At 62.9% G+C, this 121,896-nt stretch overlaps 2 protein-coding genes across 2 annotated transcripts; both read left to right on the top strand.

Annotated features, from left to right (window-relative positions):
• The first annotated feature begins 317 nt into the window (after positions 1-317).
• Positions 318-88,991, top strand: ZC3H3 (zinc finger CCCH-type containing 3). Its single transcript, XM_047074274.1, has 12 exons — positions 318-432; positions 1,814-3,122; positions 4,185-4,381; positions 35,935-36,088; positions 61,567-61,754; positions 66,722-66,764; positions 66,850-67,011; positions 67,089-67,158; positions 69,239-69,370; positions 85,434-85,618; positions 86,270-86,655; positions 88,526-88,991. Exons 1-12 carry the CDS (start codon positions 345-347, stop codon positions 88,555-88,557), a joined length of 2,946 nt encoding a protein of 981 aa, XP_046930230.1. The 5' UTR covers positions 318-344; the 3' UTR covers positions 88,558-88,991.
• A 6,304-nt stretch (positions 88,992-95,295) lies between these two features.
• Positions 95,296-96,402, top strand: MAFA (MAF bZIP transcription factor A). The gene has a single exon (XM_047073840.1). The coding sequence runs from the start codon at positions 95,296-95,298 to the stop codon at positions 96,400-96,402; it is 1,107 nt and encodes a 368-aa protein (XP_046929796.1).
• Positions 96,403-121,896: the final 25,494 nt, after the last annotated feature.

Raw genomic sequence — 121,896 nt, 5'->3', positions numbered from 1 at the left:
AAGGAGCTGCGCTGCGGCCGAAGAGGGGTCCGGACTTCGGCTCCTCGCCTGGTCCCGCAGGGAACGAGAGGCCGTAGCACCGGAGCCAGCTGCCGCCGCACCAGGTCCGAAACCACCCGCCTTCGGCCATCTCCGGTCCCGTGCGCTCGCGCCCCCGGCCGGCGCGCCGTGCTGACGTCGCCCCGCCCCTTGCCCTGTGCGTGCGTGACCCCGGCTTTCCGCCGGCGTTGCCAGGACGACGGCGCTTTCCTCGCAGTCCGGCCAACGCCCTGGCCTAGCTGCAGTGCGCAGGCTCGGAGCTTCCGTGGGCCCCGCCCCGCCGGCGGGGATACAGTCGCGCGGCGATGACGTCTCGGGGGCCCGGCCGGGCGTCGCGGACTCCGGAGATGGAGGAAAAGGAGCAATTACGGCGACAGATCCGTCTCCTGCAGGGTGGGTCGGGTCGGGTCGGGTCGGGTCGGGTCGGGCCGGGCCGGGCCGGGCCCGGGTCGCGCGTCCCTTTCTTTACCCTTCCTTACCTCACGGCGGGCCGCTGCCCGCCTCCCCGAAGGGCGTCGCTCCGCGCCCTCGGTCTGGACGGCCAGGTCGGGTCGGGTGGGGGCGTGGGTAGGGTCGGGGAGGCGGTGGGGAACCCGGAAGGGCATCCGGGCCGGCCGGGGTCAGCCCCTTGCCCGTTTCTCCGGACGGGTAGTGCGTGTCCTTCAGGCGCTGCAGCGGGTGGCGGCGGGGCCGTCGCTTAGTAACCGGCGGGAGGCATCCCCCCCCAACCCCCACGGGCGGGCACTTCCTCGGCGCCCTGTCGCTCTCGGTGCCACACAGTAGGGTGGAGAGCTTGACCTGGTGCCGCGTGGGAAAGCCCCTGGACGCCTCGTCTTGGCTCCTTCCCTGCACACAGTCACAGTCCTCTTGATATTCCAAGGCCCCCACTCGCCAGGCCTCAGTTTCCCATCTTTTCAATTTTTACACCCAAGTTGAGGTTTCTGTTCTGAAAAATTTCCGCATTTAAAGTTTTCCCATGAAGAGAAGACTTAAGGATTTGGAAAATGTGTATGGGGGAGAGTCCAGGCGGGCTGGTCCTGTCACAGCTGTCCTGGAGTGTCACCAGGTCTGGACATGGCTTTTCTTGGGTCTGCGGACGGGACTTGTGGTGGGCAGCGTTGTAACGGAGGACTTAGCTACTGGTTTGCTGGTTGAGGCCTAACTCCCTGGGGTGTTCCAGCTGAACCTGTACCCCTCCTGCCCCGGGACCGCGATCCACTGTCGGGCCTCCAGACAATCAGGCCTCTTCTCCCCTTAGAGGAGGACGGTGTGACATTCCCATCAACTGTGGAGTGCCGACCCCTGTGTCACTTGTCTTACGCTCATTGTCCCGTGCGCCAGGCAGGGGGGATTATTAAGGGGTACTCCTGCCTCCTTTCCATCCGTGGGCAAGCCAGAGGGCCTCTGTGGCTGACTGGCCCCCTTGTTGAGGCATTAGAGCATGGGGCCTTGCTGGTCTCTTCATATCAAGTGACGTTTCACCTCAAAGCATTGTGGACCCGGTATAATACTCCCGACAGATTAGGAACATGAAGCCACAGGGGTGTGTTTTCAGTGTAAGCGACGAGGATGGAAGCAGACTGATGGGAAAGGCTCATGGGAAAGATGGGTGGAGGGAATTCGGGCTGAACTGTCCTGGGGCCAGGTGGGGGCTCACGAGGGAGGTGGGGTCTGTGGGGTGTCTTGTCGGCTGACGCGCCTCCGGGGGACTGGGCTGTTGGCTGAGTTTACTGTCAGCCTCTGGTTAATTGAGCCCGTGATTCTACCTTCTCAGGTCTGATCGATGACTACAAAAACCTCCATGGCAACGCCCCTGCCCCGGGCACGTCGGCCGCTGCCCGCTGGCAGCCACCTGCTTACAACAGCAGCAGGGCCTTCGGTGCCAGCTACCCTCGTCCCGGCCGGAGGGGCTTCTCCCTGAGCCATGGGCCTGCATGGCGCAAGAAATACTCCCTGGTGAACCGGCCCCCAGGAGCCTCAGACCCGCCCGGTGACTGTGGCGCACAGCCACCTCTCAGGGCTGGGGGCAGCCGGGGTCCTGACCCCGCGCAGTATGTCCTGGAGAGGCAGGTCCAGCTGAGTCCAGATCAGAACATGGTTATCAAAATCAAGCCACCATCAAAACCGGGCTCAGCTAGCGCTGCAGGGGTCTCTCGGGGTTCCTTGGAAGGATGTGAGGACCCCTCCTGGAGCCACCACAGGCCTCAGGAGGGCGAGGGCGAGCCCCCTGGTGGGCAGCAGCAACCCTCGAGGCCGGGAAGAGCCAAGGGGAGCTGCGGTACAGAGGACCCCCTTCTGGTCTGCCAGAAGGAGCCTGGCAAGCCTCGGGTGGTAAAGTCTGTGAGCAGCGTGAGTGACAGCCCCTCTGAGCCCCGGCGGACTGTCAGCGAGAGTGCGGTTGCGGCCAAGGCACGCTTCCTGTCCCCCACCCTGCCCCAGCGCAGTGGCGCGGCTCCGGGCCGGAAGGTGGGCTCACACTCTGTGGCCAGCTGTGTCGCCCAGCACCTTGGAGATGGGAGAGTGAATGCTGGCCACCCAGATCAGCCGGCTTCCTCCGGCTCGGTGGCAGGCCCAGCCAGAGCAGCTTCTGGACCCAGGCAGGCCCGGGAGGCCTCACTGCTCGTGTCCTGTCGAACCAGCAAGTTCCGGAAGAACAACTACAAGTGGGTGGCTGCTTCAGCCAAGAGCCCCCGGGCCACTCGCAGGGCCCTCAGTCCCAGAGCAGCCTCGGAGACCGTGTGCAGGGCCCCCTTTGGCACAGCAGCACAGGGGGAGAAGCCACAGCTCAGAGCCGATCCGGATGCCAAGCCCAGGAGGTCGTCCGCGTCCTCCACGCTCGGGGCCTCCCCCAGCAAATACAAGTGGAAGGCGTCCAGCCCCTCGGCCTCCTCATCCTCCTCCTTTCGTTGGCAGTCGGAAGCTGGCAGCAAGGACCATGCCTCCCAGCTCCCATCTGGGTTCCCCCCAGGGGACAGACCGGCAGTGGGACCCAGCGGCTTGAAGCCCCTCTTCAGTGAGACCCCACTCTCGGCTTACAAAGTGAAGAGCCGCACCAAGATCATCCGGAGACGGGGCGGCGCCAGGTAGGTGCCCCTGCCAGCACCCCAGGGTCCTGTCTGGGCAGGCAGGGGGCAGGCCTGGGCCTGGCAGCTCCCTGCTGGGCATGCGGAGCGTGCGGGAGGGCTCACCTGTGGGGCCGTGGGAGGAGGAAATGAAGCATCACCGGCTACGGGTCCGGCCGAGCGTGGCTGGCGGTGTTACTGTGCCCAGTGCGAATGAGGCTGGGGTTACTGGGGTAACCGGGGCTCAGCCAGTGACGACAGGGGGAGCCCTCCCATCTCCTGTTGGTGACAGACCAGAGGCTGCTGGGGCAGCTTCTGTTCCGGGTCCACTGGGTTTGCGGATGATGCTTTACACCCAGCTACGCACTAGGTGCGCAAACCCAGGGCGCACCGGGAAGTCTGCCTCCTTGGCAGCCACGTGACCAGGGGAGTCACTGTTTCACTGAATACGGGTCGTTTCCCTGGCCCTCCACCTGTAAGGATCGTGCAGAGGCTAAAAAATGGCGTTGTGGCTCAGGTTTGGTCTGGGGTTCGGACTTCATCACGGCAGCTGGTAACTGCAAGGGCAGAGTCACTCTCACTGCGAGTCCCCTTTGAAGGTCCTTCCTGCTGCCTGACCTTGGTCCTTGGCCCTGCTTTCCCAGACAGTTAAAAAGTCCCCTGCCTTTTCTGGACGGTGGCCGTCCTGTCTCGGCTGATGTGGACAGGGGAGCTGTGAGCAGTAGCCTCTCCTGCCGAGGTGGCTGGGGGCAGCTGGTGGCGGCCCCTCCCCTGCGGTGGCTCCTTAGCGCTGCCCCCAGCCCCCAGCCCCACCGGAGAGTTCATCCGGCCTAGGGACGCCGAGGGGACCTGGTGCAGATACACCGGGTGGGGGTCAAGGGTTGGGAGCCGCTCTCCCTCTGCCCCGGCTCCTCCGGGCTCTGAAGTGGGGGAGGAGCGCACGGGCCGCTGCTGAGAAGGCGGGCGGGCTGGGACCTCCCGGGGTGATCCCCCGGTGCCGGGGTCTGGATGGGCAGGGGTAGATGGGGAGAGCCGCCCTGCTGGGGGAGCCCGTTGGGAGCTGCCTGCTCTCTGTCTCTGCAGCCTTCCCTGCGACAAGAAGAGTGGCGCCCCGCCGGCCGCCGCCGCCAAGAGCCAGCTGAGCCTGCGGCGGAGGCAGGCCCCCCGGGGGAAGAGCAGCCCCGTCCTGAAGAAGAACCCCAACAAGGGCCTGGCGCAGGTCACCAGGCACCGGCTGTGCTGCCTGCCTCCTGGCCGGGCCCACCCCCCCGCCAAGGAAGGTAGGCCCGGGGGGCGGGGGTGCACCTCCTGCAGCTGCGCCGGCTCCGCTCGCCTGTTACGAGCCACCCGCCCCGTCCCGAGGCCGCTCAGCCTGGGGGGCGGCGGGTGGCTCGGGCCGGAGTGGAGGGGAGGTCCGGATGGACGTCTGCCCCCACAGATGAGCCGTCACACCGGGGCGCTGCTCAGGGCTGGCTGTGTCCACAGGCCCCTTTGCGTCCCGCTCCGGGTGCTGGGGGTCTCGGAGGCATGGGGCAGGGCGGTCCCTTCCACTCCCCTGCCGCCTGCATCCTAGCCCACGGGCACCAAGACGTTTCCGTAGTGACTTGCCACAAGGAGAGTGGGTCGGGGCAAGTGGAGATTGGGTGGCTGGGCCAGGGGCCTCAAGATGGTGATACTTCAGTGAAACTTGAGTACCAGGGATGTGGTGTGAGGCACCTTGGGGAAGGATGTCCCCGTCACAGGCGGCAGTGTGTTGAGTGGCCACGGCTATTCCAGATTCTTGCTCTGAACGGAGGCTGAGGGGAATCGGGGACTGTGGCTCTGGTTCCTGGTGGCACCCAAGTGGGCCCAGCTGGTCCCGGCTTTCTGGGTCCTCCGTGTGCAAGCTCCCCTTCCTCAGCGGGTCGGAGAGCGAGCAGACAGTGTGATCTGGGCCCCAGATCCGCCCCTCCGGAAGGGCCGCCCTGGCCTGCTGCTCTCAGACCCGCCGGCACCCAAGCTGGGGTTTCTGCCTCTGGCTGGCCTGGGAGCTCCCTGCTTCCTACCCTGCCTTCTTGGGGGCCAGAGTGCTCTGCAGAGCTGGGTTCCCGGAACGCCGGCGAGCATCCGCCGGGTGTCACCCCGCTTTGCTGGGCCTGGAAACAAGTGTTCGCGGAGTTGCCGAGCCAGGTGTTGAGTGGGGCAGGGTTACACAGACGGCGCCCTGGGCTCCTCCATACCCTTCTTGTGTCCCAGGTGCAGGGTGTCCTAATGGAGGGGTGGGCGCCGAGGGGGTTTGCAGGGCATCCCAGGTGCACACACTTGACCTCTTCAGCCTGTGCTCTTGGTGTAGCTTGGCCGCCCTCCCAGGAGTCCAGTGGGGCTGGCCTTGACCGTGGCCTGGCCAGGCCTCTGCTGTCCGTGTCCCCAAGGAGCCTGGTGTGGGGGCAGACAGGCCTGAGCCAGACCGTTGCCATTCCCCATAGCAGGCACCCCAGAGGAAGGAGCGCTATTCCTACGAACACTTCTCCTTTCTTGTTACTGAGGGCCTGCAGCCGCGGACCCCTCTCTGGACGGGGCAGGGGGCGGACAACTCTGGAGCCCGCCAAACAAAGCTGAGCCTTCCTGCCAGGCAGGTGGTCAGGTGTGCCGTGTGCCCTTCCCTGCTCCCGGCAGGAGGACTCTGTGCGGCTGGGGGCTGGGGCGGGGGCTGCCGTGGGCGCGGACTGGATGGACCGGCGGGCAGTGGGCCTGCGACCGGAGCTGCTGGCTGAGGGGCCTCTGGGGAGAGAAGGACACTGGCCACATAGGCCGCGTCCTGGGGCCATGGCCTGGGGCTGGCACCCTCACATAGCGACCCAGGCCAGTATGTTCTAGGACACTCAACTGTGGCTGCCAGGTGGACAATGGCCTGGAGGAGTGAGGGGCTGACGGGGGTGCTGGGTCTGCGGGTTTATGGGCGGGGAGGGTCTGTGTGTCACCCTGGAGCGGTGCCCGCAGGCTCAGGCCCACGTGCTTGCGTACCTTGCTTATGGGGCCTGGGATGACCGTTCTCTGTCTGGGCCTAGAGCTTTAGCGGGTGTCGCCTGAGGACGTGGAGGTTGCCTCCTGCTGGTGGGGGTGTGTAGTGCTGTGTGAGAGGAGGAGAAAGGCTTTGGGCAAGATGGGGTTGGGGGGAGGGGGCTGACACAGTCCCTGCCTTTACACTTCTCTCCACTAGGGGGCGAACGGATAAGTTTGTAGTTAGAGGAGAACCCTGGCTCCCCACTGCCCTGGCAGGAAAGTGCAGGGGTTGGGGGGGGGGGGGGAGAGGCCTGTTGGGGGAGGGGCTTGGAGAAGCTTCCGCTCACTCATCCACTTATCCACCCCCTCCCTCCATCGTCTCCCCATCCATCCAACTATCTGTCCATTCGTCCATCCGCCTATCCATCCATCCACCTTCCATCCGCTATTCATCAAACATCCACCAACCTGTTTATCCGTTTATCCGCGCACCCTCTTATCCCCCCCGTCTGCCCTCCATCCCCCATCCCCCATCCGTCCTCCAGCCAGCCATCCTCCATTCATGTGTCCTCCACCGTCCTGCGTCTCCCAGATTATGCCTCACCATCACCCCAACCTTCCGGCGAGCATGCATCGAGGGCCTCAGTGCAGGGCAGCGTGCTGGCTCCCGTGGGCCCTGACGTGCTGGAGCCGCATCGTTGTCGTGAAGACAGACAGCTACCGGGTGTCGTAAACTAGCTGAAAAGCTCCTCTCAGGTGGTACAAGCGCTCAGAGGAAAGGGAAACGTGGGATAAGGCGGTGGAGATTCGTTGGGATGGGTGGGTGGTCAGCTTTAGCCAAGCGGTTGGCGTCTCTGAGGAGGGGACATCCAAACAGACCGGCGTGAGGAGAAGAGAGGCGAAAATGCTGTGCCTGTCCGCAGGTGACGGGCACGGGTGGGAATGAGCGCTGCCGTGCTGCCGGAGCAGAGAGGGGTCCTGTGTGGCCGGCTTCCCTGAGGGTGGGAGGGGCCGAGGCCAGAGGGAAGGCGGGACCCGATGATGGGCGGGTGGGGCAGGCCTCGTAAGGCAGGGGGCGGTGACATGGGACCTCCATGGGACCTGCATGAAGATGCTCGGGGATGCGAGGTGGCTGTGTTGGGGGCCCCAGGAGTGTCCGGCAGGCCTGGAGGGGCAGTGAGCCAGGAAGAGCCTGTGGCCAGGTCAAGGAGTGGGGTCCTCATTCTCAGAAGTGGGCAGGAAGCTCAGGGAAGATGCTGGTGCACGGGCCTAAAACGCTGGGCACGTGGCTCAGACATGCCACCCTGCGGCCTGGAGACTGGCCGAGGAGGTTGTGGTGGGACCAGGAGTGGGGACGAGCATTCCCCTGGTTGGAGGACTACCAGGGAGTCAGTGGGTGGCTCCCCCAAGCACCTTCTTCTGCAAGGTCCACAGGCTTCCCTCTCTTGTGTCCCTCCTTCCCCTGCTGCACCTGCCTGTCCCCAGGCCAACCGCGAGCTGCCTCACACACAAGTTTCCGTTTACTGCCGTGGGCATTTGGAGTGCAGACCCTGGGCTTGGGCTCGGAGCCCTCCGGCCGTGCCTTCCTGTGGTGGACAGGCCACTTTGAGGGTTCCCTTCCCCGTTTCCCCACACAGACCATTGGCTCAGGTCCAGACTTCCTTGGAGCAATGTACGGGAGGGACCTGAGCCCCTGTGGGCTCCTGCCGAGTGGGGGGAGTGCGGGGACGGAGTGAGGACAAGGGTCAGGCTTCCTGAAGCTGCCCGCCCCCACCAAGGTCCCTTCTTCAGCCCTGCCGAACGGCCTGGTGGCCAGCAGAGGGCGTCCTTGCCCCTCTTATTCCTCCGTCCACCTTTTTCTGGTAATTGATTGCCTAATTTCCTCTTTATGTGAAAGAAAGCAGATATCAAGTAATTTGCAGCAATAACCTGCTAATGCTAGGCCAGTATCGAAACTCCCCTGTTCATTTCAAGTGGCAGATAAAACACTAATACATAATTATCCTTGCAAATTGGATTGTTTTAAATAACCAAAAGGCTACGGCCAGGAGAAAGCGATCCCATCTCCCTTGAGTTACTATTGCAGTGTAATTGCCGCGTTCAATCAATTTCCCTGGCATTAGAAATTCCATCACAATCAACATTAAGCTTTATTCATTGTGATGGCTAAGAGCCGGGCCATTTCTCCTCTTTTTCTTAACTGGCAAAATTAATCAGGGAAAAGATTTTAAACATTTACCCGTGCGAAAGAGGTCAGCTCTGCCACTATATTGCTCAGCAGATAAGGGGGCTAATAAAAAGAAAATTGAATTACTAATGATCACCAGGAACAGAGTATATAAAACCTGGCAATCGCCAGTTCAGGAAAAGGGAGAATCAATTTTCTTGGGACAAGGTGTGCTCATTTTTTATTTTGGCGCATATTATCAGCAATTTAATTTGAGAGCGCATAAACAGGAGGAAACAGTTAGGGAATAATGAGCCCGGAGGTGTAAGTGCCGCAGGCTATATGCTGTACACAATTTATTTGGCACAACAGATAATCGCTTTAATTGAATTCAAAACTGCATTGTTCAGCAGCCGTGTGGCCGCTGGTGCCTTGGGCCTTGGGGACTGAGCATTATGAAGGTCTTGCCCGACTCCTCCTCCTGCTGCCTCCCCTCTGCCTTTCCCTCGGCCTCCCCTCCCGGGCTCCCCTGCCCTCCGACCCTCCTGCCCGGTTCACCCCGAGTCAGACTTTGGTGGGGGGGGGTGGGCCAGGTGGCCCCTTGGGGGCACCGTGTGACCCTCCCCCCTTCCTGTGCTCCCCACCTCTCTGCCTCTCGCCTTCCTTCCTCCACTTTTCTTCTGGGGATGAGTCTGTTGGCAGCTGGGGTATCAGGAGATGACACTTGAGGAGGGGCCCAGGGGAGCTTCATTTGCTGAGGATTGGTGGGGTCTGCCCCATTTTAGCTGCACAGGGACCCTGCTTGATCCGTCTCAGGGCGTCCAAACAGTGGAGAAAGCAGAGAGAAGAAAACCTCTCATAGACCTCAAGAACGGGTTCCGATTTACCACCCATGTAATTGTGGCAATTGGTGGTTCCAGCTTGTGGTGGTCACAGCACACACGGCTCACGTTGGCCCCTGCTCTGTTGCAGGGTCTGGGTGTCTGGGCCAGCTCGGCTTGTCTCTGTCCACGCCGGGCCCAAGGCCGTGACTTGGGCCACCCTGAGGCAGCAGGCTTGGTGTGCGCCTGGAGCGTGGCTTGTATAGAGTGGGTATTTCCCAGCCCACTCGCACCCGTGCCCTGGGCCAGGGGGCTTCAAAGTGGCCACAGGTCATGGGGTCCCTGCCAGCCACTTGCAAATGTTTGCTGTCGTGTGCCAAGGAAAAGCCATGGGTGGGTGGGCAGGTGGGTGGGTGGTGGTGTCACCTCCCAGAAGCCGCTTGGGTGGGAGGGCCCTGTGCCTCACCTGCTCAGGATGACGGTATTCTGCCCTCCTCTCCCTCCTCTCCCTCCCCTGCTTCACAAGCCTGGGGCCTTGTGCAGGACGCCCCGGACCGCACAGAGGAGGGGCTGCTGTGGTGGGTGAGGGTGAGGGTGAGGGTTTGGCGGCCACGCAGGGCTGCGGGGGCAGGGATGCAGCTGGCGGGAAGAGCCTAGTTCTCCCGGCGGCCTCAGGGACAGACCTGAGAGTTGCCAAGGCTTCCCCAGAAGCCAGGCCTCACCCTGCCACTTTGCCCCCAAACCTCTGTCGGCCGTGTGGGCCGCGTGGTCTGGAGAAACTGCCATCACCTGTTGCAGATGAAAGTGGGGTGTCCGCTCGCCTTAGGTCACTGGCAGAAAAGGCAGCTGTGGTCTCGGACCCTTGTTTGGGTCTTGCCGGGTCTTCACCATGCAGCCCGTGACAGTCCCCTGGAGCTGGTATGCAGCCAGGGGGATCTCTGGCTGGGACTGCCCGGTGCTGGGGGAGGACCACCCCGTGACCCCAGCCAGAGGTGGGGCACCTATTCCCTGGGTCCAGGTTTCTCCAAGGAAGGGCTCAGGGCGTGTCTCCCCACGCGAGCTCCCTCGGGCCCTGCACCCACCCTTCCCCCAGGACCTGGGCACCTCAGCAAGCCCCTTGGGTGGCCGTTCTACCTTCCTCCTGGCCCCGGAGCAGGGACACGATGCATGCTCAGTGGTGGACCTCCCTACCCCCCGCCCCTGGCTGGAGGCGCTGCAGGCTGTCCTGCCCCTTGCCCATCCCCTCCTGGCTCCTCAGGCAAGTGCACCTGGCCCGCTGTCCTGGGGCTTGAAGGGCTGTCCCGTGGCTCCTGGAGAGGTCAGAGCAGGCCCTCTCAGACTATCTGGGTGTGCCCAGTTTGTGCAGAGACGTCTGCGGGGTTCTTGTTGAGCAGGCGCCAACTTGGGGGACTCGGGCTGTACCTTCCGGGGTTCCACCCATTGCCGGCTCGCTCCTCCAGCAGCCACTTGAGCAGTGGCCCGGGGAGTTCTCTAATGCAGTTCTCCCTTTGCTTCCTTCTCGGAAGGCCTGTGGCTCCCTGTGCATGGAAGAGGCCAGGGCTGGGCAGACAGGGCCCCCCTCTGGCCAGGGTACCCAGTGACCAGGACAGGGTGCCGTGGGGCAGGCAGTAGCACTGCAGCGTCCCTCTTCGGAGGCAGCCCCAGGCCCGCTCGGTGCTGGGCAGGCCCGTGTGTAGCGTGTGCCGGCGTTACGGCTGCGGGCGGGTCGGTGGGCAGAGGGAGCAGAGGGAAGTCCCAGATGTCGCCCTGGGCCCCCACGGGGAGGAGGCTCGTTCTCACCACTGGTGCCGATGGCCATTGGGAGGGTGGGGAGCGGAGGGTCTGGCCAGCTTAGAGGGGGTGCGGTCAGGCGGCGGGGTGGGCCCTCCGAACTGGGTGGCCTCCCTGGGAGGCTGTCGGGTAGTGCCCAGACCCTAGGGCACGGTGCCTGAGGAGCAAAGAAGCTGGGGGCAGGGGCATCACTGCCCGCCCAGGGCTGGCCTCCTGGACGTGACATGGGCCTTTTGTGGTGGTTGGCTAGCTCTCCTCTACTGAGCTAGCCCGAGGCTGCCCGTTCCAGCCTTGGGGCATGGGAATCTTGCCGTTGACACCAGGGGCACCTCTCTCGGGCCCCAGGCCCTGTGCCGTGGTCAGGGACTTGGCACTTCTGGCCCCAGCCTCAGGAGGGCCCTGGCTCCTGCCCCCCAGCTGAGGGGGAGGAGGGATGGCTTCCTGTGTCGCGGCAGGGGAGGGAGGGGGGCCGGGGAGGGCCCGGGCTGGGTGACTTTGAGGAGGGCTGTCCCTCCTGTGTCCCTGGGTGCTGGGAAGCCAGCCCAGGGGTTGGGAGCCTTCCACACCTGGGATGGGGCCAAGGGTCGTGTGGGGGGGCGCTGCCCTGCTGGTTGAAGGAGCCGGGAGGTCGGGGGCTGGGCGGGGCTTGGTGGGGGCTGGCCGGGTGGCTGCGGCGGAGGGGTCTGCCGTGGCTGGCGCTCGCTGGTGCGTGGTTGTCTTGTTCGGTTTTACCAGGGTAGACGCCGTAAAGAGCAGTTAAATCCGGAGTCCTGCTTTCCTAAGGAAAAGAGAAAGTGCTGAATTAGGCGCTGTGAGAGGCAGCGGCAGCGATCCTGGAGCCTTGCATAAATTATCAGGCGCATCGGAGGCCTGGATTTCAGTTTGTCGCGGCCGTGCTAATGAATTGCTCCGCAAGGACTGGCGTGGGAGTGCGCGCGCGCGCGCGCGCGCGTGTGTGTGCGTGTGTGTGTGTGTGCGCGCGGGCACCGCGTTTCCCTGGCTCCTGGGCAGCTTCGGATCCCCGAGGGAAGCCGAGGGAAGCCGTGACCACCGCAGAGCTGGGGGGGCTCTCGAGTGATGCCGTGAAGCCTGCCTGGCTGGGGCAGGAGGAGTGGCGTCCTCAGGGCGGCGGAGCTTGTGTCCCTGGGGAGCGGGACACCCCTCCGGTGGGCCTGGGGCTCTGTGTCTGGTGGTCGGATGCGCTGCGGGCCTCCTCGCCCACCGCGCCCAGCCCGGTGTGAGGGTCCCTCTCAGCCTGGTGGGCTCGCGGGTGCCCGCCCGTCAGCGCGCACTGGGGTGCGGGCGAAGGCCCTTCTACCCCCCTGTCCTGCCACCTTTCCTGGGCCCAACCCCTCTCACCCCTAGGAAAGGGGGCCAGCCTCAGCGGGGGCCTTCTGGTGCAAGGGTGGGGGTTTGCTCACTTCCTGGAGGTGGGGCATGACCTTCCAGGTCTCTGGAAGTCGATACCTCTCCACAGCTGTCGGGATATTGTTGGGCACACCCTCTCTCAGGCCTGGGGTCTTGTTCCTCCCCCTGGGGCACCCCCCCCATGCCTCTGTCCCCCCACGGTACCCTCGCCATGGACACCTGCGGTAGCACCAGGTCCTCAGTGTGCTCGGGCCAGGCAGGGCCACGGGTGGCCAGAGCTCCACACGGATGTGGGTCCTCGTCAGGGGGCCCCCGTGTTCCCCCCTGACCAGCAGTGTCCCGTGCTGGGTGTCCACTGACGTGCCGGGGTGAGGTCCTGGTGGGAAGGAGGCACCGGTTTCCTTTGGTGCCCCTGCGCGGTGCCGGGCCGTCATGGCAAGGGCAGGGGGCCGGAGAAGAGGAGGCCTCTGGGAGAGGAGACAGCTCAGCCGCGCCTCCTGCCCCTGCCCGTGGGGCCCCGTGTCTTCTTGCCACTTTCTCCTCTCTCTCTGCCCCCAGGAAGCGTCCTCTGACGCCTGCCTCTCCCGGCCCCAGGGGGGACTCCGTCAGTTCCTCCTGCTGCTTCATCAGCGGAGTGCTGGGAACGTCTTCCTGTTCCACCTCTGCCGTCAGGCTGCCAGTCTCCTGAGCCGTCCTGGCGCTGGGCTCTCGGGGAGGCTGCCAGAGGAGAGGAGAGAGCTAAGTTTACTGAGCGACTGCTGTGCAGACGGAGCTCGGGGTGACCCAGCTCCCGGAGGCAGAAAGTGAGGCCGGGGGTGGGGGTGGGGGTGCGCTGGGCCTTCCCTCTGTGGGCAGCAGTCTGCACCTGACTGTGGGCCTGTGCCCACTTCTGTGGCCCGCGGAGTCACGCCTCGGAGTGTGCCAACCCTCTGGGCTGCGTGCCAGCTGCAGAGCGAGTGCTGGGTGTCCCTACGGGGGTGGGCCCTGGGCTGGGGGGAAGCTAACGGCCCCGGGTGTGGTGGCAGGCACAGGGGCTGCCGTGTGACCAGAGAAGTCCAGCAGGCGAGGAGGCGGGCCGGGAGAGCCCTGCTCTTGTCCCCAAGCCCTGCCCTGGGTCTGTGGTAGGAACCTGGTGCGGGCTGATGGCCACACTGGCCGCCGTGAACGCGTCCTGAGTGCCAGATCCTAGCGCAGCGTCCGGGAGCAAAGCCGGCAAACTCCTTGTAGGCGCAGACAGACGGAGGACACAGAGATCCTCAGGCTGGGTGGCACCCGGACTGTGGGTGGCCCCGAGAGGCCTGGGCATCCAGTTGGTAGCTGGCGACGGCCTCAGCAGGTTGGCCTCTCAGTGCCCCTTTTGTCCTGTGGGCACCAGGGCTGAGGTAGACCTGTCTTGACTGGAGGCTCATACCTTGGCCCTGGGGGGGCCGGGGGCTGTGGACCCCGCCTGCTGTCTGTTGCCCCCTGTGGCATTCGGGGCTGGAGCCAGGGCAGTGGGCTGGGAGTGTGTGCCCCAGCTGTCCCCTTGGCACGTCCTGGCCCAAAGGTTTTGCCTAACAGAGGAAGGGCAGGCGTGTGATTTGGAAGCTCCCCAGGAGCTCTCCCAGTGGAGCATCGCCCCCCCACCCCAGGGCTACTGAGATACAGAGCAGAGCAACAGCCAGGCTCTTGCTCGGGGACGCTCACCCCAGGGATAGGCGCTCACCCCAGGGACGGGCGCTCACCCCCAGGGACAGGCGCTGGGAGCTGCCTGGGAGGAAGTGCCCCAGAGGCCTGGTGTTGGGCGTGGGGTTCTTTCCTGCTAAAGGCAGCTGGGTGAAGGAACAGGACACGTGGGGGGTGGGACACGGTGTCCCCAGGCTGGGCCTTCTGGTCTAGGCCTCTGGAGAGGGATTGGAGCTGAATTTAGTAGGGGACAGCAGTCCTGTGGTGTGTCCCCTTCTGTGGGCTCAGCTTCCTGGTGGTTGTGTGCCTGGCCCCATCGGGGGGAGCAGGGCGAGGCTGCCGTTGCTCGCACCCGAGGAACCCGCACAGAGAGTCCCCTCCCCGGCATACCTCGGCCGGCCCTGTGCCCACCCGGCAGCGGCATACCGTGGGACTCTTGAGAGCAGGCGGTGTGGCCCCGAGTCAGACCCGAGCTGCCCTTTGTGGTTCCTCTGCTTGGTGTGGGGCTCGGAGGGGCAGGTGGGCACCTCACGGAAGAAATGTGGAAGCGTGTTTTTCCTCTGGAGCCCTCCGCAGCCTGGCTCTCCTCGCTCCTCGTGTTGTAAAGGGGGCAAGGTGCCGTGTGGGGTTCCTTGTCTGGACCTGGCTCGGGCCGCTTCCCTCGCACGGCATTGTCCCCTTGGCTTGTGAAGGATGGGGGAGTGGACCCACCGCGTCTCAGGCTGTCCTGGGCACTGGAGCTGGCTGCTGTGTACGTCCTTGACTCTGGGCCCTGTGCCTTTGACTCTGAGGGGCAGCGGGTGGGAAGCTGGGGAGCAGAGGCTGGAGGCGGGGGCCCCTGTTCCGGGTGCGAACTGCCCACACAGGCCACGGTGGGCCTGAGCTCGGACGCAGTGGCAGGACACGGTGCCAGTGGCCTCAGTTCTCTTTTTTAAAATAGGCACGTGTGGGGCGCCTGGGTGGCGCAGTCGGTTAAGCGTCCGACTTCAGCCAGGTCACGATCTCGCGGTGCGTGAGTTCGAGCCCCGCGTCAGGCTCTGGGCTGATGGCTCAGAGCCTGGAGCCTGTTTCCGATTCTGTGTCTCCCTCTCTCTCTGCCCCTCCCCCGTTCATGCTCTGTCTCTCTCTGTCCCAAAAATAAATAAACGTTGAAAAAAAAAATTAAAAAAAAAATAAAATAGGCACGTGTTATAAATTCCTCCTGAGCGTAGCTGTATCCTGCAAGTTAATTATTCATGTTTTCTCCAAATTTTTTTTCTAATTTTTCTTTGACCCATAGGTTATTTGGAAGGGTGTTCCTTCATTTCCAAACTCATGAGGGCTTTGAAGTTCTTTGTAGTTACCGCTTCTGGCTTAGCCCCGCCTGTGTGCAGTGTGTGAGTTCAAGTTCTTTTGAGTTTGCTGAGACTTGTTTTACGGTCCAGCTTACGGTCAGTTTTGGTAAAGCTCTTGAGGAGAAGGGAGTCCCGGTCGCCGGCTGTGGGGCTGTGTGGCGTCGGGTACCCACCGTGCTCGCGGCTTCCGTGCTCACCGATGAGGCCGCAGGGAGGGGCGCCTTCTCCGCCCAGCCCCTGTGGCACCTGTGGTTGTTAATCTGCCCATTTCTCTAGTTGTCACCTTTACATTAAATATTTTGAGGCCATTTCACTGAGCGCAAACCAGTTTGGAATCGCTGTATCTCCCTGGTGCATTGGATCTTTGAAGGTTATGAAATGTTCTCTCTTGTTTACTGTAATACTTGTTGCCTTAAAGTCTGCTTTCTCTGATGCAAGTGTAGCCGCGCCTGATTTCTTTTAGATGGTATTGTAAAATGCACGTGCATACGTGCACGTGTGCGTGCACAAATATCGTACGTGTGCCATGCATACATGTGTTTACATTCAGCTTCCTGTGTATCACAATTAGAGAGTTTTTGTATCCAGCAAATAGCTGGATTTTAACTTCAGTCTGAGATTGTCTTTATTTAAAAATTTTTTTATTTTTTTTTAAATTTTTTTTTTCAACGTTTATTTATTTTTTTGGGGACAGAGAGAGACAGAGCATGAACGGGGGAGGGGCAGAGAGAGAGGGAGACACAGAATCGGAAACAGGCTCCAGGCTCCGAGCCATCAGCCCAGAGCCCGACGCGGGGCTCGAACTCACGGACCGCGAGATCGTGACCTGGCTGAAGTCGGACGCTTAACCGACTGCGCCACCCAGGCGCCCCATATTTAAAAATTTTTTTTAAATGTTTATTGTTGAGAGAGAGAGAGAGAGAGAAAGAGAGTGAGAGTAGTGGAGGAGGGACAGAGAGAGAGGGAGACACAGCATCCGAAGCAGGTTCCAGGCTCCGAGCTGTCAGCACAGAGCCTGACGTGGGGCTTGAACTCACAGACCGCAAGATCATGACCTGAGCGGAAGTCAGACACTTAACCTATTGAGCCACCCAGGCGCCCCTGAAATTGTATTTTTTTTAATTTATTTTTATTTTTTGAGAGAGAAATGTGAGTAGGGGAGAGGGGCAGAGGGAGAAAGAGAATCCCAAGTAGGCTTCGTGCTGTCAGCACAGAGCCCAATGCAGGGCTTCATCTCATGACCATATCATGACCTGAGCCGAAATCAGGAGTCGGACGCTTAACCGACTGAGCTCCCCAGGCTTTCCTGTAATGTGTACTTTTTACTTAGTGATATCAATACTGCGAGATGTGTCGCGTGATTGCTTCCCAGGCAGCGGGAGCAGCGTGGAGTCCTTAAACTCTGTTTCCCTCTCTCCCATCTGTTCTAGAGCTATCGTGATTTTAATTCTCTTCGTATTTTAGATTTCACGAAACATTCTATGCATTCAGATCTACCTGTGTATTTATTTTTCACCTTTTCTTTGTTCTTTCTCCTGTTTGAAGAACACCTCTTAACGTTTCCTTGAGCACCTGCAGGTCTGCTGAGGACCGTGCCTCTCAATAGACGTTTATGTGAACGTTTGTTTCTGCCTCCGTCTCCGAAGGGTGTTTGCCGTGTGAAGCATTTGAGGATGGCAGGCGTTTTCTTTGGCGCTGGGGAAGGGTCTTCCGTTGCCTTCTGACGCCAGCTGTGGCGTGGGGGAAGCTGGCTGGCTTTTTTTTGCCGGCACCCGGGCTCTTCCCTCTGGCTGTGCCACAGCCCTCCTCCGTCTGGCTTGCGGCAGCTGCTGTGGGATGCTTAGTGTGCTTTTACTTATTCTGCCGGGGTTGGTGGTGTTTCCGGATACCGCAGCTTGACAGTTTTCACTTTTGAAAGTTTTCAGCCCTCCTGCCTTTGGTGTATTGCCTGTGCTTCACTCTTTTTTGCTTTTGGGGTCTCAGCTACATTTATATTAAACCCTTTCACCACATTCTGTGTGTTTCCTGTGCTCTTTTCTGTATCTGCCATATTTGTTTTTCTGTGCTTAAATCTGGACAGTTTCTTCTGACTCATTTTCTAGGTTGGTTGTTGTCTGTCCAGCTCTGTATAATCTGTTGCACCGTCTGGGGAGGATTGGGTAGCTTCAGTTATTTTTAAATTCCAAAATTTCCATTTGTCTTTTCAAATAGTATCTAGGTCTGTGCCAAAATTTGCAAACTTGTCTTCAAGCCCTTGAATACATCAGTCGTATTTAAAGTCCATTAAAAAAATTTTTTTTATAAAGTAATTTTTGCACCCAATGTTTGGCTTGAACTCATGACCTTGAGATCAGGAGTCACATGCTCCACGGACTGAGCCTGCCAGGAGCCCTCTAAAGTCCATGTTTGATCAGTCAGTCATCTGTTCAGTCCATTGTCTGAACAGATTTTTTAAAATATTGTTTTTTTTAAATATTTGTTTTTGAGAGAAAGAGAGCATGAGTAGGGGAGGGGCAGAGAGAGGGAGACAGAGAACCCCAAGTAGGCTCTATGCTGTCAGCACAGAGCCCAATGTGGGGCTTGAACCCACAAACACTGAGATCATGACCTGAGCCAAAATCAAGAGTCAGATGCTTAACTGACTGAGCTACCCAGGCGCCCCTAAAATTCTTAGTTCTGGGTCATGTCTGATCTGCTTGTGTGACCGTGATTTTGTTTTTGTTTTTGGATTTTTTTTGTTTCTTTTTTGTTTTTAAGTTTATTCATTTTTGAGAGAGAGCACACGCGAGCAGGGCAGCAGGGTGCAGAGAGCAAGGGGGCGGAGGATCTGAAGCCAGCTCCGAGCGGTCGGCACAGAGCCTGACATGGGTCTCGAACTCATAAACCTTTTGGCTTTCATGACCTGAGCCGAAGTTGGACACTTAACCGACTGAGCCATCCAGGTGCCCTGTTTGTGTATTTATTAAATGTTTATTTGTTTTGAGAGAGAGAGGGTGCATTGTCTCGTGTTGGGGAGGGTCAGAGAGAGAGGGAGAGAGAATCCCAAGCAGGCTCCACGCTGCCAGCGCAGAGCCTGACACAGGGTTCAAACCCACGAACCGTGAAGAGTTGAAGTCAAGAGTCAGACGCTCAACTAACTGAGCTACCCAGGCGCCCCTGTTTTGGTTTTGCTTGTTAGTTTTGGAGTTTATTTATGCAATCCCTACACCCAACCATGGGGCTCAGACTCATGTCCCTGAGATCAAGAGCCACCTACTGTGCAGACCGAGCCTACCAGGCGCCCCTGTCTGGTTATTTTGTGTTGAGTGGTGGGCATTGTGGACGGGGTTATGGAGATAATTCAAGGATGGATGATGTTTCTTCTCCCAGACGGGATATGGGGCCCTCGGGGAGGTAGGCCTGCAGAGTTAAGGGCAGTGTTGGTGGGGTGGGGGGTGCTCCAGGGGTAGAATGCCCCAGCAGGCTGGTCTGGCAGAGCAGGGTCTGTACAGGAGGAGGGGTAAAGGTGGGGCACCGGGAGACCACACGGCCCATCCCTGCATCTGCTGGCCCACTTTCCTGTCTGCAGGATGGAGGCGCTGGAGTGCCCGTCCCATGCCCAGTGTGTGGCTGGGTGGGGAGGACGGGTGGCTCAGAGCATCCAGTGACCTGTGTGTTGGGGACAGGAGCGGCTCACTCACCTGTGGCCTCTGAGAAGTCTCTGGGGTGTAGTGTCGACAGGGCGGCCTGTGGGCCTCCTGGACGGTGGCCTTGTGCCTGCAGGCGTCTCCCTGCCGCAGTTCCAGGTCCTGAGAGGGACCTCCAGTAGCCATGCTCAGTAAGGATGCGGAGCCTGAGTGGCAGAGCTGGGCAGGCCTGGCGTAAAGTGGGGGCAGTGGAGGCTGGGTGAGGGGCCTGGGGGGGCACACTGCCCAGGGGTGGGCACTGAGCTGCTGAATGGGGTTGAGTGACAACTGGGAAGGTGGTGCCCATGCAGGCAGGCCCCCTGGGGACAACCAGGGAGAGTCTTGGACTTCCAAGGGTGGCCCTGGGGGAATGGTCCCAGTGCCCAGCCTGCCTAAGGGAGCTGGGCAGGGTCTCTGGTTCTAACCCAGGTCCTGACAAAAGTTGACTGCCTTCGGGGACACTCTCCTCGGCCTGGGTGGGTGGGGCCCCCCTGCGCGCAGGGGACGGCTCTGTTGGCATGAGAGGACCAGGAGGGTGGAGGGCTTCTCCCCTGCGGGACATGGGGGCTAGGGTGGGTCTTGGGGTTCCCGAGAACTCGGCCCTGCTCTCATAACCTGTGCTGGGCCAGAGCTGCCGGCGGCTAGGAGACCGGGGTCTGGGGATACTGGGCCCATCACCTCTGTGCACCCGAGGCCCCACTTCTCCTTGTGGGAGCCTCTGGGACACAAAGGTGGGAAAAAGGCTCTTTGCCAGGAGCCGGTGGGTGGGCGGGCGGGCAGGTGGCGGTGCTGTCCTTGGAGCCCCCCGGGCTGTGTCCCTGCAGTCCACCCTGCTGCCGTGTCCTCACAGGACCACGTTGGGACAGATGGAGCCTCTTAGGATGGGAACCGGGATAGGCCTCCCCATGCCCCCGGGATCCGAGCTGGAACCCTTTGTGCTGCTCTACCAAGGGAGGGATCCCTCAGTGGCCCTGGAAAGGGCAGGGTCACGTGGCCCTCCGTGCCTCTACAGCTGTCGGGGCTTCCAGATGGTGCCTGTGTCCGTGGGGTCCTCTGCTCCTTATGACCCTCCTGCTTTCTTGTCCCCCGTCTTGGGTCCATGGGAGGTGGTAGTGGCCTCCCCTAAGGCCTCTTGACAATGACCTGTTTACCGGTAGGGGCCCTTGCTCCCAGAAAGGCAGCTAGGATCTCCTGGGGAGTGGTGGCAGGTGGAGCCCTGGCCGGGAGGAGCCTGAGGTAGCACCACTGCCGGGCCTTTTCTGGAGCCACCCGGGGCCACGCTTGTGACCTGGGGCTCTCCGTGCTCATCCACGTAGCCTTCCAATGATGAGATTTGGTCTGAATGGACAGAATTGATGGGATTTGCGAAGGAAATCTGTAGCTGCACGCACACACCGACCGTAAATCCCAGTCTCTCGTCATTAAGCGTCCGTTATTTGGCCTGTGGATGGGGAGACTGCCGCGCACCTCGGCTGCCCCGTGCCCTGGGTGCCTCAGTCTGGACGGGCCGGAGCCCGGAGGCTGGCTCCCGTTCCCAGGCAGGTATGCGGGGCCACCCCCTGGCCGCCGTGGACCCGCCCCGGCCCCCCCCAGCGCTCACTGGCCTGTTTGTTGTCATTCTGCGGGGCTCTGCGCTTTCTAAATTAATTCTGGAGCTGTTGTGTTTCCTTTCACAGTGTATTCCGAGCCGCACGGATCTGTGATGGGCTCTGGCAGCTTTTCTCCTAATTGCCCTTTCCGCATCAGCGGCGGAGCGATTAAGTGGTGGGGTGCGAGCCTGAGCGCGGCGGGGTGCAGCAGCCTCAGAGAGCGCGCTCAGCGGTGCGAGCCGTGCCCGAGGCCACTGCCCCGCAGCCCCGCCCCCGGCTGCCCGGCGGCGGCTTCGGGGAGGGCGGTGCCTGCGGCCGCGGGGCGGGGGCGGTGAGGGGGGCCAGTGAAGCCTCCTCCGTGCGGGTCGGAAACCACCTTCCGACGGGGCGCCCCCCCGGAGAGCGTGTGCCTCTTGGGCCGAGACCTCTCTCCAAACGGGATGGCCCTGTCAGAGGTGCTTCCCGGCCAGCGACCGGTGTGCGGGGAAGCTGCCGGCCGGGCCCGCGCTGTGGTGGCCGGTGGAGATGTGCTAGATGGATGGCGGGCCGGGCCTCTGGCTTCGTCGGCCCGTGTGGGGAGATGCTGGGGTCACCGGGTGGCCTGGTTGCCGGTCCCCTGGCCGCGCGTTCTTGAGGGCCTCCTGCAGGGCCCTGCTGCCGGCCAGCTCTGGGGAAGCCTGGTCCTAGGTCACCCGTGAGCAGGGCACAAACCCGAGGGAAGAGTACCCCCCTCCCGCTGCCAGGCCTGCCCCCCACGGTGCCCGGAACTGAAGGGACCAGGGTTCCTGCCCGAGTGCAGTCTGCCTGCAGGCTGTGGTGTGGCCTTGTCCCTAGAGACACGCTAGTTGGGGCCCTGCTGAGTGACAGGCTCTTGCAGAGATCAAGGGCCAGCAAGTTTTCAGCCAACTGAAGGAAACAGGCCTTTAGTCAGAGAGAAGCCCCCGTGGGTCCCCCGAGGCGCCGCGTGCCCTGAGCACTCAAGACACTTGCGGAGATTGGGCTCTGCTGAGACAGAGGTCTTGGGCTTTATTTCAGGGTTTCCAGTGCTGTTTCTGTCCCTCTCCCTCCCCTGCTCTAAGCAAAGGCTGGCTGGGAGGGGGGGCAGCTCCCGCAGTCAGCACTGGAGGAACCTTAGGGGCTCGTGGCCGACCCCTTCCTAGAAGTCCCCACCCCCCCACCCCCCAGCCGGGACCTGTGACCACAGCTCAGAACCACGGTGCCTGTGCTGTCACTGGTGAGCCTGCCGCCCCCCTGCTGTGCTCCCCTCTCCGGGCTCGCGCCCCGTGGGACCTGTGTGCGCATGTAGGGGACAGCTGGGCAGTGAACCTGGTGGCTGGCCAGCTGCCTCCTCTCTCTGGCTGGGGGCGGGGCCAGGTCCTCGTGTCTCAGGAGGGGAATCCAAGCTCAGAGGATGAAGGCGGGGAGGCTGAGGTGAGGGCCGAGCAGGCTCCGCGGGGGCTGGGAAAGCTGCCCTGTGCCCCTGGATCCCCACCCACGGGAGGCCAAAGACCCGCCGGATTCAGCTGGGCAGGGGCCTGCTGCCTCCCCATCCACATCCCCGGGGGTCCCCGGGGGCACAGTGTGGGCCGGTGGAGCCTGGTGTGTTTGGGGGTGGGGCTGACCCCACTGCTTCTGGAAAGACAGGCTTGGGGCCTTGTGGGAAAACGCGAGCTCCCCAGCCGCAGGCCCCACCGCAGAATCTGGGGAAGGATGAGGAAGGGAACCGTGCTCCGTGCCAGAGCGTTGCTTGTGTTGGGAGGTGTGGGGAAACCGGGACAGGCCCTGGGCCCCACCAAGCCCCCACGTGCCGGGGCGAGCCCTGCTGAAGCCTGTGGCTGTCCAGAAAGTCACCGATGCCACGTGTTCCCGTCGCCGCTGAGTCTGCAGCTTGTGCAGCTCTGGAATGCTGACGTGGGGGCAGGCCGGACTGCTGGGGCGCCCCCGTGGCTCTTGGGACCTGTTCTGCCCCGGCATTCTGGCCGCGGCGCAGTGGGGAGGCGACACTGAGCGAGGCCGCCTGTGTCCCGTGCCCCTCTAGGAGACGCCCCTGGTTCCTTCTCTTGGTTCTCTTCACTGCTTGCTCGTGGCTGCCTTCTCCTCAGCCTGGCCTCCGGGTATGTGCGTGCGTGTCCCGGTGGGGTGGCGTCACCCGTGGGAGGCTGCAGGCCCTGGTCCCTGCGAGAAGGCCGTGCAGACGTCCGGCAGCCGTCAGGGGCCTGTTCGGGGGCCGGTGTGCCGTGGTGCGTCTGCCAGCCCATCCCTGCAGCCGCCTGTGAGACGGAGCGGTCTGAGAGCAGCCCCTGTGGGCCACTGGGCCTCTGTGCTGTGTCCCCACCTGCCCCTCTCTCCCTCGTCCCTCCCCTCTCTCCTCCTTACACCCTCCCCAGTGCTCCCCTCCTTCCCACTCACAGAGCACCGAGGCCTGTATCTGTAGGGGGAGCCCCCCTAAAGCTGCCCCCTGGCCTTACGTTGCCTCCTGCGGAGCCTCCCACGTGTGTGGCCCATGTGGCCACGGGGCCATCACTGAGGCCTGTGCTGCTGCTGGCCTGGTGGCTGCACCCTGTGCTGGGGCTGGAGGGCCCTGGGCAGAGAGGTGGGCCGAGCACGGTGGGGTGCCACCTGCCGGGCTGGTATGGGCAGTGCAGGTCCCGCTAAAGCCGGCCGCGTCCCCAGCTCCTCCCTGCGGTCCCCTCCCCGGCCAGGCCCATGTGGCTCTGCTGGACGGTTCTCTCTGCATGTGCGAAGCACGAGCCGGTTTGTACAGGCCTCCCTGTGCAGTAATGGAGCTGGGGCCCCCTGGACGTGTGGCTCCCACACTGCTGTCTCCGGCTGCCGTGGCGAGCTGTCTCTGGCCCTGTGGCAGCCACGACGGACCCCCAAGCAGGACTCGGGGTGAGTGAGGCCGGGGCACACCCACTGCCCGGGTGCTCGCCTCCGTGGCCCGCTCGCTGCCCTGGCGCCATAGCCCTGTCACTGTGGCCACCAGAAAGGCAGTGGCCCGGAGGGAAACCGGGGAATGTCAGGAGAGGGTCCCGGCAGTCTGGGTTTTGTGAGGGGGACACATGGTTTTCTGTGAGTGACAGCTGCTCTTTCTAGAGGCGTTCTTTGCAGCCTCCCTGGCAAGCATCTCTCTTTAGCCCCAACACAGAGGAAGCAGGGGAGGGACCCTGAGAGAAGGTGCAGCTGTGGTGAGCGGGACGCTGTGCCCTTGCAAGAGCCCCCAGGCCCGGGCTCTGTGGGGAGCTGGGACCGCCGGCCCCTGTGAGGTCAGGCTGGTGGAAGGGCCCCCGAGCCTGGGCGGGTGGCCCTCACGAAGCTGCGGTTCCCTGGGGGCTGGGGCTGCTGCGTCTGCTAGGGGGACTCCCCTCCTGGTGCTCCCATCCCTGTGGGCGAGAACAGGGGGTCACTAGGGAGGAGGCAGGCTCTGCGTGCCCTTCCTCCCCCGTGGGCGGTATGGCTGCATTGGCTCTGCTGTTGGGATCGCCGTCAGCGTCCACAGGGAGGACAGGGCGCGCTCTGAGCCTTGCCTTCCCCCACACCAGCATCATTGCGTGTCAGACATGCACCCGGGACAGGGAGCTGGGCCCTTCCCCGTCTCTCATGGCTCAGAATGTGGGGTGTCTGTCCATCTGGGAGCGGTGGGCCCTTCCCATCACTTTCTTGCCCACCCAGAAGTCCCCCCAGCAGCAGCTACCAGACGGGGTAGATGGGCCTTCGTTTCATGGGCCAGGCTCTGCCCCCTTGGCTGGACTGGCCCTGCTTGAATGTGGGCCCCGGTGCTGTTGGTGAAGAGTGGACGTGGCCCTTCACTTGTCCCTGGTGGACTTGGGAGCCCCCACATTGCTGCCCAGAGCCTCTGGTCTTCTGGGGTTTCAGCCCAGCTGTGGAAGCGAATGCCTTTGTACCTGGTAGGCTGGCCTTCCCGTCCCTGTCTGGCCAGGCCCCCAGATGGAAGGGGCTTCGAGATGACAGAGCACTGGACGTTTGTGAGGCCGGAGACCGCACGCTAGCAGGCCCAGTGCGGGGGAAGGTGTTGGCGGGCACCGGTCCTGCCTAGGTGGTGGGAGCTGTGGCCTCAGGCCGCTGCACTGGGCACGTGAGCCCTGGCAGTGGCATAGGTGAGAGGCCTTGGGAGGAGACTGTGGCCCGCTCCCGGGCCTCTCCTGCCGGGCTGGCTTCAAGTCCCGTCCCCTGACAGGTGTTAGTGGGGGGGAAGCGGCGCTGGGCTCAGCTCCGTGTTTACCGACACAGGGGCTCCGGCAGGCGGCCCCCACTCTGTGCGTCGTCGCACCTGGGTCACAGGGAGGACGGGCCGCCAGCACCGGGCCCTGCCAGGCAGCGAGGCCTGCGCTGGGGTCGAGGGAGAGCAGTTGGCATTAGGCCGGCAGGACCGTAGGGTCATCTAGGCTCTGTGTCAGGCACAGGATGGGCTACCTTGAGAGGAGTTCAGGCATTTCCTGTGGCGCTGGCCGCGGAGTCCCTGCAGCTCCAGGTGGGAAGGCCTCGCGCAGGCTGGGCCCTGGCAGGGACCCCGCAGTGCTCCAGGTTGGGGTAGCAAGTGCTGCCACTGCCTCCCCTCCCCTGACGTGTTCCCTGGGGGGGGGGGGGTCCCTCCCTTCCTGGGGGCGGGGTGGGCTCGGGGTGGGGGGGGAAGGCTGGGGGGTGCCCACCTGCCAGGAGAGGACCTTGAGGGGCTCGCTGAGCTCCCTGCTTCTTCCCAGTGCACGACAGGTCTTGCCAAAAATGCGTTGAATGAGCGAATGAGTGAGTTCCTGCCAGAACCTTCTGCAGGGGACACAGCGGTGTCGGTGCTGCCTTCCATCAGAGCCTGGCCTGTGCGACGCGCCCCGCGTGGAGTCCGCTTCCTTCTCAGGCCTCTGCTCTGCAGTTGCTTTCCAAACGCTGTTTTCACTGTTCGCGTCTTAAACTTTCCTGTTGTCCTTGGCTGCGTGATTCCACGGAAGTGGTAGATGGACCTCAGGCCACCTAATCCTGGGGCTGTGAGATGGGCTCTCCCGGCTCGGTGCCTGGCTGTAGACGACGGACCCTGAGTATCATGGCTGTCAGCGTGGGCCTGGGGGCTGGGCCTTGTGTTCTGGGGGCTCCGCGACTTGGGATCCAGAGGCCTTCACGCAGGCACGAGCACCGGTTGGCCTCAGAAGGGCTGAGGGGTCCGCAGGGTTGCCAAGGCCAGAACTGGGCTCTGAGCACAGGAGGGCACAGGCCTGTCCTGTGACCTGGGGCCAGGGGAGGAAGGGACCAGAGTGGGCCCCCTGGCTACGAGCTCTGCCTTCCTGAAGCTGGAGCTGAGCCCCCGGACCCGCCACGCACCATGGACAGACTCCGGTGCCCTTCGGGGGCGCCGGCCACTCCCTGACGCATGTGTGCTTGCCTGAGGCGCTGGTGCTCCCCACGTGCTGTCCTGGGGTGCTGGGGTCCTGCAGGGCGTGCTGAGCCAGAGTCGTGCCCTGCCTGGAGTGTCCTCTCCCTGCCTGGATTCCTTAGCTGCCTGCCACGGTGCCCCCGTGGCCTTCCCAGTGTGTGGGGTGCCTCCTGACCTCCCAGGAGGTGCTGGGCCTCCCTGCCCCCCGTGCCCATGCCTGCGGGTGGGGGATTGGTGAGAGGTGCTCAGTCTCCCCCTTGCTCTGGTAGGTAGCACCGTGGTTAAGAGGGGAGGGATGACCCACCCCCATAATCTATAGCAACTGTCACGGAGCAAACTACTCCCATCTCATACAGACGGGTCAGGTGTCGGCACGATCGATGGCTCACGCACAATAATTATAGGAACTAGCGGCTTGTGTTGCTTGAGTGAGTTTAAAAAGAGTAGGGTCTCAATCTTTCCTCTAATAGGGCCCTGACAGTCCGTGGCGGCGTTGGCGCTGCGTCTTGGGCTGACAGTGTCGTCATTAAACACCAGGTAGTGTGGGACGACAGCGAACACGGCCCGCTGGGGGACAGGCAGCTGACAGCCCTTGTTTGTCATCACCGAGCCGCCCACGCTCCTCAGGCTGCAGGGCCGATGGCTGCTCGGTGACGTATGGCCTGTCGGGCTGCCTCTGTGATTTGATCATCGCTAACCGTTTGTCAGCGGCCGGTCCCCGGCTTGGATGACGGTGCGCCGGAAGGCTGGCGGCGAGCGCCTGCAGGCCGCGTGGTGCACGTGGGAAATCAGTGGGGCTGGATGGACTGCTGCCCCTCAGACCCCCCTTCCCGGGCCCTGGGGTCCCTACGGCTCTGTCACAGAGGGGTGTGTGCTCGGGTCCGTGCTGATTTGGCCGGGGCACCCTTTCCACGGGCTGGCCTCTGAGCAGAGGGAGCACAGAGCCGGCCTGAGAACTTCCGCGGGGGGCCTGTGGACGCGCTGGCCTCCGATGGCCCCAGGGTGCCCGGGAGGGTCTCCAGCTGCCCTGGCTCCTTGTCCCCGGCCACCAGCAGAGACGAGGGCCAGACCATCTGATGGCAGCGGGGCTCTTCCAGCACTGGAAGTGCTGGGAACCATCAAACACAGGAAAAGTGGAGTGATTTATTAGACTCATAAAAATTCATACTTTGTGATTCCAGTCATCCCACCACTGAAGCTTGTTAGAGCTCAGTCCCTGGCAGCTCCTGGCGGGTGAGCGCTGGGCGGGGCGCGCACTGCCTTCTGCCTGGGCTGCTGTCACGCCTCATTTGGAGACGTGGACGGGCCCCTGCAAGCACATGAATAAGTGTTCACAGGGTGGGGGCTCTGTCACGGTTCGGCCGTGCTCTCGCGGGTGGGAACACGGCGGCCAGGTCCTGTCACCTGTGTGCTTCCTGCACCTGCGGGGCCTGGGTGGACAGCAGGGCACCTGTGCGACGGTACAGGTGGAGGTCTGTGGGCATGTTTGTAGCGGTCTTTACGGGGCAGGATGGCGTCTGCCTCCTGGCCGCTGTTTTCCAGGCTGGCGTCAGTGGAATCGAGCTCCTCTCCTGTCCTTCCTGAGGGGCCCTGGGCAGAGGCCCCTTGGCCTAGCGCCGACCTGCCCCAGCGGGGCTCCTCCCTACATCTGTACCCGAGGGGCCGATGTGCCCTGTCAGCTGTGCTGTTCGTCGGGCTTTGTGTGTCCTATGTGGAGGGCAGGAGGGAACGGAGGCTCCCCCTTCTGATGAAGATGTTCCACTAGAGCCGGGCAGAGCCAACCCTGCCTGGGAATCAGTGCCCTGCACACAGTGGAGGGGCCTGGGGGCCGTTGGGGGGGGGGGCGGGGAGAGAGGCTGGGAGCCTTGTCGGGGAACCTGGGACTCAATCCCCTGCACACAGTGGACGGGCCTGGGGGCCTGGGAGTAGGTGGGGGTGGGTGCAGGGAGAGAGGCTGGGAGCCTCGTGGGGGAACCCGGGAATCCCCTGCACACAGTGGAGGGGCCTGGGGGCCGGTGGGGCGGGGGGAACCGCTTCTGTCTGCCTCCTGGCTCGCAGCCTGCCGGTGCCCGCCTCCGCGCCATGCGGCCACCCGCAGGGAGCTGGCTTCTCGCTTGGCCGGCGGGAAGTGGTGCCCAGCAGCGCTAATCTCCCGCGCCCCTCGCCGCCCCGAGGGGCCGTGCCGCCGACCCTCGCCTCCTGCCGCAGGTGGGGTGCCGCTGACAGAGCAGCTGGGAACAGCCTGGCGCGGGGCCTGGCGGGGGAAGCCGGTGGTACTTTCTAAGCCGCTGTGTCTGAGGCAGCGGCGGGTGGGGGGCGCCGGGGGTTCCCTGAGCACCCCGGCGTCCGGGCAGGGGGTGTGCGTTCGTGGGGCGGTCTGGCGGACGCTGCAGCTGAGCTCGGCTGCTGAGGGGCCTAGACGGACGGGCGGGGGATCAGGGAGGAGGTCGGGGCTGTTGACCAGAAAGGACGCGTGCTTCTAGGCTCACCAGAGACTAGTCTGCAGACGGGGCTGGGGGAGGCCGGCACGGGGCCCCGCTGGCGCTCAGGCGGAGGGGACCCCGGTCTGCAGGCCTGGGAGGCCCAGACCCCCTCCCCGCCCCCCACCCCGGCAGCCCCGAGCGCTCCAACACAGGTGTGGCAAGGTGTCCACTTACTGCCCTAAACGCGCTGAACCGCGAACTCAATTAGAAGGCAGAGATCATCAGACTAGAAAGGCTGAGCCGAAGCCAACGCTGCCCACAGCGGTAGCACCGCCGTCCGAATGGGACCCGGCTTGGTGGGTTCTGCCCGTGGTTCCAGCTGGGAGCAGGCCCAGCGGCTTCCTGGGTAGAGCGGCCCGCCCTGTTGCCTGGGGCCCTTGGCTGAGTCTTTCCCATGTGGTAGGCCTGGGGGGGAGGGGGGGGTGGGGAGAAGGGCAGTCCAGCCCAGTGTGGAGAGATGGCCAGGTTGTTCCTCGGTGTCCTGGAGGAACCCTGCGGCTCGCCCCCAGCCAGGGGGCACCGGCGTCAGTAGAAACTGGGGCGTTGGTGTCCTCGCCCCAGGTCCCAGGGCTGGATCCCATTCCGGGTGCTGATCTCCTAGTAGCACAGAGATGGGGGCCCATCTGAGACGGGGCGGGGGGGCGGGGTGTGGACCAGCCCTGTGTCTGGACACATCCTTCCTGGTTAAGCGCGTAACTGAAGGGTCTGGGCTTGTGCTGCAAAAGCCCTGGTGGGTCTCGGAGGGGCTGGCAGGCGGGCCACACGCGCAGGAAATAGCCGCACACGGTGTGCGCCCATCTGTGCCGGCCCCCGTGCGGAGCCTCGGGCGTGTGGGCCGGGCCGTGCGGCGGGACCGCGGTCAGGGCCGGGGGCACAGAGTCGCCAGGGCGGAGTTCGGGCCCGCGTTCCCTTGGCAGCTACTGTGCGGACACTGGGGAGCAACCGGCCTGAGGCTGAGTGGGGAGGGGAGTGGAGAGCAGGCCTGGGACCCCCTTCGGCGGCACCCGACCACCAGAGCCCGGACCCCACAGGCCTTCCTTCTGGCTGCTTCCTGCAGATGGTGTGGACCTTTCCTGGTGGCCTCTGGGGTCGGCTCGCCCCTCCTAGGAGTGGGGGGGCCCTTTTCACCCCCAAATGTGGCCCCGGTTCCACCGTCTCCAGGACCGTGGGGGTCACCGAGGGGACAGCTCAGAGGACGTTGACCTTCAGAAATGCCCTGGTGGACGGGCGGTGTCTAGAGAGAGCGGGCACACCTCACTGTCCCCTCTGAGGCCGAGGGGGGCTTGGGGCCCACCCCACAGCCCTTCTCCGGGCCCCAACCCCCGGCCCTGCCCCAGGCAGACAGGACGTGTTGCTGCCGTTCGCCCTGGTCCTCTCGAGCACTGCCCGGCCTGCCCGGCCCAGGGCTCCGCAAGCAGCTCGGCTGCCCCGCGGGGTTTCAGACGTGAGGACACCCTTGCGCGTTGAAGGCTTCTCAGCCGGTGCGCCTGCTGGTCTGCGTACGTTGCCGTGGCCGTTTTCCCAGGAGTGCGGCACACCCGCTGTTAGGACGGAGCCGGGCTCTGCTGGGGTCCTGCAGGGTTGCTGTGACGTGTGGGTTTGTGGCCACTGTGCAGCCCACCTGCCACCAGCGGGGAAAGCGGCCCGCCCCTGCGGCACCTCCCGCTGCCGAGAAGACCAGGCGCCTCTGGGCTGACCTGCACCTCACCTGCCCCTGCCCCCTGCACCCACAGTCTGTTGAGTGGCTGGTCTCGGGTCAGGGAGGTAGGGGAAGGCCCTGGAGGGCTGGGAGATGCACCTCGAGCTGGGTGCGGGGAGCCTGCCTGGGCCCAGTCCTCCCGTTGGCTCTCTGTGGGCTCCTTGTTGCCTGCGCACTCTCCAGACCCGCCTGGCTTGCTTGGCCCTCACTTCTGTCCCTGTCACCGCCCCTGGGGTGGTACAGAGCCTGAGGGCGAGGTGAGGCCTTGGCCGCAGGTATGAGCCTTTTGCCAACCTGGAGGCGGTGTGGGGAGGCCCGGGCCCCGTGCTAGCCGGCTGCTCAGCACTTCGTCCCCCGGGAGCCCCCAGGGCACCTCCCCGCTTCCTCCAGGAGAAGCCAGCACCCTGCTTGCCTAGAGCTGTTCCCTGCTTTTCACTGCCTGGGGCCTGTGGCTGTGCTGTCCCTTCTGTTTGGACCCCACTCAGGCCCCTCCCGGTCCTTCCAGGCTGGCGGTGTCACTGCTGGGGGCACTCGTGACAGGTCCTGCCTGCCGTGTGCACCTCTTTGCACCCCTGACCACCATCAGCTGCGGTCACGACCGTAAGCTGGCCGCTGATCTGACAGCCTTGCTCTTGCTGGAGAGCAGAATTGTGTCCGGGGCCTGCCCCAAAGGCCGTGGCTCTCGGAAACTGCCCAGGGAAGAGGCCCCACAGGCGACGGGTTTGTGGGCGTGCAGGTGCCCAGGTGCTCACAGGGGCCTCCCACCCTCTCTCTCGGGCACATCAGCGACCCCACTGCCAGGTGCTGTCCCACGTCTGTGCCAAGGAGGGGGCCAGGCTGGTTTCCGTGGCGCGGCCCCCTCCCTGCTCTGGCCCCTCTTGTCTGCCTTAGGCCAGGCCTCCCTCACCCAGTGCCAGGCCCTGGGCTGGGTCGAGTTGGCACCGCATCAAAAACTCCGGTTAAGGCTGGAAGGAAGACCTTCCGGAGTGAGTTTGGGTGCACAGAGCTTGCCGGTGGTTGGCATCCACGGGCCCTGATCAGGTGGGGGCCCTGTGCCCATTTCGGTTGGGGGCTGTGGGCGGCCTGACGGGAGGCAGGTGCGGGTGGGTGGGGGCACTACCAGCCTACCGCAGGGTGACCGGCTGGGACCTGAGCCGACTGAGAGTGGACAATGGCTTCTGTGGCAGAAGAGCAGAAATCCCTGTGGCTTCTGAAATGCTGAGCCGCAGCACGGCCTTTTAGAGCTGTCTGCAGCCTGTTTGCAGATACTGACGCGTCAGGGTAGCTGTTGATGAAAAGCGGATCAGGCAGAGGAAGTTGAATCTCCCTGGACTGTGAACTGGGGAGCCTGGGCCAGCAGAAGCCCTTGGCCCCGTGGCCACCCCACCAGCCGGGCTCCCCACCCTCAGCCAGAGGGGTCCCCCCCCCGCCCCACGCTGCCGTGGTCCCGAGAGGCCAGGGGTCTGGGGCCTGGCCTGGGGCCCCTCTTTCAGGAGCATGGCTTGGTTTTGAGGGTGCACGACAGGCAGGCTGGATTCCGTCTGCGGGCTCTGTCCAGTCCTGTTCCACTGGCACAGGTGAATTCTGTGCTCAGGTACCAGTCACTCGCTTTTGCTCAGCTGTCCTGTCCCCCAGCAGGGATGGAGGGCTGGAGACAGCCCTGCCCTTCGTCTGTGCCTCCACCAGCAACACCCCCGCTGCCTCTTCACGAGGCCAGAGGCTCAGGGAAGAGGCTTCTGGAACGGGGTGGGAAGCCAGCTGTGGACAGGTCTGCCATCTTCACGGGGCCTGTCTCTGGAGGCCCCAGTGCCCCTGTCTATGGGCCGTTGCTGGGCGAAGACCAGAGGCTGGTGGATGGGAGGCCACGGAGCCAGGGGCGCGTGGTCCCTGCCCCGCCCCCCCACCAGACCTTTCCCTAGGGGGCCGGACAGTGGGGTGCTGCTGGGGACACTCGCTCAGCCTTGAGTGTGCCCGCCTGTATGGGGAGCAGCCTCAGGCAGCCCTTTGCACAGTCTTCGTCTTCTGCCTATTCATTAAACAGTTGTGAAATTAGCAGCTCATTTTCTACCTAGTTATTGCCCTTTGAAGTTCCATAAAAATCTGAACTCCGTCTCAACTCCTGCTCTGCACTGAAACAGAGAGAGCTGTGACCTCCGTCTGATGGGCTCTCCCGTCTGGTGGCTGGTCAGGAGGGGGGCTGGGGGAGCCGGGACGGGGCATGGCCCTCCCTTTCCTGCCATCCGCCCAGTGCTCTGGGGCCCTGGGAGGGGCTGGCGTGTGTCCCGCTTCCACGGCTGGATCACGGAGGGCAGGACGTGCCGGGGGCAGGAGCCAGGCTGGCTGGTGTCCCGCCTCCCTGGGCCTCAGCGGCCTCCCTCCCTGCCACCACGCCTGCCCCGCGTGCCCGTGCTCGGTGCCCAGGAGGGCCCCTGGCTGCAGCCTAGTCCCCCCACCCCGTCTGGGGCCCCCGAGCACGGGCGCGCGGGGGAGGCCGGCCCCCGGGCCGACTGTGCAGGCGCGAGGGCTCCGCTGATAGATGGGCTCATATCCCACTCAAATATGACGCCAGCAGTTTTCTGTAGTTCGTCTTCCATTGCGGTAGTAAAGTTTTTAATTAGGAAAGCTAATGAGATCGATTAGTCATTAGAAGTGACCTCTGCACGGCAGGGCGGAGAGGGCTGTGTGTGTGGGCCTGATAACGCGGCGCCCGGGCCTCGTTGGCAATAAAGGCGCGAAGGGTTTGATTTGAGTGAAATGTGCCACAGGGAATACATCATGCGGAGAAAAAAAATTACAACCCTGGGAGTCTGTAATGAAGGGAATTAAACCCACATCCTATCTAAATAACATGATTATCTACACAAACCCTCCGCCAGCCGGGGGGAATGGCCGGCTGCTGGGGCTGCCTTCCCAGCCGCGGGGTCGGGGCGAGGCCTGGGCTCCCGAGCCACGGGGAGCAGGGCGGGGGTGTGCCTGCCACCTTCGCCCTGGGGCGGGCCTTGCCGCCTCCCACCCCGGCTTCCCGGTCCCCGTGTGCAGGCACAGTGTTAGGATCCCTGCGCCTGTTGGCCACGGGGGCACACACCCACCTGTGTGTTCTTGGCACGGGCGCCCTAGGCGGTCTCTCCGGGGTCACTGCCGTGAACCCTTCCGCTGCCTGTGCCTAAACTGCCCATTGAGAAAAGGTGGGGGCCAGGAGTGACCAGCAGGCCAGGCTGTAGGGGTCACAGCCCCGCCGTGGGCCAGGGTGTGCCCTGCTGTGCCCTCCCCTCCCCTTGTTGCTCGGGACCACGGGGGGTGGGGCCTCACAGATGACAGTGTGAAGGAAAGGACGCCAGGCTGACTGTTTAAGAGGAGATCTGCCTCTTTACTTTGCGTTTCCCAGAAGTGGTAACTGGGCACTGATAAGTAAAATGCAGTAAGTTAAGCAAAAAGTTGATTTTACAACAGGCCTGCGCTTTGCAGGAGTGCATCCTGAATACAGTTGCCTGTTAACTTGAATGCAGAGTCCAGGCCTTTGGGCGTGGGGGCGGGAGAGGGGGCTTCCTAGAGGTGGCAGTGCTCACATCCGGAAGAGGGGAGTGGGGCTGGGCGGGGCCTGGGTTCCCTATGCTCAGGACCAAGGGGGTGGGGCTGGTGAGTCAGCAGGGCTCCTGGGCAGGAGTCTAGCTGCAGAGCCAGGGCTGTGTGGCACCTCCCATCCCAGAGCAGCCAGCGGCCGCTGCCTGGGAGGCCTGGGGTCAGGCGTGCTGTCCGGATGCAGGGGCCGAGGGAGCAGGGCGGCTGTGAGGGTAGCTTGGGGCCCGGATGACTTAGAGGAAGGCTCTTAGTTGGAACAAGCTGTTATTGATTTTCTGTGGTCCATCCTTGCTTGTAAGACCTTGAAAATTCAATTCAGCAAACATTTGTCTATCGATGCCCACTGTGTGCGAGGCTCTCCCCTGCGTCCCAAGAGCGTGTGGGGTGCTCAGAGCTAAGGATCCACTCACTTTGGTCAGTCAGCAAGATCAGGTGTCCCTGGTGATGCCATGTCGCCCTTTGGTTTTGCTGACCTTCTGTTTTCTCCCCAACTCCCTGGAGCTGCTGCTCTTGGAGGGAGGGAGAACCGAGGAGAGACAGAGACAGAGACAGACAGAAGGGGTGAGGGGAGAAGGGGGGGGGTCTCCCCTGTTGCCGGGGCGTCTGTCCTGGCCTCACCTGGATGTGTCGTGGCTCCCTTTGGTGGGCAGCTGCTGTGCGTCCCTGCGCCAGTCTGGTGACCAGAGCTGTGCCCTGCCCCTGGCACTCTTTGGGCCTTGAAGCCCACGTCCACCTCTGACAGGTGAAAGGGCCCTGCACAGTCTCCTTGGTCTGGCAGCAGGCGTGCACCCTCTAGTCCGGGGCACTCGGGAGGGCTCTGACCCATGCCGTGTCCTGGCCTTGCCGTGTGGGTGGATGGGTACCCTGGCAGAGGGTGAGGGGACACCTGGAGGAGGGGCTTTTCCGACATCCGGGCAAGGGGCACAGTGCCAGATACCAGGCTTGTCCTGCTTGTTCCCGGCCAGGTGTCCCCTGGGGGTAGTGGGTTCTGGCGGGCCGGGCAAGCCTGGAGAGGAGGTGTGTGGAGCCAGGAGCTGGTTCGGGAGCCTGGCTGCGGGCTGGAGTCTGTTGGGTCTGGGGCTCTGAAAGACGGGTTTTAGATGCTGTCCGTGATTCGTAACAGCTCCTTGCAGCCCGGCAACGGGGAGGTTCCCAGTCTGGTTCGGGATCTGTGGGTTCTGGGAGGGTCTAGCGGAGCAGGCCCGGGTCATGGAGCGCTGGTCCGTGCTGTCGGAGGAGCCAAAGGACTGGCACTGAGCGGGACTAGCGAGGGGATGTGGGGGGTTGGTGCCGCCCCGTGCACTGCTCCCTCCGGGCCACCTGGGGCCCTGGCAGCCTTTGGCTGAAGGGTCAGGGGTCTGCTCTGGTGCTGATGCTCCGGCAGTGAGACCCTGTGCGTTTTCCTGGGGGCCTCGCCTGGCACGCACGCCGCCCCTCCCCCCCCCCCCCCCCCCCCGCCCCCGCCACTGCCCGACGGCCTGACCCGGCATAGCGTCTCTGTGAGTGGGAGCCCCAGGAAGCTACCCATGCTGGGGTGCTGTGCAGGCAGGTTGGATGGGACGAGGAGGAGCCCGCAGGGAGCCTGGGTCCCAGCGCCGGTCCGAGAGGGGAGCTTCCGGAGAGGCTGCCGGCCATGGGCTGGGTCACGAGAGGCTTCGGCGCCCCCGTCCCGCGCTGCGTTCGCTTTAATTATCTGGGCAGTTAGAGCTGTATATTATGCGAGCCGGGCAATTAGGTACGTTCCTCGAAGCTGTGGAGAAATTGCCGGCTATCAAGTGGAGGGGAACTCGGGCAAAACAGATCCCTGTTAATTGCATGAACCATTCAGCAAAAGAGAAGCTGTGGTGTACGTACATCCCCCGCAAGATGTTATGAAAACATTGGTGATTAAATACATAAATCTGCGTGAGCATGTGCTGGGGGTGCCCGGAGAGGGAGGCGAGCAGTCTGCACCCCGGCCTCCTGCGCCCTCCTGCGGCCCCCTCCTCGCTACTCCTGGAGGCTCTGGGGAGTTGGGGCCAGAGTGGGGGTCCTGAGTCTGGGGGCTGCCTGCTGAGGGGCACCAGCCCATGGTGCCGCCCAGTCAGCTGGCCCCGGGGCGCTTCTGCCGCCCCCCCCCCCCCCCCCCCCGCCCACGTGTCACTCGGCATCCCCAGTGCCCTGTGTCTCAGGACTCCAGGCCTGGGCCCAGCTCTCTGGAGCCTCGGGCCCCTGGGTGCTCTGGGGCTGTGTGGGGCGGGGCTGGAGTGAGTCGAGAGGCCCCCTGCCGACCTCCACTGACCCCGTCTGTGTGCGTTTCCTCTGCAGCGTCCAGCGTGCACACCCTGCGGACGCCTCCCACCGGCAAAGTGATCAAGACCCGCTACCGCATTGTCAAGAAGACGCCCGTGTCTCCTCTCAGCGCCCCCCAGTCTCCCCTGTCCCTGCCCTCTTGGCGGTCACGGCGGCTCTCGCTGTCCAGGTAGGACGCCCTCATCCGGGCTGCCTTGGGCCTGGGGCCTGTAGGGGACCGAGCTGGCCACACAGAAGCACTTGGTCTACAGTTTGCCGGCCGTGGAACAGGCTAATTTTTCTGTGTAGCAGTTTCTGCAGCAGACCTACGGCCAGCCTGTGCATGCCGCGTGCACTCACGGACGCACGCGTGCACTCACGGACACACGCGTGCACAGACACGCATGCCCTCCACCGCTGTCTGTAGGCTGTTAGCTGGCAGGGGACGTCCGTGGGGGAAGCCACCATCTGGACAGTTGAGGCCACACCGGGCATTGTTCCACTTCATGGAGAAACTTCTGGTTAGAGGTAGGGCCTGAGCCGCCCTCTGGGAGCTGTGGCCCATCTTTCCTTCGGCACACGGGGCTACGGCCCTCTCCATGTCCCCCGCAATGGGTGCTGCCTGCACCCCACCCCCCAGTGCTGCAGCCTTGCTCTGGGCCGCTCCTGGCTGAGGGCGTACAGAGTGGGGACGGTTCCACTTATTTTCTGGGTGCCCTGGCCCAGAAGTGGGAGGGCTCTGTTGGGGCAGCAGCTTTAGGGGATAGAAGTCAGGGGCCCCTGTTGTGAGCCTGCTCAGCCCTGGGGCCTCAGGAGGCCCGTCGTGGGGGGCATGGCCCCTTCCTTTGCTGAGGTGGGGGGTGGGGCGGCAGCTCTGGTGGGTGAGTGGGAACGGGGCGCCCTCTGGGAGCCTCTTCCTAGGGGAGCAGAGTGGGAGCTCCCTCATCCAGCGTCGGCCTCCACCCGGGTGCGGTGGGCACTCTGGCCGAGGGCTGTGGACAAGGGACCGTTGTGCCCCACGGGACTGGACTACACAGAATACTGGGCAGGGGCCGTCCTGCTAGCCCACCAGGAGCCCCACCACCTGCTGGCCAGTGGCTCCCTGGCTCTGGGGCTGTGAGAGGAGGTGCGGGCCCGCTGGCCTGTGGCAGGGCGATCGGCCCACCCAGGCCGCGGCACCCACTCCCTCCTCCGTTACCGCGAGGCTGCACCGAACTTGGCCCTGCTGCTGGTTTTTCTGGAGGCAATAGCTGCAAGTATATTTTAAATTAATTTTACTGCACTTTTTGTAATATTTTTGTTTTAAATAGATTTATAAGTATCTTGGGGGCTATTTCTACAAATTTATGAAGATAATTTTCACTCTCTCGATAAGGTTAAATTTACACCTGCTATTTCCATATTAATTCACAGTGCTAAGTGGGTCTAATTTTCTTCCGTTCTCCTATCTAGTGAGCATGGCCTTTCCTAATGCAATTTCCCCCTCACTAAATCACTGTGATCGGGAGTCATGATCGAGCTAAATTAACTTAAATTAATTTACTTAATAAGAGCCCCAGATCATCGTGAATGAGGTTCAGATTTATTGATCTTGCTCCCGCCTCCCCTCCCGCGGTCCGAATTCCGGTCCCGCCTCCCCCAGGGGGCGTGGTGGGGGGCTGGGGTGGCCCTATGGGGGTCAGTGAGCAGAAAGGGGTGGCAGGCCCTGTGGGGCGAGGCCTACTGGGGGGGTGGCTGGGTGCACCCCCCCTGGGCTGTAGCCACCTCATAACCAGGCAGAACGTCAAGTCCATTAGGTGGGGAGCAGCCCAGTCGGCAGCAGGACAGGGAATACTTGCCTGCGCCTCGGTGTGGGAGTTGAGCAGGTGGGGGTGGAGACGGCGCTTGTCCATATGCCGTGTGGGCAGGTCTGCGAGGTCTGACCTCCCGGCTCAGGTAGGTGGGATGGGCCGTCAGGGGAGGCGGGCCTGGTGCTGTGGGCGCCGTAGGCCCGGCTCAGAACGGACAGGCCCGGACCCAGCTGCCCACCCTGCTCGGCCACGGCTCCCCCCGGGCCGGCCGCCTTGCAGGGAGGGCCATGGCCGTGTGGGTGCCCCGGCACAGGGGCCCGGCTATGGGTGGGGCGGGTAGGTGTGGTGAGGACGCTGCTCTGGTTGGCTCTGTGCCGCCCTGTCCCAGGCCGTGCTGGTGTCAGACGGCTCAGGTCCTGTGGCCCTGACTCGTGCGCGATGGCTGCGGGCTCGGGTCAGCTTCGCGGGTGCTTGAGGCTTCCAGCGCTCCCTGTGCGTGCGGGCGTGGCTGGGCCCTACCCCCCAGGACGGGTACACGTAATCTGAGGCCACGTGTGGAGGCTTTGCTTAGTGGGGTCTCCCTCCACCTGACCGCTTTACTCCAGGTCTGTGTTACCCATTGCCAGGGCTCCGGGACACACCCTGAGCACAGAGTCCTGGGTTCTTGGGGGCCAGGCCCCCGGGCTTCGTGGGCCTGCAGAGTAGGGTGTGGTGGAGGCCGAGGGCTGAGCGGCTCAGGTCCTGGGAAACGTGGCTGCCAGCGGACTGGGCTTCCTTTGCCCAAGGTCAGCCGGACCCTGTTGGGGGGTGGGCTTCCTTCTCAGCAGAGTGGCCGCCCGCCAGCTTCCCGGCCTGTCGGCTGCGCCCGCCTGGGCTTGTCTTGTCGAGGCAGCGGAAAGGGCCTGTCTCCAGGGCCTGTCTCCAGGGCCAGTCTGGTGCCCACTCACCTGCCACTTTCAGCTCCCATCAGAGGGTGTGTGCAGCCAGTGGGTCCAGGGAGGCTCTGGCCGACTGGCCTGGCCTGTGGCCTTGACCTCCACCCTGTGCATCTGCAGGCTCTTCAGCTTTTCCCTGGGCATGAGGAGGGGTTGAGCCGGTGGCTGGGCCCAGGCCAGTGTGGTCTGAGGGCGCAGGGGTGAGAAAGCAGGGCTTCCCGCCGGGTGGCCAGCCTCAGCCCAAGGCCCGTGAGCTCTCCTTGGCCCTCCTGATCCGGACGCACCTCAGAGGGGAACACCCCTGGGGGGTGTGGCAGGCAGGCCCCAACAGTCCTGGAAGTCTCAGTCGGCAGTGTTGGGGACTGGGAGACACAGGCGGGAAGTAAGTCAGGTGACCCGGTGGCCGAGAGTGCCGGTGTTGGCATGGGTGGCCCTGGATCCCACCCTCCTACAGACACCCGCTGTGGAGAGAAAGCTGTGTATATGTGTGTGTGGAAATGCTGCCGTCGCGGGGGAGCCTGGGGAGCGCCGCTGGGGAACACACGCCGTGTGACCCTGAGCGAGCGGGAAGGCCGGGGGGCGGAGCTCCCAGAGGCCCCTGGGGCTGCCTCACGGAGTGGCCAGGTGTCCTGAGCAGGGCCGGGGCGGAACCTGGCTTATCAGCTAGATAGATGGCCAGTGGTCGTGGCAGGTCCGTGCCTTCCCTGTCCGGAGGGATGACACCCCTCGTTGTGGCGAGGGGTTGCCACACTCGGTCCTGTGCCACAAGGGGCCTGGCGTCAGAGCGAGCGTGGGGGCAGCAGGGCCGCTGCCACTCTTGCTCCAGGCAGATGGGGCCGCACTTCCCGACTGCCTGGGACTATGGGGTGCAGGCCCCTCCTGGCAGTGGCTGGTGGCCTCAGGGGCTGCGGGTGGGATCGCTGCGGGACCCGCAGGATGTACGGCTGGGCCCCGAGGACCGCACGCCGCTGCTGCCCAGACCGGCCCTGGGGTGTGGGGTGTCTTGGGGGGCGGCGGAGGCTCCCGCCGAGCGAGGGTTTAACGTGTTTGTTCTCAGGTTTGTGGATTTGCCTGTGCCCTCGGCGGCTGCCAGCAAGTTCATTAATCTGAACTGCTGCTGAAACGTGACTTATATCCCTAAACCGCCTGTCACTTTTCACTCCTTCCAAACTCATTTGACGTGAAAGTGCGGGGTAAACAGAAGCCGCTGAGCTCGAGCAGATGAGTCTGGAGGCCGCTCCGTCCCGACTACAAATGGCGCTGTCACAGGGGCTGCCGCGCGCAGGCCCGCCTTACTTTATTTTATTTTATTTTAGCGCCTGTGCGGTAAATCTTAAGTAATCTCTGGCTGGTTTGACGAGGCTCGGGCTGCGATTTTGAAGGCTCTGAAATGTGTCTCCAAAGTGATGTCTCATTAAAGAGGAATTCAGCCTGAGGATGGGCTGGGCAGCACCCCCCCCAGGGGGGGGCTGTGGGGTCCCGTGTGCTTCCCCCTCATGCCCGGCTCCCCCCCACCCCCCCCCGGACGCCCAGGATCTCCCTAGAGGCAGCGGGGCCCGGCCCCGGCCCTCGGGCCACGGACGCGGCAGGCTCTGCCTCTCTCTCTCCGTTCCGGAGGCTGGCCGTCTGAGGTGAGGGTGCCGGCGCCCTGTCCACGCGGCAGGCAGCTGCTTCCTCAGCGTGTCCTCGTGTGGCGGGACAGTCCTCTCTCTGAGGGCGCCAGTCCTGTCGGGGGGCCCTGCCCTCGTGACTTTGTCCAACCCTAAGCACCTCTCAGAGGCCCACCTCCGCGCGCCAGCCCGTTGGGATGAGGGTTCCAACATAGGGATTTGGGGGGCACGGCGTTCCGTCCATCCAGGGAGCATCTGCTGTGAGGGAGCCCCCACGTGAGGTGGGTGCCTCCTCCGTGTCACGGCCACGCCCCAGGCCCTCACGTGTCTAGTGAGGGCCCTGCTCGGCCGTGTGCACACAGGCCGCTCCCGCTCAGCCCAGGCCAGGACCCGTGACGGGACTAGTAGAGAAAACTGGGCGCCCCGTCCTGGGCCGGGTGCCCGCTCTGCTCACGGCGCTCTCCTCCCGTCAGGAGGCGAGCGGAAAAGTGAGGCGGGAGCCCCCACAGGGTGGTGAGTGTGGTGAAGCGCCGACAGTGTACCCGGGACAGAGGGTGCTCAGGGAGCCCAGAGAAGGCCGGTCTCGGGGTGGGGCAGGCGTGGTCAGTGTGGGCCGTGTTGCCAGGGGAGGGAGCCCTGCTCCTGGGCCGGCAGGGGTGTGGGGGGTACAGCAGGGGGGCTGCGGCCCTTCCTCCTGTCGAGCCCCTTCCCTGGCTGTGACCACGGGGTTCGGGCCCAGGGCGTGTGCCGCGGCCAACCTTCTCTTGACTTGGCTGCCATGCTCCTGGGCATGCCTGCCCGCACCCCCACCCACTCTCTGACATTCCGTCTCCCCCGTGCCCCAGCCGCGCCGTGTGGGCTCTGTCTGTGCACAGCCTGTACCGACAGCCTGAGAAGGTGCCAGGCCAGGCACGGCTCCCACTGCCCATGAAAGCACTGAGTGACCGTGGCCAACGCAGCAGGAGTTTGAGTTGGTTCTGGTACGAACAACAGTGTCTACTTCGAGCGAAGAGAGATACCCGGCTGATTTCGCACGGGTGCCTATTCGGGCCCGGCCCGGCCTGTGAGACAGGCAGTCGGCGCTCCTCGTCTCCTGTCAGATGCAGGGGAGGCCTGGCCTGCGAGTGTCTGGGGTTCCGCCCATCTGGTATGCCCGGGGAAGGGAGGGCACCTCTTCTGCCGGGAGACAGCAGGTGGGGAGGAGCCTCGGCGTGTGCCGCGGGGACCGCCCTCTGCCCCACACAGGGCTTTCCTTGCCGGACTCAACGGCGGGTGTGCGCCTGCGTGTGGCGGCTTGGGCTTCGTGTGTGTGACCCCCGGGAATGGCCTGTCCTGTGGGCCCTGGGGAACGGCTGCCGTCCACTCTTCCGCTTGACGGTGACAGGAGAGCCCACGGCAGCTTGCTCACGGGCCCCTGACCCTCTCCAGCCAGGGAGAATGGGGCGGGGGCATCACCGTCCACACTTGGGGTTCCCAGTACTGATTGGGGTGGCCAGACCTGCGTGAGGTGGGGAGCTGCCGCGAGGGCCCAAGGTCGGGGGGGGGGGAGGGCGGCGTTGGGCCCAGGCCCGGGCTGGTCCTGCCGGGGCGACCGGCGCCACACCAGCCCTCCTGGTCCCTGTCGCTCACCTCCGTGTCGGCGGTCCCCTCGAAGGGCGGTAGGGAAAGTGAGGTGAGCCACCCACCTGGCGTGAGCCGCACAGTTGGCTGTGTTGACATCCAGGTCAGGAGCTCTGACTACGCAGTGACACCGCGAGCCCGGGGCTCCCGATGGCTCTGATGGGGGCTTCCGAGCGCTGCGTGCTGCAGAAGACAGCCCCCCGCCCGGACTGGAGCTGGGGGGGGTGGGTTGCGGCTCTCAGCCGGGCGGTACCTTGGCTCCTGGGTGTCGCGGTTCGGGTCGGGCCCTGGCAGAACAGGCGGAGGCCCCCAGGAGGTGGCTGTAGCGGCCCCTCCCAGCCCTTTGCCTCGTCGGCCCGCTGTCCGAGGTCTGTGGCGGCTGCCCTGGATGGGGTCACCCTGCCTGTCTGGAAGCTGTGGCCCAGGAGGGGACAGATCCTGAGCTGGTAAGTCGCAGAAGTGTCCTGGGCCGGCATGCCCGGAGGTCCGGCAGGCCCGGGCGGTGGGCTCTCCTGGGCCCGTCTGTCGCCGTGCATCTCAGCCAGGCCTGGCTGTGGTGAGAGGGACGTGGCCAGGCACGGAAGGGGTCTCCCCCGGCATGCACAGCATGGAGGGGACCCCGAGAAGCCTGAACAGGCAGAACAGGTTCAAGCGCAGAGGCTTGACGAGGCCCCGGGCCTAGCCTGGGATAGTGGGTGCCGTACTCTGGAGCCCATTGGGCCGCCTAACCTTGGCGGTGCTGGGCTCCTGCTCCAGGGCGTCTGGACTTGCTGACTGCATCTGCCTCTGCCCAGCCCTGCGGATGTGTTCTGTGGCTTGTGGCCTGAGTGGGCCGTGTACTGCCCCCCTCCCGCGTCATGCCCAGTACGTTGCCTGGATGGTGCCCGTTGCCGCTGACCACCCATTGAAGCCCAGACGGTGAATTCCAGGGGCCGCCGTGGGGGTCGGTATGTTGGGGAGGGTCAGGGTGGGTCTGGGGCTGTCGGAGAGGGAGGTAGGGAGAGGATAGTCACAGCGTCCTCACAGGTTTCTTGCATCTAATTTTTGGGGGTAAACACTTTGGGTAAAAAATTTTGGGGTATGTCATTTTGATATACTTTTGCACGTACAGAAAAGTTGCAGAGGGGCGCCTGGGTGGCGCAGTCGGCTAAGCGTCCGACTTCAGCCAGGTCACGATCTCGCGGTCCGCGAGTTCGAGCCCCGCGTCGGGCTCTGGGGTGATGGCTCAGAGCCTGGAGCCTGTTTCCGATTCTGTGTCTCCCTCTCTCTCTGCCCCTCCCCCGTTCATGCTCTGGCTCTCTCTGTCCCAAAAATAAATAAACGTTGAAAAAAAAAATTGAAAAAAAAAAAAAAGAAAAGTTGCAGACCTTGTATTGTTCGCCTCAGTTCACTGACTGCTTATGCTTTGCCCCATCGGCTGTATCATATTTCCCCTCTGTGTTCATATACGACCATTTGGGTGGAATTTGCAGACCTGGTGACCCTTGACCGGGCACTGCAGTGTGGTCCCTGAGATCCGGGAGGGCTGCCTGGAGGCAGAGCTGGTGTGCAGCCCCACGGCGGTTGGGGGTTGCATCTTTTCAGCCTCCTTGAGGCTGGACCCGGCCCTCAACCTCGCTCCGTCTTTCCTGACGCTGATGTTTTGGAGAGCGGAGGCCAGGTGCTTTGTGCAGCGTCCCCGGGCTCGGACGCCTCCTTGTGAGGAGACTCAGATCTGCCATTTCAGCAGCAATGTCACGGAAGTGCTGGGTGGCCTGGAGGACCTGGCGTCTGGCTGCCTGGTGCCGGGGGGGGTGACCTGCCTGCCTGCCTGGCGGCCCGTGTGGGTCCTCAGGCGTTCGTGGGGAGGCGTTGGCCCTGCGTACGGCACCCTGTTCTCTGCTGGGCTTCACCCATGCATTCTAGACCCTTCGTGACTTTAACCCTGTGTCCTTTTGTACTGGCTGCGTGGCATCCTACCAGGAACCGCTGTCCCTTATCCCCCGTTGCTTGATGTGTTTGTTCATCTGTTGATGCTAGCGTGGCGTCGGATTCGTACTGTATCTGATAGGCTGTAACCTGTCACCGTCGTGACTCGTCCGGCCCTCGGTCTGTGCCAGCCTGGGCTTCGGGGCCCCTTCTGTGGCCCGGGTCCTTTCCACACGGGGCGCCCCACGGAACTTTCGCTCTGCCAGCTCGGAACCAGCCGCCTGTCACAGAACCTGGCTCCTCGTGGTGCAGTGGCTCTTGGCTGCCCTCAGTCCCCCACAGCCAAGGGTCTCGTGGGGCTGGGGTGACAGGGACACATAGCAGGGCCGTCCCGGCTCGGGGTGTATGTCTTTGCCCCCCGGCCCCGTTGAGTGCGTGTGTGGACCCAGCACCCGGAATTCATGCCATACTGCCAGTTCCGGCTGGGCACGCTTCCTTCTGCCTTCCCCTGGGGCGTATCTGGGACTGTCCCCCATCGGGGACACCTGCTCAGTAGAGCTCGACGTCTGTGTCTAGTTCTTCTCGGCTGACATGGACGCCCGGGGTGGCGCACGAGGCTAAGTGTCCGGCTCTGAGCTTTGGCAAACGCCACCCCTGTGTGGCTCGGCCCTCCGTCGACGTCGGGGTGTTCTGTCGCCCAGAGTGCTTCCGCGCTGTCCCCGTCGGCAACCCACACCCAGGAAGCCCGTCCCGCCTGTCCGCACCGTGGATTTGCAGGCTCTCGAGGCTGGATCTGGAGCGCTCCAGCCTCCGACCCTGGCATCAGCACCACACAGCTCGTGGCCCAGGCCCTCCCGTTGCTCCCACCCCTGCTCGTCTGTGCTCCTCCCGGTGGACAGGTGAGTTATTCCCACTTCGGGACGGGAACCAAGGCAGCCGACTCTTCTCCCCCGGCTCTGCGTAGACCCGTGTTCCCGTCTCCCCTCAGTGCGCGCCCGGGAGTGGGGCTGCGGGGACGCGGGAGGGTGTGTTTGACTCCACGTGAAACCGCCAAGCCTTCCCCAGAGCGGAGGTGTCCTTTCTGTCCCCATTACGGCACGCGGTGTTACGCTCTTTCCGATTTTCACATTTTCCGTGGCAGCATCTGGTTGTGGTTTAATTTACATTTCCCTGACTTCCCACGATGTTGAGCACTTACTTGTGGGCTTACCTACGGCCGTTTGGGCTCCTTGGCCCATTTTTAAGTTGGTCTGTCCTTTGTTCTTGAGCTACGGGAGCACATTTGTTTCCGGCTGTGTGTCTTCCCTGCCAGTTCAGGCTTCCCTGGTTGAATGTGGCCTTGTCTCCTGTCCTGGAGTCTGGCGGTGGGTGGTAGGGGGGCCCTCGGTCCTCTGGGGGTTGTGCCCCTGTGGCTGCCGTGCTGCCGGTCTCAGCCCCGAGTTCAGTGTGCAGAGTTAGGGACACCTCCCCCGGGGGGCTCTCACCCGGCCCTGGTCTCTGTCAGCATGGCTGTGCCCCGATTCCAGGAGCCTCCCAGGAGCCCTGGAGGCTGCGGTCTCCCTGGGGGACCTGGAGCTCCCCAGGGAAAGCCCGGCCTCTCAGGGCCCCACACAGGGGAAGGTGGGCTCCCGCGTGGTGCTTGCGCACAGGGCACCTTTTTTTTTTTTTAATTTTTTAATGTTTGTTTATTTTTGAGAGAGAGACAGAGAGAGCGAGCATGAGAGGCGGAGGGGCAGAGGGAGAAGGAGACACAGAACCCGAAGCAGGCTCCAGGCTCTGAGCTGTCAGCACGGAGCCCGACGCGGGGCTGGAACTCACAGAGTGCAAGATCATGACCCGAGCCGAAGCCGGAGGCTTAACTGACTGAGCCACCCAGGCGCCCCAGCGCACAGGGCACCTTTGCTGGACCGCACCCTCGGCCCTCACACACGTCCCTCTCCAGCCCGGGGCCCCGGCCTGGTCAGAGCACAGCCTTTCTTCCACGCACGGGGACACCCGTCCACTACCGCCTGTCCCACTGCCAGGCAAAGAAACGAGAGCGGGAAGTTTGGCCTGGGGATGACAGGCGCTGAGGCTCTGGCCAGAGACCAGGGCAGGGCCTCCCGTGGGCCCCAGGGCAGGGCTCTGGGAGGGAGCCTTGGGGGTGACCCCCGGGCCCCGCCCGCTTCCCCATGCCGTGCTGAAGCAGGCCTCCTCCGGCAGGTTTTTTAGAATTTTATTTTATGAGAACAGGCGGTTACGGCTCCCCAAGTACCGTAAAAGTTAATGTGATGGCCTCCCTGCGCCTGTGCTCATTTTTATAATTTTTTATTTTATGAAACAGGACAGGGAGCTTAGTGACTTATTACTATTCATTTCGTTTCAATGCAGTAAATATTGATTCAGTTGGGGGTTTTCAATTTAAACCACTCGGCGATTATATAAAATATTACTGGCCTCTGAAATTATGCTTACCGATCCCTTCGGCTGCTCATTAAGGAAGGAGTGCAATTGTAGGTCCCTCTGCCTTCATCATTCTAATAAATGGGCTGAGGTGTGCTTCTGCTCGGGAGGTGCTGCAGAAACCGCTGGCGGGGGCCTGACAGCGAGGATGCAACTCTTAATTTGGAAGTCGGTTCAAAGCGCGCCTCGGTTATTTATTTATTTCTCTGTCTGTTTGAAGCACGCAGGCCTTTCAGCTGTCAGCAGCCCCGTGGCAGCAGGGCTGAGCACGTCCTCCGGAGGCCGGGACACCTGCCTGTGCCCCTCGGCACAGTGTGGGGCCGGGGGCGGGGGTGGGGGGTAGGGCGGGGGTGGGGATGTGGGGTTGGCCCGGATGGGCGCTGAGGCCGGGACCCCGTCAAGGGACACCTCATCTCCCTCTGGAAGCTCATCTAGAGGAGGGGACCTTTTCCCAGTGACACTGGTGCCCAGCCCCTCGCTGCAGAGCTGGGCCCGGGACGCAGGACCCCGAGGGGTGAGGAGAGGGCGTCTCGGTGCCTTCCTGCAGCCTGTGCTCACGGTCAAATACCCGCCCAGTGTCGGACAACACGTCGAAGCCTCCCCGGAGCCCCCGTGGCATCAGGCCCTCAGGACACCAGCACAGGCCAGCTGGTCCCTCTGGGTCTGGGGTCTGTTCACACGTTTGGTCCCTGTCCCTGCCTCTAAGATGGCCCCATGTGGTGATGGAGGACAGTGAGAGGATCAGGAGTCCAGGTCTGCAGCCCCCAGGAGAGGCTGCCCTTGGCTGGGCCAGCACAGTGCCCCGTGGCCCCTGTGCCCCCCGGCAGGGGCGCCTCAGCCCTATTCCAGGCTGCTTCCTCCTTGGCTCTGTCGGGGGTTGGCACGGGGGTTGGGGGGTGTTGGCATCAGTTGGAGGATGTTCACGTGGGGTGGGGCTGAACTGCCATATCCCTGTCAGTCTGAGCCTCTGCCCGTTCTCCTTAGTGGTCACGTGGCCCCTATGACCGATGTCCCGTCCCCCCCCCCCCCCCTGCTCCGGTGTTTGTGTCACCACTTGGGGCGTCGCTAGCCTTGGGGATTGCTGGTGTCCGGCCTGGGTCACAGACATCGTAAAAAGTATTTGTGGCGAGACCACGTCAGAGGTGGCTCCCGGGCTCTGTCTGTGGATGGCGTGGGCGGGAAGGGGCCCCAGAACAGGCCTGACGCGGAGGCCTCGTGGGACAGGAGGGTGGCAGACACCATGGCCCCCCGCACCCCTCCCCCCATCTGCTCTGTCTCAGGCTGGGACCTGCCCGTCATGCAGGGCTGGTCACCTCCTCTGGGCCCGTGGTGAGCTGGTCCCTGGTATCTGTGTCCCAGAGGGCCATGCTGCTGGGTAGGAAGCCCTGGTGGAGCTGGGGCCACTGTCGGGGCAGTGGGGCACTCATACCAGCACGGCCTCTGTCATCGCCAGCCCCCTGGTCACACATCACGTGTGTGAGTGTGTCTCTGGTCTTCTAGCCTTGGTCACTCTGTCTTTGGTCTCTGCCCTTCCCCTGTCATTGCCTCCACGTGTCTGCGTCCCTCCCATCCCTCCTCTCTGTCCCTGCTTCTCCGCGGACCCATTTGTCCCCGTCTTGCTCCCACTGCCTGGCACTCTTTGACTCTTACCGTGGGGAGCTGCATCCTGGTACCTTGGCCATGCCGTGGGTTCCAGAAACAGGGAAGGTGGGCTTCCCAGTGAAGGAGGGAAGCCAGGACGAGTAGGTGTGTGGGGATTTCGGGCCTGCGTGCGCACGGGGCTTGGCCGTGGCTGTGAGGCGGGTTCCAGCCCCTCTGGTGGCCCTCCTGCCTCCCCATCGCTGTGTCAGCCCTGACGGGTCCGCACTCTCCCCAGCTGTCTCCCACCCCCGACGTGCATGGGCCCTGGGCCATCTGCCCCTGGGTGGCCCTGTTGGCAGGCTCACTCCCCCTCGCCGGGGTCGGCCCGTGTTGCCCGCTGTAGCGCACGCACCGTGTCTTGATCCGTGTGACACGCACGTGGCTGCTTTCCTCTCTGGAGACTGGCTTGAGTGGCCGAGTCCTGCCAGCAGCTCTGGGGGAAATGGCAGGAAAGGGGCTGGGCCGCAGGCGCCTCGCCCCCTTGGGAGCAAACCCTGAGGAGGACAGGACCCTCTAAGAGCTGCTGCTGCCATGGCTAGCCCACAAGCCATGCTGTGGCCTCCCGTGGGCCAGCAGTAACCGCATCGGCCAGGTGTGTTTCATGACAACACCAGACCGTCCCTTGGTCTGCCGGAGGGAAGCTTCATTCTGAAAACAGCAGGACCGTTGGGAGGGGAGCCTAAGAAGGTCCTGGCAGGTATCTCCCCGTGGAACCTGGGGAAGATTGTCCTCAGGTTGTGCCTGGGCCCCTCGGCCACGCCTTGCCAGCACCGCGGGCCCTCGTGTGACAGCACTGGTGACCCTGATGTCCCTGCAGATGAGGAGCAGAGGAAGCTGAAAATACTGCCTCTGACAGGAAGAAATAAAACGCCCTTGTCATCCAGTGGTACCTGGGTGCCTTACACAGTCCAACACCGTTTTAAATATCGCTTTCATCCTGGTTTTAGAGGCGGTAGTAAAGCGTCACTCGCATAATCAATATCATATTCAACTCTTTGCGTATATCGACCCTTCAGCCTGCTCTTACCCCAAAATATGGCTCCCCTCTCGGGGCTGGGCCAGGGCCTGTGGAGACGGTCAGGGAGACACTGCTCCAGGGGCTGGGGGGCACAGGAGAGCGGGTTCCTGTGTCAGCCGAGGTGTCGCGGCTCACAGCCCCTGAGGACCACGGCCGAAGAGCTCCTATAAGCACGTGCTGGCCTAGGCGGCCCGGCTGCCGCCGCATCCCGGGGCCGCACTGTGGCACCCACAGGTTCTCTGGGGGGAGGCTCCTGTGGGGGGCAGGACAGGGCCAGGTGTCTTACTCGTGCCAGGGCTCTGGCAGTTAGCCTCACCTCTGCCTCCCTGCTCCCCACCTACCTTCCCCACTTCCCTCCCCCACCCCCACCAGCGGCATGGGGCATTGTCCTGAGGCATGGGACTCCATGAGCCCCTCCTCTACTGCCCTTCCTTCGGGGGCCTTCCCTCGCCCTTCTGGGCTAGGACCAGGGTCTGCGTTGCTGAGGCAGGATACAGCCCATCCATCGCCCATCCCCTCCTCCCCTCCCACCTGGCACCCTCTTAAGGCTGTCCGAGGGTCTTTCTGCCACCACACGTGCAGACTGGGAACTGGGAACGGCTCAGGGGTCCTGGGGATGTCTGAGAGGTGTTCTGTTTGGGTGGATGGGGGCCGCAGCTACAGAGACCTCCTTGTGCTGGGACAGGCGCAGTGACCCCTGCGGGCCCTTTCTCCAGCTGCTCCCCCCACCCCCCGGGCAGGGTGACCACCATGGCCAGGGGGAGCCCTGACCCCAGCTTGTGCTGAGCCTGGCTCAGGGCCCGCACCTCTGGTGCCCCTATCTGAGAGCCAGCGGGCAGGTGCAGGGTGGTTTTATTTTCCTCTGACTTTCCTCGAAGTCAGCAAGGTTTCCCTGGCTGCCCCGCCCACTCCCCAGAGTAAGGAGCCCCGGTTTAATTTGCGGTTAGATGTCTGTTAAGATTGCGTCCACTTCCCAAGTCAGCACTTAATTGGCAAGGCACTTGATTTAACAGCGTGGGAGCCTCCACCGGAAAAATGGCTTGAATAAATCACCGCCTGACGCCAGAAAATAGATATAATCTCAGCATTAACTACATTAATAGTAGCAGGAGCCGAATTAAGAAAGCCATAAAGCATAGGCGGGGGAGCATAAATTATGGCCCCAGCTCTGTCCCCTAGGCGGGCCTCTGTCTTCTGGGGGCGGGGCAGGCCGAGAGCCGGTGGGTCTCGCCCGGCCCCGCCCCGCCGGCCCCGCCCCCCGCCTCCCCCTCCCCACCCCGACTGCGGTGGGCGGGGCTTAGCGCCCCCTTTGCCCTCCCCCCCCCTCCCCGCGTGTGCTCTGAAGCATTCCGCACCTTGCACACACGCACACCCCTCCCCCTCCCCTGTCCCCAGCTCCTACTTCGGTTCGGGCCTGGCCAAGTGCTTTCCACCTGGAACGTCCTCTCTCTAAGACTGTACCGCCAGGTGCTGGCGCCTGTCATCCACACAGTGCTAGAACAGGGAGTGGGCGCGACTCGGGCTGGTGCCAGACTCAGCTCCCACCTGACTCACGACCCCCGCTGCCTCCACGTCCTCCCTGCGACACGTGGCCTTTGCCCTCTGGTCTGCAGACTGGAAGGCTACTTGCAGGAGTGGACATTTGTCTTGCTGGCTAGGTGGACACACCTGGATCACCAGCTGGGCACCCTTCAGGCCTGGCAGCTGCAATTCCTGCTGTCCTTGTTCTTCTGCCCGCCAGGCTTAGGCTGGTTGGGGGGGGGGCCTGCAGCGCCCCCACGGGCCTTCTCCCACCCTTCTCTGCCCGAGCGCCCACCTGCTGCCAGAGGCTTTTCGACTGTACTGGAGGAGAAAGCTGTCCGATGTTAATTTCAGTTTTATTTGTATTCTTTGTCACGTTCAACATTTCAGATGTTTACCGTTCATTTGCCTCTGGCCTGTTTCTAACAGGTTTGCCAGACTCTTTGGGTGCTCAGGCTGTCACCCCTGTTTTATAGACGGTCCGTCGTTTCTCAGTTTGAATTCTGCCTTCCAGTTTTGTTCATGAGGATTTTTAACAGATCTTTTTGCTTTTCCGTGTACTTAAATCTGCCAGTCTCTTAAGACTTAGCCTGTTGATTTGTGTAGAACAGGCTTCCCCACCTAAGATTATACAAGTTCAGTTATATTTTCTTCTAGTGCTAGGGTTTCAGATTTTACACTTAAAGCTTTAACCTACCTGGAATTTATTCGGGAATATGCTGTAAGATTAAGGTTCAAATTTAATTGTGTTTAATGGCTATCTGGTTGTCTCAGGACCATTAAGTATCAGACTTTTCTGTTATTTAAAAATGACGCCTTTATTGTGTGGAAATGCTTGTTCCTAAACTTGGCTTTCTGCACAGATCTCTCTCTTTAATTTTCCCTTGCGAAACGTTTGTGGTTTGTTTGTTCGGTGGTCAGTTCTGTGGACTTCTGTCCTGTGTACCCACCACTCAGGTCAGGTCTCCCACCCCGGCCCACACGGTACCCCCCCCCCCCCCGCCCCCTCGGCCACTGTCAGGCCACGCTAGCCCTGCCTCCGAGTTCTCGAGCCCCGGGGGAACGGAGTCACACAGTACGTGTTGCTTGGTGTCCGGCCGCATTTGCTCATGTTCGTTATGGCCTGAGTGACCCCACGTGTGGCTGTGTGTGGAGCTGGGGCCTTACAGAGGTCATTGAGGTTAAATGAAGTCAATGGGGCGGGACTCTCATTTGACAGGATTGGCATCCTTCTCAGGAGAGGAAGAGCCACCGGGGCTCTCCCTGCAGACTTACAGAGGACTTGGGGACAAGGTGGCCTGTCAGCAGCCAACCATGCTGGCTCCTTGATCTTGGACTGTAAGAAAAGAACTGAGAGAAATCGATTTCTGTTGTGTACGTCGCCCGTCTGTGGCTTGAGACCCCGTCGTTCCCGGGCCCAGACGCGTCCCCGTGGGTAGCAGTAGCTTGTTCTCCGTCCAGGCGTGTGGACGCACCACGGTGCAGTCACTGTGCTTTCAGTGGGTCGTTCTAGCCTTGCTGGGCGTGTCGCCGAATAGCTCGGAACCCTCGTTTCCTCGGACTTGCTGCCTCAGAGGGTGGGGGTGCTGTGCGGTCGTAGTAAGGCCGCTGCCCCGCAGGGGCTGTCCTGGTCGGCACAGGAGCACCCCAGCCTCACCAGCACCTCCTGGGCCCTGTCCTCCCCTTTGTGGCCACGCTGGTGGACCGTGCCGGTCTCTCACGGAAGTCTTAATTCGTGTGTCCCGGTGACTTACAACGTCGAGCATCTGCCCCACCTTAATGTCCGCTGTTGTGCCCCTTTGTGAAGTGTCCCTTGGAGCCCTTTGTGCCCCCTTTTTATTGATCTGCTGGAGTTCTTTACATATTATGGATCGTTTCTCAGGTCTTCTCATGGTCTGGGGCTTGTGTTTTAACCGTGTCTGATTTATCAGTCTTTTTCTTTTATGAGCAGTGGTCTTGTGTCCTGTGTAAGAAATATTTGCCTACCCCAACGCCATGTTTCCTTCTAGAAGTGTGACTAGTTTACCTGTGATTCTTCCTGAAGTAACTTCTACTTGTGATCTAAGGTAGGGGTCATGGTTCCTTTGTGTCCCCACAGAGACATATTTATTGAAATGAGCCCTCGGCTGTGCCAGAGTCCAGGGGACCGGAGACCGTGCCATCTCTGGACTCCGCGTCCTTACGACTAACCTTCCTTGCCTTCATCACTCCTAAATGTTTGTTCTTCCAGATGAACTTGAGAAACCTAAGCTCAGTTTCTCAGCCTTCCCCCACCAATCAGCCTCCAAAGCAGCAGAGTTGCATTTAATTTGTTTTTAGGTTTATTTATTTATTGGGGCGCCTGGGTGGCTCAGTTGCTCAAGCGTCCGACTTCGGCTCAGGTCATGATCTCACGGTTCGTGAGTTCCAGCCCCACATCGGGCTCTTCTCTCACAGTGTGGACCCTGCTTGAGATTTCTTTCTCTCTCCCCCTCATTCTCTCTTCCTCCCCACCCAAAATAAATAAATAAACTTCTTGTTTTTGAAATTTTTTTGCTTATTTATTTTTGCGAGAGACAGAGTGAGCACACACGTGGGAGAGGCAAGAGAGAGAGGGATAGAGGGGATCGGAAAAGGGCTGCCCACTGCCGGCAGGGTGCCCTGGCCCTGCATTTCATTCTCCTAGCCCACCCACCGCGCGGGAACCCCGCCCACCGCGCGGGAACCCCGCCCACCGGCGGGAACCCCCCGGGCCGCTGGGCTGCTTGCTCATCCCACCTGTTCGAAGTGTTGCCGGAGCGATGTTCTAGGGCTTCTGCACCGCCGCTGGGCACACCTGCTGGGGTTGCCCCCATGTTTAAGTGTGTTGCTTTCTTTCGTATGCTCCAGCCCGCTCTTGCGGGGGTCTTGGAAGGCTGTGCCTCTCCCGCAGTCCCCCCGAAGGCAACTCCCTGTTCGCCTTCTGGCTCTCGAGCGTTGGCTGTTGAGCTCGTGCGCCTTTTCCTGGTGTTTGTGTGGTGTCTGCGTGGCCCGCTGAAGACACCGGCCCCTTTCCAGGGGAGCCAGGCTGCACTTGCTCCGTGATCCCCTCTGGTTGGGGGGTGGGGGAGGGAGGCACCTGGCTCTTCCACCCCCTCAGTCCATGAGTCCCCTCAGGTGGACACGAGGGCTCCACGACGGTCAGGGCTCCTGGCATTCTGTGTGGGTCTCGCTATGTTTTCACTTTGTCACGTGCCTCTGGCGTGGGCTGCCCCCTGGCATCCCTCAGCCCAGCTGTGTCCGGATGCTAGGGCCCCTTCATGACACATGCAAGCGTGAATGCCCTAGGGGGCCACCCACGAGGGGCGGGGGTGGCTCATGTGTGAGACCAGGGGTGAGGAGGGAGTGCTGTTCCAGGTGGAAGGTGCTGGAGGCGAGGGGCACAAGCTTGGGGGCGGAGCTTGCAGGAGGGATGTGGAGCACGGGTAGGGGTTCAGCCTGGATGTGACTGTCCCTGTGGGTGTCCTCAGTGCTGCACTGCGGTCAGGAGGGTGGTGGACAAGACGGGCCAGGTGGCTCAGGCCGGGTTCCCTTAGGAGCTGTCAGCCAAGGAGCCAGTGAGCCGGGTGGGGTCTTGACCTCCTGAAGTCTTCGCAGAGGGTCCTGGGCAGGAGGTGCGGTGGGTGTTCTGCTGCCCGAGTCGCCCTCCGTTGGCTTGCCCCTAGCGTGGAGTGTCTGCCCGATGCAGTTCTGGGGGCTGGGGGAATGGTCAGCCTGAACTGCACATGCCCAGCGAACAGGGCGGGGGGCAGGGGGTCAAGAGAGAGGTGGTGAAGGGGCAGGTGGAGAGAGAGGTGCGGGGGGTAGACAAGGGAACAGAGAAACGGCCGGCCCTGCCCCTCACCGCTGTCACGGGCCAAGGCGGGCTTGGGCTGACGACCTCGCGGGTCCAGGGCCCGGCCCCCGCCCCCAGCCTGGGCGCCCGCCCTCTGCCCCTGGAGCTGGACTCTGCTCCAGAATAGGGCCACTGAGGCCCAGTGCCTGGTTTTTGTAGCTAACGTACAAAACGCCAATAGCTTCAGCTGAAATGGATTTTTAAAAGTGTCATTTTATGGAGAATTTTACTTTCCATCTTGTTGTTTATTAGGCTCTTAAAGGGAAAGCTTGTAATGCATCCATTGATCGAAATACCAATTGAATAGATGTGAGCGCATAAAACAGTCCCGGCCCCTCGTAATGGAGCCGCGGCATTTGTAACGGAGGCAGCACGATTAGCACTGCCCACCGGCACGCCGCTGGCCAGGGGCGCCCTGAATCACTGCCGTCCGTTACTGGGGAGACACGGACAGGGGGTTCCTCAGAGCAGCACCTCAGTGATGAAGCCCTCAGGTCAGCCCCCTGCCCCTACCCCCACCCACCCTCCGATTCCACCCAGGCCTCAGCCTCCACCCCGGACCGGCCCCTCCCCACCGGACAAGGCTGCCGCTCCCCCGCCCCAGGTCACATAGCGCCGCCCCCCCTCCCCCCCAGCTCCCACCCAGGCCCCTGGCCCCTTGTCTGCTGCGGGATGTGTCCCGGAAGGCCAAGCCGTCGGCCTGCCTCCGACCCACGGTGGCCCCAGGACGTGTTAGGAGGTCAGCGCGCAGAGCCCCCGGCTAGGCACGGAGCCCCAGCCCTGACTCACCGGGATTGGGGGTCCCTGGAGCTGGCTGTGGGCCACATCGCCCTGGGGGGGCCCGTTGTGTGGCTGGAGGAGGATCTTAGGAGACCAAGGTTGCCACGGTGGTCACGAGGCCTGTGCCATCTGCCAGGTCCCTGGCACTGAGCCCTGTTTCTGAGACTCCTGCCTCTGGCCTGCACTTCGGCCCAGCCTCTCACCTCCCACCCTGCCGGTCCTGCCTGGGCCCCTCACCTGAGACACTGTCCCCCTCCCCCTCAGAAGTCTCCCCATAGACCGCCCAGCATTGACGGCCCCCCCGCCCCCTGCCCTGGCTCTGGGCCGGGCACACGTGTGAGCGGGGCGCCGGGTGCTGCTCTGGGGGCAGAGTGGGCCGCGGCCGGGCGGGGGACAGGCCCCTTGCAGGCCCGTGTGGGCGCCCTCAAGCCCCCCGAGCCGAGCTGAGGTGGCGCCCGTCAGCGTTTCCGTGGAAAGCCCACTTAAGCACTTTGCAGCCTGTCACGGTGGCGGCTGAGCCTGACCTACTTGGGATTCGCTGTGCAGAGCCGCCTCCCCCGGGCACTGCTTCTGCTGACGGCGCACTCCCTGCTCGCCTCGAAGCTTCGCAGAACCGTGCTCCATTTCCTGAAAAATGCTTCCCCGGTTGTTTTCTCTGCTCCCCAGCCCGCCTGCCCGCCTCCTGCTTGGTCACCACTGGCTTGGAAGGCCTGACCTGGAGAGGCCGCCGGGTCCTCGGCCACGCACTGACCCTGCCCCAGCCAGCGGGGGTCGGAGGTTGAGTTCCGGCCAGGAGCCTGGCGGAGCCCCTCTGCTGGCACCCGCGCCCACGCTCCTGTGTGTGGTCACCTCGGCCCTCTGCCTCCCCCAGCTCTGCCCAGCCGGCCCCGGACAGTGGCCACAGCCTCCTGCACTGCACCCACCCGCCGTGCTGACCCCCGATGGTCTTTCCAAGGGTCCGCGCTCCCGTGTGCTCCCGCCCCCGCCCCCAGCAGCACCGCCTGTGCGTTCGGGCCCCTTTGTTCTCCGGGAGCCCCTGCTGCCCGTTCTCCCTGCCCGACTCTTACCTGAACTGACCCCAAGAGGGCCACGGTGCGGGGGACCCCAGGCGGCACCCAGCCCCTCCCTCCTGGTGTACCTGTGCCCAGGTCAGGGGCACCGTGGTGAGCAGGGCCCGGTGCGCCAAGCTGTGATAGAGCACTGTATGGGGATGGCGGCCCGTGACAGCAGGCCGTGGGGGATCAGACAGGCTCCCTGAGGTCCTGACCTCTGAGCTTGGTCTCAGGGATGGCCCGGAGAACAGGCCTAGAGGCCCATGCAAGGAGGGGCCACAGTGCCTTCCAGGAAGCAGAAGTGTCCGGTGTGTCTGGAGTCCTGGCTGGTGGGTGGGGGGAAGGGTCTGCGAGCCCAGCTGGCAGGGTCTCCTGACGGAGCTCCCCATGAGGAGAGCGGGGCCCGCTGCAGCGGGTCAGGGGAGTGGGGGCAGGACTTGGTCAAACATGCTGTTTTCAAACCAGCTGGCTGGACAGGGGGGTGCAGGGACCCCAACAGGGAGCTCTGAGTCAGGGTGGGGACCCGGCCTGCATCTGGGGGGTGAGAGAGCGGGCCAGCTCAGGTGAGGCGGGTCCCTCGGTGACTGCGGTCACTGGCTGGGTGAGGGTCCCCAGGGAGGGGAGGGGTCTGTGTGGAAGGTGGGGGGCAGTCTGTGGGGCCATCCCGACTCCAGGAGCCCTCGCTGAGGGAGGCGGGAAGAACCCACCGGCAGAAATGCCTCCGCGGGCCTGACAGCGCTCACTGCGGGCAGGTGGCCACCGGTTCCCGCCAGTGACTTTCCATCCAGGTGCGCGGCCTCCGGTCCTGCACACGGATCTGTGCCCAGCCTTCGTGTGGCCCGTTGGCCTGGCCCTGTCCCCCAGTCTGGTGGGCCCACGTGGGCTGTGACGTGTGGTTTCCTTGGGGAAACCTGAGGACTGCCGGGAGCCTGAGTGGGGGCTGGGGTCCCCTCAGCTGCAAGGTGGCTGTGCGGGGCAGCCTGAGATGGTATTTGTTGAAAGGTGCCTTTGGGCCTGGTGGGGAGGCTCCTAGTTTGGGACGTGAGCCGTCCCGGGCTTCTTGAAGGTTGGGACCACCCCACCCCTGCCCCTCATCCACTTGCACCTGAGCCTGCCCCTGGCCTCCCTGGCCTCACCGGCTGTGTCCTCAGCCCCGGGTCTGGGGGCGGGGGAGCCGGGTGCGCCAGGGCCTCAGGAGGGCGGGCAGGGTCCTTGTGCTCACGTGTTTGGGAGCCTGTGTGCCTGTCCGCCCCTCACGTGTACGCGCTCGCTGGAAGACACCGTGAGTGGGCCCGTCTCCGCAGACCCAGCGGGCAGGGGCGCCCGCATACGGTGTTGGGGGCCGCGTGGACCCGTTGTAGGCAGTGTCCACAGGAGATGCCCAGAGGGTGGGGAGTGTGGCATCCAGGGTCAGGAGATGGGCGAGCACCGTCCTCCCTGGCTTCTCGGGAGAGCGGCCCTCTCTCTGGCCCAGACCCTGTCGTCCCTCCTCTCGGGCGCCCCCGGGGGGTGGCCTCCGTGGCCTCAGGCTGGAACTTGCCAGCTGCTCCCCAGGCAGCAGACACGTGGACAGCTTTTCTTTTTAAACCTACTTCTGTGGTGTGTGTGTCTGTCTCCCCATTACCACTGCTTTTCATTTAAAATGTTATCTCCCCCCACCCGTTCCTCGTGCCCCCCCCGGGGGGGGGGGCGACGGGGCCCAGCCCTCACCCTGGTGTAGTCAAGGTTATGGTGATAAATCCTGGGGCATTGTCACTTCTATTCGGAGTAAATTGGCTGGCCGCTTTCGGGCTGAAGGAAAGATAATTTGCTGTAGTATTTCAAATGGATTAGAAATGGATTTGAAGGGAAAGTTCATGCCTCCCATTACAAAGGCGAGAAAGAGGACTATCTTAAGGCACGGTTCCCTCCCTGGCCTTCATTATCCACGCTTAATACCTTTCCTATTTTCCAGCGTTAATGAAATTTCCTGGCGGCGTGGGCCTGCCGGACGGATGGGAGAAGCCTTTAGATCTGAGGCTCCTGTTGTAGAAAAGGAATTACAGGGCCCGTGCCGCGAGGGCAGGCGCGTTCTCCGGGTCCTTGGCCCGGCTATTATCTCATTAATTTTATCCCCTCTTCTCAATACAGTTGGTTTCCAAAGGCTGTCCTCTCCATTAGGGTAACAATTTACTGGAGTGCCGTGACACCCAGGCACTGAACAGCTACAAGGCAGCCCCTGCCCGCCCGGCGCCTGCCTGGCCACAGGTCCCAAGTCAGCGAGTGGAACCAGCCGGGGTGAGGGAGGGGGTCCTGTGCAGCTGCAGGCTGGGCTGTGTGCGGGCAGGTGGGCCTTCCCCAGCCCAGGCCAGCCCTCCCCGAGTTCTGTGGCTGCGTCCACCTCCTCCAAACAGTCCTGTGGCACCATGGGGCTCCTGCGTGGGCCCCTGGAGACGGTGGGCCCCGGGGCTGTTTGTGGGGGCAGCCCCACACCCTGGGCCGTGCGCCCACCTGTGCGTAGACCATCCACTCTGAGCCAGGGCGTGAGAACCGAGGCGCTAGGCCTGCAGCCCTGCCAGGTGGCCCGTGGTCGTCCCATAATTGCCATTCAGACCCAGGGGCGTAGTTTTTTGGGGGGAGAGGAGACCGATCTCTCAGTCTTGGTCCTCCATAAGAATAAGTGTGGGAATAATCAGCGATGTGTGAGGTATGCCTTGTAGCCAAGAAAAACCACGGAGGGCACTTCTCCCAAGCAGGGCGTTGGGTGTGTCCAGTGCCTAGCCGGAGCTAGCACTAGCTAGCTAGGAGGCTAGCTAGCAGGCTAGGCTCCTCCTAGCCAGGAGCGTGTCCCTGGGTCCCACTCTCAGGGGGAGCCGTTAACCCCCAGACTGAGGCTCTTCTGTGTACAGAGCTGTGGGATGGGCCTGGATGGGACCACCCTCGGGGCCGGAACACAGTCTATCCTGAAGCTTCTAGCTCCTTCTAAACCGAGAGCCTGCCAAGCCTCCCCCTCCACAGGTCCCTGCCTGGGCCTGGTCCCTGTCTGCGGCTTCACCTATGTGACTGCCCCAAGGAGTGGTGGGGTGTCCCTCGGCCAGGGGCACGTGCCTGGGGGTGAGCTCCCTCACCCCTCGAAGGGCTGGGTTTCTGGGGCATCCGGGGAGGGGGGTGGATCCTGAGGTCCCGGGCCCAGGGAAGGGGGTGGGGCACGTGCCTGCCTGCCCACCTGTCCCTCATGATTTGTGGCGTCCTGTGGTGTGGATGGGGTGCAGGTATGGTGGCGGCCCAGGAGAGGAGGGTCTGTGCCCCGAGGCAAGAGGCAGCTGAGAGTGGTGCCCTTATTCTGGTAAGCGACAGCTGTGCCACCTCGCTGCGCGGCCTGCTGGGCCGTCTGGGGTCTGGCCCTGAGGGCTGAGTGTGCTGTGTGCGCGGGCTGGGCTTACTGCCGGCGCACTCGAGCCCCGGGGCTGCAGAGCGGAGGCTTCCCAGCTGCCCCTCCCAGTGGTGACACCGCTGAGGGTTCTGGACGTCGTGGGGCTGGGGGCCAGGGGTGTTGGCGGCCCGTCGGCCTGTGGCTGAGCCAGCTGTGGTGGCCACTCGCCCTGGGCTCAGCTCTCAGTCGTGGGGTTAGGACTCAGGCCAAGCTGTGCCCTGTGCACAATGACCCCGGCGCCCGCGGAGGGTCCGGAGCCACCTCTGAGCTCACGGCGTTCTGCGGCAGGTGCGGGCACACGGGATGGACCTGCCCGGCCCCACCCTCCTCATACCTCGGCCTGGCCTCTGAGCCGGCCAAGGGGACAGGCAGGTACTCACTGGACACATCGATACCCTGAGACCAGGGTGGGTAGAGCTGGGGACCCAGGGTCTGAGGAAAGCCTGGAGGTCTGTCTTCTCCCCCCAGAGGACACCCCCCACCCTGCCCTCTTTCTGCCAAGATGTACCCTGTGCAGGGATAGCTGGGGCCTGTAGGGCACGCATGGCACGAGCCAGGCCGGCCGCGGTCCCTTGGCGGGACTTTTTCCCAAGATTGGTGTCTGTGAACTTGAGTTTTAATTAAGGGAAACTGGGTTAAGTGCCGTCGGGCTGCGGTGTCCTCGGCCCTCGCTGCCTGGCCTGTCCTCACACTGAAGCTGTGGGTCTCCTGAGCTCGGCTCGCTTGCGCACAGGATCCGTCTAACGTGTCCTCAGAGGCTTTGGCTGGCGAGAATCACCCCCGAGTTGCAAAGAGACCAAGGCCCAGGGGGCCATGTGGTGAGGGTGGCGTCAACCCCCCAGCCGCGATGCCACCACCCCTCCACCAGCCTGGGTGCCGCCGGGAGGCCCTGCCCCGCCCCGCCCCGCCCGGAAAGGGAGCTGCAGGGCCGTGGGGTGCGCGGCGGCGTGAGGACGTTGGAGAACCCGAAGGGAAGGCGCCATGGCGCTGCTCTGGGCCTGCTCACCAGGTCCCCGCTGCCGGTGGTGGTGGTGCCCGCGGCCAGGCCCACCCTCCTCACGCCCTGCCCTCCTGCTGCTGGCAGGCACCGGTACTCACAGCCCCAGATTTGCCAGCGGGGTGCAGTGTGGACGCTCGGTGGTAATAACATTATGAGCAGAGTCTGAGCTAATATGGAATTAAGGTCAATTTGCACAAACAAATTGCTGCTGAAATGTGTCCTGAGGGGGAAAGGCCCCACACCCTTCTGGAGTCATGAAGCTGGCTAGTCTCCATGCCGGGCGCCCTGGGTGGGAGGCCCTTGTCCCCTCATTTGGGTGGCAGCCTGCCCGTGTGACCCCTGGGGGGGCAGGGAGCGGGTGGGCCAGAACAGCCTGGGGGCCTGCGGCCGCCGCCCACCGCAGCTGTGGTGGCTGCAGGGGAATGTCTCTCTAAGTGGGGGCATCCAGGGCCTCCTCCCGATCCACTCCGCCCTTGGCTTCCCCGGGGGGTGCCGGTTTCTGGCAGGACAGGGCCCAGGACCCTGTGGGAGGAGAGTTTGGAGGGAAGGAGTGGGCAGGTGGCCACCAGGGCCATCCAGGCCCTGGTCTGCCTTCCCTGCCCGGGTCATCCACTCAGCGAGTCCCGCAGGCTGTCCCACACCCCTTCCAGCATCTCCCGTCTTTCCCCCACATGGCTTGCCTGCGTGGGGGTCTGTGAGGGTCTCGATGCTGGGCTCTCATGTGGTGGATAGAGGGGCGGGGCAGGACTGGCCGTGGGGCCTGCTGACCCCAAAGCACCTGCTGTCCCAAAGGCCAGGCTGACGTGGGCTGGAGCAGCGTCTGGGGGAAGATGTTCCCAGGCAGTGGTGACGGCCACCAGTCTTGGTGTGGACCTCAGGAGCCTTCCCCCCGCAGTGGACCTCCCTCAAGAGACGCTGTCAGAAGGCCAGGGCCTGGACAGTCACGTGCAGCGCTATACATGATGGAGGGGGAGACTCGTCCCCTACCTGTACCCCTTCAGCCTGGCTGAGTGGGGTTGGGGACAGTGGGTGACGGACTGCGGGCGGCTGGGGCCGGACCGACTGGGCATTTCTCTGTCTCTGCAGGTCTCTGGTGCTGAATCGCCTGCGCCCCACCGCCGGGGGTGGGAAAGCACAGGCCAGCCCCCCTCGGTGGAGGAACAAAGGCTACCGCTGCATCGGAGGGGTCCTTTACAAGGTGTCGGCCAACAAGCTCTCCAAGACCTCCGGCCGGCCTGGCGGCGATGGCGCCACCAGGCCCCTCCCGCGCACAGGTGAGGCTCCTCGGAGGTGGGGGCCAGGAAGCCTTTGGGCCTGGCTCCTGACTCCCCACCACGCGTCGTCCATCGTGGGCGGCTGCTGCGGCTCGCCCGTGACCCCATGCTCCCAGGGAGCCGATCCCCGTGAGCGCTTCCCAAATGGGCCACGGCCCAGGCCGGGAGTTCATTTTCCCCTTCAGTGCTTGCCGGGCCCCCATAGCCATCCCTGCCGGAGCCGACGGGGCAGCCGGAGCAGCCCGGGCACGGATGGGGAGGCCTCTCAGCCCCCACGTCCCCTGGGGAAGCCCCCGCGTGCGCTGCCTCTCGCTCGGCCGAGCGGGCCCTGATTTTCCACGTTTTGCTCCTGGACAAAGGAGATGAGCCAGGTATGGTGAACACGGTCCTGGCGGGCGAACACCTGGGGCCACGGCGCCCCGTAATCTCATTGGCAATGCCTCCCGCTGTGTCTGGAGGCAGCCGCCACCGCCACCACGCATGCCCCCGCGGCCTGGGGAAACAGGCCGAGGAGAAGGAAATGCTTTGGATTCGCTTATTATACAAATTAACTAGAAAATATTTTGGTTTCAGTCCAATTTTACCCCCATCCTTTTCTGTCAAGAAAAAAAGGGTGAGGTTGCAGGCAGTGTGGGGCCTGCAGAGACCCAGCTGCTCCCGGCCCCCACCCCCCAAAGAGGCCTGGACCAGGGGCGAGGCAGGCGTTGGGACCATCTGTAGCTTGGGGGCCCTTCCTGGAAGCCCTGCCCAGCTGTGTCCCCAGGGCCTCTGTACGTGGGACTAGGGGGTGGGCGGCGAGTGCACTGGGCTGCCCAGGAGAGGCACTGGGGGGCCCGAAGGCCACGGCTCTGCTCTGTCTCTCTGCCTCAGTTTCCCCATCCCTTTCTCAAGGGATTGGGCTGTGTGATCTGAGGGCCTTTCCACCTTGGCCTCAGCTAGCTGCCCAGTGGAGGAGCAGGTACAGAGCCTTGGCTGGGCCTCCTTTGGGGACTCAGGCCCCAGGGCGTGCCACTGTGGGTGAGCAGACAGCCCCCTCCCCCTCAGCCAGCCCATGGCATCCGTGCTCATGGTCTGTGAGGCCCCACACGTGGCCGCCGGTCCTTCTCTGGGCTGTCCCTCCCGGGCTGCTGTGTGGGGTGGACGGAGCCACAGAGGGCTGCCGGGCAGCCTTTCGGCGGAGTGATATTCTGGTCGGGCCCGAGCGGTAAGGCCCGTTCTGCTGACATTTCCTCAGCACCCTCACCTCCTGTCGGCCCCGGTGATGCCGGGGGCTGCTTATTCACACCGGGTGTGAGGGACTCCTCCCTGGCCCGACCAGACATCATCATTGGCCATCCTGGCATTCACACTGTCTACAGCAGGGACCCGAAGTGGGTTGTGGTTTGGGGCTGCGTGTGGGCCGCTCCACGTGGGCCCTGACCTCAGGCGGGCTGGTTGGGCCTTTGGGGGTGGGGCCGCACCCACCACCCGGCCCCTCGAGTCCATGGTGGGAGGAGGGGCACCTGGAGGCAGAGAGGAAGAGGCGGGTCTGTGCCGCGTGGCGGCCGCTTGAGGGAGGGAACAAGAGAGGCGAGCCAGAGCTCCCGGGAGACCCCGGGCCGCCCGCCGCCTTGGGGTGGGAGAGCAGAGAGCAGGAGGGGCTGTGGGGCTCCCCCTCCCTTCCCGGCATAGGCCGCACCACACCTGAGCAGACGGCTGTCCTGCGTCGTCTCACTGCGGAAGGCGCCTCGCTGAGCCCACGCCCCTGCAGGTGCACAGCCACACAGCATTCCAGTCTCCTCGGGACACAGAGCGGGACAGAGCTACGGCCTCACCGCGCCGGGTGTCCCGGCCGCCTGGCCTCGGGCCGTAAAGAGAGGACGCAGGCCTCAGGGTGCAGGCAGGGTCCCGGGAGCCCCCCACCCCCACCCCAACTTCAGGGCAGGCGGGGGCCGGAGGCGGGACTTGGAACGCAGACCACTGGGTGGCGTGTCCCGAGTGTGAGGCAGAGCTGGAGCCAGAACCCACCGAGGACCCCCCCGCCCCCCCCCCCCCCCCGCCGCCTCCAGCTCCAGCCACCCGGACCCCCGACCGCTTGCTGTGGAGAAGGTAGGCCGCCCCCAGCTGCAGGAGCTCCCACTGGCCAGTGGCCTGCTTAGACAAATAATAATCAAAGAAAGAAAGCTCTTCTTTTCTGTCAGCAGAACTCTGACCCCGGCAGGGAGGTAGCCCGCCCCCGTCCTGACTCTGGCTCCCAGCTGCTGGGCCTCTCTGGGACAGTGTTGGCCCCTGGTTGGGGTCCCCCGAGCCACGGGGAAGGTGGAGGGCACCCTCCTCCCCCCGAGCCCAGTGACCACGGACTTCCCTCCCGCTTCTCAGGCCTGCCCACCCGCAGGGCCCAGCCCCGGGGGCCTCTCCTTGTGTGGCTTGGCCCCCGACCTGGGTGCACCCGGGTGTGGGCTGCGGCTCGTGCTCCACCAGGCCTGGCGTACGTCGCGGACCCGAGAGCCCGCTGGTCCCTGCCGTGGAGCAGAGGCCCCAAGTGTGTCTGCCAGAGCCACCTCCCCCGGCCTAGGCTGCGGGGCCGGCCCCCAGCTCCCCGAGGGAGGCAGACTGGGGTAGGCTCCCTGCCGCTCGTCGGCCACCACACACCCCTGGGCAGGTTATCCAGTCATTTGTGACCTGCTGACCCCGCCCTGTGCTGAGAGGGCACAAGAGAGGGCTGGGAGCCACGCACCCAAGGCCCCACCCTGCTGCCTGCCTCCCTTCCGGATGCCTCTTCCTGGGGCCCCCTCCTCCGAGGGCCACGATTTCCTGGGAATGGCCGGGCCAGCCGGGGCGCCGCGGGGCTGCAGAAGCCGGCTGTGCTGCCCGGCCGCTCCCTCTGACCCCAGAGCCCCTGCCTGGGCTCGCTGGCCTGTGAAGGGTGAGGCGCTGCCCGGTGGGGGCTGGCAGGGGTGGGGCCGCGATGCCAAGCTCGCCGGGTCTATTTTGGGAAGATCCCCGGGCAGCGCAGCTCTCGGAAGGCTGGGCACCGCCTGCTCCGCGGTTGCCGACGGTTTTCAGCCGAACCCTGCAGCGCCCGCAGCACCTCGCGGCCTCTTTTCCAGCAGCTGCTTTATGTGCATGTTTTAGCACCGCTCGGGGTTTGAACAGTGCCTCCCGCTGCGAGCCCCACACTGGTATCTTTTTAAGAGCAAACCACGGAAAGGGGAGTAAACCTGTCCCTTCCCCGCCCCGCCCCGCCCCCTCAGACACCAGGCCTGACAGGCAGACACATGTTGACCGTGGGCCCTGGCAGGAGCAGATGGCGCCACAGAGGCACCGGCAGCCTGGGTGGCAGCCCGGGAAGCCGCGCTCCCAGCAGCGATCAGATTGCACTCCGTCATCCCCGGGGCGGGCAGGTGTGCGAGCACCCCGTGCCACCTGGACTGGCCTCCAGCCGGTACCCCGGGACCTGCATCCCCAGCTGTGGCCCCGGGCCGCCCAGCTCCTCCCCGCCCTGCTCCCCACTCCCCGCTCTGGAACCGGCCCCGTTCCCGTCTCGGCCAGCCCCTGGGCCTGGGCCCCTGGGCCCCTGGGCCAAGCAGTTCCTTCTCAGTGGGGGGTCTCACCACGCAGCCCTGGAGCCACCCCGCTTCAGCTTGAGGGGACCGAGGCTCAGAGAGGGGCAGACACTGGTCAGGGGACGGTGGCCCAGAGAGGGCACATGGAGTGTTTGTGTGGAGTGTCCACTGAGTGGTTAGGGCTTGGCAGCAGGCTAGATGTGGAAGGGGGTGCCTGAAGGTCCAGCCCGGGGGCCACATGCAGTGTCAGAATGCTTGCGTGACCGGGTCTGGAACTCTGGACGGGACTGAGCCGAGCAGGTCCTGGCACAGATCGTCCTGGGGAGGCCGAGGGAGGGGCCTCTGGGTGGCTGGAGGGCCACCTGCCCAGGCCTCCCATGCAGCTCCGATGGGGGCGGCTCAGAGCCAGGCAGCTTGGGGACATCCCTTTTTAAGCCTGGATGCTTTGTCATTGCCTCAGGTCCCTAGAATTTCTGAGTGATGTCACTTCTGCCTCTCGCCACCGGATCCATTTCAGCAGCTGCCTGCGGGAAATGGAATCTGGTCTGGGAAGGTTCACATGTGTGTTTGAGGAACATCTGAGCGGTCTTGGGCCCTGCCCGGCCCACCCTGGTCCTGGGGGGCAGTGACCTCATCCACAAAAGGGAAGCAGGGGGCTGTACGTCAGTCTGCACTCCTGCCCTCTGCCTGCACAGGACAGACATTGCCCACCTGCCCCTTGTCCCCTGGCTTTGAGCATCCTGTCACCTGCTCCCTTCTCGTCACCACCGTTCACTTCATGAACAGCTCCCCTTTGGGCCACAGTCAGTGACCTCAGAGAGGACTTGACGGGTCTTTGCACTTAGGGTTTGGGGGAGTGGGCACCCGCCATGGCCCACGAAGGCCTCCGGGCCGGATGTGCTCGTCCGGGGCCTGTGTAGGCCCAGGTCGGCACCTAGGTCCCTGTAGAGCCTGGGAGTGAGGACGTCAGGCTTTGTGGCCACGTACTTACTATTATATTTTCATTTAACCCTTTAAATTCATAAGAATCGTTAGTGGCTACCGTGAAGCCAGGTGGAATTTCTGGACCCCACTCAGGTCTCATAGCCCCGGGCCCTGCCCCCGGCAGAGGAAGGTAGTAGGGAGGCCCCCAGCACCTAGGCTTTCCTGGGACCACCTGACTTGAGGTGAGGCCGCTGCTCAGTAGCCAGTGTCGCCTGGAGCCGTGCTGCCAGATCTGGTCCCTGTACGCCCCCCCCCCCCCCCTGCACGGGGTGGGCGTTGGTCCGGCAGCGTCCCAGGAGGGCAGGCAGTCTCCCCTGGGGGGCAGCAGTGCCTGAGCCGAGAGCGGGGCCCAGTGGGGAGCTGCGCCCAGCAGGTTGGTGGGGAGCGGGAGAGCCAGCTGCCCGCGGGCCTGACGTGACCCGGCCTCTTGCCCCACAGGCCGGTTGGACCCTGCCAGCAGCTGCAGCCGCTCCCTGGCCAGGTACGTCCCTCAGGGTTGGGCTCGGGGCTCACGGGATGGGGGTGAAGGGGTCCCCCGGGCTCACGCACCTCCGCCCTGTCCGCAGCCGGGCCGTGCAACGCAGCCTGGCCATCGTCCGGCAGGCGAGGCAGCGGCGGCGGAAGCAGCAGCAGGAATACTGCATGTACTACAACCGCTTCGGCAGGTGCAACCACGGCGAGCACTGTCCCTACATCCACGACCCCGACAAGGTGGCCGTGTGCACCAGGTGAGCCTCTGGGGCGGGGGCCACAGGGGTCCCTGCCCACGCCAGCCCCTCTGACCCTGTTCCTCTCATTTGCACAGGTTTCTCCGGGGCACGTGCAAGAAGACAGACGGGACGTGCCCCTTCTCCCACCATGTGTCCAAGGAGAAGGTGAGCCGCCCCCCCCCCCCCCCCGCGTCCCCCGCAGGCACCGCCCCACGGTTCTCGGCTCGGGAGCCGGCTGTGTGGCCACCGCTGCCACGTGCCCAGGAGCGGCGGCCTCCAGCCGCCCCCCGGGGTGGGCGCCCGGCAGCGGGCTGAGGCGGGGTGTGCCGGAAGGAAGGGCAGAGGAGGACAGGCAGGTGCACCGCTGGGCCCCTCCGTCCCGGGCCCCTCCCCTCGGCCTCGGTGAGCACGGGGAACCCCTCTCAGCCCCCCACCCTGCTCTGGGGCCGCGGCAAGGTTAGGGGAGGCGGGGTCGGGCCGAGGCTGCTGCCGCTACAACAGCTTTTCCCCTTGAGGAACTTGAAGAGAATCAGCATTTTTCTCCCTAATAGAGCTTCGAAACTCTGTTGTGAGCAATTTGGAAATTCACGTCGAGTTTCAGGTTCATTAGCTCCGGCTCCGAAGCTGGCGCACATTCCGAGCTGTCTGATGTGGGCGCCCGCACGAGCGCCCTGAATTAATGTTATTGTTATTTGTGTGGACGTGGTGGGTGCAAACAAGGTTAATTGAAACGAGGATGCAGCTTCCTCTCGGTAACGGCCGTGCTGACAGCTAGGAGGGGCTCCGTTGGCTGTGAGAGTTGCCTTTATTATCCCTTTTTATTAGAGCTAATTTGGGCTCTATATCAAAAGCCACATTAAGGGAATTGTCTGCAGCCGCACCACCAGCAGCCCCAAACGGGCCGGCCCTTCTCCCCCGTGCGCTGCAGTTAAAAGACAATTAAAAATAAACTCTTGCACGTTAAATCACCCTTTGTTTCTTTGCTTTCTCCCTCATTCCCTCACTGGCCTCCCCTCTGCCCCCCACCCCGCGAGGCTCCTGTGTGGGGCCCCTGGCAGGCCGGCGCCAGACCCCGGAGTGCCAGCCGGTGGAGACCCACTGGGGGCCGGGGGCTGCGGTGGGGTGCGTGAGGGGCGGGTCCGACAGGAGAGGAGAGGAGAAGAGAGGACAGGAGAGGTCCCAGAGAGACCCCCCGGAGGGTCAACAGGCCTGCCGAAGGTGGGGAGACCCCCTAGGGGGTGACCAGATGGCCCAGGAAGTGGCCCGGGGAGGGGCCCCAGAGAAGAGTTGCCTGGCAACTGCAGAGGTCAGGGTGGGCAAGATCAGAGACCCCTCCTCGCTGGCCCTCAGGCTTCGGTTTCCCCCTGTGGGGAGAAAGTGGGCCGCCTCTCTGTGTCCCAGGGGCCGGGGGGTGCTGGGCCACAGGGGTCTGCCCAGGCTGCCCACTCCATACCCGCCCCGGGTCCCCCTGGGCTCACCTGCTGGTTTCCGGGGCACTGGAGCCAGGCCCCTTGCCAGGCCTCCGCGGCGCCAGCCTGTGGTCAGCGCAGCCCAGGCTGCTCCGGGGCACCTGCCTGCCTCCCCAGAGTCCCTCCACAGGCTTCCCTGGGTGGAGTCAGGCCTCCGGCCCACAGATGCTGCCAGGTGCCCAAGCAGTGGGGAAATCTGCCGGACCTTCCGGGCCCTGTCGGCCGTTGCTCTACCTAGAGCCCCCGTGCTCTGTCTCCCCCTGACCCTCCAGCCCCTGCGCTTTTAGACGCCTATCCCACCACGGCCCCACTGCCTGGAAACTGGGGCCGTCTCAGAGCAGGTGACAGGCTCAGGTGACAGCACATCTGGGCCCGAGCCGTCCTGCAGGCCTGGGGCCAGCCCTGCCTGGATATCCTCGCCTGTGCCCTGCCCCGGCGGCCTTGCCTTCTGGGGAAGCCAGGGGTCTGCCTGCCTTTAGGGCTGGCAGCCCCCACCTGGCCTGGCCTCAGGTGCTGGCCAGCACTGCGTGTCCATTTCTCCCTTGGGGGTGCGGGTCTCCAGCCACAGTCTCCGCACGGCTCGTGCCTGGCCTCGGAGCCCCAAGGCGGTCGGTCCTTCAGGGGGGACCCGCTGCCTTACCTGTAAAGGGGGGGCAGGCGCCTGATGGAGGGCTGGACGGGGGGGGCTCTGGTAGTACCGGACAGACGGGGCCCATGCGCCCAGGGGCGCTGCAGGGGCCTGCGGGTCCTCACCACCTGCTCCCTTGCCCCCACAGATGCCCGTGTGCTCGTACTTTCTGAAGGGGATCTGCAGTAACAGCAACTGTCCGTACAGCCACGTCTACGTGTCCCGGAAGGCGGAGGTCTGCACGGACTTTCTCAAAGGCTACTGCCCACTGGGCGCAAAGGTGAGGGGCGTGGGAGGGTGGCCGGCAGCCCCCAGCCCCCAGCGGTGGACCAGCCACGCTCCTCCGAGCCTTCCTTGGAGCGCATGGAACCCCAGGGTGGCGAGGGTAGAAGGGGCCAGTGTGAAGGGATTAGGGAACTGGGTCTCAAGGGCCACCCGCAGGCTAGCGCCTGCTTTGCCTCCTGTGTTCGGGCCCATCACTGCTGCTGCCCTCACCTGTCGGCGAGGGGCTGCTGTGCTGGGGCTCCCCGGCAGCTGAGCACCCCGGCTCCGTCCCGCTCTCCAGAAGGAGCCCCTCCTCATCTCTGTGGCCCGGGCCTGCCAGGGCAGCAGTGCCCTGGGCTGGGAACCCCAGGACGGGCCTCTCTAGCCCCTGGTGCCCCGAGAGGGAGCCTCCTCGCCAGTGCTGAGACCTGCAGTCTGGACTGTGGGGGCACCGGAGCTGGGACTTCCTGGGGACTGCCGGTGGGCAGGGCAGCAGGACTGGGCCTGGGCAAGGGGAGCGCGCGTCAGTGCGTTTCACACCGCGGGGCCGGTGCCCCTTCCCTCCCCGCGTCCTCTCCCTCCTGCCGCAAGGCCAGGGCCCGGGCCGGCCGGGCTTGGCAAACCTGGGGACCTGACCCGCAGCTGGTGCGTCACTTTGAAGGAAGCCCAGAACCCTGGCGGAGAGGCCCCGCCCCATGGGGCGGGGCCTGGGAGCGGCTCAGACCAGGGCCGGGTGGGCTGGGGTGCGGTGGCAGGACCCCCGCGGAGGCTGTGCGTGATTACTGTAAGATATTCCAATTTAAATGAAAGTATCAAAGTGATATTTAAGTTCTGCTGCCGTTAGTGGAAGTGCTTACTGTGTCCCTTTCGGCGTGTCGGTGCCGTGGCTGCCACATGATGGATAGCAGCTTGTAATTATATATGGGGGAAAGCGCTGAGCAGGCCAGATCCAGCGGCAGGAGCGGCAGCAGCCTGGGCCGGTGAGGGTTAATTTTATTCTCTAAATAATATAAAAAGTGCTGAGTCGTCGCCTTGTGCCTGAAGTACAAGTCCTCAAATGGGCCCCAGAGAGTTTATAATATTCCACTGAATCAAGTGAAATTGTTAACCTTGCTTCATAAAGCCACGGCTTGTTAAAGAGGCGCGCTCCCTTTTCTTGTGAATAATTTAGGCCGGGAGTAAATCTCTGCTCCCTTCCCTTTTCGGGGGCCACACCGCCGCTCTGGACAGCTCAGAGGTCAGCCTCCGCCCCGCCCACCGGGCCCTTGGTCTGACCCCTTGCCTTCGCTCAGGACCCACTAGCCAGACGACATGGGGTCGCAGTGGGTTGTCTCTCCACGGTCCCAGTGGTGGGTCCCCACGGCCGCCCGACCTGGCATCAGCCAAGGTGCCCTGCTTGTCCTCTCTCTGGGTAACGTGTGTGTGTGTGTGTGTGTGTGTGTGTGTGTGTGTGTGTGTGTGTGTGTCAGGGCCCGGCCTGCGTGGGGTGCCTGGCCTGCTTGTGGGGCTCCTGGCAATCAGCCGAGTTGCTGGGGACACTCCCACCACAGCCCCTCCTGTCTCCTGATGTGCCCTGCCTCACAGAAGCTCTCGTGTCCTCTGGCTCGAGTCACAGGCTGAGTTTGCATGGCTGTCATCAGCGATTGACTCTGCTGGGGTACCGTTGCTTAGGCTGAAATCTGTCCGGTGTGTGTGGGTCAGAGTCCTTCCACCATCCCCCTGCCGTCCTGTTCCGGGACCTGCCCCCTCCCGGGGCCACTGGGACCCTCTCCATCCTCCTCCTGGGTGCAGCTTTGAGGCCACAGTGTGGGAGGCCTGAGGGAGGCCCTGGGGCAGGGGCTCAGGCCCTGGCCCCCCTCCCCGCACCCCCCCCCTTCATCCTGCAGGGCCTCAGTTTCCTGTTCGGCAAGATTGGGCTAATGAGGGTCTCGAGGGTCTGGGGGACTGTGGTGATTAAGGCCCCATCTGCCCCCTTCCGAGTAGGCCTGGGGCAAGAGCAGGTGTCGCTGACTTGGCTGTGGTGTGAGGTAGGACATCACTTAGTTTTCTTCCACACGGGGGGTCCTGTCCCCCAAAACCACCCGTGAAACCACCCCTGTCTCCACTCAGCTTTCTGTGCTGACGGCTCGGAGCCCGGAGCCTGCGTCGCATTCCGTGTCTCCCTCTCTCTCTGCGCCCGCCCCCTTCAAAACTAAATAAACGTTAAGAAAAATGTATTGAAGCCCAGCTTTATTGAGGCCCAGTGCACACATCACCTGGTTCCCCCGCTGCAAGTACACAAGTCTGCTTGCCAGAATCCAGGTTTAGGACGCACGTGTCCGTCGCCCAGCAGCCCTTCTGCCGTCTGTAGTCAGTCCCACCCGCGCCCCTCTCCTGCCAGGCACGAGGAACCTACCTCCTTTCTCCGCAAACTCGTGTGTTCCTGGGCGTTTCATATATTGAAATCTGCGAACACGTAGACCCTGTTGTCCAGCTTCTCTCCTTCCTTTTTTGTTTTGTTTGTTTGTTTCTTTGTTTTTTGAGAGAGAGAGAGAGAGAGAGAGAGCAGGGGAGAAGGGGAGAGAGAGAGGGACAGGGAATCTCAAGCAGGCTCCACACTCAGCGTGGAGCCCAGCACGGGGCTTGATCTCACGACCCTGGCATCATGACCTGATGCTTAACTGAGCCACCCAGGTGCCCCTGGCTTCTTTTACGTTTTTGTTTTGGGGGGGGGGGGGGCGAGGTTTGATAAAAAAAAAAAAAAAGGTTTTTTTTTTTAACTTCTTTTAACGTTTATTTATTTTGAGAAAGGGAGTGAGTGGAGAAGGGGCAGAGAGAGAGGGAGAAAGAGAGAATCCCAAGCAGACTTTACACGGTCAGCGCAGAGCCTGACACGGGGCTCTATCCCACGACCCTGGGATCATGACCCGAGCCGAAACTAAGAGTCAGACGCTCAACCACCCGAGCCACCCCGGCGCCCCTTGTGGCGCCCCTCTTGTAACATGATTTTGAGGCTTGTCGCATTGTGGGCTACATCAGGCCTGTGTTCTTTTTGTGGCTGAAAGCTGCTCCGTTGTGCTTGGACCACGCCGTGGCATTCGTCGGTCAGTGGGTGGACGTTTGGGTTGTGTCCAGCCGGGGGCCATTTGGCACAGTCCAGCTGTGAAAGGTGTGCACAGGTGTCTCTTGGGTAGACACCCGGGGGTGGTCTTGCTGGGCCACGTGGCGACTGCGGGTTGGACTTCGCGCGAACGTGGCCACGGCAGTCCACGTTCCGACCAGGAGCGGATGGGGGCTTCCTTCTGTCACGTCCTTGCCACCACCCGTCCCTACCTGTCCTGCAGCTTCGGCCTTGCTGATGGCGGGAGGTGGCTTCTCACTGTGGTTGCATTTTGCGTTTTCTTGACGGCGCGTGATGCTAGACGCATCGGCCGCCCCTCCGTCTGGTCTCCAACAGCTTTGACATCTGATTCGCAGAGCATACAATTCACCTATTTAAGTTACAGTGCAGTGGGTTTTAGTATGTTACGTCATTCATTTTTTTTGATTGCAGTAAAATAAAGATAACATAAAATTTGCCATTTCTGTCTGTATGATTCAGTGGCATTAATCGCATTCACAGTATTGTCCAGCCGTCACCACTGTCTATTCCCAGACCTTCTCCGTCACCCCAAACAGAAACTGTAAACGTTCAGGGGTGACCCCCCCATTACTCCCTCTGGGCCTTGGGCACTGACTAATTTACGTTTTGTCTCCGTGAATCCTCCTGTTCTCAGATACCGGATGTAAGTGGAGTCACACGGTGTGTGTCCTTTTGTGTCTGGTTTCTTTCACTTCACGTGATGTTGTCAACATTCACGCACAGTGCGGTCTGTCGGTGCTTCCCTCCTTTTCGTGGCCGAGTAACATCCCAGGGACGCCTGGGCCACACCTCTCTGTCCATTCGTCTTGGGATGGACACTAGGGTTGTGGCTTTTGGATACCGTCGCCGACGCCGCTGCGAATGTTGTCACGTAACGTCCATTCAGATGCCCGCTTTCGCTTCCGTTGAGCGGACCCCCAGGAGTGGAGCTGCAGGGTTATGCCGCAGTTGTGTGTTTAGCATCTTGAGGAACCGCCATACTGGTTGTGTTTTGCGTCCCTACCAGCAGTGTGTCGGGTTCTCGTTTCTTCGCATCCTCACCAAGGCTTTGTTGGCCTCACCCCTTTTCCTAAAAGCCACCTTCGTGAGTGTCTGCTTTCCCCTGGCAACTGATGATGGGGGCGTCTTGTCAGCTTGCTGACCGTTGGTGCATCTTCTTTGCAGAAACGTCCGTTCGGCTCCTTTGCCCACTTGTGAATGGGGTTGTTTGGGGTGTTTCGCTGTTGCTGTGGACTTCTTTTTATGTTCTGGAAATCAAACCCTTACCAGGAGAGGATTTATGACTGTTTTCTCCCATTCTGTCTTTTTATTCTCTTGACAGTATACTGTGAGGCACAAAAGTTTCTCATTGATTGAGAACACTTTATTTTCTTCCTATTGCCTATGCTTTTGATGTCATATCCGAGAAATACTTGTCAACCTGATGTCCCTGAAGCCTCTCCCCATGTTGTTGTTGTGGTTGTGGTTGTGGTTTTTTAATACGAGTTTAATAGTTTTAGTCCTGAAATTCAGGTCTTTGACCATTTTGAGTCCATTTTTGCGTGTAGTGTGAGATGAGGGCCCAACGTCGGTCTTCCGCTTGTTGACATTCAGCTCATCATATACGTGGTGGCTCGTTTCTGGGTGCTGGGTCCTGTTCCATTGGTCTTGGTGTCTGTCCTGAAGCAAGTATTTTGATTACTGTAGCTTTATAGTAATTTTCGAAGCCAGGAAATGTAAATTTCTCAATTTTGTTCTTCTTCCCCAAGATTATTTTGACCTTTTGGGGTCATTTGAGATTCCATATGAATTTTAGGATGGACTTTTCTATTTGTTTTTCAAAGACCCTTGGGGGACGCTCGGGGGCTCAGTCAGTTGAGTGTCCAACTTCGGTTCACATCACAATCTCACAGTTCATGAGTTTGAGCCCCAGGTTGGGCTTACTGATGTCAGCGCAGAGCCCAACTTCAGATCCTCTGTCCCCCTCTTTCTCTGCCCCTCCCCTGCTCACTCTCTTTCTCAAAAATAAATAAAACGTTAAAAAAATAAATAAATTTTATAAAAGGCCTTTGGGATTTTGGTAGGGATTGCATTGTATCTGTAGATCACTCTGGGTGGTATTGTCATCTGGACAATAGGAAGTCTTCTAGTCTATGAACATGGGATGTCTTTCCATTAACTTAGACCTTCATTAATTTCTTTCAGCAGTGTTTTCTTAGTGTATCTCTTGCCTCCTTGGTTAAATTTATTCCTAAGGATCTTACATTTTTTGATGTTACTGTAAATGGAAAATTGATTTTTTAATTTCCTTTTTTTAGATTGTTCATTATAAGTGGGTAGTGATACGTTGATTTTATGTGTGTGTTGATTTTATATTCCAGAGTTTTGTTGAATGCATATATTAGCTCTTACAATTTTTTGTGGATTGTTTAGCGTTTTCTATACATACGGTCATGTCATCTGCTAACAGAGATAATTTTCTTCCTTTTAAATTTAGGTTTGATATGTATATACATACACGTGTATGTGTGTTTTCTTTAATTTTTATTTATTTATTTTGAGAGAGAGGGAGAGAAAGAGTGCATGAGTGGGGTGGGGCAGAGAGAAAAGGAGAGGGAGAGAGATAGCAATAAAAGAGACAGAGAGAAACAGAGAGAGAAAGAGAGAGAGAATCCCAAGCAGGCTCTGTGCCATCAGCACAGAGCCCAGTGTGGGGCTCAGTCCCATGAACCATGAGATCATGCATGACCCAAGCCAGAATCAAAAGTTGGATGCTTAACCAACTGAACCACCCAGGCATCCCTATGTTTTTAATATTTATTTAGCCTAATTGCTCTGGCTAGAATTTCTAGCACTGTGTTAGATAAACGTGGCAAAAGGGGGCATCCCTGTCTTGTTCTTCATCTTAAAGGAAAAGCTTTCAGTCTTTCAGCAGTTAGTACGATGGTAGCTGTGGGCTTTCGGGTATGATTCTTATCCTGTTGAGGAGGTTCCTTTTCTAGTCCTAGTTTATTTGATGTTTTTATTATAAAAGGTGTTGAATCTTGTTGGATCTTTTTTGAATCGATTGAGATGATCATGCGGTTTTCTTCTTCCTAAATTCTACCAAAGTAGCCAATCAGGCATACCGACCCCCTCTAATCACAGTTACATTGGCTGGTTTTTGTATGTTGAGCATCCCACTGCTGAATTCAGCTTTCTAGTATTTTGTTGACGATCTTTGTATCTGTATTTGTGACGAGCATTGATCTGTGGCTTTCTTTCTTGTGGTAATTTTGTCTGGTTGTGGTATCAGGGTAAAGCTAGCTTTACAGATTATTTGGCTGTTTGTTGTTAGGAAGAATTCCTTACTCTTCCGTTTTTTGGAAGAATTTGAGAAAAGTAAGTGTTGGTTCTTCTTCACATGTTTAGTAGAATTCACCAGGGAAGCCCTCTGGTCTTGGGCTTCTCTTTATTGGGAGGGTTTTGATTACTGATTCGATCTCCTTACTATATATAGAGCTAGTCAGATTTTCTTTTTCTTCTTGAGTCAGTTTTGGTGATTGTGTATTTCTAGGAATTGGTCCATCTCATCTAAGTTGTGAAAATTACGTGTGTAGGGTTGTTCGAAGTATGCCCTAATTATCCTTCTGATGTCTGCAGGGTCTGTAGTGATCCCTGTTAATTCCTGATATTGGAAATTTGTGACTTTTGTCTTTTTTCTTTGCTTTGCCAGAGGTTTGTCAATATTATTGATCTTTTTAAAGAGCCAGCTCTTTGTTTCATTGATTTCTCTCTTATTGTTTTTTTTTTTTTCTTTTTGGTTTTATTGACTTCTGTTCTTATCATTACTGTTTCTTTCTGTTGCTTTGGTTCTATTTTGCTCTTCCCCCCCCGCCCCAGGGTCTGACGGTGGGAGTTAGACTATTGATTTGAAATATTTCCTTTTTTTTATGTTTGTTGATTTTTGAGAGAGAAAAGAGCAGGGGTGGGGCAGAGAGAGAGGGAGACAGAGGATATGAAGCGGGCTCTGCACTGACAGCACAGAGCCCAACATGGGCTCAAACTCATGAACCATGAGATCATGACCTGAGCTGGTGCCCCTGGAATTTTTCCTCTTGTGTATGAATTTAGCTAGCTGAATCCTACCAATTTTGAGATGTATTTTCATTTAGTTCTGGTTGTTTCTTGTTTGTTGTTTTTTTTCGTTTTTGTCCACCGCACCCCCCCCACCACCGCCGCTGCCACCACCTCGAGACTTTCTTTTTGATCCACAGATTATTGTTTTATTTCCAAGTGTTTGGAGATTTTCCTAATATCTTTCTGTCATTTTTGTTGTTGTTTTTTTTTTTTGAAGTTTATTTCTCTATTTTGAGAGGGAGAGAGAGAGAGAGAGAGCACGTGGGGTAGGGGCAGAGAGAGAGAGAGAGAGAGAGAGGGAGAGAAGCTTCCAAGGAGGCTCTGCACTGACACAGTGCAGAGCCCAAAGCAGGGCTTGAGCTCACGAACCGTGACATCATGACCTGAGCCCAAATCAAGAGTTGGCTGCTTAACTGACTGAGCCACCCAGGTGCCCCTCTGTCATTGAGTTTTAATTTGAGTCTGTAGTGGTAAAGAATACACTGTGTATGATTTTAATTCTTTTAAGTTTCTTGGGCCTTGTTGTATGGCCCAGGATATGCTTTATCTTAGTATATATTCTGTGAGCACTTGAAAAGAATATGTATTCCAGTCTTGTTGAGTGAAGTGGAGAGTTTTATAAATGGCGCTTAGATTTTGCTGGTGAAAGGCACTTTTGAGTTCTTCTATGTCCTTGCTGACTTTCCATTAATTGTTGGAAGACTGATGTTGAAGTCACCATCTGTCATTTTGGATTTGTCTCTCCTTTCATATCTATCAGTTTTTATTAAATGTATTTTATAGGGGCGCCTGGGGTGGCTCAGTCGGTTAAGCGTCCGACTTCAGCTCAGGTCATGATCTCGCGGTTTGTGAGTTCGAGCCCCACATCGGGCTCTGTGCTGACAGCTCAGACTCTGGAGCCTGCCTTGGATTCTCTGTCTCCGTCTTTCACTGCCCCTCCCCAACTTGTGCTCTGTCCCACTTTCTCAAAAAAAATAAATAAATAAAAATAAAATGTAAAACTTTCTGAGGGTTTTAACAACAACAAAAAAATGTATCTTATAGCTCTTTTATTTGGTGCATGTAAATTTAGGATTGCTATGTCTTCTTGTTGGATTGATCCTTTTATCAGTATAAAATGTGTCTCTCTGGGGTGACTGGCTCAGTCGGTAGAACATGTGACTCTTGATCTCAGAGCCGACCGTTGATCTCAGGGTCGACTCTTGATCTCAGGGTTGTTGAGTTCAAGCCCCGCATTGGACATGGCATAAAAACATGTCTCTCTGTGATTTTCTTTACTCTAAAGTCTGCTTCAGGTGGTATTCATGTGGCCACTCCTGCTATCTTTTGATCCATGTTTGCATGATATACCTTTTTCCATCCTTTTACCTTAAGCTTACCTATAGTATTGTATTTGAAGTAACTTTCTTTTTTTTTTTTTTTTTAATTTTTTTTTTCAACGTTTATTTATTTTTGGGACAGAGAGAGACAGAGCATGAACGGGGGAGGGGCAGAGAGAGAGGGAGACACAGAATCAGAAACAGGCTCCAGGCTCTGAGCCATCAGCCCAGAGCCCGACGCGGGGCTCGAACTCACGGACCGCGAGATCGTGACCTGGCTGAAGTCGGACACTTAACCGACTGCGCCACCCAGGCGCCCCTGAAGTAACTTTCTTATAAACAGCAGATAATTGGGTCATGTTTTAAAATTTACTCTGCCAATCTTTTAATTTGTATATTTAGGCCATTTACACTTAATGTGATTATTGCTATGGTAGGGCTTCAGTCTGCAATTTGACTTCTGTTGGTTTCTGGTTTTTGTTCTACTTTTTCATTTCTGTCTTTTTATGGGTTACTGGAACAATTTTAGAATTTTGTTTTGATTTATCTGTAGTGCTTTCAAGTGTGTACATCTTTCTGTAGCTTTTTTAGTGGCTGCACTAGGCATTGTGTTGTGTATCCATAACTTATCACAGTCTACTGGTGTAGAAACCTCACCTTCCTTTATGTCCCTTTACCGTTCCCGTCTGTAACCACCTTACATATGTCCTCTATAGACATTTAGAACCACAACAGACACTGATAATTTTTGCTTCCGTAATCAAACATAATTCAGGAGACTCGAGGAAAGTCTGGTATGTTTACCCGTGGTTTGGTTATCTTGGCCTGCCTTCCTGTCGCTCCAAGGCTTGTCTTTTATCGTCTCCTTTCTGTTTAGAGAACGTCTATAGTCATGTTTAGGGCAGATCTGCTGGTGACAGATTTTCTTGGTTTTCCTTCATCTGAGAATGTCTGGATTTCCCCCACATTCTTGAAGGCTATTTTTGCTGAATATGAGATTCTGAGCTGATAGTTCTGCCCCTTCAGCTCTTGTAAATGTTATACCACCTCCTCTGGCCTCCGTGGTGCTATGGGAGAAATCACTGTCATTTGAACTTTCCTGCACAGGTGAAGAAGTGTCATTTCTCTCTGGCTGCTTGGAGGATTCTTTATAGCTTTTACAAGTTTGACTATGATGCAGGGTTTCGTGGATTTCTTTGCTTTTTACTGATTGGGGTTCGCTCAGCTTTCTGAATCTGTAGGCTTATGGTTTTTGCCAAGTTTGGGACATTTTCAGCCATTACTCTTGAGTTCTTTCTTCTTCCCTTCCACAGCTCTGGGTGCATGAGAGTTGTGTTCCCACAGGCCCTTGAGGCACCATCCATGTTTTAAAGTCTGCTCTGTGTCACTCAGATTGGTTAATTTCTGTTGCTCTGTCTTCTGATTCACTGACTCTTTCCTCTGTGCCTCCCTTCTGCTGTTGAGCCCATACAGGAGTCTTTTTTATTTCGGTTATTGTGCTTTTCAGTTCTAAAATTTCATTTGGTCCTATCTTACATCTTCTTTTTCTTAGTTGAGACTTTCTATATTGTCATCGTTTCCAGCATGTCTTTAATTGCTTGTTGAAACACGTTTATGAGGGTGCCTGGCGGGGTCAGTCGGTGGAGCGTGTGACTCGATCTTGGGGTCGTGAGTTCGAGCCCCACGCTGGATGTAGAGATTACTTAAAAATAAAATCTTAAAAATAAAGAAACACATTTTTCATGCCCCTTTCAACTCTTCGTCAGATAAGCCCAACACCTCTGCAGTCTCATGCCGACAGGCGCTGATTGTCTGCAATTGCAATTCCATTCAGTCTGAGGTCTTACCTTTTTCCAGTATGCTGAGTCCTTTTCTGTTGAAACCTGGACATGTTGGCCGTTACAGGGGTCTGGATCTTGTTTAAACCTTCTGTTTCAGCCGGCTTCCTGCGACACCAGGGGTGGGATGGGAGTGGAGGTGGTGACGCACCCCTGCCAAGTACAGATGGAAATCCAGGTTCCCCACTTGACCTCCACTGGGAGGGGAAAGGGCCCCGCAGCCCCGATTCTTCAGGGCCTAATCTGGCCCCACCCCAGCAAGGCAGGAAGGAAATCCTGGATCCGAGGGTCCGTGGGCCCCCAACAGCCTTCTGTCCACCTTCAGAGTCTTCCTGTCCTTGTCACGTGTGTAGACGTCAGAGCCCAGCACAGACAGTCATTTACCGTGTTTAATAAACTTGTCGTTTGTAGTAATTGTGGATGTACCCAAAAGCTGCAGAGATGGTGCAGAATCCCCACACACCCTTCCCCCGGCCCCCTGCTCTGAACCTTCACCACAACCAGCACCCAGCCATCAAAACTAGAGAAGTAACACTGGGCGTATTGCTCCCGGCTTGAGTCCAGGCTCTGATTGCACCTTACCCGGTCTTCCACAATTTCCATGTTCTGTTCTAGGATATCACATTGGATTCGGTCACCAATTTGGGGGTGAATGACTGAGTGAATGAGGCAGACCTTAACCTAAATAGCCAGGGAATGGATGAGGTAGATGCCTTCGAGAAGGTACAGCGAGAAGGAGGGGTGGAGAGGGAGGGGAGTGTGGGACTGTCTCCAAGGTGGGGAAGGGGTGGCTTTGGTTCTGGAGGGTGGGAGGGAAGCCGGTGAGTCACTGGGGACAGGACTGATGAGCCGGTTCTTTGGTGTTGCTGGCGGTGGAGGTGGGACCCGGCCCCCTGGAGAGCGGGGTGGCAGTCTGAGGACGGAGATGGGCTGGCACGACCCAGGAGGGGTGGGAAGGCTGGTGGCTGCCATGGACGAGCTAGGTGGCAGATTTGGGCCAAGACAGCCCACCCGAGTCCTGTCCCTCCCGCACCAGCTCTTCTGCGGTCCTGTCTGGCCTGGAGCAGGCAGCCGGTGGGGCCGGGGCCTGGGAAGGGAGCAGGGACCCTGGGAGCCCCTCGGTGACTGTGGGGGCAAGCACGGGTGGGCAGTGCGGTCGGTCCTGGCCTCTCATGGCCTCACCCCTGTGAAATGGAATGCGCTTCCCCGGAGGCAGGCTGGCGTGACGCAGGCTCCGCCTCCGGCCCGCGGGGATCGGGGCTGTAGCGCGTCACTGGCAAGGCCCCGGCCCGGGTCTGGAGGGCCCTGGTCTGCTGTGGTGGACACCTGAGATGGCTTCCCGGCGGCTTCTGCCCATTCACACTCGTAGACCAGTTCTTGCCCGCACTTGGTGACGTTCAACCTCGGTTTTTCTTTTTGACCGTTTGAAGGACAAAAGGTTACCTCATTGCATTTTTTAATTTGCCTTTACTGGATTTGATGAGGCAAGATGCCTTCCCTGTGTTTGAACCTTTTCTGCCTCCCTTTCTGAAAACTAGGTGGGGTTTTGTTGGGGTTTTTTAAATTTTTAATTTCTCTTTAAATGTCTATTTTATTTTTTGAGAGAGAGAGGGAGAGAGAGCACAAACGGGAGGGGCAGAGAGAGAAGGAGACACAGAATCCGAAGCAGGCTCCAGGCTCCGAGCTGTCAGCACAGAGCCCGATGCGGGGCTCGAACTCACAGACGGCGAGATCATGACCTGAGCCGAAGTCGGACGCTCAACCGACTGAGCCACCCAGGCGCCCCCTGTTTTTTTTGTTTTTTTTTTTTTAAGTGAGGGTGGGGACGTTTTTCCTCTGGGTTGGTTTCCTCTTGTGGATTCACAGGAAATTTATAAAATCTAAATATGAACATAAAAATACATAAATATGAAACATTCTGGACGTTAATCTTTTGTCAGTCATATAAATGGCAATTATCTTCTTTGTAATTAATTTTTTTCCTTTTTTGTGGTGTTATTTTGAAGAACAAAAGTTCTTAATTTTAATGGAAATGACTTTATCGGTGGTGAAGGTTTGCACATCTGTGTCTTGCGGGAGAAATCCTCCTCCTTCCCCGAGCCCCTAGGCCGGCCTTTCACATGTGGGCCCGGCCCCTTTAGTCCCGCCCGGGACAGCTGTGCTGTGCTGTAGGGTCAGGCCCAGGGCCGTCTGTCCCTGTCCCCGGGGTCTGCAGGCAGCGCCGCGAGGCGGGCTCCCTGCCCTGTTCCTTATGTACCCTTGGGCCGGCTGGTGCTCTGGGATCACTTGAACTTCGCGGTAATTCCTGGTCATAGATTCTTTCACCTTGTTCTTCTCCACAGCTGTTTTCACCCTCCTTGCCCTTTATCCTTCCAGAAATATATTGTAGATCCAATGTAGGTTAAAAAAATAAAATAAAAAGTTGGAATTTTTATGGAGATTGTCCTGAATCTCTGTCTCGGTTTGGTGGGAATTGGCCCTTGTCTGCCCGCCCGTGAGTGAGCCGGGCATCTGGCTCTTATGTAGGCCACTCGTGTGCTGCCTTTTACTGAAGTTCTTCTGTACCTTTGTTAGATTTATTTGTCACTTTTATTATTTTTATAAATAACAAATTAAAAATTCTTATTTTCTGAACGTTCATGGGTATCTAGACGTGGAATTCTTTATATTCATTTTGTTTCCAGGAACCTTGCTGAACTGTATTAGTGATTGTTATAATTTATCCATAGATTCTTTTGGGTTTTCCTAAAGAAATGTATCTTCTGCAAATAATGGCCATTTCTTCCCTCCTTTGAGTTCAAACGTCTTTTCTTTCTTTTTCTTGTCTCTACTCTGGCTATGACCCCAGCACAATGTAGCAGTGATGGGAGTGGGCCTCCACCCTTTCCCTGTGACAAGTGACGCTTTTGGAACATTCTTCTCAGAAACCCTCTATATTAAGCTAAGAAAGTACCATCCAATCAGTAATCTGTTAAACTTTGAATTCATGCTGGATTTATTAAATACTTTTTGTAGCTGTTGAGGTGATCATATGATCCCATGTGTGGAGTCTGTTAATGTGCAAAATTCTGCTTGTTGATTTTCTAATGTTAAACTAACCTTGCATCCTTGAGGCACACTCGTCTTAGTCCTGGTCTGTTAGTCGGGATACACGGCAGGACTCCCATTTGTTTATAATGTGTGTGTGACCTTTGAACCCTCAGGCATGAGTGCAAATGGCCTCTGGGATCTCATCCGGTCAGGTTTTGTTTTTAGGAGGGCCCCAGCCCTGTCACCGGGTTCAGGAGTGTCCTCTCATCCCTTTCTGTGGACCAGTTCCTGCAGGGTTGGGTAGTACACTGAATATTGGTAGAACTTCCAGGAAAACCCTGGGCTGGAACTTGCTTTATTTTTTAACTACTGGTTCACATGCCTTTATGGCCATAGGAGTATTTGTCCAGGTTTTATTTTTTTCTTGACAGTTTTTCTGGAATTTGTCAGTTTCATCTGTGTTTTCAAGTTCATTCGTGTCAAGTTTCTTCTTGATGTTGTATCGGTAGCGTTTTGTTGTTCAGCAGGGTCACCAGCTACGGCCCGTTTGTCCTTCCTCGTGTTCTGTGCTGGCCTCTTCGTCTCCCAGTCCGTCTTGTTGGACAAATTGATTCATTTCTTCAGAGAACCAACTCTTGGCTCTCCTGGGTTTGCCCCTCTTTTGGTATTTCTTTCCTTTCTGTTTTTACCTTCTGTTTCCTTCCCTCTGCTGGGTTTGGGCCATTCTGCTGTCCCCGCGTGTCGAGCAGGAGCCTCTCTGCCGACAGAAGCCTGCAGGCTGCGACCTGTCTCCCGGCGCGGGAGCTGCTCCTGACGCGTGGCTCAGTACTGGCGCCCAGTTCTCACCGTTACCTCATTTCCGTGATTTCTTGTTTGACCCGTGGAGAATTTAGTAGCGTGTTTCTTCATTTCCAGGCCTTTGGGGGGTTTTCTGGGGCCCCTGCGTGGTTGTTTGGCTTTGCTCCCACACCTGTGGGCTTCGTCTGGACGAAGACGTCCTGCCTTTGAAATTGGAGGCTCCGTTTGTGTCCAGTGTGTTTCTGAGTCGCTTTTTGTCCATCATTTTCCTTTCTTGACGGCCTGTGGATGGTTTGGGAACATTCTGTACCTTCGACCCTCGACGTGTGGCTGTCCCAGAGAGGGGGCCAGCTCAGACCAGCACCATCCAGTAGGCCAGATGTGAGCCACACATGAGATTCTGAGTTTCCTTGTGGCCACCTTAGAAGAGTAAACGCAGAGCAGCTGAAATGAATTGTATTAACCCGACCCGTCACACCTTTCACCGCACAGTCACGGAGGAGACATCGGTGTGGCCTTTTACGTTCGTCCTTGTCTGCCGAGCCCGCAGCACCGCCGTGGCTCGGAGCCTCCGCGTGGCTCGTGGTCTACACATGGGACAGCATGGGCCCGGCCGGCCGCCCCCCGATATGCACTCGGCATCCGGGTCATCTCTTGTCCGGTGCCAGGCTCTCTCCACCCACCACTCCCCTGCAGAAGGGCCCGCCGCCTGCCCTTGCCCTGGTACACCAGTGCCCTGTACTCTCCTGGTCTTAGAGTGGAACCCACGGCGGCGGGGCCCCTGCGTTTCAGGACCCCGTGTCCTGAAAGCAAGCGAGCACACATCAGCCTTCTCTCGGGGGCAGGGGGGCTAGCTGGGAGGGGGGTGCAAGTGTACGTTTGGGGGTCCTGCTGCCCAGATGGCCCCACCAGCTCCGGCCCCCTGGCATGAGCGTGAGGGGCTTCCAGTCCATTGGTGGCAGCCGAGGGGCAGGTGTGGGGCCTGAATGGGGCCAGTGCCCAGGTTGTGCTCAGAGAACGGGCACGCACTCCGCGGGGTCCTCAGCCAGGCTCTTTGTCCTGGGTGCTGGGAGCAGGGCCCAGGTCCAGGGCTCCGGGGACGGGCTTCCAAGAGGCAGGTTTCAGAGCTGTTGCCACATATTTCCAAGTGGTTCAGCCAGCACACAGCCTCCCGGACTGGGTGTGAGCACTGCGGCCTGGCTGCTTGAAACTCGGCTCTGGGCGGATTGGCGGGGCCCCTGCAGTGGGTCCTGTCAGGACAGTGTCTCTCCCGGTGGCTGGTCCAACACGAGGGACACTTGCTACATTCCACACACACACACACACACACCCATTGTGCCCCCTAAGACTGGCCATGGGCAGGGGCTTCCTGGCTCCCTGTGGGCCTGGTGGGCGGAGCTGAGGCCCCGTGCTGCACAGAGCACCTGCTGGATGGCGCGTCCCAAGCCGGGTATAATTAGCCGCCGTGACAGGTGGGGTGGATCGGGTGTGCGGCTGGCCTCGGCCGACCTGGGCACCCCTGGGCTTGGAGCCTAAACCCCGTGCATAAGGTCCTCCACGCATTGAGCCTCCCCCCACGTCTCCATCTTCAGCCAGGATGGGGTGCTGCGGTCCAGAGAGGGGATTAGTGGCCTGAGAATTCCTACACCAGTCTAGGAGACCCCTGGGCCAGCCCGGTCCCTGCCGTCAGTCCAGCCCAGGGCCCTTCTGATCACCCAGGGGGCACGGGTGGGTGGGGGCGCAGGCTGCTCTGGCCTGGGGGTTTCAGCCTTCCAACAGGAAGTCTCTGGCCCTGGGGGACTGAGCAGGCAGGGCCGCCCCGCCTGGTGCAGAGGCCTTGACCTGCTCACCCGGCTGCCCTCTTCCCCCCCGCAGTGCAAGAAGAAGCACACGCTGCTGTGCCCCGACTTCTCTCGCAGGGGCGTCTGCCCCCGGGGCGCCCAGTGCCAGCTGCTCCACCGCAACCAGAAGCGCCCTGGCCGGCGGGCGGCCTCAGCCCCGGCCCCGGAGCCCAGCAGCGCGTCACCCAAGAGCAAGGCCGCCTCCAGCCACGGACCCAGGTGACGGGGCCAGTGGGTGCTGTGTGTGTAAGCTTGGGACAGTGGGGGGGGGGGGCGGGGAGGGGGGTTCCGGAAGCAGTCCCTCCCCACGCTGGGAGACCATCCTCACGGGGAGACCCTACACCCCATCCCAGCTCTTAGAGCTTCAGACCCAAAAAAACCTCCGTTCAAAGTTGAGGATCCAGTGACCTCCAGAGGTGCCCCACCCTACACCTCCAGGCTGGACAGAGCCAAGGACATCCCTGGCCCGGACCAGCCTATGTGGGAATGCCCAGTCCCTGTCCCATGGAGGAAGGTGGCGGCTTCTCAGCTACCCACTCCCACTCCCCAGGAAAGGGAAGGTTCTGGGTGATACTCGTGGCTGGGGCCCCACGTGCTCACCTGTCCCGTGAGTGGACTGTGGCAGGTGAGGGCAGGGTCAGTGGGAACCGGGGCTCACCGGCCAGGCTCACCCCAGCTGCCTCAGGCCAGAGGCCCCTTGTCGTCACCGGCCGGTCCTCTGGGGCCGAGGGCTGGCCTCAGACCTGGATGGCGATGCCCGGTGGCTGCTGGGACGGGTGCCGCATAGCTGGTCGGCTAGTGCCCTCCGGACTCCAGCCCTGCCGGGCGGCCACCCACCCTCACACTTCTGCTCCCCTTCCTTTCCCACAGGAAGTCCTCGGCTGCCCAGCGCCCCACCAGACAGACGCCCAGCTCCCCCACCTCCGCGGCTGCTGGCTCAGCCTCCCCTCCCTCCTCCCCAAGGGTGTTAGCTGCAGCCTCGGGCTCTCCCCTGTCAGCAAAGCCTCCCTCCTCCCCCTCCCCTTCCTCCACCCCCTCCTCTTCCTCCCCCCTCTCCCCCTCCTCCCCCACCCCTCCCTCCCCCTCCCTGTCCTTGGACCAAGAGGAGCTGTCTCTCCGGGAGGAGGCTGCCTCTGCGGCGACGAGCTCCAGCAGCCTCTCCAAGCTGCCTTCCTTCATCTCCCTGCAGTCCTCACCGAGCCCAGGAGGCCAGCCCAGGGCCCGGACCCCCAGGAGCCCCCCAACTAAGGACTCAGGTAGGCAGCTTGGCCCCTTGAAGCCCGGCGTGGCACGGCCGGGGGCTCTTTTTCAGTGCTGCCCACAGCCCCACCGGGTCAGGACTCCCAGGTGGGGCCCGGATGGTTCGTGAGCGCCCCGCATGGGCTGGGCGCTGATGGTGCCGTGTCTGCCCCCCCCCCCCCCCCCCCCCGCTGGCAGGGGTGCGCCTCGGGCCCACGGGGACAGAGCTGGCCAAGGTGTGAGCGCAGTGGCGGCCGCCCGCACAGGCCACCCCAGCCGAGGGCTGATTTAATTAGAAAGCGCCCATTTCTGTTAATTTGTTCTGGAAGATCACCGCACACTCCTGGAGAGAACAGATGTTCCCTCTCCCCCGATGAACGTTTGGGGCTTGGTAAATGGCTCCACTCAGCCTTGTTTAGGAGAGAAAAGAGGATTTTATGGCTGCAAACGACCCTTTCTGTAAACATTTTACAGCTCTCCGCGCGTTTGAGTGACGATAAACCCCACGCAGCTCGGCGGGCTGCAAATTTGCGACCATACGGCCATCATTTTATTGTCATATTTCACGGTCGTAACGTTAATGGAAGATGCTTGCCGCAGCCTTCCCTAACGGCCCCGCTGAGCACGCTCAAACGCCTGCCTCCGAGGGGCCGGGACCCGCGGTGCCTGTGTACAGCCCCCCGCCTCGGGGCCGCAGAGCCTCGGCCAGGCCCTCCACCTGCCCGCCTGGGACCAGGGCACCAGCACCTTCCGTCCGGGTGGGCCTCCCTGGGGTGGGGACGGGGCGGATGGGGGCCCTGAGGCAGCCAAGCCCAGTGCCAGTGGAGGCTGGCCCGGGAGAGGCCGCAGAGACTCCCGCTGGCCTCGGAGGCCCCATCAGCCTTCATTTCCTGCCCGGGCCTCCCCCACCCTGGCCGGGGCCAGAGCTAGAGGGGCAGGCGGAGGCAGGCCCAGGCTGGCTGGCTGCACCTACTCAAGCAGTCACCCAGTAGGGGTGAGGCCTGTGGGCAGAGGCCAGTGCAGTGTGCAGGCCTGGAGCCCCGGCTGGGTGGGCCTGGCTTCTGGGCTCTGGCTCGGCCCAGCCGGTGACTGGAGTCCTCAGCCCTGAGTGGGGGCCCAGGAGGAGAGGCGGGCTCCCAGGGGCACATAGAGAGTGCCGTGCCTGTGGGCAGCCACATGGAGGCGCCCGTGGGCGGGGGGGGGGGATGCCAGCCTGAGCGGGGCCTGGAGCCCTCATAGCAGAGGGCGGGCACTGACTCCCAGGGAGCGCGGGGCACACAGGGTAGGGACCCCCACGGACGTGACCTGACCGTCTGCCCCCAGGCCCCTGCCCACCAGACCGCGGCCTCTCCGTCCCTGGCCCTCCTGCCCCCAGGCCCGGTCACCGCACCGGGGACCCAGGTCCCTTCCCCCCCCCCCCCCCCCCCCCCCCCCCCCGCTCAGCCGACCGCTCACACGTGTGACTTTTGAGGTTGAAGGCACAGCTCAGCCCCCACGTGTGCGTCTGGCAGCCGTGTTGCAGGTGGGAGGGGAGCCGTGGGTCTCGGAGTCTGGCGCAGGCGGCGTGCACCTGGTATTTATAGCTCAGCCGGCAGATCGCTGTGGCTCCTGCCTGGGACCCGGCCTGCGCGCCGCGAGGCTGCCGGACCCCAGGGTGGGCGGGGCCGCCGGACCGCAGGGTGGGCGGGGCCGGACGGCAGCCTGATCGGAGCCGCTTGCCCTCCCCTCGTTCGCAGCCCCGCTGTGCAGGCCGTGCAGGCCGGGGCTTGATGGAGTCGCCCCCCCTCCTGACCCAGAAGCTTCGGCGGGAGGGGCATTCCTCCCCGGCTGCGGGGGGTGGGGGGTGGGGGGGGTCCTGGCACCTGACCTTTGCCCTTCTCGGAACAGGGAAAACTCTGCACATCAAACCCCGTCTGTGAGGGCCCAGGGGGCCAGCCCGCGCCTACCTCAGCCCCTCGTTCCTGGAGAGGAAGGAGGCTCCGCCTGCCACCGCCCCAGAGGAGGGGCCACCTGCCACCGAGCCCCACCCTGGGGCCCCGGGGTCGCCGCTCTGCCTGCCTGGCTCCCGGCCTTCTGTGACCAGTGCGTGCCCAGGGGCTCACCTTCTCCCCTGGGCGGGGCCCTGCCCTAGCACCCCTCCGCACACTCCCCTTCCCACCCCTGGGCCCTCAGCCTCGCACCCGGGTTGGACCCCGACCCCCAGCCCAGAGGGGTGCCGGGCAGGGCTCGCCGGCCGCCGCAGGGCCTGTGCCTGCTGTGGGTGCGGCAGCCCCCGCACAGCACACGCCCTAGCCCTCCCCCCGGGACTCCCCGGTGGGTGTTTTGTGTTCAGCAATAAAGGTCCTGTCCTGTGTCTGCTTGCCTGTTTTGGCTGCTGTCACGTGTCACGCCGCCACCCGGCCTTGCCTCGCACCAGCGCAGATGGACGGCATTGGGCCCTGGGGGCCGGATTTTGAGGGGCCGGCCACAGACTCCTGGCAGCTACGGGGCCTGTGGGCAGGAATGCCTGCCCTCCTCCCCGCCTCCCTGAAACGGCTCCCTGAGGTGGCTCAGAGGGTCGGGGACAGCCTCTCCCCTGCGGCCAAGCCAGCGTGATTTGTGGTGAGGAGAGGCCCTGGAGGGAGCCCTGGGGACGTGTTGGATGCAACAGGCTGGGGCCAGGGTCCCCCAAGCCCAGATCCCCCCCGCCCCGGCCCCTCCCCTGGGTGTCTCAGGACAGTGGCTGGGCCGAGGCAGGGGCTGGAGGGCAGGCCGGGGCGGCCTGAGCCATGAAGCAGCTTGTCCAGGCTCACCCCTCCCATGCCACAAGTGTCTGTGCTTCTGGAGGGAGTCGGGGCCTCCTGGCGGGGGGTCGTAGCCTCAGTTCAAGGGCCTGGGATGGAGTCTGGTCTGACAAGGATCGAGGGGCACAGAGCCATTCAGGGTGTTTCCCCGGCCGCTCCGGGGCTGGCCGCCACGCTCCTCCCTCAGTCGCTGCTGCCCCGGTGGCCTCGGCCTGGAGCGCCCACGAGGTGGCGGTGAGGATCGGAGTGGGGGGCTCCTGCTCCCCGCCAGTCCCCGTCTGTGAGCTGTGCCAGCCCCAGAGGTGAGGAGGACCAGGGCTGTTCAGGGCAAGGCACCTGGTCAGTCGGACAGAACAAGAGTTTGACGTCCTTGGGACCCCACGCAGCTGTCCCTGGGGCTCCTGGGCCCTGCTGCAGCCGATGCAGCAGGGCGTGGATTCTGGGGTTACACCTGGCCAGAAAGAAAGCGACTCCCCATCAGTAAACGGCGGAGTCCCCACTGCGGGCCGGCTCTCCGCCCCAGCCACCCCTCGGGGTGCATCCGTGTCAGCCTCGGCCCGGGCCCTCGCAGGAGCAGGGCGGATGATGCAGTGGGGGCCACAGTCCGGGCTCGGTACCGACAGTGGGGAGACCGCAGAACCGGGGGCGCCAGCCTGGGACCGTGGCAGTCCCGGGGGCTCTCGGCCGGCACGGCCCAAGCACAGCACAGCCACGGGGGCTTCCTGCCCCCTCCCCCTCGGGGCTCCCTCTTGGCACCCACCACGACCTCCCCACAAAGGTTGAACTTCTGGTGAGGGGAGGGGCCTGGGGAGTAATCCTGCCTCCTTTCCCAGACAGATGGACAGACGGATGGACACAGGGTTGTTGGTCCAGCCCGATCCGAGCGGTGGCCGCCTCAGACCCTCGCCTCCTCCCTGCACTTCCCTTCTCAGTAAACAAGGGCGACACGGGCCCCCCAGGCTGCAGAGCAGGTAGCTGTGTGTGCTGCAGGGGGGCTCCCGCAGCCCACCGGGCGGCCCCACACTCACCCCAGCACTGCCTGCTGGTAAAGCCAGTGTGACAGTGGCTCCCACCCAGGCCCCACTGCCCCACCGTGCAACTGGTCTGACGAGGGCCAGTGTGGAAGGCTCCGGAAAGGCTGGGGACTCCAGGAAGCAGGAGGCCGGGCCAGCGGCTGCCCTCTTCTGGGCCGAGCCCACCTCCCGCACACTCCCTGTGACCCATGTGGGGGCCTGGTCAGCCTCAGCCTCTGCCTGGTCAGAGTCCCTGCTCCTGCGCCGGGCGAGGGGGCAGTTCCTTGGACCTGAGTGCCCGCTGGCCACTGCCCGCACCAAGCCAGACAAAGTAAGATGCCAGCTGAGGGCACAGCACGGACTCCTGCACACTTGGGAAGGGCCGCCCCTCTCCTAGACCCTTACCGTCCTTGCCCCGGGCCCACGCCCTCCCAGGGACTGCCCTGGTGCCGGCCCTGTGCCCCTCACTCTGGCTGTCCTGCCGCTTGCTGGTGGCCGGGGCAGAGATGGCTGTCGGGGGGAGCCCTGGAGTCCTGTGGCCAGCGGTGGCACGGGCCGGTGGGCCAGCTCAGACCGTGGAGGAGGGCGGGGAGGAGACACTTCACTGACCCTCTGAGCTGGAGGTGTCGGGCTGGGCCCCAGAGAGGTGGGCTTTGGAGGTCAGAGCCATGGGCCACATCTAAGCTCTAAGCTGGCGGGGGTGGGGGGGGTCTCTGGGCATCTGTCTGGGGTTTCAGTGTCAGGGTGTAGTGGGGTAGGTGCCTGAAGTGGGAGCACCGCCGAAGAGGCGTGGACTGGGGCAGGGTGGGCCTGGCCTCACCTGAGAAGTGGCGGAGCGCCCCTGGTTGGATGGGCATCCCGGCCTGGAGCCCCACCCCACGGAGGCACCTGCCACCCTGCTGAGCGTGCCCCCCCCACCCCCGCCCAGTGTGCCTGGCACACAGCAGGCTCCTCGTTTAAAGTACAAATGAGCCCCCTAAGTGGACAGGGCATGACCCTGGACCCTGCTGTCACTGAGCCCTGGAAGAAACGGGAGTGGATGAGACCCTGTCCCGGGCTGAGCGGCGGGGGCAGGACAGAAATGACCCATCCAGCTGACATTCTCCGTGGGATCAGACGTCAAGGACCGAGTGGCTCCACGTGGCACAGGACAGGCAAGGGTGGAAGGGTGGCTTCCTGCCGGTAGATGAGGTGCGTGGGGCAGGGCGTCAGGCGGGCCCGCCGAGGCTGCCTCGCCCCCCTCCCCCACACCACCACCGCAGCCGGGCTCCCTGCTGACCTCAAACCTGCTCCTGCCTGGCCCGGCCCCTCCCCCTGAGGGGCGGACGGGGACATGCTTCCCACCCCAGAACCCAGCTGACTTGTCCCCTGATGCTGTAAGTCTCCCGGGGCTCTCCTCCTTTGGCCGAGTGGGAGCAGCTTTGGGGTCGGGGGAGCCGAGGGAGTCCGCCAGCCCCCTGGGCAGCAAGAAGCCGGGGCCTCCGTTCCCCAGACTCCAGGAAACGGCCCTGCTGACCACCCACCGAGCTGCAGGGGTCCGTCCACGGAGGGAGGGACTGCACGTGACCCCACCTGGGCTCTGCGGGACCCGAGCACAGACACAGAAGACACGTGGGCTGAGGGGCTAGACGTGGAGTGACTGTTCCTAACAGCAGGAAACACTGACACGCTGTAATTCCCTAGCGTGTTACCGCGTGGCTAGTTTTCTGCTCGCTGCCTGCGAGGACACTGTGACGGTAGTGTTCTCTACACGGTCTGCCGGACGGTCGTGGCGTCTGTCCCTCCCCTCGGACGTGGACAGGCCGCCGCCACGCCTCCACCAACCGTGCAGTGAGGGACTCACAAAATCGCCCGGCACATCCCCCCGGCTCTCTCGGGCCCTCAGGGAACCAGCCTCCTCCCTTCGAGGAAGCCCAACCAGCCCACTGGGCGACCGTGCGGCGACCCCGCGGGAGCCGAGCCAGCCGAGGCCGCCCCGCCCTGCCAGGCGTGAGCCCAAAGATGCTGCCGGTGGCTCCGGCCAGCAGCTGTCCCCTCACCCCCTGCTTTCGTGTCCTCCCAGCCGCCGGGGTCAGAGACCAGCCCTCTCACGCCTGGGACAAACCCAGGCAACACAGCCCACGAATGTGATGAAAACCTGCCTTGTGTCGTCACCCTCCAGCGGGCTTGTTTTCAACCAGAGATCTCTGGGCCGCCTTCCCGATGGAAGATGCCCCCGGGGCCATACAGCAGGTACTCAAGGAGCTGTAGAGCCTGATGCGGGGCTCGATCCCACAAACCGCGAGATCGTGACCTAAGCTGAAGTGAAAAGTCACTTAACTGACTGAGCCACCCGGGCGCCCCTGGGGTGCATTTAACGATGAGCCGCGCGGTGGTCCCCACGGAAGTCCATTGCTTCAAGCACTGATTGTCTGGTGGGTGTGAGGCCCTGAGAGGGCACGGAGGTGTCGGACGGGCAGAGAAAGAGGCTTTTCGGGAACCACACGGAACCGGTGTCTCCTCTCCCGGCTGCAGACGGGCCGTTGGAGGGGCCGAGAGGACAGCACGCCCGTCGGCTTTCTCTGTGACAGGTGGGAGGGCGGGCCCGGGTCCTCAGGGACTCGGCCCCCAGCCCCGGCTGTGAGTGCCCTCCCGGTCCTGAGGGGGCAGCAGCAAGCTTGGAGGCTGCTTGCTACCTGAGCAGCAAAGGCCAGCACCTTCCCCGGGCTGAGGAGCCCATCACGCCCATTCTGCGCGGCATCTGCAGGCGTGAGCCCTTCAAAGCCTGTGTGCAGGGACTCTGGGTCACTTCCCCACCCAGCCTGACTGTGACTAACCAGCGGGAAGAGGGCTCTGCTGAGGCCACACAGAGGTCAGGGAGCAGACCGAGAAGGTGGTAAGAGCCCCAGGAGCGGGCAAGAGCTGAGGGCAAGCCTGCTGGCCCAAAGGACTTCTAGAAAGCTCGTCTGACCCCAAGGCCAAATCCAGGGCTGGAGAGCTTGCCCAGTGCCTAAGCCAGTCAGGGACATAGGTGCCCTGCTTGGCCCCAGGAGCCTCTCCCCGGGGGCAGTGAGCGAATGAGTGGGGGCAGGCGTGACCGAGAGCCGCACGCCTCGTGAAGGGGTCTGGTCTGTGTTCAAGGGCCCAGCATCCTTGAATATCACATTTGGGGGCTGGATGTGGGGAAAACTGTCCCCACTTAGCTGGACTTGGTGATGGCTGAGTGTGGGCCCCCCTCTGAACACCGGGGGGCTTTAAAGGGAGGCCCAAACCCTGCGATGCCTCTGGCAACCCGTGTAACCCGGAGCCCAAGCTCCCAGCCACCGGCTGAACCATCCCTGCAGCGCTGGGAGGACCCTCACGGTCTGCCTGGCCCTGCCTGCCCAGCAGAGCCCAGCGAGCCCTCCCTGGAGGACGACGGGAGCAAGAGGAAGGGGTGAGCGGTGTCCTTCGGGCACGGTGGGGATGGGCCACCCCATGACATCTTAGGAAGCGGGGTTTCACTCTCAATTGTACGAATTTTTGTTACTATCAACTCATACACATTTATGCCTGCAACAACCTAAAAAGCAAGCTGCCCGGGGGACTTCCTGCCCAGGTCCTTCCAGAATTTTCTTTCTACGCACAGATGTTAATATTTAAGATTGAATTTGTTCACTGTAAAAGTCCTATAACAGCAGTATAGCAGTTGGGGGGCGGAGGGGACAGAGCGCTCTCGGTCACGTCGCAGCACGGTGCGTGTGCCAAGGACCGCTCTCTGCTTTGGGGGCGCGCACAGCCCCACAGCCTGGGGCAGCCGGACGCACCTGCGCCGCGGGCCCGGGTCCTCGGCCCGGCGCCCCGCCCCCGCCGGCACGCGCTCTTCTTCCCCACCTGCGCCGCGCACCCTCCGAGCCGGGTGTCCCGCGATGGAGCCGCCGAACGGAGATGCCAGCAACTTTGTTGACTAAATTCCTGAACCCGCCCGAACCGCGGGGCTAAAAATAGCCGGCACTCCCCTCGCCGCGCCCGACCCGGCCGCGCAGTGGCACCGGTGTCGGCAGGCCAGAAGGTCCAGGCGCCGCCACGCTATCGGGGCTGCGGGGTCACGGCCCGCGGGGCGGCGGGGAGACCGAGGCACCGAGGGGCCTCGTCTGCTCCCCGAGACTCTCCGGCCTCCCCGTCGCGGGTGCGAGGCCCTGGAGGCCGCAGGCCGGGCCCCGCGCCGCCCGCGCTCCGCGTTCTCCGCACCCCTCTGCCCCGCGCCCTCTGCGCGTGCAGTGCCCCCCGGTGGCCACCAGAGGGCCCTGCCCCCTCCTCTCGCCGGCGGCCAGTCAGCACCCCTTCCCACAGCTGTTCCCCGCAGGAGATTGACAGCTGGGCTCCGGGTTGCCATGGGGATAGGCAAATGAGGGCGGCGGGTCCGGGGCTCCGATTGGCCTGAGGGCTCGCGCCCCGCCCAGAGAGGCGGGACCGAATGCCCTGCTCTATAAAGGGGAGCGCGCGGCTCGGCGCTCAGCCGTGGAGGCGGGGTCGGTTGTACGCGGGCGGAGCGCGGGGAGCCACAGCAGCCCGAGGCGGCGGCCGCACCGCCACCCTCCCGGCCGCCCGCCCGGCCGCCGACGCGGGCACGAAGAGCGCGGCCGGCCGGCGCCACCCCGCCCCGGGGTGCGGCCGGGGCCGCCCGAGAACCCTGCCCGGCGGCGTCCCCAGCGGCCGCCCCTAAGTTGGCCGCGCGAAACTTTTCCCCCGCGCGCCTGGGCGCCACCCCCGCCGAGACCCGCCGCCCGTGGGAGTGAAGGGGGGGGAGAGGCCCTCGGCTCCCTCCCCCCCCGCCGCCCGGCCTCCCGTCGGGGCGCAGCCGGGCGCGGCGGCGGCGGCGGCGGGGCTGGGGCCCCGGGCGATGGCCGCGGAGCTGGCGATGGGCGCCGAGCTGCCCAGCAGCCCGCTGGCCATCGAATACGTCAACGACTTCGACCTGATGAAGTTCGAGGTGAAGAAGGAGCCGCCCGAGGCCGAGCGCTTCTGCCACCGCCTGCCGCCCGGCTCGCTGTCCTCGACGCCGCTCAGCACGCCCTGCTCCTCCGTGCCCTCCTCGCCCAGCTTCTGCGCGCCCAGCCCGGGCACCGGCGGCGGCGGCGGCGGCGCGGGGGGCGGCGGCGGCGCGGCGCAGGCCGGGACCGCCCCGGGGCCGACGAGCGGGGGCCCGGGCGCCGTCGGGGGCGCCTCGGGGAAGCCGGCGCTGGAGGATCTGTACTGGATGAGCGGCTACCAGCACCACCTCAACCCCGAGGCGCTCAACCTGACGCCCGAGGACGCGGTGGAGGCGCTCATCGGCAGCGGCCACCACGCCGGGCACCACGGCGCGCACCACCCGGCGGCCGCCGCGGCCTACGAGGCTTTCCGGGGCCAGGGCTTCGCGGGCGGCGGCGGCGGCGCGGACGACATGGGCGCCGGCCACCACCACCACGGCGCGCATCACGCCGCGCACCACCACCACGCCGCGCACCACCACCACCACCACCACCACCACCACCACGCCGGCGCGGGCCACCACTCCGGCGCGGGCCACGGCGGCGGCGGCGGCGGCGGCGGCGCGGGCCACCACGTGCGCCTGGAGGAGCGCTTCTCCGACGACCAGCTGGTGTCCATGTCGGTGCGCGAGCTGAACCGGCAGCTGCGCGGCTTCAGTAAGGAGGAGGTCATCCGGCTGAAGCAGAAGCGGCGCACGCTCAAAAACCGCGGCTACGCGCAGTCCTGCCGCTTCAAGCGGGTGCAGCAGCGGCACATTCTGGAGAGCGAGAAGTGCCAGCTCCAGAGCCAGGTGGAGCAGCTGAAGCTGGAGGTGGGGCGCCTGGCCAAGGAGCGGGACCTGTACAAGGAGAAATACGAGAAGCTGGCGGGCCGGGGTGGCCCCGGGGGCGCGGGCGGGGCCGGCTTCCCGCGGGAGTCCTCGCCGCCGCAGGCCGGGCCGGGCGCGGCCAAGGGCGCCCCCGACTTCTTCCTGTGAGCGCCGGGCCCGAGCCCGCGCCGCCGCCGCCGCCGCCGCCGGCCAGAGGCTCGGACTCCGCGCTCGGGCAGGCCCCGCGCGCCCCGCCGCCGCCGCGTCCGCAGGCGCCGGACCGGAGCCCCCCCCCGCCCCCACCCCCTACCCCCCCCCGTCTCGCCGCGCGGCGCCCCCTGCCTTCCCGGCTCGCCGTCCAGACGTGGCCGCGGCCGCTGTGCGCGCGGGGCGCGGGGCTTCCCAGGAAAGTTGAGCCGGATCGAACTTCCTTCCAGGCGTCCGCTTGTACATACGCCGAGCGCGGTTCCCCGCCGGACGCCGCCCCGCGCGACCCCCCCCCCCCCCGCCTGTCTTTGCCGCCCCACCTTCTTGCCCTTTTTTACTACTCCTTTTTAAAGCGATCTTATTTTCGAAGTATCTCTATTTATTTTGCTCGGTGATTAGGAAAGAAAACCCCGGAGGAAGCCCCCTCGTTCCTGGCCGGGGTCCGCCCTCGGACGTCCGCGTGTCCCAGCATGTGTCGCTCGCTCGGAGGGGCCCGGTCCCTGCCTGCCCTCCTGCCCGCCTGCCCCCCACCCTGCCACCGGCGTCCCCTAGAGATTGAAGCCAAGGAGTATTACCTATGCCGTGTTCAGTCCTGCTGCCCTACAGTACTCACGGGGGGGAGGGGGGTGGGGGGTCGCCGCGCTCTGCGGGTGGGGGCTGGCCCGGACCCCCTGCTGATATTTCTCTATGCACCAGATCGTATTTATGACTCCTGGGGAAATATATCTTATTTTAATCTTCAAGAGAAGTGAAAGAGAAGAAGAAGAAGAAAAAAGTAATGCACAGTATTTCTAGCAAAAAAAAAAAAAAATTTTTTTTTTAAGAGGAGGTTTCAGCCTGAACCTCCCGGCATGGGGGCGAGTGAAGAAAGTGTTTTTATTTTAATTTAAATTGCGTTTCGTTTTGTTTGTGGAATCTTTTAAAAAGCCCCAGTGGCTTTTTGGACTAGCCCTCGGAAAGGAGGTAGCGTGGCCACTGGCGATGTGAGCCCTGCAGACCGCCAGGCCCCTGGGCACCCACGGGGCCTGCGCTCCTCCCGGGACCTGCTCCCGCCCGGCGCTCTGAGCAGAGACGCCGTAAGTCGTTCAAAGTTTTCTTGTGTTGTTGGGTTTTGTTGGATCATTTTTTCATTTGCTACGAAGCTGAGGAAAGGGGGGAAAAAACACACACAAAATAAATCCGTTTAGATCCAAAAGTCACCGGAGCCTGGTTGGTTTTTCTGTGGCTTTCATTTTTGCCATATTTCTCCCTGAATGGAAAGAAAAGGGGGTCCCTGGACAGGGCCCTGCCTTAGCTCTGGGCCACCCGCCTGGGCCGAGCGGAGAAGCCGAGCAGAGTGGTGGCCGAGGCTGCTGTCAGCCGCTGGACCCCGAAGCCGGCCGCCCCCTCACCCTCTGAGGCTGCCCCGCGGGGAGCAAGGCTCCCACTGAGGCGGGATTGAGGGAGCGGGGCCTGGGGCCTCGGTGGTGACTCCACGCGCAGCGCCATTGCATGCTGGTGGCAAGTGCTCGTTCGTCCCCAGTCCTTCCGAGCCCCCGGTCTCCCGCCCGAGGGGTGGCCTGGCCTCTGTCTTCTAAAGGGCAAGGCCTGGACCCTAAAGGGTCCTGGGCAGCCGCCGGACCTCGTTGACTACCCCCAACCTTTGCAATGGGACCGAGGCAGGTGAACGTCTGTGGTCCGCATGTTTAGAAGGACGAGCTCTCGGGCGGCCACCCTCAGCAGGGCGCCCCGGGTGCGCGGCGAGGCTCCCCTGTTGGAGACAGCGAAGGCCCTCCCGGGTCGGGGCGGCTGCAGTTCCGTGCGGGGCGCAGGGTCCTCTTGTCTCCATCGGAAGGTGCTGTCGCCTCCCCGTCTGCCTTAGAATAAAACTTGTAGCAAGAAAGCTGGGTGTCTGTGGGGGGTGTGAGCAAAGTCCCCCCACCCCGCGGCTGAGATCTGGAGCCCTCAGGAGGGGAGCACGATGTCTAGTGATGCGGAGACGAGTGGAAATGTGGGGGCGCAGGAATGAACTCAAGGACCAGGTGCGGAGGAGACCGCAGCACGGGGGGGGGCCACCAGCACCCCACGGCCCAGCCCGCTTCAGGACGGGGACCCCAAGGACTCAAGAGGACCGCCAGTGGCCGGGGGTGTCCCTTCCCGCACGGGCGGGTCTGCTGGCCGGTTCTCGCCGAGGACACCTTAGTTTTCGCTGTTGCTGTCAGAAGAGCGAGTTTTCCTCCGGCAGAGAAAGGATCGAGGACCAGACGGGAAGCCTGGCTCAGGAACTGTCTTTTCCAGGAGGTAGTGGCAGGCAGGGAGCTGCGCTCAGCGCTCTCCCCGCGGCACCTCGGCCTCCCTCCCGGATCCCAGCCTGGATCGGGCGCCGGGCCCCCCGGGAGAAGAGGGCCGTCCGCACATGCCGTCCTGGGTCACGGCGCCACTGGCCTTGTTTCACTTTCTTCTTCTCTTTTCTTCCTCCCCCCATCCTCTCCGTTTCTCTTTCATTCCTTCCTCCCCCACGCGACCCCCCTTCCTTCTTTCCGGTTTTGCCCCAGGATAAAATGCGGCTGGAGAACAGGGAAACCATTGCGGGAGGCAGGAGGTGTGCTTATTTTTGTGTTTAGAGACAGATCCTTTCCTGGGCAAACAGCCTATTTGGGGAAAGCCCTCTGGCCGCGGAGCTGTGGGAGTGCAGGGCTGACCGGTGCTGGGGCCCCAGCAGGCCAGGCCTCTCGGGAGGGGCTAGACTGGGGGCCTGGCGGGCACTGGAGAGGGTTCCGAACGGTGAGAATCAGAGGCCTCACAACTCTGCCCCCCTTGGGGGGTCCTGGGTGTGATGGTGCATCTGTGAGGAGCCTGCAGGCGACAGGGGAGGGGGGCAGTGGTAGCTCGGAGCCGCTGGGCCGGAGGTGTGAGAGGAAGCAGGGCAGCCAGGGGGCCTGGGCCAGGAGCAGGAGTGACAGCGGTGCCCAGGCTCCAGGACAAGCCTCCATTCAGCACCCAGGGCCCGGCGCCCCCCCGAGAGGGGTGACCGGCACCCTCTGTGTGGATGTGGAAGGGGGCCCTAGTGGCACCCTGGCCTCAGCCACTCAGCTCACCCTGTCCGTCCTCTGCCCTCCCAGAGGAGGCCCCAGGAACCCTCTCTCGGGTGGAATGGGAACATCTTGGCCTTGGGGCCTCCAGGCACCCTGCCCTCCTCCCCCGCGCCCCACCCCCTTCCCCCCCCCGCTGCTTAGGGGGCACTCATTCATTTACTCCTGTGTCACTTCATTCTGTCGAGAGTCCCTTCTCTGGGCCAGGCCCTGCAGGGACCACGGCAGGGACCCAGATGACAGCCCCGCCCAGAGCTTCAGAGGGAGACTCACTCGGCACGTGAGTGGGTCAGACTGGAGCGCCTGCCAAAGGGAGGAGGGGGGCTGTGGGTCTGCCAATCAAAGCCATGGGCTGGGACGTCTGGGCACATCCAGGCCACCTAGAGGGTGACAGGAGGAGTCTGTTCCCAGGGAACCCTCAGGCCACAGGGAGGTGCGAGAGGGACCGCGGGTGCAGACCTGAGTGGGGGAGGGGGGTGCTGGGGGAGTCCATGCTTGCCGTGCGTGCCCCCGTCACGAACACGGACTCCACGTGCATAGGCTCGGTGCCACGTGTGGTCACCACGTGTAAACTGGTCCCCTGCCCGGCTGCCCCACCGGAGGTCCCTCTGCCACACCCTTACCTGGGGCAGCTGTGCTCACGACCCACTGGAACCACCCCCCCCCATGCTGGGCCACAGCCACCCCACCAGGAGCCAGGGAGCTGCCTGAGCTGAGACCACCCACCCGTCCTGGCCGTGCCCCTGCCCAGCAGCCTCTGGGGGCAGCGTTATCCCAGGCCCCCCACCCCCACACAGAGTTTCATCCTCTGCACGTCTGCAGGGCACCTACACCCCAAACGCACACACAGCGCAGTTGCCCCCTGGTCCTCCAGCTGACTGGGGATTCCGGGGAAAACTCTAGGTCTGAGATGACTGAGCCCAGCCCCGGCCCCAGATCCCAGCTGCTGGCCCTCGGTGGGCCCCAGGTCTGCTCTGTACTGGGGGCCCCCCACTTCTGTCCGCGGCCTGCAGCCTCTCTCCATGGCCACTCGAGTCCTGCCTGTTGCAGCCGGTGCCGTCCGAGGGCCCCTGTCTGGTTTCCTATTTATAGCTGGCTCCGAGGGTGGCCTCTTCCCCAGCGTTCCCCCTTGAGGACGGGCACACACAGGCAGGCGTGCAGAGATCTGGGCGACAGAAACAGACACGTATGTGCGTGCAGACGTGGCTATGTGTGTAGGCAAATGCACAGACCTAGACACCCCTCCCCTCGCCACACACACACACGGCCACACGTGCCCAGGAATACACACATGCTCACTCATGACCTGCACACACGGGCCCCGTGGATTTTGTCTGTCCTGGTCCCTTCACCCCATATCCTGGCCATGTGGCCTCGTGGGCTCTGACTCCAGCCACCCAGGGGGGAGTCGCCCTCAGCCACCACCGGCTTGGTGGCCCCTGACCCCGGGACCCCGCAGCCCTCCCCACCTGCCCTGGGCTCTGCTGCCTCTGTCCCAGCCCGCCTCCTCGGAGCCACCAGTGCGGGCCCAGACACCCTTCAGGAGAGAGGCCCTGTTCCTTGCCGCCCGGCTCCAAGAGCAGAGGTCCTCCCTAGGCTCGCCCAACCCCTGGGGATGGATGTGCCACAAAGCCCAGCCCAGCCCCGCCTCCGTTGGGACCGTCACCAGTTGCGCCGACTGGAGGCCGTGTGTTCAGGGCTCACCCACTCAGGGGGTACCGGGTGCAGCCCTGGGCCGGGCCCACGCGGCAGCCTGGAAGGGCTCAGAGGCCTGCCTGCAGATGGGGAATGGGCAGGGGCCAGGGCTGTGTGACCTGCCTACCGGCCAGGACCTGGAGCCTGGGGCTGGTGGCCCCTCCTGGGTCTCAAGGAAGGTCAAACCACCCCTAGTCTGTGGCCATGCATGGGACCCTCTGGCCCAGGGTCTGGGGACTTGGGAGCGCTGTGGGCATTAGAAGGAAGCTAGCCTGTCCCCAGAGCCCGGTGGAGCCTGGGGTTCCTCCCCTCTAGCTGCTCCGGGAGGCTTTGAGCCAGCCGCGGAGGTGGGACAAGCTGGGTTGTCCCCAGCACTTGAGGGGACGGCGGGCGGACAGGGAAGGGCCCCCAGCCCCACCTGCTGCTCTGGACCCGCTCTGTCACCTCCCCGGGCCTGGCTGCATGCTCAGCAGTTACCGAGCCTCGGAGCCCAGCCTCTCCTCTCCCGGCCCAGGCCGGTGCCCACGGGGACACCTGCACCCCGCTGCCCCGGGAACGCTGGCCTCGAGAAATCTGTTGGCCATGACAGTGGGAGGAGGGCTCATTCATTCACACAAAACTATCGATTAGGCGCCTACTGTGTGCCTGTTCCAGGAGGCAGGAAGAGATTGGGAATTTGTCGGTCGGGAGCCTCCGATGCGGCCCATCCTGGAGGGCGGCAGCCAGCTGGGCCCCAGGGCGGAGGCTGCAGGAAGGCAGCTGAGGAAAGGGCGGGTGGCAGAGACCCAGCCCCGACCCGGCGGGAACAGGTGGAGGGACCTGGTGAGGGTGGTTAAGAAGAGAAGAACGGGCTGGACGCTGACTGGGGCCCAGAGGGGCGGCAGTGGCCTGAGCAGGGAAGGGGCAGGGGGGCGTGTGAGCTGTAGGGAGCAGCCTGGCTGGTGGAGGAGCAGGGCGGCGTCCCCTCCCCTCCGCTTAGAGAGGGTGCTTAGAGTCAGCGCTCCCTCAGGCGGGGTGCTGGCCTGGGCCCCAGGGTCCCAGGACACTTCCCTGAGGGACGGCTCCGGAGGGCTGGGGAGCGGGCAGGGCCAGAGGAGGGAGGCTGGACGCGGAGGTCAGGGAGAGGCTCAGTGTCCCCTCTGCTGGGACGGGCGAGGGCGGAGGTCCGCAGGGAGGTGCGAAGGGCTGGGAGCTTTTCACACGTGTCCGGAAAGACGGGACGAGGGGGCTGTGCACGGACGCCCATCCTGCGCGCACACGCACACGCGCGCTTGCGGCCCCTGCACCAGCGGAGCAGTGACGAGTAATTTGCTGTTGGCGGGCTCAGCGCCTGCCTAATTCGCAGTGACACCGCTCAGCTGCCGAGGGCTCCAGCTGTCACAGCCGATTAGCCTGCGGCGGCGGAGAGCCGACGGGGACCGGGGGCGGGGCCGGGGCAAGGGGCGGGCCTGGGAATCCCGGACCCGCCCGGCGTCCCCGGGCTCAGCCAGGCCTCCCGCCCCGCGGGGCGCACCTCACTGGTCCGCCCCCTCCGCGCTCTCGGCTCCCGGTTCGCCCACCTCCCCCTTACTTCCTCCTCTTCCTCCCCCCTTCTCTCCCTCCTCCACCTCCTCCCGTGTGCACTGCTGCCGGATCCTGCTAAAATGCACATTCCCGGGGCCCCTGGGCGGGCCGAGAACCTGGATTTCTAGGGCACTCAGACCCGAGCCTCAGAGGCCACGGCTGCAGTTTTCTCTTGGGGGGGGGGGACGGGATTTACGAGGAGGCGAGTTTCTGGGCGGCGGGGGAGGGGGCGTGGGCTTTCACGCTCAGCCCAGCGGCCGAGACGCCCCCTCCGCCCGACCGCCCCGGGAGCCCAGAAGGCTGGGCCGGAGGGCGCGGAGGGAGGCCGGGGACCTTCCAGCCGCCCAGCGCGGCGCCCTCCTGCTGTCCCTCTGGGCCCTGGGGCTCCCCGAGCCTCGCCACCTCCTCCACGAGGGCCTCCCTGACTCTGGCGCCCTTTCCTGGCAACACCCTGGTTAGGTGCCCTGAGGCCCGCTGGGGTCAGCATTCCAGGGTCAAAGGCTCCCCTTCACTGGGCCGCCGCCTTCCCAGACAGACGCACCGGCCGCCGCCCGTCCCACCCTGCCAGCCGTTCCCTTCGCAGCCCCCCTGGGGGCAGGCTCCTCCCTCTCCAGCCCTGCGGCCACTTCGTCCTGGTCCTGGCTGGCCGGGGACTGGCTTCTCCACCTCTCCTGTGGATCCTCCCCTTACTGCCCTCCCTCCCACCGTGTCCCCCGAGAAAGACCAGAAGGGACACCATGAGGTGTCCAGCACGCGCCAGGTGCCAGATCTGTGTGACCTGGTGGCCTCCTGGCGATAGGCCTGGGGGTGGCAATGACCGGTCTTACAGAGCAGGGCGAGGGTGCAGAGAAGCCCGGGACTGGCCTGAGGTCACTGGCGCGGGGTGGGGGTGGAGGGTGGCGCAGCTGGACTGCGAGACCAGGGTTGGCCTCTTTTCGGCAGGGCACTGGCCCCAGGGGGCAGAACCCACCACTTCCAGAGACGGGAGGGGTTGTATTTATTTTTTATAAGTTTATTGATTTATTTTGAGAGAGAGTGTGCAAGCAGGGGAGGGGCAGAGGGAGAGGGAGAGGGAGAATCCCAAGCAGGCTCCGCGCTGTCAGTGCAGAGCCCGACACGGGGCTCGATCTCACGAAGCGTGAGATCACGACCTGAGCCAAGATCGGGAGTGGAGTCGGATGCTTAACCGATGAGCCTCCCAGGCGCCGCAGGTGGGAGGGTTTTAACACAGCCGCCAGGGGCGCCCACACCCCCTCCCCCGCGTCTCCGGTGGGGGCCTCCGGGCCTTCCTTTTCAAGCCCAACGGGCTGACGCCCCTGTGGCTCCCGAGTGCCCTCAAGCCCCAACCCTGGAGGGATCCGACCCTTGCCCTGGGCCCTAGCACTCTCTATTCCGACCCAGCCTTGCCCCTCCTTCCTGACCCCTGCATCCCGACTCCCCCCCGCCCCCCAGCAGTGGAGACACCCTCTGGGTTCCACCCCAGCTCCAGCCCCACCGCCTGGGGCCGCCACACCACGAAAGCCTCCCCGCCCTCTGGGGCCCCCCTTGGGAGGGGCCTGGGGGCGTGGCCAGAGGGCACCCCGGGGGGCGGGGCGGGGGGGGGGGCGGGTGAGGACCGGGCCGCCGCGGGGAGCCCTACCCTGCGCCCTCCAGCCGGTGCGGCCGGGGGTGGGGGCTCTGCCGTGCCGCGGTGGGCACGTGACTCTGCCGTCGCGAGCGGCGGAGGGTGTGAAGCGGTGGCGCTTCCAGATGTGTGTCTCCGTGTGTGAGACGTTGCGGGCCGTTACTCCGGGGTGGGGGGTGAGAGTGCCGTGCGCGCGGGGACAGCGCTGGCGGCACACGGGGGGCCGCTCTACTGGGGAGAGAGCCAGTCAGCAAATTAAATAAGCAACTGATGGAGTAACTGGGAGAGCGCCGCACGCGCTGGGGAAAGTAAAGCAGGGGAAGGAGGAGCGAGCAGGGAAAGGGGGAGGGGCGGGGGGAGAGCAGAAGGGGGGGAAGACGGGCGGGGAGCCCCCTCCCCCCGCCCCCCCCCCCCCCGCAGGCGTCCCGGTGCCGGAAGTGCTTGGCCAGGCCTGAGTGGAGAGCAGGGCAGGGGCCGGGGAGAGGGCGCAGGGGAGGGCAGGTCACAGGGTCCAGTCGGGTGGGGACAGTGTACAGACAGACCGGCTGCGACGCAGGGAGAAGCCAGCCTGGCAGCGAGGCCTCGATTTCTTCCTCCCTCACCTGCGCAGGGGCTTGGAGGAGCCCAAGCCCTCAGTTTCCACGGCTGCAGCATGGGGATGAGGGTAACGACGGGCGGAGAGATTGAATGGACTGTGGCGGTGTGCGTGGGTGGGGACACGCTGTCACCTGAGGGCCTGGCCCTTCTCCTCCTTGTTCCTGCTGAGGACAGGTGCTCACGGGTCCCGGGCCACCGTCATCTCAGCCCTCTGGACTGTGGGGTGCCCTGCCTGGGTAAGAGCTGGGCGGAAGTTTGCCCCATTCCGGGCTCCTCATTTGTGGCCTGGGGGCGACAGAGAACCTGCCCCTCTGGGTGTCATGAGGTTAAATTTGGCCCCAGCGCCTCCCCCCACACCCCTGCCTGGATGACCAGCCCCAGCCCTCATCCCACCAGCCTCAGAGGTCGTGAGAAAGCAGAGGCAGGAGGCGAGTCTGGGAGCCCCCGGGGGACACCCATCAGCGCCCCAACACCCTGAGGCGCAGGGGATGGGGCGGTGAGCCAGGAGGGGACGCGGTGCCCCTTCTCTGGAGGGGAGCAGGTACTGCCCTCGCCTTGGAGGTAGGTGGGGCAGAGCGGGTGGGCGGATGCCAGGCCCTGGGCGCTGGTCAGGCCGGAGGGACGCCTCCCCCCCCCCCCCCCGGCGGCTCCCTGGGCTCCTGCACCTGAGCTGCTGCCCCATCCACACCAAGGCCGTGGCATCCCGCCCGGCCGGAGTCAGGCCTGATCCCACTCCCACACCTGCCCCACTGGTGCAGGTGAAGGGGGCAAACTTCTCTGGGTTTAGTCGTGTCCCCTGTGAGAAAATGAGTTCCCCCCGCCCACCCCCTCATCCACAAAGGGTGTCGTGGGGGCAGATGAAAAAAGGCAAGTCCTTTGTCAGTCTGGGAAGGCTTCCTGGAAGAGGCGGCTCTGTATGGGGCAGGGTTTGTGGGGAGGTTGCCCCCTCATCCGTAGCCAGAGGCATCTTGGCCACATTTATGGAAGCCATCACCTTGCAGCGGGGGGTGGGGTGGGGGGGGCTGAACCTTGGGCTCCTGGTCCCGGCGAGAGGGAGCAGGGCAGGGGGCTGCACAGAAGGGGGAGTTCAGAGCTGTCCTGACCTCTGCTGCTCAAGTCACCTCCATCTGGGTCTGTCCCTGAGCTGCCCCCACACCAGGGGCTGTTCTCAGGGGACAGGCACTTCCTGCCAAGGTGCGGGGTGGGGGGGAGCTGAATTAAGCTGAGTTCAGAGAGCCTGGGGCCTGGACAGGGTGCTTAAGCCACATCAACATGATGATCCGGGAAAGCATGACTGTTAGTCCTGGGCAACCGGTCCACAATGGATGCCTCGGAGCCTACGGCCACAGGCCAGGCCGCTGCTGGGGTCGCAGCCGGAGCCCGGGGTCAGGACTGGCCACCTGGGGTGGCTGGCTGGCTGGACAGACGGACAGAAAACGGGACGGATGTGTGGTGGGAAGACCCGAGGGAGGATGCTGCCTGGTTGGTGACGACAGCGGTGGGGTGGCTTGTGAGGGAGGCCGATGGGCGGTGACCGTGCGGGTGGACAGGAGGCCGTGGGCACCGCGCCTTCACACCTGTCCCCTGCCCTCCTGTCTTCGGCGCCCCCCTCAGTCTGGCACCCCTGGTTTTCAGGCGCCCGTGCCACCACAGGGGAGCCGAGCCGTCCTCTCCCCTGCCAGGCTGGCTCCTCTCCACACCCTATCGTGCCCCGACGTCACCGCGGCTCCTGACCACGCCCACTCCGCGCGTCCTCAGTGCCGCGTCCCGGGCCGAGGACAGGGCCGGACCCGGCTGGGACAGCTGTTGGGAGGGGGGCGGGCAGAGGGCAGACTGCTGGAGACACGGCCCCTCGCCCCTGCCCCAGCTGTCTTTCCCACCCGCGCCGGCCGCTGCCTCCAGGAAGGCCCGGCCGCTCCCAGGGCCCCCGATACCCGCCCGCCCTCCCCGTCCTCGGCCTCGCCCGCCCCCTGGAGGCAACCGGAGCCACTGTCCCTCTGCGGCTGCCTCTTCTGAGACTGAAGTCTGGGTCTTACCTGAGGCCCCCTGGCGGGCCGGCAGAGCGCGGTGGGCCCCCCGCAGGGCAGACAGTGCCCCCCTGAGCTGTTCTCTGCTCCAGGCCAGCGGAGGGGACCCCTCGTCCAGCAGGTCGGTCGCGGTCCCCTCTGCTCGCCCAGCCGGGCGCACCCACTGCTGTGTGTCCTTCCTGTCTGTCTCTGTCCCGCACGTCTCTCTCTGTTCCCTCTGGAGAGACGCCTGTGCCCCGAAGCCATGTCCAACAGAAGCCTGCGCCCCTGGGATTTGAAGGGGCGGGGGTGGTGTCTCTCCACCGAGCCAGGACCGGCAAAGCTGAGATGTCCTCCCAGTCTGGGGCTTGATTCGGGGGCCGGGACGCTAGGGGTGAGGGCGGGCGGGGCTGGAGCAAGGGGCTGGGGTGGCCAGGTGGAGGGCACTCAGCGCCTCCCCTAGCTGCGCAGGGCTGAGGCCTAATCCCAATCCCAGGCCCTGGCCTCTGGGCCCGCAGGCAGCGGGAAGGGGTGAGGCCGTTGCAGGAGTGCCCCTGCCTCCCCAGAGCTTGTCCCCATTAAAGGGACAATGGGAGAATAAGCACGTTCCCTTCTCCGTGTCCCCTGCTGTCTGCTAATATCATACTGATGATAATTTCTCTTTAATGGGCTATTTGCGGTAATTATGATACACTGAGTGAGTAATTGTATCTGACTCCCAGCGCCCACCACTGGGGGCGGGCGGTGGTTCACAGCCTTTGGCCCTGTCCGTCCAGGTAGCTCTGCCCTCTGCCTGGGACCACCCCCCGCCCATGACCCTCTGGTGCCCGCGTCCTCCTCGGCCCCACCGTGTGGGCAGTGCACGTCTCCTCCCCGAGCCTGACTCCGGTCTCTTAGCTTCTCAGAGCTTATGGGGCCTGCTGCCCTCTGACTCCTCCAAGGGCCTGTTGGGAGGGCTGGGGGGAGGGGGGACCCTGTCTCTTCCGCGCCATGAGCTCCACAGGCGGGAACTTCCCAGCCCGGCTCTGGCCGCATCTGGGCAGAGGCGCACGGTGCGGGAGCCTTGGGCGGGTGCCTGGGGCCTTCTGCCCCATCCTCCCGCGTTAGGGAATGGCCACCAGCCCCTCAGACCCACTGGGAGGCCCTCTGGCCCCACCAGCCCCCACCTCTTCTCCACGCCCCAGGAGAGCCCCTCTCTCTTTCCTCCCCCCATTCTTGTCCCTCTAGCTCCCTATCATCTACCAGGCCAGGGCCCAGCTGGACAGAGGACAGTGGGGTCCCCAACAGTGACTGGACCCTACTGCGTGCCTGGGACGTGCCAGCCCCAGGAAAGGTCAGAGGTCAGATAGAGCTCTGCCCTAAGGCTCCCCGTGCAGATGGTGAGGTCAGGCCCGGGTCTCAGGAGACACAAGAGCCCCAGAGCCCCCCTGAGTCTCTGACGAGGGTCCCCCGCCCCCACCAAACCTCCTTCCAGGCTCTGTGCCCGGCACTGTGTTCGGAGTTCAGCAAGAGCACTTAATGGGCTGAGCGGCGTGGCCAGACGGGCCAGGGGGTGCGCTGGGGGAGGGCCCCTGGGACGGGGGCTACGGGCCCCAGGCCCCAGGAGAAAAGGACGGGGTACAGGTGTGGCCTCCACTCGGGGGGAATCCAGGCCATGCACCCAACCTGTCTGGGGCCACTTTGGGTAACCGCGGTCTGTGGGCAAGGCGGGTACAGGTGCAAACTCGAAGGCTAGATGTGCGCAGTGGGGAGGGCTCAACCCCTGAGACCTGGGAGAAGTGGGCCGAGAAGGTAGGAGCCCCCCCCACCCCCGGGGCCGAGGGTCTCCTGCCTCCCTTACTCCTCGACTTACCCCCCCGCCAAATGCCGATGGCCAGGGTCTCCCCGTATGTCTTTTCTGGTCAATAAACCTCAGCCCCTGGGGGGCCTGGGGGTGTAGGCTGATGGTGCTGCCCCACCCCCACCGATGCACTCTGTCATAATTAAGCACGTGCAGTCTAATTAATTGAGTGGTCAGGATGCTAATTAGCAGCTTGATTGAGACTGGAGAGGGTGAAGGGCAACCTTGGCAGTGAGCACTCCTCCCCTGCCGGGGTCTGCTCTCCCGGCCCCCCTGCCCTCAGCCCCTCTCCCCCTTCCTCTCACTCCTCCCCAACACACTCCTGCTCTCTCGCCCTTCCCTCTCTGGGTCCTCCCCCAGTCCCCTTCCTGGCCTTCTCCCTATCTCCCATCCGGCCTCCACCTGGAGGCCCTGATCCTCAAGCCAGACCCGTACCCCCGTCCTGATGACCCTGCTCCCCTCTGTGCCCTGGCCCTGGCGCCATGACCCCCCCTTGTCCCTCTCTGACCACCTCAGACAGATAGGCCCTCGGCCGCTCTGTCCCCTGCTCAGCATCCGTCCCCAGAGGACAGCCAGTGTGACTTGGGCCGGTCCAGGGACAGCCCAGCCCCTCAGACAGCCTTCTCAGGTAAGGTTGTGTCCCAGAGCCTGTGGCCACCAGCCCCGGCTGACCATGGCTCCCAGCCTTAAGGACGGGGCGCTCACGCCTCAGGGCAGGGTTCTCGCCCCTATCCAGGGTCCCCGCCTATCTGTCACCACCCAGGCTCCTCCGGGCTGTGGCTCTCCCTGAGGCGGCTCCATGTAACCACAGACCGTGGGGGGTCTGGACACAGTGGCCCGAGGGGAAGGTGACCATGGCCAGGCCCGTGTGCCACCTGAGCCAGCCTCCTTTGAGTGGTTCCTCCCGCACAGGCTCACCGGGTGAGTAGAGCCGTGGGCACCAGCAGGGAAGCTGATGAGGGAGGGGAGAAGGGAAGGCTGAGGCCAGGAGGGGAACTGACTGTGGCGGGGGGGGGGGGGGGGGGGGTCTGTCCCAGAGACCTTGGCCAACCTTGTCCAGCCCTAGGCCTGCCCCGCCCCTCCCGGATGAGAGGATCCTTCCCTTCCTTTCCCTGGAAGAGCCAATGTGCAGGAGAGGAGGGGGAGCTCTGCCGTAAGATAGCCACGCTCCCTCTGAACCTCAGTTTCCTCATCCGTGAAGTGGGTGGCAGTGACAGGCCTCCCTCCCGGGGACGGTAGAGCTGGCATGGGGTCAGGCCCCTCAGGTTTCTGCTGATGGCCTGAGTTTGCTATGCTGGTGGCAGTGGGGATGGAGACGGGGGTGGGGAGCCCGCAAGCAGCCCAGAGCAGGGGTCTCCCAGGGTGAGGAAGGCAAGCCCTTCCGGGTCAGCTGCTTTGCCTGAGGTGCGCCTGGGGCGTGGGGAGGGGCAGTGGGGGGGCTCCAGAGGCCACGGGTTGCAAATGGGAGAGGAAAGGTCCTTGGGCACCAACCCCAGGAGTCAGGTAGTGTGGGGAGGGCTTGGGGGCCAGACGGGGCCGGGCCAAACGCAGGGGCACCGGTGGCGGCGGTGGGGGGGGGCGGGGAGGGGGCAGCTGGTGCTTGAACCTGACCCGGAAGGCCCCAGAGCGCCCACTTCTGGGGAAGGGGAGCCAGGTGGCTGTTCTTTCTGGGGCTCCACGTGGGGGTCAAGATAGCGCGCCTCTCTGCACCCTCTGCTACCCCGGTCTCCCCACCCCAGCCTCTCCCCCATTCCCTGCCTTGGTCCTGGTCCTGGGGGCGTCACCCAGAACCGACAGGGACTCCGCAATCTCGTCCAGTGGTGGCGACCGCGGACTTGGGGAGGGGGTGAGGACGCCCCCAGGTCCCGGCCCCGTAGCTTGGCGCGGCTCCACGGCCGACAGATGGCGCGGGCGGGGTGGGGATGGATAGGTGGGGGGTGGGGGGCGTCAGATGGCGCGGCCCCGGGCGGACCCCCCGCCCCCGCCCGCCGCCGAGGAAGCGCGCTGGGGCCCTGGGCTCTGCGCATCTGGAGGGGCCGCGTGCCCGCTGCGCCGCGCGGGTGGCAAGGGAGGTGACACGCCGAGCTGCCACCGCCGGTGCCCGGGGCTGTCCCGACATGCGCGGGCGGGGCGAGGTGGGAACCGCGCGGGCGGGCGCAGCTGTCTCCCGGCATCTGCGCCGAGACGGGGCCGGAGCCCAGAGCGCATGCGCAGCGAGGGCTCCCGGGGCAGGCGGGGACTAGCGCCAGCGCCCCCCCCCCCCGCCCCCCGCCCCGACCCCCCAACCCCCGCCGCCACACGGTTCTGGCGTCCCCACCCCCACCGGCCGCACGGCCCCTCCCCACTGGCCTCCCCCTCCCCCACCGCCCCCCCTCCCCGGCAGCACTGCTTGCCCCCCCCCCCAGCTCCACCTGCCCAGGGTGCCCCTCAGGCCCAGGTGAGCTGGCCAAGCCAGGACGGTGGGGGGTGATGTCAGGATTTGCGCTACTGTACAGGAAACCCAGAGGGGGAGGTAGAACATGGGGAGTCTTGGGGATAAAAGCATATAAAACGCAGATACAAAGAGGTGACGGGCGTCAGGTTTTTACCAGAGAGATAGGAGCGTGCTTGCCCTGCCCCTGAGGACCCCTCTCTGCGGCTCTAGCTTCCGGTGGCCCAGCTGACCCAAGGGTCACCCTATCACCCTTGTCTCCATGTCAGAAGTAGAAAACACGCCTGTTCCCCTGGGGGCCTGTTCCCACCAAGACTCCTACGCCAAGGACCCTACTGGAAGGTCAACCCATAGAGAAACTTGGGGTGTTCGTGAGCTGCCTGGTCCTAAGGGGAGGGCACAGATCACAGTGCACGGGCAAGGTGGGCTCCAGAGGGTCCCATGGAAGCTTCCAGAAGGTCCAACTTAGCCCAGCAGGAAGTTACTGCAGGGAAGGGCTCCTGGAGAAGAGCGGGCAGGGCAGCTCGGTGGCCGTTCTCGGGGCAAGAAGGAGAGGGGCCTGTCTGACTTGCTCCCCAGGCCCACCCTCCGCACGGGGACCCAAGCCTGAACCAGGTGGCCCTGTGAGAGGAGCCACTCATTCCGTGAGGGGGCCAGCGCCCAGATTCGTCCCAGTGGGGCAGGGTGCTCTCTCTCCGGCTCAGGGCATGGGTGCCGGGCGCTCACTCCAGGCCAGCCACACCCAGCACGTCGGGAGGTGGGTGTCTGACGGTGAGGGGGGAGCGGGTGCGGGACACGCAAGCAGCAAGCACGTGACTGCGGGGACATCCACGGGATGAGGGTGGGGCTTCAGAGCAGTGGCCCAGGGGAAGCAGCCCCCCACCTCTCTGAGCGAGGCACTCGTCTGCGAGCACCTGTAAGGTCCCCCGGTCTGGGTGGGGGTGGGGGGGCTGGAGACCAACGAGGGAGCACCAGGCAGGGCAGAGCTCCGGGCTGGGGCTTCCCTGACCCCAGAGTCGGCCTCCTCTCCTCCCCGGTGGTGGCCTCCCTGAAGGAGCCTGGGGTGGGGGCGGGAGGTGCGTGAGGGGTCACTGTGGAGAGGGGACCCCGGGCAGAGTGCTCTCCCTGCTCGCTCCCGCCGGGGAGGCCGGGTCAGCCTCCTGGGGCCCCAGGCCGAGTGGACCCCCTCACCGTCCCGGCCGCAGCGGGTGGGCCCCGTGCCGGGTGCTGTGGGCAAGGTGAAGGGGCGCAGGGGTGAGGGTACCGCGCGCCAGGGCCTTGGGGGTGGGGGTGGGGGTCCCCAGAGGGGTGGCGTGCCGCCAGGCCCTGGAGGAGATGTTGGCAGTGGGTTTGGGGAGAGCACCCCAGCTGGTGGGGCCCGAGGGGAGCAGGCATGTGGGTGCTGTGGGCACTGGGGTCAGGCTGCAGAGCGTCTCGGGCGCCTCGGGGCCTCATCCTGCGTCTTCTCCTGAGCAGAGCGTCCCGTGGCCCTTGGCTGCCATGGGGACACCTCAGCCAAGGCTCCCGGGAAGGGAGGCCGGCTCGGAATGATCTGAATGCTTGGGGTCGGGGTGCAGTGCGGCCGATGGGGGACGTGCCTGGAGGCAAGTGGCTGGGGTGGGGGCTGATTGCCGTGGAAGGGGGCGCCTGGAAGGGCTCTGGACCGTGACCTTCTTTTAAAAGCCACTTGCGCCGCTACGTTTTTATGAAAACAAACAGAATTTAATTCCAAACTGCATTTACTTTGTTTTCTCAAAGCAATGAAATTCAGCTCAATATGTTTTCCCAATCAAATCCATTTGACCACAGTGGAATAGATTCATCACAGATAACACATTCTGGTGGGGGGGGGTTGAGTAGGGGGTTCAGCTGAGAAGGGGTGTGGGAGGGAGGCCAAGGCTGCAGCCGGGACTTCTGGCTGTAGGTTCCCGCCCTCCCAGCTGGCCCGGTTCTGGAGGGGCGGTGGCCACATGGTTAATGGGTGGCTTCCGCGACAGCCTTCTTCAGCACTCCCCACGGCGGTGTCCACCCTGCTCCAGGACAGTCCCAGCCGCACACTCCAGGCCCTGCCCCGGGGAGCCCAAGGCCCAGTCCGAGGTCCGAGAATGTGCATTTTTCAAACACCCCAGAGGCCCTACGACTACTCCCTTGGGGACACCTGGCATCAGGCCAGGCACGCAGGAGGCCAGTCGTCGGGGTGGAGGTGGGAAGGGGCCGGAATGGGAAGGGGTGGCGGTCTTGCTGGGAGTGGGCATCCGGGGATGAGGGGGCGTTCCCAAGCAGGGGCGCCAGGTGCAGTGGCGGGATGGTCCAGTGGCCGGGGGCCTGCCCACAATCTGCCCTCCGGGGGGGTGGAGAGGGGTGGCAGAGACAAGGCTGAGCACGTGGCTAAGTCACAAGGGCCTCGGGAAGGGGGAAGGACAGTGGCCAAGAGGAAGGGCTTCCTGGGGAGGTGGCCTCTGAAATGGCCTCACAGGTGAGCCACAGCCAAGGCAGAGAAAGCAGAGGCCAGCCAGGGGACGGAGAGGGCAGAGCCCCGGCCGGGTGATCGCGGAGCAGGGCCCCCCCACCATGCTTTCTGACCTCGCCTATGCCTGCCTCGCCTTTCCTCCCTGCGGAGGGAACTGGAGCTTCGGGGTTGGATTTCAAGCCACTCTGCTGGCCGTGAGGAATGCAGCTGGCCAAGATTGGAAGGTGACCTCAGCCCAGGGTTGGGGGCACCCCCAGAGCCTCTTGCCCGCCCTAGCCTCCCCGCCGTGAGCCCAGCCACTGGGATTCCCAGCCCCAGCCCTGCCTGGGGACCTAGCTGGTGGCCCATCTATGCCCTGGCCCCCCTCAGCCACCAAGCCAGGGACCCCTCCCCCCCCCCCCCGCAGCATGTGGCCAGGGCCACTGCGCTGAGGGCAAGCGTGGGGAGGACAGCTTGGGGGTAGGGATGGCCTCCTCCACATGGAGAGGTGGGGGCCTCCCTGTGGGCTCACAGCTGGTCCCCCAGACAACTGAGGAGGGGCCAGGCCCACCAGGCTCTGCTGAGGCCACACATCGGCAGGAAACTTTCTGACCTGAGGACTAAGAGAAGATCCTAAAAGCCCTAGGGGTGGGGACGGGCCACACAGGAAGAAGAGAACGACAAAGGGAGGTACCAGAAGACAGCAGAGTGGCCCCCACGGCCAATTTGCAACCAGAATTCTGGGAAATAACATTTTAATGCATGCAAAGTCCCCAAAGTCCTGCCTGCCTTGTGTCTTTTCTGAGGAAGTATGCATTCTTTGTTTTTTCTTTTTTTTTAAGTTTTATTTATTTATTTGGTGGGGGGGGGGGGGCAGGGGCACAGGGAGGTAGAGAGGGAATCCCAAGCAGGCTCCACGATGCCAGTGCAGAGCCCCATGTGGGGCTTGAACTCACAAACCGTGAGATCGTGACCTGAGCGGGAATCAAAGCCGACGCTTGATCAACTGAGCCACCCAGACGCCCCTGAGGAAGTGTGCAGTCTGGGTGGCTCAGTTAATTCTGTCTCTATCAGAAGAAACAACGTGATGATGTGGGGGTGGGGCCATCCCCTCCCAGTGGAAGGGAAGGGGGGGTCTCTGAGGGGCCAGGATCCACTTGCCAATGCCCAACCCTCTTGCCAATGCCCAAGTCAAGTCACAGGTGGGGAAACAGGCGGGTTTAAGGCCTGGGGGGGCAGGGCTGGCTCTGCCCCTCCCTTGTGTCTCTGTCTCTGTCTCTCCCTCCATCTCCCCCACCGGGGCCCTGCTCCCCAGACAGGCCAGTTGCTCATTCCTGGCCGCGGGAGGGTCTGACTCAGGTGCAGTGCCTTCCTCAGCATAACGGTCCCCGGCCCACCGTCCGCCCACCCTGCCGACAAATGAGCCCGCTGGCTGGCCCCGTCTACCCCAGGTCCTTGGCCTGCCACCGGGTAGCCCCTGGGTAGCTGGGGGAGGGGCTGGGAGGGCTCGAGGGGGTGGGCCCAAAGGTACAGCCCAGGAGGCCCTCTCGGCAGAAGCAGCTCCCCATCAACCCCGTCACCCCGTCTCGGGCCGTTCCTGGGCTTTGATGTGCTCAGACCGCACCCCCAGCCGGCGGACCCCTCTCCTACACCCACTTGATCTCCCTTCAAAAGACCTAGGGACTCACCTTCCCCCCCTTGCCCTGGCCCGCGTGCCCTGGCCACCTGCGGGTCCACGCAGCCTCCTCGCGGGCCCCTCCCTGGCCCCCCGAACCAGCGTTCACCCCCAGCAGCACATGTCGCAGGGCACTTAGCCCACAACACGCCAGTGCGTCTCGCTCGGGCTCCGCCGGTGATGATCCTGCTTTGGGACCCTCCCACTTGCCCAGAATGTCCTTCCTGCCCTGTCCGTAACCCTGGATGGGTTTCCACAGACCCGGAAATCCCACGTCTGACCGCCTGGGGCCAGGACGAGCCTGGCCTGGGGGGGACTCAGCCCTCAGGGCCCGGCTGTGGCGCCGGCCTGGAGGCCCCAGTATCCCGGAGGCCTGCACTCACCCTGTCTCCGCAGGACCTCACACGCCTTTTCAGCCTGTCACTCGGGCGGATGCTCTCTGCCCCCTGGGTCCTCTGCCCCTCCAGGCCCGCAGGTGGTGGGGGACGGGCCCTGTCTCTGCAGGGGTGAGGCCCTCTTCAGTCCTCCCGCCCCTGTCGCACTACGCACGGTTCTGGTTCCGGCCTCCCCGGGGCTGAGTGGACGCCCGGTGAGCTTCAGGTCCCATACCTCCCAGGCCCCCCACCTTCTTGAACCTCCTGTGCCTGACTCAGACCCCTGGCCTGTGGTCAGTGTCACCCCCAGCCGTGAGGGAGGGTGCGGCTGCCTAGGGGGCCCCAGTGGCGGTGGGGTGCGGGGTCGAAACCCAGCTGTCCCCTCTCGTGCCGTCCCCACAGCCTCTCCTGGGAGACCCCAGCCCCCAGCAGACTGGCAGGCCCAAGGTCAGCGGTCTCCTTATCGACGGCATCCCTCTACCCCGGGGCTGGTGGAGGACGGAGGGAGGTATTCGGCTCAATAAGGCCCATCTTGTGAGACAATAAATTTGGCCATTGACCCGGCAAGCAGACATCGATAAATGAATGGTTAATATAAACATTGTCCTTCTCAAATTAATCCGGGCTGCAGGGGCGGGGCGCAGGGCAAGGGGAGGCTGAACTAAGAGGAGAGGGCGGAGCAGGAACGGGTCTCCGCAGGCCTGTCTCTGCGGACACAGGACTGCCTTCCCCTCGGCAGGGTCCTGGCTGGTGCTGGTCCGCCGCCCTGAGGTCAGCCAGATTTAGCAAATAAGAACCCAAGAGGCCTACTTACGTTTAGATTTCAGACCAACGAAAAGATCTCTTTATTACAGGGATCTCGCGTGCTCCATCTGGGAGATACACGAACAACTCGCTGCCTGTGTAAAATGCCTGGGTGACCTGCGCTTTATCTGGAGACTCTGGCATGACTGCAGAGCCCGACAGGGTCCACGCGGCCCCCCGCCCCCGCGGGCCTGGTCCCCAAGCAAAGACCAGCGGTGCCCGGTGCTGGGGGCGGGGCCAGGGCGCGGGCGGCCCATAAACGCAGGTAACTGTGGTCTAGCACCTGGGACCTGACTCCCGTCCACAGCCCTCCCCTGTGTGGCCCGGCTTCCCCACCCAGCAGGAGGACCGCTTCGCTTCCCGGGGTGGCGAGTGGGCCCCTCTGTGGTGGGGCCTCGGTGTCTCTGGGCCTCGCCCCTCCCCCCGGGGCTGGAGTTCCTGGGCACCACCCAGCAAGAGCCCTATAAATAAACTGTGTCATATAAATAAACCGCAGCCTGCAGTCTTGACCAGACCATCTCTTGTGCCCGGGGCTTGCCCACAGCCTCCGGGAAGAGTCAGGGAGCTGGTAGCCACTTTCCCTGGCCCCTTCTCCCTGGCCGGCACCCCACAGTCAGCAGTGGCTCAGCCCACTGAGGCCGGTGGCCAGACCCTGTCCCAGGCTTCCGGGGCCCGGCTGGCGTCTCGTGCCTTCTAGCCGGTTACTGGGCAAACTGAGGCTCAGAGCCCCCAGCGGGGTCAGTCCCCTTCCGGTGGGTGGGCCATGAGGGCTTGAGGTCACCAACCAGCCTGAGCCTGGCTCCCCATGGCCCAGGCACCTGCTCTGGCCGCCAGCAGGGAAGCCGCCTCCTTTCAGCATGTTTTCTGGGTCCTAAATGACATCCTTCTCCAGCCAACAGTCCTCTGGAGGGCCCATGGGGGGGGGGGGGACTGCCCTCAGAAGCCCCCCCACCCAGACCAAGGTGGGGGAGCCTGCAGACCCCAGGGTCGGTGATTGATGGGGACCTGGGGGGGCACAGCCCCGCCCTGAGCTGGGCAGATGGAGGGGCAGCTGTCAGCACCTAATAGGCCCTTGACAAATAGGATGGGGGCCTGCTGAGGGAGTTTCCGAGCCGTCCCTGCCCCCCACCTCAGCAGCACCCGAGGGCAGGGCACTTCCAGCCTGGCAAGAAGGGGTCATCCGGGGGTCTGCACTGGACAGGGCATCGGGGGGTCTGCGCCCCCCTCCCTAGTTCTGAGATGGGTTGTAGTGGCCCTGAGGGGGAGGAAGGAGGCTGGGAGAAGAGGGCTGAGGCGCCCCCCACCCCCGCCCGCCCCCTCACAGGGGGACGCTGAGCTCAGCGCTGGCTGACCTAGGGCTTTGGGGACCATTAAAGACGCTCTGGGCTGCTGGCGGCCTGGAGACATCAATTTGCTGCTGCTGCCCTGTACTTACCGCTGAGGATCCCCCTCCCCCGCCCGCACCTCCTCCACCTAACCCTCCACTCCTGGGGTCGCCCTCACTGCCCCGCCCCTCCCTGGGTGAGGCCCACCACTCTGACATCGCGGGCCTGGGCAGGATACCCACCCCTGGGGGACAGGCCACCAAGTGGAAGGTGGCAGCCACAGGACAGGGACAGACGGAGGTGGGGGGTGTGGGTGCTGGGGGCGGCGCTGGGGAGGGATCCGGGAGGTCGGCGTGGCACAGTCTGGGAGGGTGGAAAAGTTCTGGAGCTGGACAGTGACGAAGGTCTTGGGACAGTGGGAAGGCACTTGCGGCCACTGAGCTGTGCACTTAAAAATGGTGAAGACGAGGGTCACCTGGGTGGCTCAGTCAGTTAGGCGTCTGACCTCGGCTCAGGTCATGATCTCGCAGTTTGTGAGTTCGAGCCCCTCGTCGGGCTCTGTGCCGGCAGCTTGGAGCCTGGAGCCTGCTTTGGATTCCGGGTCTCTCTCTCTGCCCCTCCCCTGCTCATGCTCTGTCTCTCAATAATAAATAAATGCTAAAAAAAAAAACGAAGACGGTGAATTGTATGTCTATTTTACGAAATAAAGATTTGTTAAAAATCTAACCGTGCTGTCTCACCCCCACAAGGCCATCCCGGCCCCTGAGGAGACTGGACTGAGGGAGGCTCTGTCCTGCAGTCCCCCACCCCCCACCTCCTTCCAGGGCTCTGGTGGCTGGTGGCAGTGCCCGAGGGGTCCCGGGAGGCGGCGGAGGGTCCGACAGGAGGGGCGCTGCCTTGCTGACTCGGCTCAGAGATCCCGGGCTCGGTGTTAGCAAAACGCAGGCCGACTTTTAGCTGGTTTATTGGACTTCTCGGCTCTGCAGGGAACGCACCCCCCACAGGCCGGGACCCAGCCACGAGGGGGCTCTGACCACGTCCGCCCGCCCAGCCCGTGGGGTACAGGGTATTGGGGGCCCTCAGGCCTGGGGAGGGGGCCTCGGCAGAGGGTGTGAAGCGGAGCCGGAGGAGGAGAAATTCTGTCTCAGGCCGGCCGCCCCGAGGCAGCGCAGCGGCCCCCTGAGCCCAGCAGGCGCCTGGCCCGCCTGCTCGGGGAGGAGGCTGCCCGCCCACAGGGGATCGGAGCCCAGGGCCCTCGGCCACCGCTGCCCGGCGCCTCCTCCAACGTGCAGAAACCGCTTGTTCTCCTGGGCAGAAGTCCCGCGTTCCGGGATAATGTATTGATTTTCCTCTTCAGGAATATTCATAAACACCAGTTCCAAGAACAGGTAAACCCGTCTCCACGCCACATCAGTCATGTGGGGACAGCTGCACGCAGCCCCCACACAGTCTCCTTTCTGCGCTGTCCCAGCTCTGGAGGTCACCCGTGGCAGGGACGTGGTGGCAGAGACTGGGCCTGCCCTCGGGGGCCCCCGGTCAAACCCCAACAGATTGCCCGAAACAGGCTCAGAGGTTAGTGTCTAAGTCCACCACGCCCTGCCCAAATGCTGTGTGACCCTGGACAAGTCTCTGAACCTCTCTGGGCACTAAAACAGAAGCCCCCGCCCACCCGCGCAGACCCGGGAGGCTGTGTCGAGGTCCCAGGACGCCTCCCGGCTGCCCCTTCAACCCACAACGCGCACCGGGGCCTCTGGCCTGCCCACGCCCCCTGTGGCCCCGTGAACTGGCGCTCCCCTCTCCCCACACCAGGCTGCCTCAGGCTTCGTCATTCAGCCTAGAGAGAGTCTTCATGCTTTCAGACCGTCTGCAGCGCCCCTTTCCAGGCAGAGCGGGGCCTCCCTTTGGGTGATTCCGTCCTGGTGCCTGTCCAGCGAGCACCTCGTGCTATACTGGCCCCCGTGCAGCTCCCGTCTGCCCCCCCCTCTGCCCGCCCCCATCAGAGCAGGCTGCTTGCCGAAGCCCAGGCTCTCCCGAGGGGCCAGCAAACCCATCCCGAAACGTTAGCTCGCTTATTACGTATCCGTGTCTGTTGGACTGAACGGTAGGTCACGTACGTTCAAAAACACACGAGCCCCGACGCTGGGGTGCCTGTGAGCCCGGCTGTTCTGCTCCGTCCCCATGCCTCTGCTTTGGAGTGGCCAGGACTATCCCCAGGCAAGACCAAAAGGTCGGCTGTGTTCAGGGCTTGGAGCAGCAACGGGGGCTTCTCCGTCAGGGATGCCGCCCCCCCACATCCTGGGAGGTGCCTGAGAGGCCCCCCGGGGAGTCAGGCCAGGTGGGAGAGGCTCCTGGGCGCCGCCTCTCCCTTCCTCGCCCAGAGCCCGGATTTGTGACCCGTGAATGAGAAACCGGAGGGATGACGGGGGCTGTTGAGGGCGGAGGGCGCTGAGGGCCAGAGGGGACGGGAGGCAGGGGTGGAGGTCCTGGTTGGGGGGACCCGAATGCCCGCCCCCCACAGCCCCGACTCACGGCTCCACTGCCCTGGCCGTTGGCCCGCCGGTGGGCCTGTGGGAGGGCCTGGCGCTAGACAGCCCTGGCCGCAGCGGCCCCCTCACCCAGGCAGTGCCAGGCCGGCCAGTCGCTTCTCAGGAGGCCCCGTCACGTAGGCAGAGGGCCCACCTGCCCGGCCAGGACTGCCCGTGGGAAGTGGGAGAGGCTGTGGGCACGCTGAGGGGCGAGCTCCGTCCCCCTTTCTTGGGGACCGTGGGCACCAGACCCTCTGACCAGGCAGGGCCATTTGGCTTCTACGTGGACAGTCCTGCCCACAGGGGAGCTCACTCCTCTGTGCCCCCACGTTATCTGGGACAGCCTTGCCGGTCAGAAAGCTCTCCAAGCTGAGAGTGACGAGGGGGACCGGCCTAGGACTTCCTCCCGGGGCCCTGGAAGGATGCCGAGGCCAGGTCAGTCCCTTCCAGCTCACAGGGGAGGCCTCCGAGGTCAGAGGCCAGCTGTCCCACAGGGAATGCAGGAGTCCTGGGAGTGAGGCCTGTTGGAGGCCCCAGGTAGCCTTGGGGGGCTACCCTGTGGGGCCTTGGAGGCCCCCTGGGAGACGGTGGGGTGGTGAGGCCGGGGAGCCTCCAGCTGCCCGCTGGCTCTGCTCTCGGGCTTGTGGCCCCTCGTGGCTGCAGGGCCCAGCCATTGTCCTGCCGAGGCTCCCTGGGGGGCTGAGGACAGCACACAGGATGATCCGCTATTGATGAGGCGGGGACAGGATGGGGCAGGCTGGCCTGGGTCAGCAGATCCGCCCCGGGCTCAGGATGTGCCTGGCCATTGATCTGACGGACGCTGGCCTGTCTGGGACCTGAGGGAAGTGGGGGGCCGCCTGCGCAGCATCGTCGGGGGGTGAGTGCAAATGTGGAGATGAACGCCCCTCCCTGCCCCCACTGAGTTCTTCTGGGTCCACCCTGAGCCCCAGGGGGTCCCTGATGCACAGTCCCAGGGTGCTCCTGGAGCACTGTCTCTGCTGGGAGGGGGACCCTCACCCCCGGCAAGGGACGGGGCTATGACCCCCGCACCTTAACGGGCACACTGGTGGCCTATTCTGAGGGGCTCCCTGACCTGAAAGGGCTGAGTCGCTTCTGCACGGGGCCGAGGGCACCCGAGACCGTCTCAGGTACGAGAAAGTACAGGGAAGCAGCAGAGACAGACGCCCCCAGGGCAGCCTGAGGGGAAGGTGGCACCCAGGAGACAAAGCGACAGGCCAGGAGGGGGAGGAGCAGGGGCAGGGAAGGAGGACAGACCCAGAGACAGAGAAAGGGTAGGGCTGTGGCCTGGGCCCCCACAGCTCCTGGGTGCCCCTCAGAGGTGGCACCAGGCTCAGGTCACCTTGGGCCGGCCCCCACCGGGGCCCCCTCTCGGCCTGTCCGCCCTCCGCCAGCCCGAGTGATTCATGGTTGGCGCGTGTCAGTCACTGGATTGATTATCGGAGGCAGGTTCACTTG

The sequence above is a fragment of the Lynx rufus genome, unplaced genomic scaffold (genome assembly GCF_022079265.1).
Source record: "Lynx rufus isolate CCGP_SWC_20201006 ecotype Redwood Valley unplaced genomic scaffold, mLynRuf1.p SCAF_12, whole genome shotgun sequence".
Classification (NCBI taxonomy): Eukaryota; Metazoa; Chordata; class Mammalia; order Carnivora; family Felidae; genus Lynx; species Lynx rufus.
This window is presented reverse-complemented; position numbering and strand designations above follow the sequence as displayed.

Bases quoted from the DNA above. Each gene is read 5' to 3' on its own strand.
- ZC3H3 (XM_047074274.1), top strand. From the start codon at position 345: ATGACGTCTCGGGGGCCCGGCCGGGCGTCGCGGACTCCGGAGATGGAG. The intron at 433-1,813 runs GTGGGTCGGGTC...CTACCTTCTCAG, and splicing joins ACAGATCCGTCTCCTGCAGG to GTCTGATCGATGACTACAAA. The intron at 67,012-67,088 runs GTGAGCCTCTGG...TCATTTGCACAG, and splicing joins AAGGTGGCCGTGTGCACCAG to GTTTCTCCGGGGCACGTGCA.
- MAFA (XM_047073840.1), top strand. From the start codon at position 95,296: ATGGCCGCGGAGCTGGCGATGGGCGCCGAGCTGCCCAGCAGCCCGCTG.